At 45.9% G+C, this 144,179-nt stretch overlaps 2 protein-coding genes and 1 long non-coding RNA gene across 3 annotated transcripts; 2 read left to right on the top strand and 1 right to left on the bottom strand.

The window, feature by feature from the left end:
* The first annotated feature begins 27,110 nt into the window (after nt 1-27,110).
* On the top strand, nt 27,111-30,974 carry pth2 (parathyroid hormone 2). Its single transcript, XM_041854215.2, has 2 exons — nt 27,111-27,477; nt 30,538-30,974. The coding sequence occupies exons 1-2, from the start codon at nt 27,302-27,304 to the stop codon at nt 30,905-30,907; spliced, it is 546 nt and encodes a 181-aa protein (XP_041710149.2). The 5' UTR covers nt 27,111-27,301; the 3' UTR covers nt 30,908-30,974.
* Nucleotides 30,975-35,384: 4,410 nt separating this feature from the next.
* On the bottom strand, nt 35,385-99,048 carry tmem121aa (transmembrane protein 121Aa). The gene is given in 5 exon segments (XM_041854706.2): nt 35,385-36,592; nt 36,595-36,820; nt 37,698-37,868; nt 38,178-38,963; nt 98,763-99,048. Coding segments are annotated over 4 exon segments (966 nt in total). The 5' UTR covers nt 38,292-38,963; nt 98,763-99,048; the 3' UTR covers nt 35,385-36,137.
* A 5,157-nt stretch (nt 99,049-104,205) lies between these two features.
* On the top strand, nt 104,206-106,058 carry LOC121544261. Its single transcript, XR_006657590.1, has 4 exons — nt 104,206-104,294; nt 104,436-104,754; nt 104,860-105,250; nt 105,351-106,058. It is a non-coding gene; the product is annotated as an uncharacterized LOC121544261 (long non-coding RNA).
* The last annotated feature ends 38,121 nt before the right edge of the window (nt 106,059-144,179 follow it).

Genomic DNA, 144,179 nt, shown 5'->3' on the forward strand with positions numbered 1-144,179 from the left:
TCTGCTTGACACAATTCCACTCTGTTAGCCCTGTTCTACTTGACACAATGCCACTCTGTTAGCCCTGTTCTGCTCGACAGAATGACACTCTGTTAGCCCTGTTCTGCTTGACACAATGACACTCTGTTAGCCCTGTTCTGCTTGACACAATGACACTCTGTTAGCCCTGTTCTGCTTGACACAATGACACTCTGTTAGCCCTGTTCTGCTTGACACAATGACACTCTGTTAGCCCTGTTCTGCTCGACACAATGACACTGTTAGCCCTGTTCTGCTCGACAGAAAGACTCTCTGTTTGCCCTGTTCTGCATGACACGATTGCACTCTGTTAGCCCTGTTCTGCTCGAAACAATGATACTCTGTTAGCCCTGTTCTGCTCGACACAATGACATTCTGTTAGCCCTGTTCTGCTCGACACAATGACACTCTGTTAGCCCTGTTCTGCATGACACAATGGCACTCTGTTAGCCCTGTTCAGCTCGACACAATGACACTCTGTTACCCTGTTCAGCTCGACAGAATGAAACTCTGTTAGCCCTGTTCTGCTTGACACAATGCCACTCAGTGAGCCCTGTTCTGCTTGACACAATGACACACTGTTAGCCCTGTTCTGCTCGACACAATTACAACTTTGTTAGCCCCATTCTGCTCGACACAATGACAGTCTGGTAGCCCTGTTCTGCTCGATACAATGACACTCTGTTAGCCCTGTTCTGCTCGACAAAATCACTCGGTTAGCCCTGTTCTGCTTGACAGAATGACACTCTGTTAGCCCTGTTCTGCTTGACACAATGACACTCTGTTAGCCCTGTTCTGCTCGACACAATCACACGGTTAGCCCTGTTCTGCTTGACACAATGCCACTCTGTTAGCCCTGTTCTGCTTGACACAATGACACTCTGTTAGCCCTGTTCTGCTCGACACAATTACACTCTGTTAGCCCTGTTCTGCTTGACACAATGACACTCTGTTAGCCCTGTTCTGCTTGACACAATGACACTCTGTTAGCCCTGTTCTGCTCGACACAATGACAATGTTAGCCCTCTTCTGCTCAACAGAATGACACTCTGTTAGCCCTGATCTGCTTGACACAATTCCACTCTGTTAGCCCTGTTCTACTTGACACAATGCCACTCTGTTAGCACTGTTCTGCTCGACAGAATTACACTCTGTTAGCCCTGTTCTGCTTGACACAATGCCACTCTGTTAGCCCTGTTCTGCTTGACACAATGACTCTCTGTTATCCCTGTTCTGCTCGACACAATTACACTCTGTTAGCCCTGTTCTGCTTGACACAATGACACTCTGTTAGCCCTGTTCTGCTCGACACAATGACACTGTTAGCCCTGTTCTGCTCGACAGAAAGACTCTCTGTTTGCCCTGTTCTGCATGACACAATGGCACTCTGTTAGCCCTGTTCTGCTCGAAACAATGACACTCTGTTAGCCCTGTTCTGCTCGACACAATGACACTCTGTTAGCCCTGTTCTGCTCGACACAATGACACTCTGTTAGCCCTGTTCTGCTTGACACAATGACACTCTGTTAGCCCTGTTCTGCTTGACACAATGACACTCTGTTAGCCCTGTTCTGCTCGACACAATGACACTGTTAGCCCTGTTCTGCTTGACACAATGACACTCTGTTAGCCCTGTTCTGCTTGACACAATGACACTCTGTTAGCCCTGTTCTGCTCGACACAATGACACTCTGTTAGCCCCGTTCTGCTCGACACAATGACAGTCTGTTAGCCCTGTTCTGCTCGACACAATGACACTCTGTTAGCCCTGTTCTGCTTGACACAATGCCACTCTGTTAGCCCTGTTCTGCTTGACACAATGACACTCTGTTAGCCCTGTTCTGCTCGACACAATGACACTCTGTTAGCCCTGTTCTGCTTAACACAATGACACTCTGTTAGCCCTGTTCTGCTTGACACAATGACACTCTGTTAGCCCTGTTTTGCTTGACACAATGATACTCTGTTAGACCGGTTCTGCTCGACACAATGACACTCTGTTAGCCCTGTTCTGCTCGACACAATGACACTCTGTTAGCCCTGTTCTGCTTGACACAATGACACTCTGTTAGCCCTGTTCTGCTTGACACAATGACACTCTGTTAGCCCTGTTCTGCTTGACACAATGCCACTCTGTTAGCCCTGTTCTGCTTGACACAATGACACTCTGTTAGCCCTGATCTGCTTGACACAATTCCACTCTGTTAGCCCTGTTCTACTTGACACAATGACACTCTGTTAGACTGGTTCTGCTTGACACAATGCCACTCTGTTAGCCCTGTTCTGCTTGACACAATGACACTCTGTTAGCCCTGTTCTGCTCGACACAATTACACTCTGTTAGCCCTGTTCTACTTGACACAATGACACTCTGTTAGACTGGTTCTGCTTGACACAATGACACTCTGTTAGCCCTGTTCTGCTTGACACAATGCCACTCTGTTAGCCCTGTTCTGCTCGACAGAATTACACTCTGTTAGCCCTGTTCTGCTTGACACAATGCCACTCTGTTAGCCCTGTTCTGCTTGACACAATGACACTCTGTTAGCCCTGTTCTGCTCGACACAATGACACTGTTAGCCCTGTTCTGCTCGACAGAAAGACTCTCTGTTTGCCCTGTTCTGCATGACACAATGGCACTCTGTTAGCCCTGTTCTGCTCGAAACAATGATACTCTGTTAGCCCTGTTCTGCTCGACACAATGACATTTTGTTAGCCCTGTTCTGCTCGACACAATGACACTCTGTTAGCCCTGTTCTGCTTGACACAATGCCACTCTGTTAGTCCTGTTCTGCTTGACACAATGACACTCTGTTAGCCCTGTTCTGCTCGACACAATGAAACTGTTAGCCCCGTTCTGCTTGACACAATGCCACTCTGTTAGCCCTGTTCTGCTTGACACAATGACATTCTGATAGCGCTGTTCTGCTTGACACAATTACACTTTGTTAGCCCGTTCTGCTCGACACAATGACAGTCTGTTAGCCCTGTTCTGCTCGACAGAATGACACTCTGTTAGCCCTGTTCTGCTTGACACAATGACACTCTGTTAGCCCTGTTCTGCTTGACACAATGACACTCTGTTAGCCCTGTTCTGCTTGACACAATGACACTTTGTTAGCCCTGTTCTGCTCGACAGAATGACACTCTGTTAGCCCTGTTCTACTTGACACAATGATAATCTGTTAGCTCTGTCCTGCTTGACACAATGACATTCTGTTAGCCCTGTTCTGCTTGACACAATGACACTCTGTTAGCCCTGTTCTGCTCGACAGAATGACACTCTGTTAACCCTGTTCTGCTTGTCACAATGCCACTCTGTTAGCCCTGTTCTGCTTGACACAATGACACTCTGTTAGCCCTGTTCTGCTCGACACAATTACACTCTGTTAGCCCTGTTCTGCTTGACACAATGACACTCTGTTAGCCCTGTTCTGCTTGACACAATTACACTCTGTTAGCCCTGTTCTGCTTGACACAATGACACTCTGTTAGCCCTGTTCTGCTTGACACAATGACACTCTGTTATCCCTGTTCTGCTCGACACAATGACACTCTGTTAGCCCTGTTCTGCTCGACACAATGACACTGTTAGCCCTGTTCTGCTCAACAGAATGACACTCTGTTAGCCCTGTTCTGCTTGACACAATGACACTCTGTTATCCCTGTTCTGCTCGACACAATGACACTGTTAGCCCTGTTCTGCTCAACAGAATGACACTCTGTTAGCCCTGTTCTGCTCGACAGAATGACACTCTGTTAGCCCTGTTCTGCTATGACACAATGCCACTCTGTTAGCCCTGTTCTGCTGTGACACAATGACACTCTGTTACCCCTGTTCTGCGTGACACAATGACGCTCTGTTAGCCCTGTTCTGCTTGACACAATTACTCTCTGTTAGCCCTGTTCTGGTCGTCACAATGACACTGTTAGCCCTATTCTGCTCAACAGAATGACACTCTGTTAGCCCTGTTCTGCTCGACACAATGACACTCTGTTAGCCCTGTTCTGCTCGACACAATGACACTCTGTTAGCAATGTTCTGCTCGACAAAATGACATTTGTTAGCCCTGTTCTGCTCGACACAATGACACTCTGTTAGCCCTGTTCTGCTTGACACAATGCCACTCTGTTTGCCCTGTTCTGCCTGACACAATGACACTCTGTTAGCCCTGTTCTGCTCGACACAATAACACTCTGTTAGCCCTGTTCTGCTCGACACAATGACATTTTGTTAGCCCTGTTCTGCTCAACACAATGACACTGTTAGCCCTGTTCTGCTCGACAGAATGACACTGTTAGCCCTGTTCTGCTCGACAGAATGACACTCTGTTAGCCCTGTTCTGCTTGACACAATGACACTCTGTTAGCCCTGTTCTGCTTGACACATTTCCACTCTGTTAGCCCTGTTCTACTTGACACAATGACAATCTGTTAGACTGGTTCTGCTTGACACAATGACACTCTGTTAGCCCCGTTCTGGTCGTCACAATGACACTGTTAGCCCTATTCTGCTCAACAGAATGACACTCTGTTAGCCCTGTTCTGCTCGACAGAATGACACTCTGTTAGCCCTGTTCTGCTTGACACAATGACACTCTGTTAGCCCTGTTCTGCTTGACACAATGCCACTCTGTTAGCCCTGTTCTGCTTGACACAATGACACTCTGTTAGCCCTGTTCTGCTCGACAGAATGACACTCTGTTAGCCCTGTTCTGCTTGACACAATGACACTCTGTTAGCCCTGTTCTGCTCGACACAATGACACTCTGTTAGCCCTGTTCTGCTCGACAGAATGACACTCTGTTAGCCCTGTTCTGCTTGACACAATGACACTCTGTTAGCCCTGTTCTGCTTGACACAATGACACTCTGTTAGCCCTGTTCTGCTCGACACAATGACACTCTGTTAGCCCTGTTCTGCTTGACACAATGACACTCTGTTAGCCCTGTTCTGCTTGACACAATGACACTCTGTTAGCCCTGTTCTGCTCAACAGAATGACACTCTGTTAGCCCTGTTCTGCTTGACACAATGACACTCTGTTAGCCCTGTTCTGCTCGACACAATGACACTCTGTTAGCCCTGTTCTGCTCGACACAATGACACTCTGTTAGCCCTGTTCTGCTCGACACAATGACACTCTGTTAGCCCTGTTCTGCTTGACACAATGACACTCTGTTAGCCCTGTTCTGCTCGACACAATGACACTCTGTTAGCCCTGTTCTGCTCGACACAATGACACTCTGTTAGCCCTGTTCTGCTCGACACAATGACACTCTGTTAGCCCTGTTCTGCTTGACACAATGGCACTCTGTTAGCCCTGTTCTGCTCTTACAGAATGCCACTCTGTTAGCCCTGTTCTGCGTGACACAATGACACTCTGTTAGCCCTGTTCTGCTTGACACAATGACACTCTGTTAGCCCTGTTCTGCTTGACACAATGACACTCTGTTAGCCCTGTTCTGCTCGACACAATGACACTCTGTTAGCCCTGTTCTGCTCGACACAATGACACTGTTAGCCCTGTTCTGCTTGACACAATGACACTCTGTTAGCCCTGTTCTGCTTGACACAATGACACTCTGTTAGCCCTGTTCTGCTCGACAAAATGACACTCTGTTAGCCCTGTTCTGCTCGACACAATGACACTCTGTTAGCCCTGTTCTGCTTGACACAATGACACTCTGTTAGCCCTGTTCTGCTTGACACAATGACACTCTGTTAGCCCTGTTCTGCTTGACACAATGACACTCTGTTAGCCCTGTTCTGCTCGACACAATGACATTTTGTTAGCCCTGTTCTGCTCGACACAATGACACTCTGTTAGCCCTGTTCTGCTCGACACAATGACACTCTGTTAGCCCTGTTCTGCTTGACACAATGACACTCTGTTAGCCCTGTTCTGCTTGACACAATGACGCTCTGTTAGCCCTGTTCTACTTGACACAATGACAATCTGTTAGACTGGTTCTGCTTGACACAATGACACTCTGTTAGCCCCGTTCTGGTCGTCACAATGACACTGTTAGCCCTATTCTGCTCAACAGAATGACACTCTGTTAGCCCTGATCTACTCGACAGAATGACACTCTGTTAGCCCTGTTCTGCTCGAAACAATGACACTCTGTTAGCAATGTTCTGCTCGACACAATGACACTCTGTTAGCCCTGTTCTGCTCGACACAATGACACTCTGTTAGCCCTGCTCTGCTTGACACAATGCCACTCTGTTAGCCCTGTTCTGCTTGACACAATGACACTCTGTTAGCCCTGTTCTGCTTGACACAATGACACTCTGTTAGCCCTGTTCTGCTCGACACAATGACACTCTGTTAGCCCTGTTCTGCTCGACACAATGACACTGTTAGCCCTGTTCTGCTCGACACAATGACACTCTGTTAGCCCTGTTCTGCTTGACACAATGACACTCTGTTAGCCCTGTTCTGCTTGACACAATTCCACTCTGTTAGCCCTGTTCTACTTGACACAATGACAATCTGTTAGACTGGTTCTGCTTGACACAATGACACTCTGTTAGCCCCGTTCTGCTCGACACAATGACAGTCTGGTAGCCCTGCTCTGCTTGACACAATGACACTCTGCTAGCTTTGTTCTGCTTGACACAATGACACTGTGTTAGCCCCGTTCTGCTCGACACAATGACAGTCTGGTAGCCCTGTTCTGCTTAACACAATGCTAGCCCCATTCTGATTGACACAATGACACTCTGTTAGCCCTGTTCTGTTCGACAGAATGACACTCTGATAGCCCCGTTCTGCTCGACACAATAACAGTCTGTTAGCCCTGTTCTGCTCGACACAATGACACTCTGTTAGCCCTGTTCTGCTTGACACAATGACACTCTTTTAGCCATGTTTTGTTCGACACACTGACACTCTGTTTGTCCGTTTCTGCTCGACACAATGACAGTCTGTTAGACGTGTTCTGCTTGACACAATCCAACTTTGTTAGCCCTTTTCTGCGTGCCACAATTTCAGTCTGTTAGCCCTGTTCTGCTCGACAGAATGAAACTCTGTTAGCCCTGTTCTGCTTAACACAATGACACTCTGTTAGCCCTTTTCTGCTTGACACAATGACACTCTGTTAGCCCTGTTCTGCTCGACACAATGACACTGTTAGCCCTGTTCTGCTCAACAGAATGACAGTCTGTTAGTCCTGTTCTGCTTGACACAATGCCACTCTGTAGCCCTGTTCTGCTTGACACAATCCCACTCTGTTAGCCCTGTTCTGCTCGACACAATGACACTCTGTTAGCCCTGTTCTGCTCGACACAATGACACTCTGTTAGCCCTGTTCTGCTCGACACAATGACACTGTTAGCCCTGTTCTGCTCAATACAATGACACTCTGGTAGCCCTGTTCTGCTTGACACAATGCCACTCTGTAGCCCTGTTCTGCTTGACACAATCCCACTCTGTTAGACTGGTTCTGCTTGACACATTGACACTCCGTTAGCCCTTTTCTGCTTGACACAATGACACTCTGTTAGCCCCGTTCTGCTCGACACAATGACACTCTGTTAGCCCCGTTCTGCTCGACACAATGACAGTCTGTTAGCGCTGTTCTGCTCGACAGAATGACACTCTGTTAGCCCTGTTCTACTTGACACAATGATAATCTGTTAGCTCTGTCCTGCTTGACACAATGACACTCTGTTAGCCCTGTTCTGCTCGACACAATCACACTGTTAGCCCTGTTCTGCTCGACAGAATGACACTCTGTTAACCCTGTTCTGCTTGTCACAATGCCACTCTGTTAGCCCTGTTCTCTTTGACACAATGACACTCTGTTAGCCCTGTTCTGCTCGACACAATTACACTCTGTTAGCCCTGTTCTGCTTGACACAATGACACTCTGTTAGCCCTGTTCTGCTTGACACAATTCCTCTCTGTTAGCCCTGTTCTACTTGACACAATGACACTCTGTTAGACTGGTTCTGCTTGACACAATGACACTCTGTTAGCCCTGTTCTGCTCGACACAATGACACTGTTAGCCCTGTTCTGCTCAACAGAATGACACTCTGTTATCCCTGTTCTGCTCGACACAATGACACTCTGTTAGCCCTGTTCTGCTCGACACAATGACACTGTTAGCCCTGTTCTGCTCAACAGAATGACACTCTGTTAGCCCTGTTCTGCTTGACACAATGACACTGTTAGCCCTGTTCTGCTCAAAAGAATGACACTCTGTTAGCCCTGTTCTGCTCGACAGAATGACATTATGTTAGCCCTATTCTGCATGACACAATGGCACTCTGTTAGCCCTGTTCTGCTCTTCACAATGCCACTCTGTTACCCCTGTTCTGCGTGACACAATGACGCTCTGTTAGCCCTGTTCTGCTTGACACAATGACACTCTGTTAGCCCTGTTCTGCTTGACACAATTACTCTCTGTTAGCCCTGTTCTGGTCGTCACAATGACACTGTTAGCCCTATTCTGCTCAACAGAATGACACTCTGTTAGCCCTGATCTACTCGACAGAATGACACTCTGTTAGCCCTGTTCTGCTCGAAACAATGACACTCTGTTAGCAATGTTCTGCTCGACAAAATGACATTTGTTAGCCCTGTTCTGCTCGACACAATGACACTCTGTTAGCCCTGCTCTGCTTGACACAATGCCACTCTGTTAGCCCTGTTCTGCTCGACACAATGACACTCTGTTAGCCCTGTTCTGCTCGACACAATAACACTCTGTTAGCCCTGTTCTGCTCGACACAATGACATTTTGTTAGCCCTGTTCTGCTCAACACAATGACACTGTTAGCCCTGTTCTGCTCGACAGAATGACACTCTGTTAGCCCTGTTCTGCTTGACACAATGACACTCTGTTAGCCCTGTTCTGCTTGACACATTTCCACTCTGTTAGCCCTGTTCTACTTGACACAATGACAATCTGTTAGACTGGTTCTGCTTGACACAATGACACTCTGTTAGCCCCGTTCTGCTCGACACAATGACAGTCTGGTAGCCCTGCTCTGCTTGACACAATGACACTCTGCTAGCTTTGTTCTGCTTGACACAATGACACTGTGTTAGCCCCGTTCAGCTCGACACAATGACAGTCTGGTAGCCCTGTTCTGCTTAACACAATGCCACTCTGTTAAACCTGTTCTGATTGACACAATGACACTCTGTTAGCCCTGTTCTGTCTGACAGAATGACACACTGTTAGCCCCATTCTGATTGACACAATGACACTCTGTTAGCCCTGTTCTGTTCGACAGAATGACACTCTGATAGCCCCGTTCTGCTCGACACAATAACAGTCTGTTAGCCCTGTTCTGCTCGACACAATGACACTCTGTTAGCCCTGTTCTGCTTGACACAATGACACTCTTTTAGCCATGTTTTGTTCGACACACTGACACTCTGTTTGTCCGTTTCTGCGTGACACAATGACGCTCTGTTAGCCCTGTTCTGCTTGACACAATGACACTCTGTTAGCCCTGTTCTGCTTGACACAATTACTCTCTGTTAGCCCTGTTCTGGTCGTCACAATGACACTGTTAGCCCTATTCTGCTCAACAGAATGACACTCTGTTAGCCCTGATCTACTCGACAGAATGACACTCTGTTAGCCCTGTTCTGCTCGAAACAATGACACTCTGTTAGCAATGTTCTGCTCGACAAAATGACATTTGTTAGCCCTGTTCTGCTCGACTCAATGACACTCTGTTAGCCCTGCTCTGCTTGACACAATGCCACTCTGTTTGCCCTGTTCTGCCTGACACAATGACACTCTGTTAGCCCTGTTCTGCTCGACACAATAACACTCTGTTAGCCCTGTTCTGCTCGACACAATGACATTTTGTTAGCCCTGTTCTGCTCAACACAATGACACTGTTAGCCCTGTTCTGCTCGACAGAATGACACTCTGTTAGCCCTGTTCTGCTTGACACAATGACACTCTGTTAGCCCTGTTCTGCTTGACACATTTCCAATCTGTTAGCCCTGTTCTACTTGACACAATGACAATCTGTTAGACTGGTTCTGCTTGACACAATGACACTCTGTTAGCCCCGTTCTGCTCGACACAATGACAGTCTGGTAGCCCTGTTCTGCTTGACACAATGACACTCTGTTAGCCCTGTTCTGCTTGACACAATGACACTGTGTTAGCCCCTGTTCAGCTCGACACAATGACAGTCTGGTAGCCCTGTTCTGCTTAACACAATGACACTCTGTTAGAACTGGTTCTGCTTGACACAATGACACTCTGTTAGCCCTGTTCTGCTCTGACAGAATGACAGTCTGTTAGCCCTATTCTGCTTGACACAATGACACTCTGTTAGCCCTGTTCTGATCGACACAATGACACTCTGGTAGCCCTGTTCTGCTTGACACAATGACAGTCTGTTAGCCCTGTTCTGCTTGACACTATGACACTCTGTTAGCCCTGTTCTGCTTGACAGAATGACACTCTTTTAGCCATGTTCTGTTCGACACAATGACACTCTGTTTGCCCGTTTCTGCTCGACAGAATGACAGTCTGTTAGCCCTGTTCTGTAATCTGTTAGCCCTGTTCTGCTCGACACAATGACACTCTTTTAGCCATGTTGTTCGAATGACACTGTAGCCCTGTTCTGCTTGACACAATCCAACTTTGTTAGCCCTTTTCTGCGTGCCACAATTTCAGTCTGTTAGCCCTGTTCTGCTCGACAGAATGAAACTCTGTTAGCCCTGTTCTGCTTAACACAATGACACTCTGTTAGCCCTTTTCTGCTTGACACAATGACAACTTTGTTAGCCCTTTTCTGCGTGCCACAATTTCAGTCTGTTAGCCCTGTTCTGCTCGACACAATGACAGTCTGTTAGCCCTGTTCTGCTCGACAGAATGACACTCTGTTAGACGTGTTCTGCTTGACACAATCCAACTTTGTTAGCCCTTTTCTGCGTGCCACAATTTCAGTCTGTTAGCCCTGTTCTGCTCGACAGAATGAAACTCTGTTAGCCCTGTTCTGCTTAACACAATGACACTCTGTTAGCCCTTTTCTGCTTGACACAATGACACTCTGTTAGCCCTGTTCTGCTCGACACAATGACACTGTTAGCCCTGTTCTGCTCAACAGAATGACAGTCTGTTAGTCCTGTTCTGCTTGACACAATGCCACTCTGTAGCCCTGTTCTGCTTGACACAATCCCACTCTGTTAGCCCTGTTCTGCTTGACACAATGCCACTCTGTAGCCCTGTTCTGCTTGACACAATCCCACTCTGTTAGCCCTGTTCTGCTCGACAGAATGACACTCTGTTAGCCCTGTTCTGCTTAACACATGGACACTCTGTTAGCCCTGTTCTTCTTGACACAATGACACTCTGTTAGCCCTGTTCTGCTCAACAGAATGACACTCTGTTAGCCCTGTTCTGCTTGACACAATGACACTCTGTTAGCCCTGTTCTGCTCTTCACAATGCCACTCTGTTAGCCCTGTTCTGCTTGACACAATGACACTCTGTTAGCCCTGTACTGCTTGACACAATTACTCTCTGTTAGCCCTGTTCTGGTCATCACAATGACACTGTTAGCCCTATTCTGCTCAACAGAATGACACTCTGTTAGCCCTATTTGCGTGACACAATGACACTGTTTTAGCCCTGTTCTGCTCGACACAATGCCACTCTGTTAGCCCTGTTCTGCTCGACACAATGCCACTCTGTTAGCCCTGTTCTGCTTGACACAATGACACTCTGTTAGCCCTGTACTGCTTGACACAATTACTCTCTGTTAGCCCTGTTCTGGTCATCACAATGACACTGTTAGCTCTGATCTACTCGACAGAATGACACTCTGTTAGCCCTATTTGCGTGACACAATGACACTGTTTTAGCCCTGTTCTGCTCGACACAATGACACTCTGTTAGCCCTGTTCTGCTTGACAGAAAGACACACTGTTAGCCCTGATCTGCATGACACAATTCCACTCTGTTAGCCCTGTTCTACTTGACACAATGACAATCTGTTAGACTGGTTCTGCTTGACTTAATTACACTCTGTTAGCCCTGTTCTGCTCAACAAAATGACACTCTGTTAGCCCTGATCTACTCGACAGAATGACACTCTGTTAGCCCTATTTCCTTGACACAATGACACTCTGTTAGCCCTGTTCTGCTAAACAGAATGACACTCTGTTAGCCCTGTTCTGCTCGACAGAAAGACACACTGTTAGCCCTGATCTGCATGACACAATGGCACTCTGTTAGCCCTGATCTGTTTGACACAATTCTACTCTGTTAGCCCTGTTCTACTTGACACAAAGACACTCCGTTAGACTGGTTCTGCTTGACACAATGACACTCTGTTTGCCCTGTTCTGCATGACACAATGGCACTCTTTTAGCCCTGTTCTGCCCTTCACAATGCCACTCTGTTAGCCCTGTTCTGCGTGACACAATGCCACTCTGTTAGCCCTGTTCTGCTTGACACAATGACATTCTGTTAGCCCTGTTCTGCTTGACACAATGACACTCTGTTAGACCGTTTCTGCTTGACACAATGACACTTTGTTATCCCTGTTCTGCTTGACACAATGACACTTTGTTAGCCCTGTTCTGCTTGACACAATGACACTTTGTTAGCCCTGTTCTGCTTGACACAATGACCCTCTGTTAGCCCTGTTCTGCTCAACAAAATGACACAGTTAGCCCTGTTCTGCTCAACAGAACGACACTCTGTTAGCCCTGTTCTGCTCGACAGAAAGACACTCTGTTAGCCCTGTTCTGCATGACACAATGGCACTCTGTTAGCCCTGTTCTGCTTGACACAATTACTCTCTGTTAGCCCTGTTCCGGTCATCACAATGACACTGTTAGCCCTATTCTGCTCAACAGAATGACACTCTGTTAGCCCTGATCTACTCGACAGAATGACACTCTGTTAGCCCTGTTTTGCTTGACACAATGACACTCTGTTAGCCCTGTTCTGCTTGACACAATGACAGTCTGTTAGCCCTGTTCTGCTTGACACAATTCCACTCTGTTAGCCCTGTTCTACTTGACACAATGACACTCTGTTAGACTGGTTCTGCTTGAAACAATGACACTCTGTTAGCCCTGTTCTGCTTGAAACAATGACACTCTGTTAGCCCTGTTCTGCTCGACACAATTACACTCTGTTAGCCCTGTTCTGCTTGATACAATGACACTCTGTTAGCCCTGTTCTGCTCGACACAATGACAATGTTAGCCCTGTTCTGCTCAACAGAATGACACTCTGTTAGCCATGTTCTGCTTGACACAATGCCACTCTGTTAGCCCTGTTCTGCTCGACACAATTACACTCTGTTAGCCCTGTTCTGCTTGACACAATGAACTTCTGTTAGCCCTGTTCTGCTCGACACAATTACACTCTGTTAGCCCTGTTCTGCTTGACACAATGACACTCTGTTAGCCCTGATCTGCTTGACACAATTCCACTCTGTTAGTCCTGTTCTACTTGACTCAATGACACTCTGTTAGACTGGTTCTGCTTGACACAATGCCACTCTGTTAGCCCTGTTCTGCTTGACACAATGACACTCTGTTAGCCCTGTTCTGCTCGACACAATTACACTCTGTTAGCCCTGTTCTGCTTGACACAATGACACTCTGTTAGCCCTGATCTGTTTGACACAATTCCACTCTTTTAGCCCTGTTCTACTTGACACAATGACACTCTGTTAGACTGATTCTGCTTGACACAATGACACTCTGTTAGCCCTGTTCTGCTTGACACAATGCCACTCTGTTAGCCCTGTTCTGCTTGACACAATGACTCTCTGTAATCCCTGTTCTGCTCGACACAATTACATTCTGTTAGCCCTGTTCTGCTTGACACAATGACACTCTGTTAGCCCTGTTCTGCTCGACACAATGACACTGTTAGCCCTGTTCTGCTCAACAGAATGACATTCTGTTAGCCCTGTTCTGCTCGACAGAAAGACTCTCTGTTTGCCCTGTTCTGCATGACACAATGGCACTCTGTTAGCCCTGTTCTGCTCGAAACAATGACACTCTGTTAGCCCTGTTCTGCTCGACACAATGACATTTTGTTAGCCCTGTTCTGCTCGACACAATGACACTCTGTTAGCCCTGTTCTGCTTGACACAATGCCACTCTGTTAGTCCTGTTCTGCTCGACAAAATGAAACTGTTAGCCCTGTTCTGCTTGACACAATGCCACTCTGTTAGCCCTGTTCTGCTTGACACAATGCCACTCTGTTAGTCCTGTTCTGCTTGACACAATGACACTCTGTTAGCCCTGTTCTGCTTGACACAATGACACTCTGTTAGCCCTTTTCTGCTCAACACAATGAAACTGTTAGCCCTGTTCTGCTCGACACAATGCCACTCTGTTAGCCCTGTTCTGCTTGACATAATGACATTCTGATAGCGCTGTTCTGCTCAACACAATGACATTCTGATAGCGCTGTTCTGCTCGACACAATTACAACTTTGTTAGCCCCATTCTGCTTGACACAATGACACTCTGTTAGCCCTGTTCTGCTTGACACAATGACACTCTGTTAGCCCTGTTCTGCTTGACACAATGACACTCTGTTAGCCCTGATCTGTTTGACACAATTCCACTCTTTTAGCCCTGTTCTACTTGACACAATGACACTCTGTTAGACTGATTCTGCTTGACACAATGACACTCTGTTAGCCCTGTTCTGCTTGACACAATGCCACTCTGTTAGCCCTGTTCTGCTCGACAGAATTACACTCTGTTAGCCCTGTTCTGCTTGACACAATGCCACTCTGTTAGCCCTGTTCTGCTTGACACAATGACTCTCTGTAATCCCTGTTCTGCTCGACACAATTACATTCTGTTAGCCCTGTTCTGCTTGACACAATGACACTCTGTTAGCCCTGTTCTGCTCGACACAATGACACTGTTAGCCCTGTTCTGCTCAACAGAATGACATTCTGTTAGCCCTGTTCTGCTCGACAGAAAGACTCTCTGTTTGCCCTGTTCTACATGACACAATGGCACTCTGTTAGCCCCGTTCTGCTCGAAACAATGACACTCTGTTAGCCCTGTTCTGCTCGACACAATGACATTTTGTTAGCCCTGTTCTGCTCGACACAATGACACTCTGTTAGCCCTGTTCTGCTTGACACAATGCCACTCTGTTAGTCCTGTTCTGCTCGACAAAATGAAACTGTTAGCCCTGTTCTGCTTGACACAATGCCACTCTGTTAGCCCTGTTCTGCTTGACACAATGCCACTCTGTTAGTCCTGTTCTGCTTGACACAATGACACTCTGTTAGCCCTGTTCTGCTTGACACAATGACACTCTGTTAGCCCTGTTTCTGCTCAACACAATGAAACTGTTAGCCCTGTTCTGCTCGACACAATGCCACTCTGTTAGCCCTGTTCTGCTTGACACAATGACATTCTGATAGCGCTGTTCTGCTCAACACAATGACATTCTGATAGCGCTGTTCTGCTCGACACAATTACAACTTTGTTAGCCCCATTCTGCTTGACACAATGACACTCTGTTAGCCCTGTTCTGCTTGACACAATGACACTCTGTTAGCCCTGTTCTGCTCGACACAATTACACTCTGTTAGCCCTGTTCTGCTTGACACAATGACACTCTGTTAGCCCTGTTCTGCTTGACACAATGACACTCTGTTAGCCCTGTTCTACTTGACACAATGACACTCTGTTAGACTGGTTCTGCTTGACACAATGACACTCTGTTAGCCCTGTTCTGCTTGACACAATGACACTCTGTTATCCCTGTTCTGCTCGACACAATGACACTGTTAGCCCTGTTCTGCTCAACAGAATGACACTCTGTTAGCCCTGTTCTGCTCGACAGAAAGACACTCTGTTAGCCCTATTCTGCATGACACAATGGCACTCTGTTAGCCCTGTTCTGCTCTTCACAATGCCACTCTGTTACCCCTGTTCTGCGTGACACAATGACGCTCTGTTAGCCCTGTTCTGCTTGACACAATGCCACTCTGTTAGTCCTGTTCTGCTTGACACAATGACACTCTGTTAGCCCTGTTCTGCTTGACACAATTACTCTCTGTTAGCCCTGTTCTGGTCGTCACAATGACACTGTTAGCCCTATTCTGCTCAACAGAATGACACTCTGTTAGCCCTGATCTACTCGACAGAATGACACTCTGTTAGCCCTGTTCTGCTCGAAACAATGACACTCTGTTAGCAATGTTCTGCTCGACAAAATGACATTTGTTAGCCCTGTTCTGCTCGACACAATGACACTCTGTTAGCCCTGCTCTGCTTGACACAATGCCACTCTGTTTGCCCTGTTCTGCCTGACACAATGACACTCTGTTAGCCCTGTTCTGCTCGACACAATAACACTCTGTTAGCCCTGTTCTGCTCGACACAATGACATTTTGTTAGCCCTGTTCTGCTCGACACAATGACACTGTTAGCCCTGTTCTGCTCGACAGAATGACACATTCTGTTAGCCCTGTTCTGCTTGACACAATGACACTCTGTTAGACTGGTTCTGCTTGACACAATGACACTCTGTTAGCCCCGTTCTGCTCGACACAATGACAGTCTGGTAGCCCTGTTCTGCTTGACACAATGCCACTATGTTAGCCCTGTTCTGATTGACACAATGACAGTCTGGTAGCCCTGTTCTGCTTGACACAATGCCACTATGTTAGCCCTGTTCTGATTGACACTATGACACTCTGTTAGCCCTGTTCTGTTTGACAGAATGACACACTGTTAGCCCCGTTCTGATTGACACAATGACACTCTGTTAGCCCTGTTCTGTTCGACAGAATGACACTCTGTTAGCCCTGTTCTGATTGACACAATTACATTCTGTTAGCCCTGTTCTGCTCGACACAATGACACTCTTTTAGCCATGTTTTGTTCGACACACTGACACTCTGTAGCCCTGTTCTGCTTGACACAATCCAACTTTGTTAGCCCTTTTCTGCGTGCCACAATTTCAGTCTGTTAGCCCTGTTCTGCTCGACAGAATGAAACTCTGTTAGCCCTGTTCTGCTTAACACAATGACACTCTGTTAGCCCTTTTCTGCTTGACACAATCCAACTTTGTTAGCCCTTTTCTGCGTGCCACAATTTCAGTCTGTTAGCCCTGTTCTGCTCGACAGAATGACACTCTGTTAGCCCTGTTCTGCTTGACACAATGCCACTCTGTAGCCCTGTTCTGCTTGACACAATCCAACTTTGTTAGCCCTTTTCTGCGTGCCACAATTTCAGTCTGTTAGCCCTGTTCTGCTCGACAGAATGAAACTCTGTTAGCCCTGTTCTGCTTAACACAATGACACTCTGTTAGCCCTTTTCTGCTTGACACAATGACACTCTGTTAGCCCTGTTCTGCTCGACACAATGACACTGTTAGCCCTGTTCTGCTCAACAGAATGACAGTATGTTAGCCCTGTTCTGCTTGACACAATGCTACTCTGTAGCCCTGTTCTGCTTGACACAATGCTACTCTGTAGCCCTGTTCTGCTTGACACAATCCCACTATGTTAGCCCTTTTCTGCGTGACACAATTTCAGTCTGTTAGCCCTGTTCTGCTCGACAGAATGACACTCTGTTAGCCCTGTTCTGCTTAACACATGGACACTCTGTTAGCCCTGTTCTTCTTGACACAATGACACTCTGTTAGCCCTGTTCTGCTCAACAGAATGACACTCTGTTAGCCCTGTTCTGCTTGACACAATGACACTCTGTTAGCCCTGTTCTGCTCGACACAATGACACTCTGTTAGCCCTGTTCTGCTCGACACAATGACACTCTGTTAGCCCTGTTCTGCTTGACACAATCCCACTCTGTTAGCCCTGTTCTGCTTGACAAAATGACACTCTGTTAGCCCTGTTCTGCTTGACACAATGCCACTCTGTTAGCCCTGTTCTGTTCGACACAATGACAGTCTGTTAGCCCTGTTCTGCTCGACACAATGACACTCTGTTAGCCCTGTTCTGCTCGACACAATGACACTCTGTTAGCCCTACTCTGCTCGACACAATGACATTATAAGGAGGTTTTAGAATAGTGTGACCCCATCGCTTTGTAAGGTACCTTCTCGCGGACTACTTACCCCTCATCACCTCGCTTCCCCCATCTATCATCCTCTCTCTCTCTTACACACCCTCTCTCTCTCTTACACACTCTCTCTCTCTTACACACCCTCTCTCTCTCTTACACACCCTCTCTCTCTCCACACTCTCTCTCTCTCTCCACACCCCCTCTCTCTCTTACACACCCTCTCTCTCTCCACACACCCCTCTCTCTCTTACACACCCTCTCTCTCTCTTACACACCCTCTCTCTCTCACACACCCCCTCTCTCTTACACACCCTCTCTCTCTCTTACACACCCTCTCTCTCCACACACCCTCTCTCTCTTACACACCCTCTCTCTCTTACACACCCTCTCTCTCTCTTACACACCTCTCTCTCTCTTACACACCCCTCTCTCTCTCTCTACACACTCTCTCTCTCTTACACACTCTCTCTCTTACACACCCTCTCTCTCTCTTACACCCTCTCTCTCTTACACACCCTCTCTCTCTCTTACACACCCTCTCTCTCTTACACACCCACTCTCTCTCACACACCCTCTCTCTCTCTTACACACCCTCTCTCTCTCCACACACCCTCTCTCTCTCTTACACACCCTCTCTCTCTCCACACACCTCTCTCTCTCTCTTACACACCCTCTCTCTCTCTTACACACCCTCTCTCTCACCACACACCCTCTCTCTCTCTTACACACCCTCTCTCTCTTACACACCCTCTCTCTCTCTTACACACTCTCTCTCTTACACACCTCTCTCTCTCTTACACACCCTCTCTCTCTCCACACACCCTCTCTCTCTCTTACACACCCTCTCTCTCTCTTACACACCCTCTCTCTCTCTTACACACCCTTTCCCTCTCTTACACACCCTCTCTCTCTTACACACCCTCTCCCTCTCCACACACTCTCTCTCTCTCTCTTACACACCTTCTCTCTCTCTTACACACCCTCTCTCTCTCCACACTCTCTCTCTCTCTCTTACACACTCTCTCTCTCTTACACACCCTCTCTCTCTCTTACACACCCTCTCTCTCTCTTACACACCCTCTCTCTCTCTTACACACCCTCTCTCTCTCTTACACACCCTCTCTCTCTTACACACTCTCTCTCTCTTACACACCTCTCTCTCTCTACACCCCTCTCTCTCTTACACACCCTCTCTCTCTTACACACCCTCTCTCTCTCTTACACCCTCTCTCTCTCTTACACACCCTCTCTCTCTCTTACACACCCTCTCTCTCTTACACACCCTCTCTCTCTCTTACACACACTCTCTCTCTCTTACACACCCTCTCTCTCTCACACATTCTCCCTCTCTTTCTATCTCTATCTTTCTCCCCCTCTCTTTCTTTCCCCCTCTCTCCTCCTTCCCCTCTCCGTCTTTCCCCCTCTCCTTCCTTCTGTTCTATCAGTCCATAATACGTGGCAGGAAAGGAGGTATAAGATTATTGTTCTGAGAAACAGCTACTTCCACGCCGGCCATTATTTTTAAATGACTACCTAATGATGTTCCACCTGGGTAACGAGACCAGGTGTATGCGAATGCCTATGGATCGTCTCACAAAGATGACAACGTCCAGATCTTTGGGGCCATCAATCAGACCTTTTCTGCTTCTGTGAGTAAGGTGTTCAGTGATGTTGAAACACAGGGATGGGTATAGATGTTGAAACATTATGGATCGAGCTTGGTACATTGTGCATACAGCATTTTTTTGTTTGGCCAATAGATAGCTAAAGAAACCATTTACAAGGTGAAGTGGAATAGTATGTGATAGTTGTCACAGGTACTTTAGAGGGTATTTTCTGGTTTAACACTCACCTTATTGGTGGAACCAGATCTCTCTCTGCATCTTTGTTTAGATGTGTGTGTGTGTGTGTGTGTGTGTGTGTGTGTGTGTGTGTGTTTATTGAGAGTGATTTGTCGTATTTGACAGGTGTGTAAAGGGACTCTTCAATTTTAATGAGACCAATGCATCGCTTCTCCCTGTGTCCCTGTGTTCCACGGTGTGTTAGGCCTACTGCTGATAGGTAGCTCTCTCTGCTCTCTCCCTCCCCTCTGTCTGTCCTTGATTGCAGGAGTGAAGTCTGGTGTGCGGGAGTCAGGGTTCCAGCTGCAGCTCATTCACCATATCACCTCAGCCTTTAAGACCCGGTCAAACTTACCACTCATCGTCAGATCATAGTCAAGACGACCATATATTTGGAACCTGACTCCTGCCTCCGCTTCACTCCTGCCACCACCATCCTGCTCTCCATTACCGGACCTCTCTTTTGGACTCACCACGGACACTAGGACATTACGGTACCACACCTGCCCTGATCTGGATCTGTTACCCTCCCTGTACCTGGACTTGCTCTTCCCATATATTTGGAAACCTGGACTTTGAACATTGTAAATAAACCTGTTAATACTTCTCTGGCTTGGTGTACTTGTCTGCATTTGGGTTCTTATCCAGTTGAAATCATAACAGTATGATCTGACCAACATGAACCCAGCAGACAGTAGCTCGGATACCACCCCAGAGTGCACTCAAATTTGGACTGCCATAGCCAATCAGGGCATTTTACTTGGCCAACATGATACCCTGTTTAAAACGATTGCTGAGGACAGTCAGGTGCTGCTTAATCAGGTTCAATTACTCTCCAATCAAGTATCTGCCCTTACTACCCCTTCAGCCCAGATCAGAGAGCCTTTTGTTCCTGCTCCAGAGCGCTATGACGGGAACATGGGAACCTGTGGCGATTTTTTGACTCAATGCTCGTTAGTGTTTGAACAACAGCCCCTCACCTACGCCTCAGAAAGAGCCCGTATTGCCTACCTTATCAACTCTACTAGCGGTTCCGCTCGTGCCTGGGGATCCGCGGTCTGGGAGAGTCAGTCGGACATTTGCAACGCTTACGTTGCCTTCACCACGGAGATGAGGAAGGTTTTTGACCACCCCGTACGAGGCAAGGAGGCTGCGAAACGGCTGTTTTCTCTTCGGCAGGGGGCTCGTAGTGTGGCGGAGATGGCAGTGGAGTTTCGGACTTTAGCAGCAGTGAATGGTTGGAATGACGAGGCATTGCAAGGAGTGTTCATCAATGCTTTGTCTGAGACCTTAAAAGATGAATTGGTGTCATATGATGAATCGCCTACGCTGGATAATCTTATTTCACTCACTATCAGGTTGGATAATCGGATTCGGGAGCGCCGCCGGGAGAGGAGTGTTAGTTCCAAGCAACCTGTCTGTCATCAACAAACTCCTCCCTGCATCGTCCCTACGGAGAGAGCCGTGTCTTCCCGAGTCGATACGAGGAGCACTGAACCCGAAGCCATGGAGGTGGGTCGTGCACGGTTGTCCTCAGAGGAGCGTGCACGTCGTATTCAGGCTCGGGTCTGCCTGTATTGTGGAGAAGCTGGTCATTTCGTTCCTTCCTGCCCAGTTCGTCCGGGAAAAGGGCCGGCTCATCATTTATGGGAGAAGTTTTGGTGAGCCGAGCAGCGGATTCTTCCTCTTCTCCCCGCATTCTGCTCCAGGCATCCCTCCAGTGGCAGTCCCAGAATTTCTCTGTTAGTGCGCTGATTGACTCTGGTGCCGACGAAAGCTTTTTGGATAGAGAGTGGGCTCAACAAATGGATTTGGAGACTGTTCCTATGGACTGTCCGCTGCAGGCTAAGGGTCTAAATGGACAATTGTTGACCCGCATTACCCATCAGACTGTTCCTGTTTGTCTTAGAGTGTCGGGAAATCATCAGGAGAACATTCAATTCCATATTATCGACTGCCCACAGACTCCCCTGGTCCTTGGTATCCCCTGGCTCATAAAACACAATCCACACATTGATTGGGTGACAGGTAGCATTGTTTCATGGAGCACATTTTGTCATGTGAATTGTTTGTGTTCTGCTCAGACTCCTGCCAGTACTGTGCCTCAACCTCCACTGGAGTCCATGGATCTTTCTGCTGTTCCTGACGTGTATCATGACCTGGCATCCGTTTTCTGCAAACACAGAGCTACTTCTCTTCCTCCTCACCGGCCTTACGACTGCGCCATTGACCTCCAGCCAGGAGCCCCGCTCCCCAGCAGTCGCCTGTACAATCTCTCCCGGCCGGAGACGGAGGCTATGGAGAACTACATTCGGGACTCCTTGGCGGCAGGTATTATGCGTCCTTCCTCGTCACCTGTAGGAGCGGGATTTTTTTTTGTTGCTAAGAAGGATAAGACCCTCAGACCCTGTATTGATTACCGTGGACTTAACAACATCACCATTAAGAACAAGTATTCTCTGCCTTTGATTAATTCTGCTTTTCCCCTCCTTCATGGTGCTACCATCTTTACGAAACTGGATCTACGAAATGCGTATCACCTGGTGCGCATTCGTAAGGGTGATGAATGGAAGACTGCCTTCAACACACCCTTGGGACATTTTGAGTATCGGGTTATGCCTTTTGGGTTGTCTAATGCCCCTGCTGTTTTTCAGGCACTAGTCAATGATGTCCTTCGGGACATGTTGAATCGGTTTGTTTTTGTCTATCTGGATGATATCTTGATTTTCTCAGAGTCCTCCCAGGAACATGAACTGCATGTGCGCCAGGTGTTGCAAAGGTTGTTGGAGAACAAACTGTTTGTGAAGATGGAGAAATGTGAATTTCATGTGTCTGAGACCTCTTTTTGGGTTACATCATAGCTCAGGGGGAGCTGCGGATGGACCCAGCTAAGATCTCTGCTGTCACGGACTGGCCAGCTCCCTCTACCCGCAAACAACTTCAACGATTCCTGGGGTTTGCGAACTTCTATAGGAGGTTCATCAAGGACTACAGCCGCATTGCGGCGCCACTCACCGCTCTCACCTCCATCTCACGACCGTTCGCTTGGAATGAAGGGGCCGAATCAGCGTTCGAAGAACTGAAACATCGCTTCGCCTCGGCTCCCATTCTGATGCAGCCGGACCCCGACCGCCAGTTTGTCGTGGAGGTGGATGCATCCGACACTGGGGTAGGTGCAGTGTTGTCACAACGTTCTCCTGAAGATAACAAACTGCATCCCTGTGCTTTTCTCTCAAGGAAACTTTCTCAGGCAGAGAGGAATTATGATGTTGGAAATCGTGAACTGCTCGCCGTTAAGCTGGCTCTCGAGGAGTGGCGACATTGGTTGGAGGGCGGAACAACCCTTCATCGTTTGGACGGATCATAAGAATCTGGCTTACCTCCAGTCAGCGAAGCAGCTCAACCCCCGTCAAGCCAGGTGGGCACTATTTTTGGGAGATTCAATTTTTCTCTGTCTTACCGTCCTGGGTCACGCAACGTCAAGCCTGACGCCCTGTCTCGTGTTCATTCGGCTGTTGATACTGGTAGTAACCCTGAACCCATTTTGCCTCCTACCTGCAGTATTGCAGTCATCACATGTGACATCGAGGGGATTGTTAGACAGGCTCAACATCATCAAGCTGACCCTGGGAGGGGTCCTCCTAACCGGATGTTTGTCCCTGAGTCTGCTCGCTCCCAGGTACTTCAGTGGGCTCACTCGTCTCCCCTTACCTGTCACCCTGGAGTTTCGCGGACCCTTGACTTTGTGCGACGGAAGTTCTGGTGGGCCACGATGGAGGCGGACACTCGAGCCTTCATTGCTGCTTGTACGGTATGTGCACGAAGTAAAAACTCCACCCAGGCCAGCGCTGGTCATCTACGACCTCTACCTATACCCAGCCGGCCCTGGTCGCATATCGCTATGGATTTTGTCACTGGACTTCCCCCTCATCTGGTAAGACTGTCATTCTTACGGTGATTGATCGTTTTTCTAAGTTCGCTCATTTTTTGGCCCTACCTAAACTGCCCACTGCCAGAGAGACGGCTGATATTTTGGTTGAACATGTGTTCCGCTCTCATGGTCTACCCACGGATATTGTCTCTGACAGGGGTCCCCAGTTTGTCTCCCAGGTGTGGAAAGCTTTCTGTAAAGCTTTGGGCATTACATCCAGCCTGTCCTCTGGATATCACCCCCCAGACCAACGGGCAAGCCGAGAGAGCGAACCAGGAGATGGAGACCGCTCTTCGCTGTGTCACTGGGTCTAACCCTGGGTCATGGAGCTCCATGCTCCCCTGGGTGGAATATGCTCATAACACCTTGACTAACGCTTCCTCTGGTTTGTCTCCTTTTCTGTGTGCTCTGGGTTATCAACCTCCCCTGTTCCCTTCCCAAGAGAGGGAACTTGCGGTACCCTCGGTGCAGTCCCACATGCGCCGCTGCTTCAAGGTCTGGAGGAAGGCCAGGGTAGCTCTGTCCCGAGCTTCGGCGTACATGCAGAGGCAAGCCAACCGTCACCGGTCCCAGGCTCCCGGTTACTCTCCTGGTCAAGAGGTATGGCTGAAGTCACGGGACCTTCCATTGAAGGTGGAGTCTAAGAAGATGGCGCCTCGTTTTATAGGACCGTTCAAGATACTGTCTATTGTTAACCCCTGCGCGGTTAAGCTACAGCTTCCTGCCTCCCTACGGGTTCATTCCACCTTTCATGTTTCCCAGATTAAGCCTGTGTCGGTTAGCCCTTTGTGCCCGCCCTCTCGTCCCCTCCTCCGCCCAAGATCGTGGGTGGGGGTCCGGTCTACACTGTCCGGCGACTTCTGGATGTTCGCCGCCGAGGTCGTGGTTTCCAGTACCTGGTGGATTGGGAGGGTTATGGTCCCGAGGAACGTTCCTGGGTGCCCAGGAGCTTCATTGTGGATCCTGATCTGGTCCGAGAGTTTCATAGGTTACATCCCGATAAACCCCGTCGGCCGCCAGGTGGCGTCCGTAGAGGGGGGGTACTGTTAGGCCTACTGCTGATAGGTAGCTCTCTCTGCTCTCTCCCTCCCCTCTGTCTGTCCTTGATTGCAGGAGTGAAGTCTGGTGTGCGGGAGTCAGGGTTCCAGCTGCAGCTCATTCACCATATCACCTCAGCCTTTAAGACCCGGTCAAACTTACCACTCATCGTCAGATCATAGTCAAGACGACCATATATTTGGAACCTGACTCCTGCCTCCGCTTCACTCCTGCCACCACCATCCTGCTCTCCATTACCGGACCTCTCTTTTGGACTCACCACGGACACTAGGACATTACGGTACCACACCTGCCCTGATCTGGATCTGTTACCCTCCCTGTACCTGGACTTGCTCTTCCCATATATTTGGAAACCTGGACTTTGAACATTGTAAATAAACCTGTTAATACTTCTCTGGCTTGGTGTACTTGTCTGCATTTGGGTTCTTATCCAGTTAAATCATAACACGGTGTGCGTAGGCAGCTAACAGAATGAATGCAACAACTGTCACGGATTCTGCCGAGACTGCCCTTCCTTCTGGTTCGGGCAGGCTTCTGCGTTCGTCGTCACCGGAATTCTAGCTGCTGCCGATCTATGTTTCATGTTTCTATGTTCATCTGGTTGTTGTCTAGTGTTGCACCTGTTTCCCATTATGGTATTATCTCCTTCCCTATTTAACCTGTACCCTCCACTGTGTGTTGTGCGTGTTTGTTACTTGTTTCGAGTGACGTTTGTGAGCGGGTTTGCTCCTCCCTGTGTTGGAGGTTTTGCTTGGTTCTTTACTATACAGTAAAGTAGATTTTCATTTCATTCTGTGTCCTGCGCTTGACTCTGGCCTACCGCATTCCACAGACATTCATGACAACAACCAGCATTCTAATGTATTCTGTAATACATATTCAATTTTCCCTTTGAGTCAAGCAGGTCTTAGTCCCTATTTTTGTTGTGCTGATATTCCACCCTGGGTTCAGGAAAGGTTGCGAGGACTTCCAGGGTCATGGACTCAACATAATGGTGTTGGTTGCTAGATTAAAACACAGTTTGGATTTCCCAGGGGCTGGGCACATGTATCTATGTTCTAAAATGTTTTCTTTCATCCCTCAAGACATCAGGCTCTGTAACGTCCAAGCTAGTGTCTCTCTCTCTCTCTCTCTCTCTCTCTCTCTCTCTCTCTCTCTCTCTCTCTCTCTCTCTCTCTCTCTCTCTCTCTCTCTCTCTTTGAGTCCTCCTGTATAAATTAAGAATCATACCAAATACATCCATCCAAGGTGTCGTTAGTGATGTTTCAGGTAGCTTTTAAAAAAAGACAACGAGATGTGGCCTTTTATCTAATACCATCTGCTTTCCATACTCTACTCTACCCTACCATCCATCAGAAGCATCCCTTCCCCAAGGGTATATAAGAGCAGGCAAACTCTGACTCCTTCTATTGTGAGCTGTACATACCCCTGTGTACAGACAGTCCGTATTCACACACACCTGAGAGTACTTAGCCTCTCCACCACACACATACAGTAAGAGACCCTGTGGTAAGAGGTGAAGCCAGAGGCAGGAGACTCACTGGAGAAACAAGCTGAAGACTTTGGTTCCTGACCACAATGCACTTGAGACAAGGGTAAGATTCATGAAATTACTTTGGAAATTACTTTGTAATACTTGAATTAAATGTTTTGTATTGAATGTTACTTTTGTCTCGCTTTTTTGTGTATAGTTTATTTATTGTATTATATTTAATATGATGAATTTACACTGCTCTCTGGTGTCTTTGAGATTGCTTATGTTTTTAGGCAGAAGAAAAGTCACCAAAAAATTGAAGAAATAGAGTACGCCTGTATATAATGTATCACAGTGCATGTTGATTTCTGGAGTGTGTGATGTGAGTGTTAACGCAGTAACCCATTGATGTATAATTCAGTGAGAATATCTAGTGTACTGATAGCGTGTTTGCATTATATGCTTGACAATTGGTATATGAGAAGGTACTGAGTTTATCTAGTAAAGTAGGAGTTTAAAGTGTGTGACCTTCATTATTTCACTGAGTGTAAATGTGAAAGTAATATTAAAAGAGTGAGTCATCTCTCGTGAACAGACTGCGTAAGCACAAATGGTACCGTTGATCTGGCATGACACAACAGGATGCATGAGATAACGAGCAACGTTAGTTCTGGTGGGTTTTTCCGTCACTGGCTATTTGGACAAATCATGATTTCGCAGGTGTTAGCATCTTTCGAATTTCGGAAGAGGATGGGACTTTCGGCCCGTAACTTGCAAAGAGAGAGGGTGGCGCTCTTCGTTCTGGTTCCAATCCTCATTTTATCTCTTCTTTTAACACGTATGGACCCAGAACTTAATCAAGCATCTGACCAATTATACAAGACTTTAGTTCTGGGTTATCCGAGATTAAAGAGTGAGTGAATATGAATGTACTGTATCACAAGAGAATAAAACACTAATATGTTTTCTTCCGATTGGCTGGCTGGTGTTGCTTGGTGGGCCAGTCGAGTGGATTTAAGGATGGCTGGTTTGGCTCCTCCCGCTGCCTCACGCCTCACCCTCCTGCTGCTGACCATAATGGCCATGACTCTGGTGACCTCCAGCTACCCTCAGCCATGCCTCCGACCCATACACAGGTAAGACTCACTCAGTGTCCCAATTACCTGTCCTTCCTCCCTGTAAGACAGAAGTAAGACAGAGAGTGAATCCTCATTCTTCCCGTCCCCTATCTTTCATCTTCTCCACGGTGTCACGATCGTCTTGACGAGAAGGAGTAGACCAAGGCGCAGCGTGTGAAATAAACATGACTTTATTTAATTAAAGCACGAAAACCAAAACAAAACACGATCGAGAAGTCCACAGTAACACTGACTGAACACGGAACAAAAACCCACAACCCTAAGGTGAACACTGACAGTTTAAATATGGCTCCCAATCAGAGATAACGAGCCGATAGCTGACACTCGTTACCTCCGATTGGGAGTCACATGACGAGACAAGACACTACAACCAAAACCAAACACAACCAAATGAACACACCCTATACCCAACACAACCAAATGAATACACCCTGGCTCAAACTACACAGTCCCGGAGCCAGAGCGTGACAGTACCCCCCCCTAAAGGCGCGGACTCCGACCGCGCCTACACCCCAAAATAGGGGAGGGCTGGGTGGGTGTTGCTCCTCGGAGGCGGCTCCGGCTCCGGGCTTGACCACCACCCCACTTCACTCCCCCGTGAGTGCCCCCGGTCCGATCTGACCCCGCTTGCTGGATCAGGACCTCCGACGCGCACCCCTGGCTTGGCGCGTGAGGTAGGAATGGACCGGACCTGGCAGACGATACGCACCCTTTGCCTGGTGCGTGGAGCCGGAACAGGCCTCACCAGGCTGAAGACTCGCATCCCTGGCTTGGTGCGAGTAGCAGGAATGGGCTGGATCAGGCTGACGGCTCGCACCCTTGGCTTGGTGCGAGTAGCAGGGACGAGCTGAACCAGGCTGACGACTCGCACCCTTGGCTTGGTGCGAGTAGCAGGAACGGGCTGGACCAGGCCGACGACTCGTACCCCTGGCTTGGTGCGAGTAGCAGGAACGGGCTGGACCAGGCTGGCGACTCGCACCCCTGGTTTGGTGCGAGTGGCAGGAACAGGCCGGGTCGGGCTGGCGACGCACACCGTAGGTTCTGTGCGTGGAGCAGGAACAGGCCGGGCTGGGCTGGCGACGCACACCGTGAGCCTGATGCGTGGAGCAGGAACCGGCCGGGCTGGGCTGGCGACGCACACCGTAGGTTTAGTGCGTGGAGCTGGGACAGGCCTCACCGGACTGTGGAGACGGATAGGAGACCTGGAGCGAAGAGCGGCCACCACCCGTCCTGGCTGGATGCCTACCTTCACACACTCTGCGTGAGGCATCCGCACAGGACGTACAGGGCTGTGAACCCGTACCGACATGACAGCACGCGATACGGGAGCAGGATATCCGGGACCGCGGGAGAGGCACTGGAGACCTCGAGCGTAGAGCCGGCACACTCCGTCCTGGCTGCATCCCCCCTTCGCACGACACGTGCGGGGTGCTTGCACAGGACGTACAGGACTGTGCCGGACCACTCGTGGCACAGTACGCTGCTCCGCATACCGCTGGAACCTGCCCCGTCTCATGCTGCCATGCCTGAGTACGGGAAGTTGGTTCCGCTCTACCTCCAGGCCTCGCCAACCTGCCTTCTGCCTCCCAACACCCGGAGACCACCTCTCCAAAACGTCCTGTAGCAGCCGCCTGCTGCCCAGCCAGGCCATGTGCCCCCCAAAAAATTTCTTTGGGGTTGCCTCTCTTCCATCCGACTATGGCCCTGCTGACGCCGTTGCTCCTCTCCATCCTGGGTCTCCCCCTTCATCGCCCTCCGGTACCGGACGGCCTCCTCCTGCGTAATATGTCCCCAGCCGAGGAGGACATCCACCAGCGTTCTCTCCTGCGGGTGTTCCTGTATACGCTGCTTGGTCCTTTTGTGGTGGGTTTTTCTGTCACGATCATCTTGACGAGAAGGAGTAGACCAAGGCGCAGCGTGTGAAATAAACATGACTTTATTTAATTAAAGCACGAAAACCAAAACAAAACACGATCGAGAAGTCCACAGTAACACTGACTGAACACGGAACAAAAACCCACAACCCTAAGGTGAACACTGACAGTTTAAATATGGCTCCCAATCAGAGATAACGAGCCGATAGCTGACACTCGTTACCTCCGATTGGGAGTCACATGACGAGACAAGACACTACAACCAAAACCAAACACAACCAAATGAACACACCCTATACCCAACACAACCAAATGAATACACCCTGGCTCAAACTACACAGTCCCGGAGCCAGAGCGTGACACACGGATTGAGGACAGAACTTGTTTCTTCTGACATTTTGAAAAGGAGGCGAGGTGATTCGGTCGAAAGAGGTCATGAGGAACAAGTAAACAATTTAGAAATTCACCCAGATAGTCCATTCTGTTTCTCCCCCTTTTCCCCAAAAGTGTGAGCTCCTTCATCTTCATCTTGACTCCTAAACAGCTAATCATGGCTACCCGGACTATTTGCACTGCCCCCCCACCCCATCTTTTTACGCTGCTGCTACTCTGTTAATTATTTATGCATAGTCACTTTAACTCTACCCACATGTACATATTACTTCAACTACCTCAACTAGCCGGTGCCCCCGCACATTGACTCTGCACCGGTACCCCCCTGTATATATAGCCTCCCTACTGTTATTTTATTTAATTTCTGCTCTTTTTTTCTCAACACTTTTTTTGTTGTTGTTTTATTTTACTTTTTTATTAAAAATAAATGCACTGTTGGTTAAGGGCTGTAAGTAAGCATTTCACTGTAATGTCTGCACCTGTTGTATTCGGCGCATGTGGCCAATAAAATTTGATCTGATTTTGATTTGATTTGATCTTTATCTACCCTTTTACTGTTGTAATTTGAGACTAAGACACCATGGTAGTGAGATCAATCTTTCTATGGTAGTGAGCACTATTGTTCCTGTAATTGTAGTGAGTTCTATCAATAGAAATGGTTCTATCGTTCCTAGTGAGATCCATTGTTCTTATATGGAAGAGTTCTATATATAGAAATGGTTCCTCGTGAGATCCATTGTTCCTATATGGAAGTGAGTTCTATCATTCCTGTTCTTCTGTCTGCTTCCAGAGGCACCCCTCCAGGCGATTCAGGAGACTCCAACAAGAGGGAGGAGTGGGAGGTTCTCTGGCCCTCCATCTCGCTCCGTGATTGGAGCATTCAGATGATGTCAGCCCAAGACCTTGGTGCGGCCAAGAGCAAGGCAGAGCTCCTGGGGGAGCAGTGGCTCCCAATGGTGGGCCAGTCGCAGATGGACGAGGACATGGCCAATGGCTGGCTGGGTGACTGGGCTCTGCATGAGGAGAAGAGGAACATCGTGGTGGCAGATGATGCAGTGTTCAGGGAGAAGAGTAAGCTGTTAACCACCATTGAGAGACAGAAGTGGCTTATCTCCTATATGCAGAAACTTTTTGGTCGTCAACTCCCAGTAGTAAGATGACTGCTAAGCCTGTACATAAATAACGTACCCTGATTTCAACAAAACAATTCATAGCGTACCCTGATTTAAATAATTACGTTTTCTTTCCGAATTTAAAAGTCAATAAAGATATTTATCAGATCTTTATGTGATGTTTGATGAAGGATAAACTCTGAATGTGGAGCATCAATTGACACAGGATTTTTACATGCATTTGTTTACATGATTGTTTTGATCCAGTTCAATTGTTGATTGAACTAATAAATACATTGAGAGACTTCCATTGCGATGGTGCCATCGTTGTTCAGCTGTGGGTCTACCATGGGGCTGTTCATAATGAGGAAATCAAGCAAACGATTGATCATTGTATTAATATGGTTATTGTTCCTCCATGGTTCCTATGTTCTTATGTTTAAATTTTTTTTTTGGGTCATATGGAAATTCACACGTTTTTTTTAGCTGATGCACTTAACTGATGGTCTCTGCAGTCTGGTGGAAGGTGTAAGGCAGAGGTGTCAAACTCATTCCATGGAGGGCCTAGTGTCTGCGGGTTTTTGGTTTTTCCTTTCAATTAAGACCTAGACAACCAGGTTAGGGGAGTATCTTTACTAATTAGTGACCTTAATTCATCAATCAACTACAAGGGAGGAGTGAAAACCTGCAGACACTCTGCCCTCCGTGGAATGAGTTTGACACGTAATGTAATATACAGCAGGGTTAGGGTAAATTGAAAAGCAGTTTGTAATTTACTTCTCGAAAGGGACCTGCGGCCAGAATTCAACCTGAGGCGGGTTGCAGGGTGCTTGATTTGAAGGTCAATTTCGAATGAGCCGACATCTGCGCGGGAACATTGACTTTAAAAGGTGCATTGTCGACAGGACTCTACAACACGCTTCGCATTGAATCCCGGCCTGAATTGTGTGCACACGTGTGTGTGTGTGTATGTGCGCGTGTGTGCGCGTGTGTGTGTGTGTATGTGTGTATGTGCACGTGCCTGCGTGCGTGTGTGTGTGCGTGCGTGTGTGTGTGTGTGTGTGTGTGTGTGTGTGTGCGCGTGCCTGCGTGTGTGTGTGTGTGTGTGTGTGTGTGTGTGTGCGTCTAGGGGAGCACAAACCCTTAGCTAAGAACTTGGACAGCAGATGATGCTCTATTCCCCCAACATCCAAGTTATGATGTGTTAAAAATTGAATATTTTAATAAACTTATGATGAGAAAATAAATGGGTGCCGAAGCTAAATACACCAGCCTGACCCCATTACTTTTGGAGAGTGGACCATTAATTTGGTAATGCGGCAGACCTGTGATTTATGAGTTAATATCTCTCTCTCTCTCTCTCTCTCTCTCTCTCTCTCTCTCTCTCTCTCTCTCTCTAATGTTTATTATCATGTTTTACATGTGCTTATGACAATATAGGCAGACTTGTGGCTATAATAAGCAGAGAGCTGTCATTCAGCAACGATGAGCACTGTACGTGTGTTTGTGTGTGTTTTTCTGTATGTGTGCGTGAGTGTGTGCCTGAGTGTGCGTGTGTGTGTGCGTTTATGTGTGTGTGCATTATAGATTAAAAAAAAGAGAAATGCCATGGCAGCCGCGGGGCAATTTAGAAGTAGCCCAAAAACCTGCATCCCGCGACCAATACATTTTCACCCCTTCAAAATCGTTATCAAAGTAGCCCAGTTTCAGGAAAACTGCAGACATGGCAACCCTGGATGGGGCTTTCTTGCACTATAAGACTCCGAACCCCAAGACAAGTCTGTTGGAACCGGTCCAGAACTGCTCAAAGTCCCCCAAATAGGGGACTTAACATATAAGAGTTAAAGATTAAGGCTTGCCTCTTCATCTGTCCTGTTTGGATATCCGTTTTGTAGTCATCTGCAACAATGCTCATTGGTTATTTCTTGTCTAGGGTCCAAGGGGAAGTAGCCATAGAATCAGAATCAGCTAGAGACCCAGAGACCCGGCTAGCTCTCTGCTCTGCTGTGATAGATAAGTAGACCCAGGACAGCAGAGACTATTATTTATCACCGGACCCAGTGGTGCTACCTGGCAGACTCACCCAATCGGCAGACTCTAAATTGCTTTCTGCAAACCAATGATTCCCCTCCATTGATGCTGCTTCTCTATCCTACTATACGGTACCCTTTTTTTCTTATTGCTGTAATCTGTTCCCTCTCCTGGCCATGTTACTGTATCACCTCCCCTGGTCGTCTTTTTCATACTCCTGGGCCACAGCACCCAAATACTTATTTACAGGAACTAAGTAAGACTTCAGCATCTTATTGTGCATTTTGCATGGTACTGTATAGCCTGGGACATGGTACTGTATAGCCTGGGACATGGTACTGTATAGCCTGGGACATGGTACTGTATAGCCTGGGACATGGTACTGTATAGCCTGGGACATGGTACTGTATAGCCTGGGACAGTACTGTATAATCGTCTGTCCTCGGTCGCAACACTCACTACCGAGTTCCAAACTGCCTCAGGAAGCAACGTCAGCACAAGAACTGTTAGTCGTGGGCTTCATGAAATGGGTGTCCATGGTCGAGCAGCCGCACACAAGCCTAAGATCACCATGCGCAATGCCAAGCGTCGGCTGGAGTGGTGTAAAGCTCGCTGCCATTGGACTCTGGAGCAGTGGAAACGCGTTCTCTGGAGTGATGAATCACGCTTCACCATCTGGCAGTCCGACGGACGAATCTGGGTTTGGCGGATGCCGGGAGAAACGCTACCTGCCCAAATGCGTAGTGCAAACTGTAAAGTTTGGTGGAACAGGAATAATGGTCTGGGGCTGTTTTTCATGGTTCGGGCTAGGCCCCTTAGTTCCAGTGAAGGGAAATCTTAATGCTACAGCATACATTACATTCTAGAAGATTTTGTGCTTCCAACTTTGTGGCAACAGTTTGGGGAAGGCCCTTTCCTGTTTCAGCATGACATTGCCCCCGTGCACAAAGCGAAGTCCATACAGAAATGGTTTGTCGAGATCAGTGTGGAACAACTTGACTGGCCTGCACAGAGCCCTGACCTCAAAGCCACTGAACACCTTTGGGATGAATTGGAACGTCGACTGCTAGCCAAGCCTAATCGCCCAACATCAGTGCCCGACCTCACTAATGCTCTTGTGGCTGAATAGAAGCAAGTCCCCACAGCAATGTTCTAACATCTAGTGGAAAGCCTTCCCAGAAGCAGCAAAGGAGGAACCAACTCCATATTAATGCCCATGATTTTGTAATGAGATATTCGACGAGCACTTTTGGCCTTTTAGTATATTCTGTTTCCTCCATAAAAAAAAAGTAAAGACATTGTGTATATCTCAGCTAAACACATCTATGGTAATTTGAATGTTGTTTGAGAGCTTGGTCTTTCATGTTTTATGCTAAATATTATGCATGCATGTTTCCTGACAAAGAGAGAGCATATGGATTTTTCATTGTAGTTTTTTAAGTAGAGTTTTATAAGGTATGTGTATCACACAAAAACAAGCACTCACCCCCCCCCCACCCACACACACACACACACACACAATGCTACATAAGCACACACAAACACACACACACAAACACACAATGCTACATAAGCACACATACTAAGACACATTGAGAAACTATAAGGGCTGTGGACCCTCTTTATTATTCCATCTATATATAGTGCTGAGCTCAGGGAAACACAGAGGTGTTTCACCTAGTGCCCATATTAGGACAGCCTCTGAGTCACAAGGAGTGGGTATAGTCAGGGCCCGTATTCACAAAGTATCTCAGAGTCAGAGTGCTGAACTAGGATCAGGTCATTCCTCTAATTCATTATGATTTATAAGGCAAAACTGATCCTAGATCAGAACTCCTACTCTGAGATGCTTGATACAAACGGGCCCAGGTGTCTGACACCACCTTCTTGTGACTCTAAGGATGTCCTAATATGGACACCATACATATGGTCTGGTCTCGTACTTTAAAAGCCTCACAGTAGCATGGTAATTGGATCCCTTTCTGAGAGGCTTACACCTAATAAGCAGCTTTACCCATCCTCCATCCCTCCATTCCTCCCACCCACCACCCCCGACACACACTGCCGCTCTCCCCAGCCCTTTACCCATCCTCCATCCCTCCATTCCTCCCACCCACCACCCCCGACACACACTGCCCCTCTCCCCAGCCCTTTACCCATCCTCCATCCCTCCATTCCTTCCACCCACCACCCCCGACACACACTGCCGCTCTCCCAAGCCCTTTTCCTCCCACTCCCACCCTCCCTCCCATCTTTCTTTCTTTCTCTCTAACTCACTCCCTCTCTCTCTTCTTGCTTTCTCTTCCACCGTCCACCCCTCCCTCTCTTTGTTTCCCTCTAACCATCCTCACTCTGAAATTCCTCAAATGAATGCTGCTTCAATGACAGTGTATATATATATATACACTGTATGTATGTATGTGTATATATATATATATATATATATATATATATATTTAAAATGACAAAGAGAATTACAGCATTACACCATCACTTAAAAACATTGTCTTGGAATTACAAAAAATCCCAGTGAGTCAAAAAGGACAAGGAGTTTACAGGAGACCTGGGTTCAAATACTACTGGAAATCTTTCAAAAACGTTTAATGTTTGCTCTAGCCTGCCTGGAGTGCCAGATGGGTGTGGTTTTCAGTATTGCCACTATTCAATTGGTTCCATTGTGCCAGGCAAGCTCAATCAAGTCCAGAAAGAGTATTTGAAATTATTTTGAGTAGTATTTGCACAAAGGTCTGGTTAACTGGTAGACTATAAGCTCCTGTCAGCTGAGCTGGGCTTTGTATCTGAGGTCACCAGTATGTGTCTGTCTGTCTGCTAGTCCACCATAGAGAAGTATAGAAACACACACAATAAAATAGAAAAACACATCAGTCTTTATCAGAATGATCTCATCAGTTCATCTGGTAGGCTGGCTGGCAAGGCGCTGGGCCGTTTTCCTGAGCTGGAGCGGCCTCAGTGAAACATGGTGTTTCTTTCTGCTTCTGCCACCCCATAGGACGGGAACAGTCTTGGTTGGGGTCATACTGAGCTCTGAGAAGTCTAGTCCAGTCTAGCTGTGCCCAGGGTCAGACACGTGCCACCATTTTCACACTACTGAGCCAAGCTAAGCCAAGCTGTACTGCACTGGTAGTTGCTGGAAAGCACAGTGTGAAAGAAAAATACCAAAGACATCACAGCATGGATCCGCTCGGCATTACAGTGTGAAAAGGATCTAACTATCCATGGGCGAGGGTCATGTGTCTATGACCTCGGTCGGTGAGTGTTCGTCGGGGAGGCTAGTGGTGGCATTGGGCAAGGTCTGGTTGTGCCCGTGGCTGTGACCCACAGAGTTCCCTTGCTGCAGCTCTAATGCTATACCTGCCATGCTAGGGTCCTGTGGAGGGAACTCCTTCACCTGCCTCCTGTACTCCAGAAACGTACAGGCCTTCGTGGCTATGGCCACCACGTTCTTCCCTATGAAAATTGTGGAAACCCTACTATCCTGGAACAGCACCATGTTGACCCCGCGGATCAAGATAGTCACTATGTTTATAGTAACGAGACTAAGAACAGGGTACAGCATCATCTTCTGAGGCGAGACGTGTTCCCCCTGGACACTGATCTCAGAGAGGGATACGCAGGGCAGGATAAGGAGGAGGATGTAGCAGTAGAAGAACATCAGTCCCTCGGCCCAGATGGGCAGGCCGTCCGCTGGGGCTCCCACAGGTTGGCCTGGATGTCCAGAACATCCAGCAAGTCCAGGGCCACCCAGAACAGCCTCCCCCGCATGTCCTCCTTCTTCCGGAAGGTTCTCACGTACTCCATGCTGTCCAGAGCCACAAGGACCAGGTACAGCCCCGGGACGCACACAGAGAGGAGTAAGGTTAGAGCCTTCCGGGCCACTGTCTCCAGGCTCTTCCTGTCCGCCTTGTAGTTCTAGAAGATATAAGACATTCTTTGTTGTTAATTGTCAGAGAGATATTGAAATGTGTCTTTTTCAGGATCTCTGTCAGTATCCAGCCCTGTCAAGTCCCGACATTAAACTATGAGATCAGGTTGCAGCATCCCCTCCCCGCCCCCCAGCCAATACACACACATACACACCCCACGGTTAGCCACAGTGCAGCGTCCCTGGAGCAGTTTAGGGGCGAAGTATCCTGCTCAAGGGTACAACGAAAGGAGATGGTATCTGGGATACTGATGCCAGCAACACTCCGGTTGCCGGCTGTAATGGCAATATTTAAGATGAATAAAGTTAATATTCAGTTTAGAGTGTTTAATGCAATGTTTAGCATATTTCTATATCTTCCCTTTCTGTACTACACATGATTTCCAGCGTTCTGTTTGTAACACTCGGGTTGATGGTCACTAGACTAGATGTTATGGATTAAACTAATATCTGCTGATAGTGATTGACGCCAGACTGGAGGTACAAGGACTGAGGACACTGATAATCATTTTATTATGTGAAACACTGTGTGATTCTTTTGCAGCTGACAGTCAATGTCTTTTGTTTGGACTTCCAGAAGCCTCTCTGGCTGGTGTTTAAGGTACACTTGGTGCTGTCTGATTAGGATATTAAGGGTCTCCAAGAGGCCAGTTAGAAATGTTCTATGCATCTGTTCTGGAGGTGTCTCCCTGAATTCTTGTAATTAAACCGTATTGATTTTGAATGACTTCATCAATGACTGCTCTCCTTTTTGTTCACCTGGAAAGTCCTATTACACCGGCCCACTCCCCACCAGATTTTCCCCGGTAGGCACTGGTATTGGAACTCATGACCCTCTGGTTTCTGGCCCAGCTGTCTCCCTACCTGGAAGACGAAGTAGAGCTTGATCTCCAGGACGAAGATGTAGAGGAACCAGAGGATCATGGCGTAGCCACGGCGGGCGGTCTTCACCTCAGCCCCGACCCAAACCGCCACGTAGCGCAGCACGATGAGGAAACAGATGTCTCCCACCAGCACGATGATGCACACCCCGATCTACAAATACACATCATACTTCATTTACCTAACATTAAAATCGCAAAACAGTTTCTACAGTAAAACAATACATTGAAATAAATAAAAAGCAAACAATTGAAAGGCAATGAAAGAGATGAAAAAAAAAAAAAGGATGTCAAAACAGTAAAATCACTGATTAAAAGGCCAACTTTAAATAATTTTGTAATTCAAAGCTACAGTCTACGAATGGTACATCTATTTTCGGACTTTTAAATGAATGATGTATAGTTTTATTCTTTTTTGAATCACAGACTACAGCTTAATATAATTTTTTTTAAGGCCTCTTACCTTCCTGGGCCCCTGGTTCTGCTCTACCAGGTAGGCATCCATAAAGGCCATGCTGGTCATGATCACCATGGTGGTCAGGCACACGTGGCGCTTGTCTGGCTGCGGCAACACCATGGTGGGTAATGGGGGTTGTAGTTTTACAGAGCTGAACTTCCTGTTGTAGTCCTCCAAAACAAAAGTTGCAGTTTACAGTTTTCTCAGTCAGTTATTTTAGGGGCAAAAGTCAAGTGTACCTGATCAGTCCCAACTAAATTAACAGATACATTCAGATTTTTTTACATTGTTGAAAAAAATGCACTTGGGATAATTGCATTGATATATTATGGTCTGTTTAAGCCATGCAGACTGGTGCATCCCCTATCTCAGCGCAGTTCCATTGAGTCTGCTGTGCTACTGCTGACATCAAGGTCTCACTACACAACTCCATAGCCTGGGAATCCCCTCAGTAATACAATGAACATAGCAGTTGGGCTTTATTGCTCCATAGGAAAATGACAAATCCACGTATCTTCAGTTGTAGACTTTCTAGTGGCCGAGTCCTCACGGAAGGACCACGTCTATTGGTGTCAGCTGATCATGTGAGTCAGCATCAGTTAGCAGCATTTTCCTGAGGAAAATGTGTGTGCTTGCTTCAATTGTCCAAAGGTATCACTGTGTCGTCACTGTGGGGCTTCTAAAGAGAATCTACTGATGAGACAGGCCTCGGAGAGAGAGAGATGCGTAGTTCCTGTGATGAGTCCTGTACAAGTCCAGAGTAACTGTTTCTCCTCTGTCAGTCTGTAGAGTCTGGGGAGAGAGAACAGAATAAGTGGTTAGTTTAGCCCAATCTGTGTTCTAGTTGTATGCTGCGTCTAATCTCCTGTGATTACACACTGTTACAGCAGGGGGCAGTAGTATGACTTGGATTCATGTCATAAAGGTAACCACATACAGAAGACGATGGATACACACCTATGTGTGTATAACACACACACACACACACACACACACACAATATATATATATCCTGTGAAATTTCCATTTAGCTGAATTGCAAATATACGCCTGTGTTAATCCGGCTTAGTGGGCTGGCATTGGAAAAACTACAATAAAGGGAATGGAGAGTAGACTCAATAAACATGCCAATACAACCCCATGCCTCCAGAGCTGCCAAACACTTCCACGTTCATTACCTTAAACCTTCTCAATATACTGTTACTGTCCTCTCTAGGTTCAGACTGGAAAGATAACACTCCCTTTTTCCACCATGTAATGTTCTTCAGGTATTCAATATTTCATGCCAGTGTATTTCTTTGACCTTTGCATGGTACTGTAAGTGGCTGCCGCCTGCTGTAACGGTAAAGTGAGGTACATCCAGGGCTTAACTAGTCCCTCCTCTTATTTTTTGGGGGGATTGCAAAATCAAGAATTTCCCGCAAATTAAGCGAGGGCTTTCAAATTTTACCCCACTATATACCTTCGTGTGACTGTCCTTGTCTATCAGTGTACCAGTGTTTTGTTACTTGTCATGTTTTGTGTTTTTTGTGGACCCCAGGAAAAAGATCTACTGTCTCTGCAAAAGCTAATGGGGATCCAAATAAACAAATAAACTCTTTCCGCATAGAACAGTCAAATCATTGCAATATTATTGCATACAACTTACCGCAGTTCAATAAGAGGGCTCTCAATTTCAACCACTCACCGCACATTTACCTCATTATATGGTTTAATCAAGCCACACGTCAACAAAACTTTTCCCTCGTCAGCTCGTTTCTGCCCCCAAATATCAAAAAAAATCCCAGACACTGTTTATCTCCCAATACAGCTAATGCCATAAATAGAATAACTAGAATGGAAATCAAGTCCCTTCTAGGGATTCTATTTCTATGTCTAACACTCACCAGGCAGTGCCTAGACCAGAGCTGCTGCTGGCTTCCATAGCAACCGCAGGCTTCTATTGAGGAAGTGTAATAATAAGGGATGATGAGCCTAAAGCAGCGGGGAGCCAGGGCCTTCTGGGAACAGAGAGATTATCACCACGAGCCACTGAGACTAGGAGGTGTGCGGAGGGAAGCGGAGAGGAGAGAAGAGCTATGTGTGTTAGAGAGAAGGACAGGAGGGGAGGAGTGTGGGGGTTTTGTGTGGGGGAGAGGAGAGGAGGAGAGGCAGAGGGGAGGAGAGGAGGAGAGGAGAGGAGGAGAAGGGCTAGACTGTGTGCTGTAGGGGAGAGGAGGAGAGGTCAGGGGCTATGTGGTTTGCAGAGAGGAGAGGAGCAGAGGAAGGAGAGGACCATCCTCAGTGAATTTCAGAAGAATTTAATAGCGAAACATTAACAAAGTTTTCCTTTTTAGATAAAACTATACTAAATACAGTGGGGAGAACAAGTATTTGATACACTGCCGATTTTGCAGGTTTTCCTACTTACAAAGCATGTAGAAGTCTGTAATTTTTATCCTAGGTATACTTCAACTGTGAGAGACGGAATCTAAAACAAAAATCCAGAAAATCACATTGTATGATTTTTAAGTAATTAATTTGCATTTTATTGCATGACATAAGTATTTGATCACCTACCAACCAGTAAGAATTCCGGCTCTCACAGACCTGTTAGTTTTTCTTTAAGAAGCCCTCCTGTTCTCCACTCATGACCTGTATTAACTGCACCTGTTTGAACTCGTTACCTGTATAAAAGACACCTGTCCACACACTCAATCAAACAGACTCCAACCTCTCCACAATGGCCAAGACCAGAGAGCTGTGTAAGGACATCAGGGATAAAATTGTAGACCTGCACAAGGCTGGGATGGGCTACAGGACAATAGGCAAGCAGCTTGGTGAGATGGCAACAACTGTTGGCGCAATTATTAGAAAATTGAAGAAGTTCAAGATGACCGTCAATCACCCTCGGTCTGGGGCTCCATGCAAGATCTCACCTCGTGGGGCATCAATGATCATGAGGAAGGTGAGGGATCAGCCCAGAACTACACGGCTGGACCTGGTCAATGACCTGAAGAGAGCTGGGACCACAGTCTCAAAGAAAACCATTAGTAACACACTACGCCGTCATGGATTAAAATCCTGCAGCGTAAGTAGGAAAACCTGCAAAATCTGCAGTGTATCAAATACTTGTTCTCCCCACAGTATATTAACCAAATAATTGATTAAAACACACTGTTTTGCAATGAAGGTCTACAGTAGCCTCAACAGCACTGTCTGTGTAGCACCAAGGTGTAGCTGGAGGACAGCTAGTTTCCGTTTTCCTCTCGGTACATTGACTTCAATACAAAACCTAGGAGGCTCTTGGTTCTCACCCCCTTCCATAGACATACACAGTAATTATGACAACTTCCAGAGGACGTCCTCCAACCTATCAGAGCTCTTGCAGCATGAACTGACATGTTGTCCACCCAATCAAAGGATCAGAGAATGAATCTAGTACTGAAAGCATAAGCTACAGTGAGCTAGCATTGAGTGCATAAAATGTGGTGAGTAGTTGACTCAAAGAGAGAGAAAGACAATAGTTGAACAGTTTTGAACAAATTAATTTATTCAAAAATGAAGTAGAAGCAAGAGAGAGAGTGAGAGAGAAATAGCTATATTTCATTGTATTTATTTCACTTTCACTTTTACTTACTTAGTTAGCGAATGCAGCTAGCTACACTAAAATGGCCAAAAGTATGTGGACACCTACTCATATCCCTGTCCAATGGGAAATGGAAAATGTGTTCAATTACCCTAATTTTGTAATCGATTCGGACAACCTTGATGGACTAATCAATGAATGTATCTGACCACAGGGTGTATATCCTGGAGACCATGGGGAAGCACAGCTCCAGCACTGAGATGCTGCAGGAAATCAGGCAGATGATGACCCAGCTGAAGAGTTACCTTATCCAGAGCACTGAGCTACAGAACCTACTGGAGCCTAATGTCTACACAGAGGACAAACTAGGTGAGATACAGTCTAACATGTTAGAGGCTAGATACAGTAACATAGTCTAGCAGTTGTAATCAAAGAGTTACTGCAGTTGGTAGAGCATGGCGCTTGCAATGGCAGGATTTTGGGTTCGATTCCCGGGGCCTGCGTAATTCTCCTTGATATACTCAACATTCATCTGTTAATACACAGCGTTAGACACATCATTCTCAAAACTCCTCTTGCTCCTTATTTTGAGACCCCCCCCCAGAAAGTAACATTTGATTTGTCTGATACAGTTTCTACCTGGCCGTGGCTATATTCATAATTGAATAATAGTAATAATATATTCCATTTAGCAGATGCTTTTATCCAAAGCGACTTACAGTCATGTGTGCATACACATTAACACTGTCTTTCACATGAATGCTTCAGTTCTCACTAATCTTCAAATTAACATGCCCACCATATTCAGTGTCCAACAGGACATTTGGCAAACAGGATGTTCCCCTTATTTACTGTCAAATAGGAGACAGTTGTATATCACAGTCTTCTCTCTGTGCGTGGGAAATTAGACTTTCTAGTGACACCTGTGAAATTACAACAGGGACAGACAACATGGTTGTTAGTGAGGGTTGCTACTGTTGACATTTGATGGCTTAATTGGGTTTAATATACAACTTATTTTGCCTCCAGCGTGAATGCTGAATGTCAGGTTTTCTTACACAGTGTACATATAAATATATATTCATGTGAGGATAATATTTATACTGATTTAATAATGTACTGTAGTTTAGCCTACTCCAACACCCAGCTCAAACAGAGAGGGATGCTATGTTAGCTAGCTGGCTATGGCTATCCAACACTGGAACTCTTCCAAGTCAAAGTAAGCTTTTGGTTTTATAAATGTATTGCCACCTGGGTCTGCCAGTGTAACTGCTAAACTGCTTGCTGTACACTGTACTGCATGATTGTAGTGGGTTTACTAATGCGTTAGTTCTAGTAGCTATGTTGACTAAGACGTTAGCTAATATGGTGACAACGATGTAGGCTGTGTGTAGCGGTTAGCGGTTATGGTATGAAAGTTTGGCTTGGAAAGGTTTTTTCGCCTGTTCACAGACAGCTGTTGTGTTGTGCATTGAAGTCCAGAAGCGAAGGGAAAAGGTGAGAGGAGGAGAGCGTGTAGATGCGAGCAAAGTGATCATGCTGAAATACTAATTAATTGGAATTGAAATGGAATTGATCCCAAACCATGCTGAACAGCATTACCTGAATGAAAACCACCCATTAATTTGCTTGTAGCTGAAAGTCTGTTTTCCTGCTATTGACTTTGTTTCATAAGCATTCCAATAAAGCTTGTTTGATGCATGAACACATATTTCATCACGAAATTGCCTTTTTAATATAATGTGGAAAACAACTTTCGGCTGGCTCTGAAATTGGCGTCTGGGGTAATACGGCTGCTGGTTTATTTATCACACATTGAAGCAGATATAGAGACAAACTCACATTTGGAGGAGATGGTGCTGCAGTGGATAGCAGCCGTGTTATGGGCTCCTGACCAATTCTGCTATTTTGTGTGTGCTTTTCTTAACTTTTTTTGTACATAATGTTTCCGCCATCATTTCCTATGACCGAAAACAGCTTATGAACATTTCTACTTCAACGAGTAGGCATCTCTGGATGTACTGCTCATTCCGCACCAGGCCCTAATCCCCGGGACTCAAAAGAGGAAGAGACGGCGCAAGAGAGGCAAATGAGCGGGCATCCTGATGTTGGAAAGTAAATAAACCGCCTCTACCCTCCATTCTATTGGTGAATGTACAATCACTAGAATACAAAGTGGAAAAGCTCAGTTCTAGACTATTCTATCAACGGGACCTGAAGAACTGTAATATCCTAAGTTTCGCGGAGTCATGGCTGAACAAGGACATGGATAATATACATCTAGCTGGTTTTTCTATGCATCGTCAAGACTGTACGTCAGCCTTGGGTAAGGTTAAGGGGGAGGGGTGTGTATATTTCTTAACAACAGCTGGTGCGCGATCTCTAATGTTAAGGAAGTCTCTAGTTTTTGCTCGCCTGAGTTAGAATACCTAATGATAAGCTGCAGACCATACTATTTACCAAAATAGTTTTAATCTATATTTTTCGTAGCTGTCTGTTTACCACCACAAACCGATGCTGGCACTAAGACCGCACTCAACGAGCTGTTTAGAGCCATAAGCAAACAAGAAAATGCACATCTAGAGGCGGCGCTCCTAGTGGCCAGGGATTTTAATGCAGGGAAACTGAAATCCGTTTTGCCTCATTTTTACCAGCAAGTCACCTGTGCAACTAGAGGAGACAAAACTCTAGATCACCTTTACTCTACACCCTGAAACACATACAAAGCTCTCCCTTGCCCTCACTTTGGCAAATCTGACCATAACTTTATCCTCCTGATTCCTGCTTACAATCCAAAACTCAAACAGGAAGTACCAGTGACGCGCTCAATAAGGAAGCGGTCCGATGAAGCGGATGCTAAGCTACAGGACTGTTTTGCTAGCACAGACTGGAAAATGTTCCGGGATTCATCCGATAACATTGAGGAGTTTACCACATCAGTCACCGGCTTCATTAATAAGTGCATCGACGACGTCATCCCCACAGTGGATACGTACATATGCCAACCAGAAGGATTACAAGCAACATCCACACTGAGAGACTGCAAGACTGTGGTCACGTGACAAGACAGCGTATTGAACACACAGGAGTTAGACTAGATATTAGCACTTCATATACTCGTGGGTAATAACATTAAATCTGGATAATAACACAAAACATATCATAAGGCTAGAGAAATGTATCGACAAATATTACAACAACGAGCAACTCTCAAACATGACGGAGGATAAACGAGGAGAGTCAATCTCCAAGAGAAACCGCGACTCCTCGACGGATACAGATTATTTATGCTTTTCACCACTTGGACAGGTAAGTGTGGAAAGCGATCTGTTGAAGTCGATAAATGACAAACTGGGCATACTAGAATTAGTCACTAAGGATTTAAAGGAGTTGAAGGCGAGCCATGAAATGATTGACGAAAAACCTGTGATAATGGAGAAAGATACAAAAAAGCTAAAAGGGACAGTCACTAAGATAGAAACGGACGTTAATTAACTTAAAAAGGAGAACATATTTCTGAGAGAAGCCTTACTAGACATACAAACTAGATCTATGAGAGAAAATCTAGTACTTACGGGTCTCCAAGAAAAAGAAGGAGAGGTTCCCGAAAAAATAGTGAAGGACTTCTTTCTTACGGCGCTTCAAATCCCACTCGAGGCTGTCGATAAAATCCAACTCAAACATTTCAGACAAAGAGGACAGAGATATGAGCGTCCAATCGTTGCCAAATTTGCTTTCTTTAAGGATCAAGTAATGGTTAAAAGCCTAGGTGAAAGACTTGCTGGCATGAAAATAGGCGTGAATGATCAGTTCCCGAGGGAGATTGCAGAACGGCGCAAAGTTCTGTACCCAATCTTCAAGGTAAATAGATTAAAAGGGAAGCGTGTTGCTCTCGTAGTCGATAAACTATATATTGACAACCAAATGTTCCGCGACACAAAGACTACTCCATGGCTATTCTGAAAGTTCTAATAGAGGAGTCTAATAATGGAACACTCAATACTAGCCATGGTAGGGATTGTACTAATAAAACACATTTATAGTATTTATAGTATTTTATAAAGGGATAAGACGGCATTACAAGAAAGGATAACTAGTGAAATAATAAATCTTCAAATATAACTAATTAGAACACAAAAGTACTCAATCAACATAGTGGAGATAAAAACATAGCAAACAGAAGACATAGAAGGCACAGTATGTGGGTATGTGTGGATGTATTGTGATGGAAGATGTGGTGTGCGTTTTTGTGTTTGGAAAAGTGTGGCGTTAAGTGAGTGAGAAAGGAAATGGTTACATATTCCAGAACCAATGTGTGTCTGTGAGTAGGGGTTGTGAGAGAGAGCTTTCAATTTTGTGCAGATGAGGGATATACATTTTAAAATAAAGTATACATCTAATTTTTTTTTTTTGTCCAATCATGATGGAACGGTCCCCAAACCTATATCCTAGACACCCACCTGAGCGACCCATACACCAAAGAGAAGTCCCCATCTGTTTTATGGCCCTGCTGTAAGTTGCCTATATGCAGCCAAAACAGAAAAATAAATGCGGTCAGAGACCTACTAGAGCAGCACCGCCCCCTCAAGATTCTGAGCCTGCCTGGCAGGGTTGGTCCTACAAAGCCAGAGCCCCCTGATTGGAGAGCATAATATACAAGGACATTCTCAAAGCTGCTAATGAGAACCTTGACGAACTTGTACCTAGCCGGTGGGGATTCCGGTGGGGTACCCCCACCCAGGTAGTGGCAGTGCTGGCAACACTGGCTGCAGTAACCCATGGGGAGGGGGTCACACTCGGACAATCAGAGAAGGGCCATATTACTGCATGGAGGTGCTTGGGAAAATGGTTACAATGGAGGACCAGAGTGTGTGTGTTTCAGGGGAAGGGGGTGGATCTGATCTCCATAACCTAGGACTTGATATAGGTGAATCAAATCTCAAATATTTGACAATGTTTGCTCAATCTTGCATGCTTTCTCAAACAGCTGTAACTGTATATGCATTCATAAATCAGGTCCTTTCTTGAGTTGGGCTCTGGGATGTAACAACCATTGAGCATCTGAGCTTATGATTGATTGTGGAGGAAAGGGGTTGAGTGTGTAAGTGTGTGTGTGTGTGTGTGTGTGTGTGTGTGTGTATATACCCACATCTGTTGCAAGAGGGTAAGGATGTTAGGGAGAATATAGGATGAACCACAATAATTGTTTGCTAAAATAGTAATTGTTTGACAAAAATGTAATGTAATGCATTGGCAATCCGGATTATAGTTAACAATCCTTCGCATGAACTGCCGACATTACTACACATATTAATTGATAATGATGGAAATTAAGATATGCAAGATATTTGAATAGATACAGTACCAGTCAAAAGTTTGGACATACCTACTCATTCAACGGTTTTTCATTATTTTTACTATTTTCTACATTGTAGAATAATAGTGAAGACATCAAAACTATGAAATAACACATATGGAATCATGTAGTAACCCAAAAAGTGTTAAACAAATCGAAATATATTTTATATTTGAGATTCTTCAAATAGCCACCCTTTGCCTTGTAGACAGCTTTGCACACTCTTGGCATTCTCTCAACCAGCTTCACCTGGAAGGCTTTTCCAACAGTCTTGAAGGAGTTCCCACATATGCTGAGCACTTGTTGGCTGCTTTTCCTTCACTCTGCCGTCCGACTCATCCCAAACCATCTCAATTGGGTTGAGGTCAGGGGATTGTGGAGGCCAGGTCATCTGATGCAGCACTCCATCACTCTCCTTCTTGGTCAAATAGCCCTTACACAGCCTGGAGGTGTTGGGTCATTGTCCTGTTGAAAAACAAATGATAGTCCCACTAAGCCCAAACCAGATGGGATGGCGTATCGCTGCAGAATGCTGTGGTAGCCATGCTGGTTAAGTGTTCCTTGAATTCTAAATAAATCACAGCAAAGCACCCCTACACCATAACACCTCCTCCTCCATGCTTTACGGTGGGAACTACACATGCAGAGATCATCCGTTCATCCACACCGCGTCACACAAAGACACAGCGGTTGGAACCAAAAATCTCAGATTTGGACACCAGCCCTAAGGAGAAATGTCCACCGGTCTAATGTCCATTGCTCATGTTTCTTGGCCCAAGTAGTTATCTTCTTCTTCTTAATGGTGTCCTTTAGTAATGGTTTCTTTGCAGCAATTCAACCATCAAGGCCTGATTCACACAGTATCCTCTGAACAGTTGATGTTGAGATGTGTCTGTGACATGAACTCTGTGAAGCATATATTTGGGCTGCTTTTCAGAGGCTGGTAACTTTAACGAACTTATCCTCTGCAGCAGAGGTAACTCTGGGTCTTCCATTCCTGTGGTGGTCTTCATGAGAGCCAGTTTCATCATAGCGCTTCATGGTTTTTGTGACTGCACTTGAAGAAACGTTCAAAGTTCTTGACATTTTCCATATTGACTGTCATTTCTCTTTGCTTATTTGATCTGTTCTTGCCATAATATAGGCTTGGTCTTTTACCAAATAGGGCTATCTTCTGTATACCCCCTTACCTTGTCACAACACAACTGATTGGCTCGAACACATTAAGAAGGAAAGAAATTCCACAAATTAACTTTTAACAAGGCACATCTATTATTTGAAATGTATTCCAGGTGACTACCTCATGAAGCTCGTTGAGAGAATGCCAAGAGTGTGCAAAGCTGTCATCAAGGCAAAGGGTGGCTACTTTGAAGAATCTCAAATAGAAAATATATTTTGATTTGTTTTTTGGTTACTACATGATTCAATATGTGTTATTTCATAGTTTTGATGTCTTCACTATTATTTTACAATGTAAAAAATAGTAAAAATAAAGAAAAACATGAAGAGGCGACTCCGGGATGCTGACCTTCTAGGCAGAGTTGCAAAGAAAAAGCCTATAGCAGACTGGCCAATAAAAATAAAAGATTAAGATGTGCAGTCTGAGATATGGCTTTTTCTTTGCAACTCTGCCCAGAAGGTTAGCATCCCAGAGTCGCCTCTTCACTGTTGACATTGAGACTAGTGTTTTGCGGGTACTATTTAATGAAGCTGCCAGTCGAGGACCTGTAAGGCGTCTGTTTCTCAAACTAGACACTCTAATGTATTTGTCCTCTTGCTCAGTTGTGCACCGGGGCCTCCCACTCCTCTTTCTATTCTGGTTAGAGCCAGTTTGCGCTGTTCTGTGAAGGGAGTAGTACACAGCGTTGTACGAGATCTTCAGTTTCTTGGCAATTTCTCGCATGGAATAGCCTTCATTTCTCAGAACAAGAATAAACTGACGAGTTTCAGAAGAAAGTTATTTGTTTCTGGCCATTTTGAGCCTGTAATCATAACCACAATTGCTGATGCTCCAGATACTCCAATTGCTGATGCTCCCAAGTGGCGCAGTGGTCTAAGGCCACAGCTGTGCCACTAGAGATCCTGGTTCGAATCCAGGCTCTGTCGTAGCTGGCCGTGACCGGGAGACCCATGGGGCGGCGCACAATTGGCCAAGCGTCGTCCAGGGTAGGGGAGGGAATGGCCGGCAGGGATGTAGCTCAGTTGGTAGAGCATGGCGTTTGCAAAGCCAGGGTTGTGGGTTCGATTCCCACGGGGGGCCAGTATGAAAAATAAAAAATATTATGTATGCACTCTCTAACTGTAAGTCGCTCTGGATAAGAGCGTCTGCTAAATGACTGTAATGTAAAATGTAGTCTCAAGAATGCCAGTTTTATTGCTTCTTTAATCAGCACAACAGTTTTCAGCTGTGCTAACATAATTGCAAAAGGGCTTTCTAATGATCAATTAGCCTTTTAAAATTATAAACTTGGATTAGCAAACACAACATGCCATTGGAACACAGGACTGATGGTTGCTGATAATGGGCCTCTGTACGCCTATGTAGATATTCCATAAAAAATCAGCCGTTTCCAGCTACAATAGCCATTTACAACATTAACAATGTCTACACTGTATTTCTGATCAATTTGATGTTGCTTTTCTTTCGAAAACAAGGACCCCAAACTTTTGAACGGTAGTGTATATATATATATTTGCGGAAAAAAACATATGGGGATTGGAAGTGATGCAGACAATTATGGAAGTTACAATTTATCTGCAATATTAAAGCTGATCTACCCCCTAAAAAAAAATTGAAACAAAAAAAATTATATATATATATCAAAAAAATAAAATAAAATAAATACTAAAAAATATCCACACTGAGCTAAAGGCTAAAGCTGCCGCTTTCAAGGAGCGGGACACCAATCTGGACGATTATAAGAAATCCTGCTACTACATCGGACAAGCCATCAAACAGGCAAAGTGTCAATTCAGGAATAAGATAGAGTAAGACTTTTAAACATGGTCCTCTGTAGCTCAATTGGTAGAGCATGGCACTTGTAACGCCAGGGTAGTGGGTTTGATCCCCGGGACCACCCATACGTAAAAATGTATGCACACATGACTGTAAGTCGCTTTGGATAAAAGCGTCTGCTAAATGGCATATTATTATTATTAAACAGGTTAACATTCACAAGGCCGCAGGGCCAGATGGATTATCAGGAAGCATACTCAGAACATGCGTTGACAAGTTTCTTTACTGACATTTTAAACCTCTCCCTGAACCAGTCTGTAATACCTACATGTTTCAAGCAGACCACCATAGTCTTTGTGCCCCAGAACGCCAAGGTAACCTGTCTAAATGACTATCACCCCGTAGCACTCACATCTGTAGCCATGAAATGCTTTGAAAGGCGAGTCATGGCTCACATCAACACTTCTGCAACTGGATCCTGGACTGCCTGACGGGCCGCCCCTGGGTGGTGAGGGTAGGCAACAACACATCCGCCACACTGACCCTCAACACAGGGGCCCCTCAGGGGTGCGTGCTTAGTCCCCTCCTATACTCCCTGTTCACCCACAACTGTGTAGCCGTGCACGACTCCAACACCATTATTAAGTTTGCTAACGACACGACAGTGGTTGGCCTGATCACAGACAATGATGAGACAGCCCATAGGGAGGAGGTCAGTGACCTGGCAGTGTGGTGCCAGGACAACAACCTCTCCCTTAACGTCAGCCAGACAAAGGAGCTGATTGTGGACTACAGGAAATGACGGGGCTGTAGTGGAGCGGGTCGAGAGCTTCATGTTCCTCGGTGTCCACATCACTAAGGAATTATCATGGTCCACACACACCAACACAGTCGTGAAGAAGGCACGACAATGCTCAGGAAGCTAAAAAGATTTGGCATGGGCCCTCAGATCCTCAAAAAGTACTTCAGCTGCACCATTGAGAGCATCTTGACTGGCTGCATCACCGCTTGGTATGGCAACTGCTTGGCATCCGACCGCAAGGCGCTACAGAGGGTAGTACGTATGGTCCAGTACATAATTGGGGCCGAGCTCCCTGCCATCCAGGACCTCTATACCAGGCGGTGTCAGAGGAAGGCCCTAAAAATGGTCAAACTCTAGATACCCAAGTCATAGACTGTTCTCTCTGCTACCGCACAGCAAGCGGTACCGATGCACCAAGTCTGGAACCAACAGGACCCTGAACAGCTTCTACCCCCAAGCCATAAGACTGCTAAATTGTTCGTTAATTAGTTAACCAAAACTACCCAGACTATCTGCATTGAGCCGTTTTGCACTAACTCTTTTGACTCACATACACTGCTGCTACTGTTTATTATCTATCCTGTTGCCTAGTCACTTTATCACTACCTATATGTACATACAGTATATACCTACATTACCTCGTACCCCTGCACATCGACTCGGTACTGGTACACCGTGTATATAGATAGCCAAGTTGTCGTTACTCATTGTGTATTTATTCCTTGTGTTATTATTTTTCTATTATTCCTCTATTCTTCTCTCTGCATTGTTGGGAAGGGCCCGTAAGTAAGCATTTCACTGTTAGTCTACACCTGTTGTTTACAAAGCATGTGACAAATACAATTTGATTTTATTTTAAAGCAATGGCACTCAGACATGCAAACATAATAAGGCAACACACAGCCACAAATGAAAGCATGCACGCACGACGGCTCTTAAGCTGAGGCTTTAAATCAACAGTTTAATTAAAATGACAGAACACATTGGGGCCAGCGAGAGGCTGTGGCGGTACAGAGCAGAGCACTGAGGTATTGGTATTTGGTATTTTATTAGGATCCCCATTAGCTGTTGCGAAAGAAGCAGCTACTCTTCCTGGGGTTCACACAAAACATGAAACATGACATAATACAGAACATTAATAGACAAGAACAGCTCAAGGACAGAACTACATCAATTTAAAAAATGTCACACGTAGCCTACATATCAATACATACACACAAACTATCTAGGTCAAATAGGGGAGAGGCATTGTGCCGCAAGGTGTTGCTTTATCTGTTTTTTGAAATCAGGTTTGCTGTTCATTTGAGCAATATGAGGTGGAAGGGAGTTCCATGCAATAATGCCTTTATATAATACTGTACACTTTCTTACTGTAACGATCCCGGCAGTCTGAGTCGGGTCCTGTCTGTGGACTAGTTTTTCTGCTCGGGATCTCCAGTTTCCCGAGGGTTCTGGAACGCTCCGGGGAGCTCTCTTGATTTCCGCACCTGCATCCCATCAGCAATCTGCACACCTGGTCCTGATCATCACCCTTCTTAGGCTCTGGCCTAACATCCATTCCCTGCCGGATCGTTAGCCATGAACAGTAGGTTTATCAGAGTATCAGTCTTAGAGCGTCTAGCGTTAGTTTTGTTGTTTTGCACCTTGTTGGTTTGTTGTTTACTTACCTCCGTTTTGTTCCATCTGCAGTCACTCGTCCGGAACCTTCATCCAACCTCTGCCTGGTGGTCGGCGGCTGCCGAGCCACGATTGGATCAACCACTGCACCCCCAACAACTAATCAACGCCGCCCGCTCTGTTCCCTGGATTATTCAGCATCACTCTTGAATTTGTAAATAAACACTCACCTTCGTTTCAACTTACCTTGTCCTGGTCTGCTTCTGGGTTCTGGCTTTGTAACTCGTGACAGAACGATCCGGCCAGTAATGAACCCAGCGGACCTGGACTCTGTTCGCCATGCCATTTCCCATCAGGAGAAGATGTTGGGACAACATAGCACGGCACTACAGGAGATAGCGTTGTCAGTTCGGAACCTTTCTACCGGTCTGACGGAGGTCCAGAACCAGCGCAAGTTTCCGGTGGAGGATCCACTACCGGTTTCACCCATCTCGCCTGCCGCGTCTGAAGCTGTGTCCTTCCGTGAGCCCAAGGTTCCGACGCCGGATAAATATGAGGGGGAGCTGGGAAGATGCCGTTCTTTCCTTATGCAGTGTGGGTTAGTGTTCGATCTACAGCCCTACTCTTATGCCACAGACAAGGCTAGGATAGCCTTTGTGATTGAGTTGCTGCGTGGTCGAGCGCTGGAGTGGGCTTCAGCCGTTTGGGAACGACAAGACCCCTGCATGGCTTCATACCAGGGGTTCACGGCCGAGATGAGGAAGCTCTTCGACCATTCCGTCCGAGGGAGGGACGCAGCTAGGCGCCTGTTTTCGCTTCACCAAGGAACTCGCAGCGTGGCCGACTTCGTGATCGAGTTCAAGACGTTGGCTGTGGAGAGTGGGTGGAATGAGGAGTCTCTGCAAGCGGCCTTTTACCAGGGTCTGTCGGAGCAGCTCAAGGATGAGTTGATCTCCTATCCGGAGCCTAGTGACCTGGACAGCTTGGTAGCCTTGTCTATTCGGGTGGATAATCGAGTCCGAGAGCGAAGGAGGGAGAAGCAATGGGGTCCGTCCAATCGATCAGCTTCTCAGTTCCCAGTCGGGTCGGGTGGTGGACCAGAACACGTCGATCATTCTCCACCACAAAGGATTAGTGGAGAGGTCCTCTCTCCCGATTCTGAACCCATGCAAGTGGGGCGGCACGGGTTAACCAAGGAGGAGCGTCAACATAGACGTGAGACCAACTGCTGCCTCTACTGTGGTAGCTCGGGACATTACATCTCCACTTGTTCCCGGCGGTCGTCAAACTGCCCGGCTCGCTAAAGTTGGGAGGACTTTTAGCGAGCCAGTTTCAACCTCTCAGTACCTCTGTCAGACCCCGTTTCCCGGCTACCCTTGTGAACAGGAATCAGAGCTTAGCGATTAACGCTTTTATCGATTCAGGTGCCGATGGAAGCTTTCTTGATGCCGAGTTGGTGGAACAGCTGGGGCTTTCCAAGGAGCAATTGCCGGAAGCCATTGAAGCGACCACTCTGAACGGCAGTAGTCTGGCACGTATCACGATGAGGACTGAACCGGTTAAGATGCTGTTGTCGGGGAATCATTCGGAGATGATTTCATTCTTCATTCTGCCGTCTTCCCATGTTCCTCTGGTCCTTGGATACCCCTGGCTGAAGGAACACAATCCCACGTTCGATTGGGTGACGGGCAAGGTAACGAGTTGGAGCCTTGATTGTCATGCTAACTGTCTCAGGACTGCCTGTCCCCATTCGGTTCCCAGCCAGGTGATTGAGGCTAAACCCCCAGATTTGTCCCTGGTTCCCGAGACATATCACGATTTGGGGGAAGTGTTCAGTAAGCAGAAGGCTCTGTCACTCCCTCCCCACCGACCATATGATTGTGCCATCAACCTGTTCCCTGGAGCTGTCTACCCCAAGGGAAGGTTATACAGTATCTCCCGCCCTGAACGTGAGGCTTTGGAGACCTACATCAAGGAGTCCCTAGCTGCTGGTCTCGTTCGTCCCTCGTCATCACCCCTGGGGGCAGGATTCTTCTTTGTGGGTAAGAAGGATGGCTCTCTTCGACCGTGTATTGATTATCGGGGGTTGAATGACATCACGGTCAAGAACAAGTATCCCCTGCCCTTGATGAGTTCTGCCTTCGACTCCTTACAGGGTGCTACGGTGTTCACCAAGCTAGACCTACGCAATGCGTATCACATGGTCCGGATCAGAGAGGGAGACGAGTGGTTGACGGGTTTCAATACACCGATGGGTCACTTCGAGTATCAGGTGATGCCGTTTGGACTGACCAATGCTCCAGCGGTATTCCAGAGTATGGTGAACGACGTCCTGAGAGATATGATCGGTCTCTTTGTGTTTGTTTACCTGGATGACATTCTGATCTTCTCGAAGGAACCTTCCGACCACGTCCAGCATGTCCGGCAGGTTCTGCAGCGGTTGTTGGAGAATCGCCTGTTCGTGAAGGCCGAGAAGTGCGAGTTTCACGCCCACACGACATCCTTTCTCGGGTACATCATCTCCAGGGGAGAGATTAGGATGGACCAGGAGAAGGTTAGAGCGGTTCTGGAATGGGCCCAGCCCGGTACGAGATTGCAGCTCCAGAGATTTTTTGGGGTTTGCGAATTTCTACCGCAGATTCATCCGGGATTACAGCCGTGTGGCCGCTCCGTTAACGGCCTTGACTTCCAGTATCAGGAGCTTCAAGTGGAATCCGGAGGCGGATCGAGCGTTTCTGGATTTGAAGAGGCGATTCACCAACGCACCGATTCTCTCTCAACCGGACACGGCCCGTCAGTTCGTCGTTGAAGTGGACGCGTCTGATGTGGGAGTTGGCGCCATCCTGTCGCAGCGATGCTCCACGGACAGTAAACTCCATCCCTGCGCCTACTACTCTCGTCGCCTTTCGCCTGCGGAGAGGAATTACGATGTGGGTAACCGGGAGCTTCTCGCGGTGAAACTTGCCTTGGAGGAGTGGCGCCACTGGTTGGAGGGGGCGGAGCAGCCGTTTATTGTCTGGACTGACCACAAGAATCTTGCTTACGTGCAATCGGCTAGACGTCTCAACTCCCGTCAGGCCAGGTGGTCGTTGTTTTTCGGACGATTCAATTTTTCCCTGACGTTCCGACCTGGATCTAAGAACGGCAAGGCGGACGCCTTGTCTCGGATGTTCTCCAAGACGGAGGAGAGTGGGTCCAAGACCGAGACAATTCTCCCCCCGGAACTGCGTCGTGGGAGCTGTTAGGTGGAAGATTGAGGAGGAGGTGATGGCGGCTCTTCGGACGCAGCCCGGTCCCGGTAACGGTCCACCCGGTCGGTTGTTTGTGCCTGAGTCGATTCGTCCTGCGGTCCTCAAATGGTCCCACGCCAGCAAGATGGCTTGTCACCCTGGCGTGGCTCGGACGATGGCGTTTCTTCGCAGACGTTTTTGGTGGCCTGCCAAGGCCGAGGATACTCGGGGTTATGTTGCTGCCTGTCCAGTGTGTGCGCAGAATAAGAGTACCAATCGGCCCAGCTCTGGACTACTTCACCCCCTTCCTATTCCCCGGCGACCATGGTCGCATCTGGCCCTGGACTTTGTCACTGGGTTGCCCGCTTCTGAGGGGAACACGGGCGTTCTGACTATCGTGGACAGATTCAGCAAGTTCGCCCACTTTGTGCCAATTGCCAAGCTTCCCTCTGCCTCGGAGACGTCCGAGATCCTGGTTAGGGGAGGTTTTCAGGGTCCACGGGTTGCCCAGTGATATCGTTTCCGACCGTGGCCCTCAGTTTACCTCTGCTGTCTGGAAGTCCTTCTGTTTGGCCATTGGAGCTACAGTCAGTCTCACATCTGGTTTTCACCCCCAATCTAATGGTCAGGCGGAGAGAGCCAACCAGAAGATGGAATCCACGCTACGCTGCCTGGCCTCTTCCAACCCCACCTCCTGGGTCTCTCAGTTGCCTTGGGTTGAGTATGCCCACAATACTCTCCCTACATCTGCCACTGGGATGTCTCCCTTCCAGTGCCTGTATGGCTACCAACCTCCCTTGTTCCCTTCTCAGGAGAAGGAGCTCTCAGTGCCTTCTGTTCAGGCCCATATTCGTCGTTGCCACCGGACCTGGCATCGGGCCAGAAAGGCACTCCTTAGAGTTTCGGACCGGTATCAGCTCCAGGCGAATCGTCGCCGGATCCCCGCTCCCACCTACACCATCGGAGATAGGGTCTGGTTGGCCACACGGGATCTTCCTTTACGGACTGAGTCTAGGAAGTTGTTACCGAAGTTCATTGGTCCGTTTGTGGTGGAGAAGGTGATCAATCCGGTGGCAGTTCGACTCAAACTCCCGAGGACGCTCAGAGTCCATCCCACCTTTCATGTCTCCTGCCTCAAGCCTGTTCTCCTCAGTCCTCTGTTGCCTCCTCCTCCTCCTCCTCGGATGATCGGAGGTGGTCCTGCCTACACGGTGCGACGCATCATGGATTCCAGACGGCGGGGCCGGGGTTTCCAGTATCTCGTGGACTGGGAGGGGTATGGTCCTGAAGAGAGGAGTTGGATTCGCGGCGACAGATCCTAGATGCTGACCTCATCCGTGACTTCTACCGCCTCCATCCTGGCGCTCCGGGAGTCCGCCCGGTGGCGTTCGCCGGAGGGGGTACTGTAACGATCCCGGCAGTCTGAGTCGGGTCCTGTCTGTGGACTAGTTTTTCTGCTCGGGATCTCCAGTTTCCCGAGGGTTCTGGAACGCTCCGGGGAGCTCTCTTGATTTCCGCACCTGCATCCCATCAGCAATCTGCACACCTGGTCCTGATCATCACCCTTCTTAGGCTCTGGCCTAACATCCATTCCCTGCCGGATCGTTAGCCATGAACAGTAGGTTTATCAGAGTATCAGTCGTAGAGCGTCTAGCGTTAGTTTTGTTGTTTTGCACCTTGTTGGTTTGTTGTTTACTTACCTCCGTTTTGTTCCATCTGCAGTCACTCGTCCGGAACCTTCATCCAACCTCTGCCTGGTGGTCGGCGGCTGCCGAGCCATGATTGGATCAACCACTGCACCCCCAACAACTAATCAACGCCGCCCGCTCTGTTCCCTGGATTATTCAGCATCACTCTTGAATTTGTAAATAAACACTCACCTTCGTTTCAACTTACCTTGTCCTGGTCTGCTTCTGGGTTCTGGCTTTGTAACTCGTGACACTTACATTTGTTCTGGATTTGGTCCTTTTGCTCCATCTCTTTCAACCATATCGTTTTTCAATTCCTCATCAATCCATGGAGCCTTAACAGTTCTAACAGTCAGTTTCTTAACAAGTGCATGTTTATCAATAATTGGAAGAAGCAATTTTATAAATGCATCAAGTGCAGCGTCTGGACGTTCCTTATTAATCACATCAGACCAACAAATATTTTTAACATCATCCACATAAATATTTTGTATGATCTCTTATACACTATTTTAGGCCCAGCTTTCGGAACTTTGGCTTTCCTGGATATAGCCACTATATTGTGATCACTGCATCCAATGTGTACGGATACAGCTTTAGAACAAAGTTCTACAGTATTAGTAAAAATGTGATCAATACAGTACATGTGGATGATCTTGTTCCTGTAGTGTTTGTAAACACCATAGTAGGTTGATTAATAACCTGAACCAGATTACAGGCGCTGGTTACAGTGAGAAGCTTCCTCTTGAGCTGACAGCTTGATGAAAACCAGTCAATATTCAGATCCCCAAGAAAGTAGACCTTTCTGTTTACATCACAAGCATTTCACACATATTATTTAGATACTGACGGTTAGCACTTGGTGGCCTATAGCAACACCCAAAAAGAAAAGGCTTTAGATGTGCCAAGTGAACCTGCAACCACAACACTTCAATAACACTTGACATAAGATCTTCTCTAAGCATTACAGGGATATGAGTCTGAATATATACAGCAACACCTCCCCCATAATCATTCCTGTCTCTTCTATAGATGTTATATCCTTGTATTGCTACTGCATCAAATTATTAACTAAGTGAGTCTCAGATATGGCTATTTTCAGCCCTTTCCTGGGTAGCTTATCAGAGATACAAACCCATAGGCTTGGCTCTCTCATCCCTTCCAGGCTTTTGGGAGGGAGGGTGGACAATGAGCCTGTCATAGCGGATGTATGCAATGTCCCCACGCGCTCTGGCTGGGATAAGTTCTTTCCTCTTCTGGCGCACAGCTTCTGGATAGTCCTCGTTGCGGAAGATATATGTTTCTCTCAAGTTCTTGGCTCTTTCCAGAACAACTACCTTGTCCTTGAACCTCAGGAACTTGGCCAATATCGGCCTAGGCCTGTCACCTGGGCTGGTAGTGGGTTTTCCAGTTCTGTGGGTGTACTCCACCTCAATCTTCCTGTGGTCCATCTTCAGTTTCTCCGAGATCATTTCCCTCACTTTGTCCTCAGACTCCTTCCAGGTCTTGTGGAGATTCTACAATTCCGTCCACAACCATGTTGTTCCGCCTTGATTGTCCCTCGAGATAATCTGATTTCATTGTTATCATGGATTTACATACAGAACTGATGTCCTCTCTCAATGACTTACAGATTGCTGTCATCTTGCCGTTCTCTTGTTTCAACTCATCAAGCTGACCCTGGGAGAACTGTCATGGTAGCAATGTAGGTTACGCTGCTGTTACTCCTTGCAGTTCCAGACAGGGCAGGTCACAGGGAAGATTGGAAACAACAACAAACAGCAGGGATCTAGACAACCAAAAGCCCGGAACAATCCGCGGTCCCAGCCACAATGGCTAACCGCGTCGCAGGCTGCGTTCAAGCCAAACAGCTCCTCAGACCTGGCTTTGGTCGGCAGGATCACTGGACAGATAGTAGCAGTCCTAGTAGTCCAACCACATCGCAGGATCCAAACTCAAAAGGTAGCTAGCTACTAAGAAACCTTTCAATAGAATTTCAAAACAACAAACCGAGCTCTCCCTCATTCCGCCTTCAACAGGAAGTGACGTGTACAGTGACATGTACAGTAGCAGTCCATACCATTGCATATGGAGTTTTCTTCATCAACAAACTAGAACAAGAAAATGTGTGTGTGTGTGTGTGTGTGTGTGTAGTCTCATCTGTGACAACTCATCCATGCTATTTGATTTTAAAAATCACCAGCCAGTTTATTTAATTTAATCAAGATACTACAGTATTTCCACCTCTAAAGGCATCCACATAAACAGGCCATGCAAATGAAGAACCAACTAGACAGCTTCTCTACACAAACATCATTCCTTAAACTGTTTACATCAGGGATGATTTGCATTCTGCGCTACACCTCAGATATTCATACATTTTAGATGAGCACATAACAACTCTAAATTCTAACGCTCTAAAAACGTATTTAGATGGTAAATGATACACTGTCTGGCGTAGGAGGACAGTCTGTAGTGAAGCCCTATGTGAGCTGTTAATTACTTAATCATGCTGCTTGAGAAATCTTTCCACAAGAAAAGCTTGACCTCATTAGGTGGTCAGTGATGTAGAATGTTAGCCTGGGTACCAGACCTGTTTGTGCTTTCATTCCACTCCTTGCCACTTCTTGTCATATGTCAAACATGAGTGGAATGATTATAGTCGTGCCGTTTGGCACAACTATGGTATGCATTGGTTGAAGCTCAATATTAAATTAAAATCTCTCTACCATCATATGTAAGCCAATATGACACCAATGTTGATGGAAATTCACAAATAAACTTGATTGGAGGTACACAACACACTCCCCACCTGTTGTCATGATTCGTCCAGCCGTTACCAATAATAATTATACCAGATTTTTGACAGGGTTGTTAGCATTAGGGTCATCAGACAATGTTTTGCCCAAACCTACCTCAAATTCTAGACGTCAGATTAAAACGAGTTACAGTGTCCATAAGGTGGCCATTAGACTTAGATCCATTTGGACTGTCACGTCTACTCCTGCTACCCCGCTCGACGTCGCCGGTCTACTAACCACCGGTCCTGGCAACCATCATTACGCACACCTGGCAACCATTACTACGCACACCTGCTCCATATCGTTACGCATACCTGGACCTCATCATCACCTTGATTACGCTCCCTTTATTTAGCCCTCAGTAGCCTCAGTCATCAGGCAGTCTTGGTTTTGTCACGTTTCGGTACACGTCTCCTGTTTTGGTTATCTGCCTTTTACTATTATTAAACCCACCTTCTGCACCTGCTTCCTGACTCCCAGCGTTCGATTTTACTAAACAGTACTTTCTAAATAGTGTGTAGTACGAGTTTTAGTAAGTAGTAGGCAAGACAGATTTCGGACACAGCCAATGATTGGGCTTGTCTAAACACCTGATCAAACAGGGACCAATAATCCCCTATCCTCCTCTATCCTCCCGGTGTGTGTCCCAAATGGCACCCTATTCCCTATATAGTGCACTACTTTTGAGGTAGGGAATAGGGTGCCATTTGGGACACAGGCCAAGTGTAATAGGGAGCATCTGGGGCTCAAGTAGTTGGTTGGTGCGCCTGATAAGGCCCTAGGGAGAAGATACAATCAGACAGAGACAGATATGATCTGTGGGACCAGCAGACTCCTCCAATAATTATATCAAGCTGTTAATTAGGTTTAGCAACAGAAACATGAGCTACCGGTCCCTGTGGATCCATCATGGCTGACTGGAAACACATTCAACACTGGATTGGACTGTCATCTGTTAAACTGTGGAGCCATCATGACTGACTGGAACTAAGCAGGCTGGCTGAGCATAAACACATGGAAATTGAAACAGTAATTTGGATTGGACAGTGCTAGACTAAAAACATATTTAAAGTGAAGTATGAAGTAGTGTGAAGTTTGAAGTAATGTGTTACTTAATTAAATGTATGTGAAATCTTTTGAAACAGAGAACGCTGGACAGGATACACATTGAACAGCACTATGCTCGATTGGACAACAAAATACACATTTCTACTCCTATTTAAAAGAAGAAAGAACATCACTTGTTATGATATGGGAAAAAGGTAAATGGCAGGTGTTCTTTGCTGTTATTATACACGAGGACATGACATCAATAATTGTGGTGAAAAAAAGTGGCTTCGTGATGATGAATTACGTTATTGAAAAGAAATCCATCTGTTTGTGTTAGCTACATAGATCAATGTCCGTCTTGTTCTTTATGCTAGAGTACTAGTTCTAAAGAGAGAGAGAGAGAATTAACAGATGGCAAATAGAGAACACAGCATCTCTACATCTATTCCTTTTCTATGATCCATCCCCATTCAACCAGCCATTGAAACACTCATCTAAGGCCTGTTCTCTTCTGTAGCTGGCATATAAAAGCTGCCCTATGATAAACCCTGTCTCTGAAGTAATGAGAGCTGGGACTGTGGCTGTGTAGTGCACTACTTTTCACCAAGGCCAATAGGGGAAAGGTTGCCATTTCGAACACAGCATGTGTTCTTTTCAGTCATCCTGTGCAGTGGTTCTCAACTTGTGCGAATAGTACCCCTGGGGTACCTGACTTATCCACAGGGGGTAGGCTACTTAGAAAAGATTCATGCTGTAAGAACATGGTGGTCCTCTGTAGCTCAGCTGGTAGAGCACGGCGCTTGTAACGCCAAGGTAGTGGGTTCGATCCCCGGGACCACCCATACACACAAAAAAAAATGTATGCACGCATGACTGTAAGTCGCTTTGGATAAAAGCGTCTGCTAAATGGCATATTATATTATTATTATAACATAGGCCTAATGATCAGTTGCACATGAGGGTTAGAGCAAAACGTGATTAGGGTTACAGTAACCAAAAAAGGTTGAGAACAATTGATCCAGTGGCTCTGCAGCTGGCCAGTCCCTTCTATGACAGAGGGAGGCTGAGACATAGACATAGAATGACATAGAATAGTAATTATATTCCTATGGGCTGAGGCAGAGGAACTGTGGTCACTAAGACTGCTGTGAGACCAGATACAGCTGGATAGTGTGGCTATTATTACAGAGAGAGGCTGTGGGAGCTGTTGTTGTAAGACTGCAGCCAACCTGTGTGTGTGTATCTGTGTGTGCGTGTGTGTGTGTGTGCGTGTATGTGTGTGTGCGTGCATACGTGTGTGTGTATGTGTGTGTCTGTGTGTGTGTGTGTGTGTGTGTGGCCTCTGTCTCCGGTTACTAAACAGTCATGGCTGCCATGTAAATCCAGTGGCTTGCGAAAGTATTCACCCCCCTTTGTCACGAATACAGCCAAGGCTGCCCCTCCTCCTTGCTCGGGCAGGCTTCGGCGTTCGTCGTCACCGGAGTACTAGCTGCCACCGATCGATATTTCTGTGTTACACTAGTCTTGTCTTTATTAATCACACCTGTTACCCATTATGCTTATTTGTGTCCCTATAATTACCTCTGTTTTCCCTCCTGAGTTTGTGCGTGATTGTCCGTTGTCTTACGTCGTTTGGTGAGCTGTTGTTCTGCTCTTCCCTGCGTGGAGGGTTTGTTATGGTTTAGTAAATCCATTCATTTTCTCAGTTCTGTGTCCTGCGCCTGATTCCGTTTCACCACTTCACCCAGACGCTGACACCCTTGGCATTTTTCCTATTTTGTTGCCTTACAACATGGAATTAAAATAGATTTTTGGGGGGTTTGTATCATTTGATTTACACAACATGCCTACCACTTTGAAGATGCAAAATATTTTTTCTTGTGAAACAAACAAGAAATAAGGCAAAAAAACAGAAAACTTGCGCATGCATAACTATTCACTGCCCCAAAGTCAATACTTTGTAGAGCCACCTTTTGCAGCAATTACAGCTGCAAGTCTCTTGGGGTATGTCTCTATAAGCTTGGCACATCTAGCCACTGGGATTTTTGCCCATTCTTCAAAGGCAAAACTGCTCCAGCTCCTTCAAGTTGGATGGGTTCCGCTGGTGTACAGCAATCTTTAACTCATACCACAGATTCTCAATTGGATTGAGATCTGGGCTTTGACTAGGCCATTCCAAGACATTTAAATGTTTCCCCTTAAACCACTCGAGTGTTGCTTTAGCAGTATGCTTAGGGTCATTGTCCTGCTGGAAGGTGAACCTCTGTCCCAGTCTCAAATCTCTGGAAGACAGAAACAGGTATCCCTCAAGAATTTCCCTGTATTTAGCGCCATCCACCATTCCTCCAATTCTGACCAGTTTCCCAGTCCCTGCCGATGAAAAACATCCCCACAGCATGATGCTGCCACCAACATGCTTCACTGTGGGGATGGTGTTCTTGGGGTGATGAGAGGTGTTGGGTTTGCGCCAGACATAGCGTTTTCCTTGACGGTCAAAAAGCTCAATTTTAGTCTCATCTGACCAGAGTACCTTCTTTCATATGTTTGGGGAGTCTCCCACATACCTTTTGGCGACTCTTCCGTAAAGTCCAGCTCTGTGGAGTGTACGGCTTAAAGTGGTCCTATGGACAGATACTCCAATCTCCGCTGTGGAGCTTTGCAGCTCCTTCAGGGTTATCTTTGGTCTCTTTGTTGCCTCTCTGATTAATGCCCTCCTTGACTGGTCCGTGAGTTTTGGTGGGCGGCCCTCTCTTGGCAGGTTTGTTGTGGTGCCATATTCTTTCCATTTTTTAAATAATGGATGTAATGGTGCTCCGTGGGATGTTTCTGATATTTTTTTATAACCCAACACTGATCTGTACTTCTCCACAACTTTGTCCCTGACCTGTTTGGAGAGCTCCTTGGTCTTCATGGTGCCGCTTGCTTGGTGGTGCCCCTTGCTTAGTTGTGTTGCAGACTCTGGGGCCTTTCAGAACAGGTGTATATGTCCAATTTGTAAGTCGCTCTGGATAAGAGCGTCTGTGTAAATGTAATAAATGTATATACTGAGATCATGTGACAGATCATGTGACACAGGTGGACTTTATTTAACTAATTACAGTGGGGGAAAAAAGTTTTTAGTCAGCCACCAATTGTGCAAGTTCTCCCACTTAAAAAGATGAGAGAGGCCTGTAATTTTCATCATAGGTACACGTCAACTATGAGAGACAAAATGAGAAAAATAAATCCAGAAAATCATATTGTAGGATTTTTAATGAATTTATTTGCAAATTATGGTGGAAAATAAGTATTTGGTCAATAACAAAAGTTTCTCAATACTTTGTTATATACCCTTTGTTGGCAATGACACAGGTCAAACGTTTTCTGTAAGTCTTCACAAGGTTATCACACACTGTTGCTGGTATTTTGACCCACTCCTCCATGCAGTTTTTACCAAAAAGTTCTATTTTGGTTTCATCTGACCATATGACATTCTCCCAATCCTCTTCTGGATCATCCAAATGCACTCTAGCAAACTTCAGACGGGCCTGGACATGTACTGGCTTAAGCAGGGGGACATGTCTGGCACTGCAGGATTTGAGTCCCTGGTGGCGTAGTGTGTTACTGATGGTAGGCTTTGTTACTTTGGTCCCAGCTCTCTGCAGGTCATTCACTAGGTCCCCCCGTGTGGTTCTGGGATTTTTGCTCACCGTTCTTGTGATCATTTTGACCCCACGGGGTGAGATCTTGCGTGGAGCCCCAGATCGAGGGAGATTATCAGTGGACTTGTATGTCTTCCATTTCCTAATAATTGCTCCCACAGTTGATTTCTTCAAACCAAGCTGCTTCCCTATTGCAGATTCAGTCTTCCCAGCCTGGTGCACGTCTACAATTTTGTTTCTGGTGTCCTTTGACAGCTCTTTGGTCTTGGCCATAGTGGAGTTTGGAGTGTGACTGTTTGAGGTTGTGGACAGGTGTCTTTTATACTGATAACAAGTTCAAACAGGTGCCATTAATACAGGTAACGAGTGGAGGACAGAGGAGCCTCTTAAAGAAGAAGTTACAGGTCTGTGAGAGCCAGAAATCTTGCTTGTTTGTAGATGACCAAATACTTATTTTCCACCATAATTTAATTTAATAAAAAAAATCTCAATTTGTCTGTCATAGTTGACGTGTACCTATGATGAAAATTACAGGCCTCTCTCATCTTTTTAAGTGGGAGAACTTGCACAATTGGTGGCTGACTAAATACTTTTTTTCCCCACTGTATGTGACTTCTGAAGGTAATTGGTTGCACCAGATCTTATTTAGGGGCTTCATAGCAAAGGGGGTGAATACATATGCACACAACACTTTCCATTATTTATTTTTTATAATTTTTTTAAACAAGTTCTTTTTTTAATTTCACTTCACCAATTTGGACTCTTTTGTGTATGTCCATTACATGAAATCCAAATAAAAATCAATTTAAATTACAGGTTGTAATGCAACAAAATAGGAAAAACGCCAAGGGGGATGAACACTTTTGCAAGGCACTGTAAGATCCATTATGACAGAGGGAGGCTGAGGCTGAGGATGGGGAGCTTTGGTGGTCCGGAAGACTTCAGCCAGGACAGATGCAGCTGGGCAGGCCTAATAGGACACCAGGAGGGATCTAAACCCTGTACACTACCATTACCCTCTAAACCCTGTACACTACCATTACCCTCTAAGCACTGTACACTACCATTACCCTCTAAACCCTGTACACTACCATTACCCTCTAAGCCCTGTACACTACCATTACCCTCTAAGCCCTGTACACTACCATTACCCTCTAAGCCCTGTACACTACCATTACCCTCTAAGCACTGTACACTACCATTACCCTCTAAGCCCTGTACACTACCATTACCCTCTAAGCCCTGTACACTACCATTACCCTCTAAGCCCTGTACACTACCATTACCCTCTAAGCCCTGTACACTACCATTACCCTCTAAGCCCTGTACACTACCATTACCCTCTAAGCCCTGTACACTACCATTACCCTCTAAGCCCTGTACACTACCAGTGCCCTCTAAGCCCTGTACACTACCATTACCCTCTAAGCCCTGTACACTACCAGTGCCCTCTAAGCCCTGTACACTACCAGTGCCCTCTAAGCCCTGTACACTACCATTATCCTCTAAACCCTGTACACTACCATTACCCTCTAAGCCCTGTACACTACCATTACCCTCTAAGCCCTGTACACTACCAGTGCCCTCTAAGCCCTGTACACTACCATTACCCTCTAAGCCCTGTACACTACCATTACCCTCTAAGCCCTGTACACTACCATTACCCTCTAAGCCCTGTACACTACCAGTGCCCTCTAAGCCCTGTACACTACCATTACCCTCTAAGCCCTGTACACTACCATTACCCTCTAAGCCCTGTACACTACCATTACCCTCTAAGCCCTGTACACTACCATTACCCTCTAAGCCCTGTACACTACCAGTGCCCTCTAAGCCCTGTACACTACCATTACCCTCTAAGCCCTGTACACTACCAGTGCCCTCTAAGCCCTGTACACTACCAGTGCCCTCTAAGCCCTGTACACTACCATTATCCTCTAAACCCTGTACACTACCATTACCCTCTAAGCCCTGTACACTACCATTACCCTCTAAGCCCTGTACACTACCAGTGCCCTCTAAGCCCTGTACACTACCATTACCCTCTAAGCCCTGTACACTACCATTACCCTCTAAGCCCTGTACACTACCATTACCCTCTAAGCCCTGTACACTACCATTACCCTCTAAGCCCTGTACACTACCATTACCCTCTAAGCCCTGTACACTACCATTACCCTCTAAGCCCTGTACACTACCATTACCCTCTAAGCCCTGTACACTACCATTACCCTCTAAGCCCTGTACACTACCATTACCCTCTAAGCCCTGTACACTACCATTATCCTCTAAACCCTGTAGACTACCATTACCCTCTAAGCCCTGTACACTACCATTACCCTCTAAGCCCTGTATACTCTGAGCTCTGGCTACTGAAGGGGACTGCTGCTGGGATGCATCCCAAAGGGCACCATATTCAATTTTATAGTGCACTACCCATAAGGCTCTGGTCGAAAGTAGTGCACTATAAAGGAATAGGTTTCCAGCCAAAATGATTGTCTTAGCAAACTGTTCCAGCCAAAAGGCAGGTAATGGCACCATATTGAGTCACTTATGAGGATTTACGGACACGGTCTTATCATATGGCCAGATAATTAACATAAGGCCTTGCTGGGCTCTGGCCAGGCCTGTTTGGCTGCTACACTACGCCTGGGGGTGACTTTGTGACTGAAGCCAGAGGGAGGGGGTGGAGGGATAGAGGGATGGAGGGATGGAGGGATGGAGGGATGGAGGGATGGAGCGATGGATGGAGGGGATGGAGGGATGGAGGGATGGAGAAGAAAGGAGGGAGAACATGCCAAGAACTAGCTCCAACCAAAGCTGTGAAAATCCCTCTGATAAACACTACACACGCACGCACACACACACATACACACACGCACACACAGCTCAGTTAGAAGAAGTCAGGTCATCATGGTAAGTGGTAACACATTTGTCAAGGTGTTGTAAGAACTGACATAGCAGCCTTCCTAATGAATACACCTGTCTGTCTCGTGTTCTCCTGGTCCCTGTAATCATCAGTGTACATCATCAGTTTCTTCCTGCCACCATGTTTTGACTCATAGGGACAGAGTGTTGATTTTCCCCTAGCGCTACAGTGAGGCCTAGGGTGTGTCCCAAATTGCACCCTAATCCCTACCTTGGGCCCCATGGGCCCTGGTCAAAAGTAGTGCACTAAATAGGGAATAGGGTGGCATCTGTATCTTACTGACAAAACATCTAGCTAACTAACGAGCTGCATCCCTGAGCCCCTTTTTTTACCATAACAAATTCCACAAAAATAATGAATTGTCTTCCCACCTGTTGTTAATTAGGGGCTCTAAACCTTTTAACTTGTTCTAAGTGCTGTTGTTTACCCATGGAATGAAGAGACATGACAAGTACACCACTTAAGTGGCATGATCCCTGCTGTGCCACGCTGTGACGAGCTGTGTGTGTGTGTATTGTGCGTGCATACGTGTGTGTGCGTATGTGTGTGTGTGTGTGTGTGTGTGTGTGTGTGTGTATTTGTGCGTGCATACGTGTGTGTGCGTATGTGTGTGTGTGTGTGTGTGTGTGCGTGTATGTGTGGGCATGTGTGTGTGTGTGTGTGTGTGGGCGTGTGCATGTGTGTGAGGGTGTGCGTGTGTATGTGGGCGTGTGTGTGTGTGTGGGCGTGTGTGTGTGTGGGCGTGTGTGTGTGTGGGCGTGTATGTGTGTATCTGTGTGTGCGTGTGTGTGGGCGTGTGCATGTGCGTGTATGTGTGTGTGTGTGGGCGAGTATGTCTGTGTATCTGTGTGTATCTGTGTGTGTGTGTGTGTGTGTGTGAGATCCAGGCTTTGCCTGCTGAGAGAGGAATAGAAACAGCAGACAGGAGATGATGACAGCGAGGCGACAGGAGAGGGGGAGGAGAGGGAATGTTAAATACAGATAAAAGAGTGGGATGAAAGAGAGGGATGAATAAACTCCAGATATTAATGGGTAATGAGTGATTAGCCTTGTGTTGTCTGCAGGGAGATGATGGCACATCAATAACAGACAGTCGTTGTGAAAAACTTTTTTATCTTATCTTCCTCTAGCTGCATTTGTACTTTGGAATATCAATGACTAAATGTTTTCTTTATTTTCTACGTCTCTCTGTTCACCCCCCCCGTCCATTCTGTCTTTCATGCTGTGTTTGTTTCTTTAACCACTCTCTCTACAACCACTCTCTCTACAACCACTCTCTCTACAACCACTCTTTCTACAACCACTCTCTCTACAACCACTCTCTATATAACAACACTCTCTACAACCACGGGGGGCCAGTATAAAAAAAATATATATATGTATTCACTAACTGTAAGTCGCTCTGGATAAGAGCGTCTGCTAAATGACTGTAATGTAATGTAATGTAATGTAACCACTCTCTCTACAACCACTCTCTCTACAACCACTCTCTCTATAACAACTCTCTCTACAACCACTCTCTCTATAACCACTCTCTCTACAACAACTCTCTCTACAACCACTCTCTCTATAACCACTCTCTCTACAACCACTCTCTCTACAACTACTCTCTCTATAACAACTCTCTCTACAACCACTCTCTACAACCACTCTCTCTACAACCACTCTCTCTACAACAACTCTCTCTACAACCACTCTCTCTACAACCACTCTCTACAACCACTCTCTCTACAACAACTCTCTCTACAACCACTCTCTCTACAACCACTCTCTCTACAACAACTCTCTCTACAACCACTCTCTCTACAACCACTCTCTCTACAACCACTCTCTCTACAACAACTCTCTCTACAACCACTCTCTCTACAACCACTCTCTCTACAACCACTCTCTCTACAACCACTCTCTCTATAACAACTCTCTCTACAACCACTCTCTCTATAACCACTCTCTCTACAACCACTCTCTCTACAACAACTCTCTCTACAACCACTCTCTCTACAACCACTCTCTACAACCACTCTCTCTACAACAACTCTCTCTACAACCACTCTCTCTACAACCACTCTCTCTACAACCACTCTCTCTACAACCACTCTCTCTATAACAACTCTCTCTACAACCACTCTCTACAACCACTCTCTCTACAACCACTCTCTCTACAACAACTCTCTCTACAACCACTCTCTCTACAACCACTCTCTACAACCACTCTCTCTACAACCACTCTCTCTACAACCACTCTCTCTACAACCACTCTCTCTACAACCACTCTCTCTATAACCACTTTCTACAACCACTCTTCTCTTCTCTTCTCTTCTCTTCTCTTCTCTTCTCTTCTCTTCTCTTCTCTTCTCTTCTCTTCTCTTCTCTTCTCTTCTCTTCTCTTCTCTTCTCTTCTCTTCTCTTCCCTTCCCTTCCCTTCTTCCTCCCCTCTACTCTCCTCTCATTTTTATCTCATTATAGTTGAGTAGCAGGAGATAATGAGGTGCCGTGTCCTCCAATCTTCCAACTGTGAGATATAATACATCCAATCTGCTTGTTCCCAGCAGGGGAACAAAGACTCCCCGCAGGCCCACAGACAAGTGAAGACGGTTAACTCCCCCTCGTCTCTCAGCCTCAGTCCTGTGGAGCCGTGTGGGCAGCAGGGTCAAACGAGCCTCCCTCCACCGGGACGAAGCTGAAAGCCTGGGAGAGTTAAATGTCTAGAGGCTTTTAACTGGACAATTCTCAGGAGGAGGTCTGGGAGAGAGCGATATCTTTCCTGTAATGAACCACCTGAAGGACATGTGTAAATATTTTCGATTTTCAGACATAAAACTCTCACTTTCCAACTGGCCAGTGTCGACCGACTGAGGGGGGAAAAGGCAAAGCGCTCACATTTCAAGTTATAAAAAAAAGTATTTATCTAGGTTAAAAACATTGGGGCGGCAGGTAGCTTAGTGGTTAAGAGCGTTGTGCCAGTAACCGAAAGGTCGCTGGTTCTAATCCCGAGCTGACTAGGTGAAAAATCTGCCGATGTGCCCTTGAGCAAGGCACTTAACCCTAATTGCTCCTGTAAGTCGCTCTGGATAAGAGTGTCTGCTAAATGACTAAAATGTAATTGACATTTCGACTAATTGGTCTTAATCAGAAGCACTGCTTTTCGTGCAGAGTGCAGAGCCGAGCTAGACCCAATGCGTAGAGATGCACTGTCAGCTAGGGTTCGCTCTCCACAGAAATCAATCTGAAAGACATTAACATGCAAACAGCGTGGTTTCACTGTAGAGATGTATCATTTAATTTCCCCATTGTAATGCCACTGTCCCTCCAGTGGCTCTCTCTCCCTGTCTGTTATGGCGTGGAATCAGACACGATGTGAGGAGGTTAAACCGAGAAAACAATCACTCACGCTGCATCTAAGACCAAAGCTCCATCTCTCCCGCTCTCTTCATCCCTCTCTCTCTCTCTCTCTCTCTCTCTCTCTCTCTCTCTCTTCATCCCTCTCGCTCTCCATCCCCTTTATCTCGCTACTCTCTATCTATCTCTCTTTCTTTCTGCCATTATCCCACATCACTCATCTCTCTCTCTTATTCTTTTGTCTTTGTCTCTATGGCTGTAGATGATAGAGACAGAGGGGAGAGGGGAGAGGGGAGAGGGGAGAGGGGAGACGTGAGAGGAGAGAGGAGAGAGGAGAGAGGAGAGAGGGGAGAAAGTTTGGCGGCTGAGGAGGACGTTTTGGAGTCTGCTCATGTCAGGGCGATTCTTTATCTCAGCGTGACACCGCTGTCCCTGACTGCCTATCTGTCTGTCTGTTCCTGGGGATAGGGGGAGACGGGGGGATATCTCTTAAGTGACAGTGACAGCTCTGACACTGACTGACAGACTGGAAGCAGAGAGAGAGAAAGAGAGAGAGGGGGGGGATAGAGACACAGATGCACAGTGAAAAGTTATAGTAATATTGGCCCTGTGAGAGAAAGATTGGCCCTGTGAGAGAAAGATTGGCCCTGTGAGAGAAAGATTGGCCCTGTGAGAGAAAGATTGGCCCTGTGAGAGAAAGATTGGCCCTGTGAGAGAAAGATTGGCCCTGTGAGAGAAAGATTGCTGAGTTGACGAGTGAAGTGCTGTAAAATAAGTACGATGATGAAAGAGAGACTGGAGAGATGATGATGAAGGTTATGATGAAGGGAGCAATATAAAAGAGAGAAACAGAGAGAGGGGAAAGTGTAGAACACAGCTATTGTGAGGTTGTCAGAGAGAGAGAGAATACTGGGAAAATGAGTGAGCAGCTAGGAGACAGACAGAAGGGTTGGAGAAAGTGAGAGAAAGGTCAAGAGAGGGAGTATGTATATTGATTATGATGATCAGGTCAGTGAGATAGGGAGAGAAAGAGAGGGTGGGAGAGAGAGGTCAGAGGTCAAAACAGAATTGGAGGGTCAGTCCGTCCACCTGGTGAAGGAGAGAAAATCTGTGATATTATGAACCTTCCTATCTTCACCCTATCCAAATCAATCAGGTTTAGCGTTGAAATTCATTCAGACAAGTGCACTAAAGATAGACTTATAAGTGTCCTCTCTACACTTGACACCTAAACCTGAGCTCATACAGGCTGAACTTGGAGTCATTGAGGCAGAGAGGATGGTTTCATAATGATACATGAAGCCTGTTTTACTGGTTCATTAACCAGCTGTAATACCCGGCTCTGCGGCCGGCCTGACCCTGGCTCCGACATCTAACGAGAGAGAGAGAGAGAGAGAGAGAGAGAGAGAGAGAGAGAGAGAGAGAGAGAGAGAGAGAGAGAGAGAGAGAGAGAGAGAGAGAGAGAGAGAGAGAGAGAGAGAGAGAGAGAGAGAGAGAGAGGGAGCAAGAGACAGACAGAGAGAGACAGAGAGAGACAGAGAGAGAAAGAGAGAGAGACCGACCGAGAGAGAGAGAGGGAGCAAGAGAGAGAGAGAGAAAGAAAGAGAGAGAGAGGGAGCAAGAGACAGAGAGAGACAGAGAGAGAGAGAGAGAGAGAGAGAGAGAGCGAGAGAGAGAGAGAGAGAGAGAGAGAGGGAGCAAGAGACAGAGAGAGACAGAGAGAGACAGAGAGAGAGAGAGCGAAAGAGAGAGAGACCGACCGAGAGAGAGAGAGGGAGCAAGAGAGAGAGAGAGAAAGAAAGAGAGAGAGAGGGAGCAAGAGACAGAGAGAGACAGAGAGAGACAGAGAGAGAGAGAGAGAGAAAGAGAGAGAGACCGACCGAGAGAGAGAGAGGGAGCAAGAGAGAGAGAGCGAAAGAAAGAGAGAGAGAGGGAGCAAGAGACAGAGAGAGAGAGAGAGAGAGAGAGAGAGAGAGAGAGAGAGAGAGAGAGAGAGAGAGAGAGAGAGAGAGAGAGGCTCAACATCCAGTTTGACCCCTAAATGGGACATCTAATGTCCCTGGCTAGGGGCTAATGATGGCGGTGAAAAAAGACTATTTTACACAGTTAAATGCATCTCTGATACATCTTTGAAAAGGTACAGTAATAAACATGTGGTAGAGCAAGCATTCCCATGTATTGTGCTTTCAGAAAGTATTCATACCCCTTGTCTTATTCCACATTTTGTTGTGTTACAGCCTGAATTCAAAATGGATTAAATATATTTGTTTCTCTCACCTATCTACACACAATACCCCATAATGACAAAGTGAAAACATGTTTTAGTACATTTTAGCAAATGTATTGAAAATGAAATATCTAATTTACATAGGTATTCACACCCCTGAGTCAATACAGTATGAAAAATGTATGCACTCACTAACTGTAAGTCGCTCTGGATAAGAGTGTCTACTAAATGACTAAAATGTCAAATGTAAATACTTGTAGAAGCACCTTTGGCGGCCATTACAGCTTTGAGTCATCTTGGGTATGTCTGATCAGCTTTGAACATCTGGATTTGGGGATTTTCTCCCATTCTTCCATGTAGATTTTCTCAAGCTCAGTTTGGTCAGATGGCCAATAACGGAGACCACTGTGTTCTTGGAAACTTTCAAAATTGTTTTATACCCCTCCCCAGATATGTGCCTCATCACAATTATATCTCAGAGATCTACAGACAGTTCCTTGGACTTCATGGTATAGTTTGCTCTGACATGCCCTGTCAACTGTGGGACCTTATATAGACAGGTGTGTTTCTTTCTAAATCATGTCCAAACAATTGAATTTGCCACAGATGCACCTGAGCTCAATTTGGAGTGTCATAGCAAAGGGGTGTGAATACTAATGTAATTGAAATATTTTCAATAGATTTGCAAAAATACATAAAACATGTTTTCACTTTGTCATTATGGGGTATTGTGTGTAGATAGGGGAAAATACATCTATTGAATCCATTTTGAATTCAGGCTGTAACACAACAAAACAAGGAGTATACATACTTTCTGCATGTGCTGTATATGTTTTATTACTGTATTTTCTGTGTCCCCCCTCTCTCTCTCTTTCTCTCTCACTCCCTTCTCTCCCCCTCTTTCCACCTCTCTCTCTCTTCTCTCTCACTCCATTCTCTCCCCCATCTTTCCACCTCTCTCTCTCTCTTTCTCTCTCTTCTCTCTCACTCCCTTCTCTCCCCCCTCTTTCCGCCTCTCTCTCTCTCTCTCTCTCTCTCTCTCTCTCTCTCTCTCTCTCTTTCTCTCTCTTTCTCTCTCTTCTCTCTCACTCCCTTCTCTCCCCCATATTTCCACCTCTCTCTCTCTCTCTCTCTCTCTCTCTCTCTCTCCTCTCTCACTCCCTTCTCTCCCCCTCTTTTCACCTCTCTCTCTCCCCCCCTCTTTCCACCTCTCTCTCTCTCTCTCTCTCTCTCTCTCTCTCTCTCTCTCTCTCTCTCTCTCTCTCTCTCTCTCTCTCTCTCTCTCTCTCTCTCTCTCTCTCTCTCTCTCTCTCTCTCTCGTTCTCTCACTCCCTTCTCTCCCCCTCTTTCCACCTCTCTCTCTCCCCCCTCTTTCCACTCTCTCTCTCTCTCTCTCTCTCTCTCTCTCTCTCTCTCTCTCTCTCTCTCTCTCTCTCTCTCTCTCTCTCTCTCTCTCTCTCTCTCTCTCTCTCTCTCTCTCTCTCTCTCTCTCTCTCTCTCTCTCTCTCTCCCCCTCTTTCCACCTCTCTCTCTCTCTCTCTCTCTCTCTCTCTCTCTCTCTCTCTCTCTCTCTCTCTCTCTCTCTCTCTCTCTCTCTCTCTCTCTCTCTCTCTCTCTCTCTCTCTCTCTCTCTCTCTCGTTCTCTCACTCCCTTCTCTCCCCCCTCTTTCCACCTCTCTCTCTCTCTCTTTCTCCACTCCCTTTTCTCTCTGTCTCTCTCTCCACTCCCCTTCTCTCCCCCCTCTTTCCACCTCTCTCTCTCTCTCTCTGCATGCTGGGAGTGCTGGTATATGCTGGGAATAGTATGAGTGAGTGTGAGTGGTGTCTGGAGTTAGATCGCCTGTGTTTCCTTTTCTTGGTGCTTTTCTTTTTTCTAGGCATGATTAAGTTGTATTACTTTTTCTGTGGTAGAATTAGATATATTGTATTTCTTGTTGGAAGGGCCCTGGTTTTGGTGGGGATGGCAACCCACATGGGGAGGCCGTCCCTGTCTCTTCGGCATGGCTTCAGGTGTGTTACTGAAGCTACTGTCACTGTGGCGAGTTTCTGGTCGCCGTAGGAGAGAAGGTAAGCTATGAAAATGTTGCTTATGTGTCGTGGATGAATAAAGCGGTGGTGGTTTTTCTTAAAGAAGAGCGTCTTGTCGATCGGATGGTTGAGCATGGCATACTTCTTAAAGGTATTTTTATTCAAGTTACGCCGCTTTTTTCTCCTTCAACAAGGGTTACGATTTCGAATGTTTTGTCGTTTATTTCCAATGAGCTATTGGAGCGCAAGTAATTGCGGTTTGGGAAGTTTGCAAGTTCAATTAAAATTGTACCATTGGGTTGTAAACACCCGGCTCTGAAACAGGTTATGTCGTTTCGGCGACTTTGGAGTTATCGTTTAAAGTCAAGTATGACAACAGACTGTATATGGCTTATGCTAGTACGGGTAGTCAACTGTGTTTTGAGTGTGGGGATGTTGGCCATAAGCGACATGCTTGCCCGAAAAGGGAGAGGGCGGGACGCAGGTGGTCCTCGTAACGCCTGGGCCCACTGATGTAGGGAGAGGTGGACTGACAGTGGTAGAGCAGCCACAAGCACCTGTTGCTGAGGAACAAGTTGTTTGTGTTGAGGGTACTGAGTTGCAGCTTGTACTAGAGGGGAACATAGCGTCTGATGTGCAGCAGAAAAATATTGTTGTAGGAGGTAAGGATGGATCTGGGGAGCCATTTCCCCAGACTGGTGAGGAGATGCCCAGTACGAGTGATGGGGTACAGGAGGGGGTTCAGGTGGAGCTAGTCTCCCAGGTAGTGGAGGAGATGTCCATTACAAGTGATGGGGTACAGGAGGGGGTTCAGGTGGGGCTAGTCTCCCAGGCAGTGGAGGAGATGTCCAGTACGAGTGATGGGGTTCAAGTGGGGAGTGTTGAGAGGGATGTGGCAGAGGGGAGTCAGGGGTCTGTGGCCTCAGTAGAGGAGGGTCAGGAGAAGGATATGGACATTCCTGATATCCCTGTTGATATGATAGCAGCTGGCGATCACTCAATATACAATCTAGATGAGGTAAATGGGTTCCTGGACCAGTCTTTTGGGAAATATATTAAATTGGCAGATTTTTTGGATGTTGATAAGTTTGTGAGGTCAACTGTGGTGTTACAGAAGACGGTAGGGTTAGACCAGTTGAGTGAGAAGAAGCATTTCCGTTTGAGGAAATGTGTTACTGCTGTCACGGCAGCAAAAGGTAGTGGGAAACGTGGTAAGGTTAAGAGAAAATTAAAACAGTGATGATTATCATGCCTCATAGGGTGCTTTTTTCTCTTTGTCTGGTTTCTTTGTGGTTTCTTCTGTTTTTCCTTTCTCTTTTCTATATGGAGGTACTAAGGGTAGGTTCTCTCAATATTAATGGGGGAAGGGACAGGAATAAGAGGGCTTGGGCATTAGAAGTAATAAAACAGAAAAGGCTTAATGTGGTGATGAGGCTAATGAGGTTGACTGGGTTATGTGGTAGGAGGAGCAGCATATACTCAGTCATGGAACTAATTTCAGTGCTGGGGTGGCAATTTTGTTTTCCTCAGGCTTAGGGGTGACTGTGGTATCTAAAACAGAGATTGTCAAGGGTCGGGTTTTATTGGTCAAGGCGGATGTTATGTTTAAAAAAAAATAATTATGCTCCTAATGAGGGTACAGAGTGTGTTTGCTGTATTTGATCAAATAAAGGAAACCTTAAGACAGTGTGACCAAGAGGGGTGTATGTTTTAGGGGGGGACTGGAACTGTACAGTGGATTTTACTGTTGATCACACTGCTGAAGAACCTCACCTGTGGTCAGCAATTTGTCTGTCTGGTCTATTAACTGAGTTTGAGATTTCTGATGTGTGGAGAGTAAGAAATGCAAAAGTTAGGCAGTACACATGGCTAAAGGTTAATGAAGGTCATGTCAATGCAGCAAGGTTAGACAGGTTGTATATATCTGAGCACTACTGTGGTAGGGTTGTAAGGTGTGACATTACTCCTGTGGGTTTTTCTGATCAGGAGATTGTTACTGTTGATATTCACTTGTCCTGTCCACGAAGGTCATCACCTTATTGATATTTTAATGTTAAGTTATTACATGACGCCATGTTTGGTGAAAAGTTGAGGGTTATTAAATGGAATTTTGAGTCGTTGAGACAATGGTGGGAGGTTGGGAAGGCCCAAATATGTGTGTTTTGTCAACAGTGTACTGCTCTGTCAAGTATTGAAGTTAAAGAGACTATCAGGGCCCTTGAACAGGACATCAAATATATTGAGATGAAGTTGCTCACTCAGAATGACCCCGGACTAGTCATGAGCTGAGGTTGTTTTGTCAAAGCTATTCGCTGCTCTGGCACCCCAATGGTGGAACAAGCTCCCCCACGACGCCAGGACAGCGGAGTCACTGACCACCTTCCGGAGACACTTGAAACCCTACCTCTTTAAGGAATACCTGGAATAGTATAAAAGTAATCCTTCAAAAAAAAAGTGGTTGTCCCGCAGTCGACATTGCAATGCAAACAGATGGTCTGCCTTCGTCTCCCTGATGGGAAGGTGACCATGTATGACGGTGAGATGCGCCAACATGCCGTGGATTTCTACTCTGCCCTCTACAAGGTGGAGGATTGTGATCCTCTGTGTGCTGAACAGTTGTTACATGGACTTCCTCAATTGGGCCCTGAGCAGAGAGCTGCTTTGGACTCTGGCATTACTCTGCAGGAGCTGTCCACTGCAGTTATGCAGCTCTCATCAGGCCGAGCCCCTGGCATCAATGGTTTACCATCTGATTTCTGTAAGCACTTTTGGGGGTCTATTGGGGGGGATTTTTATGAAGTGGTGTGTGAATATTTCATGAGGGTTCTCTTCCTGTATCCTGTCAACGTGCTGTGCTTTCATTGTTGCCAAAAAAGGGGGTTTTGGCTCTTTTTAAAAACTGCCGACCTGTTGCATTGCTGTGTGCATAATATAAAATTATATCCAAGTGTCTCTCAAACAGGTTGAAAGAATATCTGGGGGTGTTGGTCCACAAGGACCAGTCTTACTGTGTACCTGACCGCTCTATTGTTGATAACTTGTTTCTAATAAGAGATGTTTTAGACATTTTGTAAACTGTCTGATGTGAATGTGGGTTTGCTTTCTTTGAATCAGAAGAAGGCTTTTGACCGTGTGGACCACCAGTACTTGTTCAAAACAATACAATTGTCACGGTTCTCTAAGACAGAACCCAGAAGCAGACCAGGACACGGTGAGTTAAACGAAGGTGAGGGTTTATTTACAGATTCAAAAGATGCAGAATAATCCAGGAGACGGAGCGGGTGGCGGAGATGAGTAGATGGAGGTGAAGTGGCAGATTAAATGATGGCACGGCAGGGGTTGGGTGAAGGTTCCGGGAGAATGACTGTAGACAGAAAAAACGGAGGTAAGTACAAGGCAGGTCAACAAGGTGAAAAAACAACAAAACTAACGCTAGTACTCAGAGGCTGATATGCTGACAAAACATACTGTTAATGGCTAACGATCCGGCAGGGAATGGATGTCAGGTCAGAGCTTAAGAAGGGGTGATGATCAGGACCAGGTGTGCCGAGGCTGATGAGAAGCAGGTGTGGTTAATCGAGAGATCACCCGCCTAGCGACGTCGCCCGGCAACCGGACAGGGTGCGTTCAGGCACCTACAGGAAACAGGAGATACCGAGCAGAAAAACGGCAACACAGGCAGGAACAGACTCAGGACGCAGGGTTCATGACAGTACCCCCCCCCCTCCGATGAACGCCACCGGGCGGATTACCCGGAGCGCCAGGATGGAGGCGGTAGAAGTCACGAAGGAGGTCAGCATCAAGGATCTGACGCCGAGGAATCCAACTCCTCTCCTCAGGACCATACCCCTCCCAGTCCACGAGATACTGGAAACCCCGGCCCCGCCGTCTGGAATCCATGATGCGGCGCACCGTGTAGACAGGACCTCCTCCGATCATCCGAGGAGGAGGAGGAGGAGGAGGCGGAGGGGGCAACACAACAGAGGGCTGAGGAGAACAGGCTTGAGGCAGGAGACATGGAAGGTGGGATGGACTGTGAGCGTCCTAGGCAACTTGAGTCGAACCACAACCGGATTAATCACTCTCTCCACCACAAACGGACCATTGAACCTCGGCGACAGTTTCCTTGACTCAGTCCGCAGAGGAAGGTCCCGTGTAGCCAACCAGACCCTATCTCCGATGGCATAAGCGGGGGCTGGAACATGGCGACGATTCGCCTGGAGCTGATACCGGTCAGAAACTCGAAGGAGGGCCTTTCTGGCCCGATGCCAGGTCCGGTGGCAACGACGAATGTGGGCCTGGACAGAGGGAACCGAGAGATCCTTCTCCTGAGAAGGAAACAAGGGGGGTTGGTAGCCGTATAGGCACTGGAAGGGAGACATCCCAGTGGCAGAAGTAGGGAGAGTATTGTGGGCATACTCAACCCAAGGCAACTGAGAGACCCAAGAGGTGGGGTTGGAGGAAACAAGGCAGCGCAGCGTGGATTCCATCTTCTGGTTGGCTCTCTCCGCCTGTCCATTGGATTGGGGGTGAAATCCAGATGTGAGACTGACTGTAGCTCCAATGGCCAAACAGAAGGACTTCCAGACAGCAGAGGTGAACTGAGGACCACGGTCGGAAACTATGTCACTGGGCAATCCGTGAACCCTGAAAACCTCCCTAACCAGGATCTTGGACGTCTCAGAGGCAGAGGGGAAGCTTGGAGATGGGCACAAAGTGGGCGAACTTGCTGAATCTGTCCACAATAGTCAGAATGACCGTGTTCCCCTCAGAAGAGGGAAACCCAGTGACAAAGTCCAGGGCCAGATGCGACCATGGTCGCCGGGGGATAGGTAGGGGGTGAAGAAGTCCAGAGCTGGGCCGATTGGCACTCTTGTTCTGCGCACAAACTGGACAGGCAGCAACAAACCTCAGAGTATCTTCTCCCATGGCAGGCCACCAAAATCGTCTGCGTAGAAGCGCCATCGTTCGAACCACGCCAGGGTGGCAAGCCATCTTGCTGGCGTGGGACCATTGGAGGACAGCCGAACGGACCGACTCAGGCACAAACAACCGACCGGGTGGACCGTTACCGGGGCCGGGCTGCGTCCGAAGGGCCGCCATAACCTCCTCCTCAATCCTCCACATAACGGCTCCTACGACAAGGTTCCGGGGAAGAATCGTCTCAGTCTTGGCCCCACTCTCCTCCGTCTTGGAGAACATCCGGGACAAGGCGTCCGCCTTTGCCGTTCTTAGACCCCGGTCGGAACGTCAAGGAAAAAATTAAAGCATCCAAAAAACAACGACCACCTGGCCTGACGGGAGTTGAGACGTTTAGCCGATTGCACGTAAGCAAGATTCTTGTGGTCAGTCCAGACAACAAACGGTTGCTCCGCCCTCCAACCAGTGGCGCCACTCCTCCAAGGCAAGTTTCACTGCGAGAAGCTCCCGGTTACCCACATCGTAGTTCCTCTCCGCAGACGAAAGACGACGAGAGTAGTAGGCGCAGGGATGGAGTTTACCGTCAGTGGAGCATCGCTGGGACAGGATGGCGCCAACCCACACATCAGATGCATCCACCTCAACGACAAACTGACGGGCAGTGTCAGGTTGAGAGAGAATCGGAGCGTTGGTGAATCGCCTCTTCAAATCCAGAAATGCTCGGTCCGCCTCAGGATTCCAACTGAAGGTTCTGGTACTAGAAGTCAGGGCAGTTAAAGGAGCGGCCACACGGCTGTAATCACGGATAAATCTACGATAGAAATTCGCAAACCCCAGAAACCTCTGAAGCTGCAATCTCGTACCGGGCTGGGCCCAATCCAGAACCGCCCTAACCTTCTCTTGGTCCATCCTAATCTCTCCCCTGGAGATGATGTACCCAAGGAAGGATGTAGTGTGGGCGTGAAATTCACATCTCTCGGCCTTCACAAACAGGCGATTCTCCAACAATCGTTGAAGAACCTGCTTGACGTGGCTGGAAGGCTCCTTAGAGAAGATAAGAATGTCATCCAGGTAAACAAACACAAAAAGACCGATCATATCTCTCAGGACGTCATTCACCATACTCTGGAACACTGCTGGAGCATTGGTCAGTCCAAACGGCATCACCTGCTACTCTAAATGACCTATCGGTGTATTGAAACCAGTCAACCACTCGTCACCCTCTCTGATCCGGACCAGATGATACGCATTGCGTAGGTCCAGCTTGGTGAACACCGTAGCACCCTGTAAGGAGTCGAAAGCAGAGCTCATCAAGGGCAGGGGATACTTGTTCTTGACCGTGATATCATTCAACCCCCGATAATCAATACAAGGTCGAAGAGAGCCATCCTTCTTACTCACAAAGAAGAATCCTGCCCCCAGGGGTGATGACGAGAGACGAATGAGACCAGCAGCTAGGGACTCCTTTATGTAGGTCTCCAAAGATTCACGTTCAGGTCTGGAGATGCTGTATAACCGTCCCTTGGGATAGACAGCTCCAGGGAACAGGTTTATGGCACAATCATATGGTCGGTGGGGAGGAAGTGACAGAGCCCTCTGCTTACTGAACACCTCCCCCAAATCGTGATATGTTTCGGGGACCAGGGACAAATCTGGGGGGTTAGCCTCAATGACCTGACTGGGAACAGAATGGGAACAGGCAGTCTTGAGGCAGTTAGCATGACAATCAATGCTCCAACTAGTTACCTTGCCAGTCACCCAATCAAACGTGGGATTGTGTTCCTTCAGCCAGGGGTATCCAAGGACCAGAGGAACATGGGGAGAAGCCAGAATGAAGAATGAGAACCTCAGAATGATTCCCTGACAACAGCATCTTAACCGGTTCCGTCCTCATCGTGATATGTGCCAGACTACTGCCGTTCAGAGTGGTCGCTTCAATGGCTTCCGGTAGTCGCTCCTTGGGAAGCCCCAGCTGTTCCACCACGTCGGCATCAATAAAGCTGCCATCGGCACCTGAATCGATGAAAGCGTTAATCGCTAAACTCTGATTCCTGTTCATGAGTGTAGCCGGGAAACGGGGTCTGACAGGGGTATTGAGAGGTTGAAACCGGCTCGCTAAAAGTCCTCCCAAACTTAGCGAGCCGGGCAGTTTGACGGGCGCTGGGAACAAGTGGAGATGTAATGTCCCGAACCACCACAGTAGAGGCAGCGGTTGGTCTCACGTCTATGTTGGCGCTCCTCCTTGGTTAACCCGTGCCGCCCCACTTGCATGGGTTCAGAATCTTGAGGCAGGACCTCTCCACTAATCCCGTGTGGTGGACAATGATCGACGCGTTCTGGTCCACCTCCTGACCCGACTGGGAACCGAGAAGCTGATTGATTGGACGGGCCCCATTGCTTCTCCCTCCTTCTCTCTCGAACTCTGTTATCCAACCGAATAGACAAAGCGACCAAACTGTCCAGGTCACTGGGCTCCGGATAGGAGATCAGCTCATCCTTGAGTTGCTCCGACAACCCCTGATGAAAGGCCGCTTGCAGTGACTCTTCATTCCACCCACTCTCCACAGCCAATGTCCTGAATTCTATTACGAAGTCGGCAACTCTGCGAGCTCCTTGGCGAAGAGAAAACAGGCGCTTAGCTGCGTCCTTACCTCGGACAGGATGGTCAAACAGCTTCCTCATCTCTGCCGTGAACTCCTGGTATGAAGCCATGCAGGTGTCCTGTCGTTCCCATACGGCTGAAGCCCACTCCAGGGCTCTACCACGCAGCAATTCAATGACAAAGGCTATCCTAGCCTTGTCTGTGGCATAAGAGTGGGGCTGTAGATCGAACACTAATCCACACTGCATAAGAAAGGAACGGCATCTTCCCAATTCCCCCTCATATTTATCAGGCGTCGGAACCTTGGGCTCACGGAAGGGCACAGCTCCAGAAGCGGCAGGCGAGATGGGTGAAACCGGTGGTGGATTCTCCACCGGCAAACTGAGCTGAGCCTGGATCTTCATCAGACTGGTAGAAAAGTTCTGAACTGACAACGCTATCTCCTGTAGCGCCGTGCTATGTTGTCCCAACATCTTCTCCTGATGGGTAATGGCATGGCGAACATAGTCAAGGTCTGCTGGGTTCATTTCTGGCCGGATCGTTCTGTCACGGTTCTCTAAGACAGAACCCAGAAGCAGACCAGGACACGGTGAGTTGAACGAAGGTGAGGGTTTATTTACAGATTCAAAAGATGCAGAATAATCCAGGAGACGGAGCGGGTGGCGGAGATGAGTAGATGGAGGTGAAGTGGCAGATTAAATGATGGCACGGCAGGGGTTGGGTGAAGGTTCCGGGAGAATGACTGTAGACAGAAAAAACGGAGGTAAGTACAAGGCAGGTCAACAAGGTGCAAAAACAACAAAACTAACGCTAGTACTCAGAGGCTGATACGCTGACAAAACATACTGTTAATGGCTAACGATCCGGCAGGGAATGGATGTCAGGTCAGAGCTTAAGAAGGGGTGATGATCAGGACCAGGTGTGCCGAAGCTGATGAGAAGCAGGTGTGGTTAATCGAGAGATCACCCGCCTAGCAACGTCGCCCGGCAACCGGACAGGGTGCGTTCAGGCACCAACAGGAAACAGGAGATACCGAGCAGAAAAACGGCAACACAGGCAGGAACAGACTCAGGACGCAGGGTTCATGACAAAATCCTTTGGGTTTTTTGTCTTGGATGAGTTTACTGTATGCTGGGGCCTCATGTATGGTGAAGGTGGGGGGGTGGTTTGAGCTGCCCCACCGCCGTCCATAGGGGTATTAGGCAGGGATGCCCAATTTCTCTCAAGCACTCTAAAGGTGTATGAGGGGGCCTCCTCAGCTAGAGTTAATTGGGAAAGAGTGAATCGCTGTGGGCATGTCAGCTTCAGATAGGGTCTGCTCCACGGTTACCAAGGGGCTTCAGTGGGGCAGAGATGGGATGAAGACTTTTGGGGGTTTTCTAGGCTCCGATGTCTTTCAAAAAAAGAACTGGGAGGGTGTAGTGGAGAAGGTGAGAATGTGTGTGCCAGATTGTCTAGGTGGAAATGTGTGCTACCCCAGCTGTCTTATAGGGGAAGGGTGCTGTTTGCCAATAACCTAGCCGCCTCTACCCTGTGTGTGATGAGGTTATTGGCAAACAGCACCCTTCCCCTATAAGACAGCTGGGGTAGCACACATTTCCACCTAGACAATCTGGCACACACATTCTCACCTTCTCCACTACACCCTCCCAGTTCTTTTTTTGAAAGACATCGGAGCCTAGAAAACCCCCAAAAGTCTTCATCCCATCTCTGCCCCACTGAAGCCCCTTGGTAACCGTGGAGCAGACCCTATCTGAAGCTGACATGCCCACAGCGATTCACTCTTTCCCAATTAACTCTAGCTGAGGAGGCCCCCTCATACACCTTTAGAGTGCTTGAGAGAAATTGGGCATCCCTGCCTAATACCCCTATGGACGGCGGTGGGGCAGCTCAAACCACCCCCCCACCTTCACCATACATGAGGCCCCAGCATGGTGGTAGAGCCTCTGTAGCTCAGCTGGTAGAGCACGGCGCTTGTAACGCCAAGGTAGTGGGTTCGATCCCCGGGACCACCCATACACAAAAAAAAAAAAATGTATGCACGCATGACTGTAAGTCGCTTTGGATAAAAGCGTCTGCTAAATGGCATATTATGAGTGTGATGAAAGGAGTCAGGCGCAGGAGGGTAATCACTGAATACAGCGTTTAATCCTTCGTTGACACACACATGCTCAAATAGCGATCAACGAAACAGGCACAGGGGAAACTCTCATCCCTGGCAAATACACTGTAACAGTAGAATCCAATAATACATAGGCACAGGGGAAAATCTACCCTGGCAACAACAAGGAAAGGGTAGCTCAACCGAGCTACACACAGCTCACTACAAACAATCACCCACACAGACAAGGAAGCAGAGGGAACACTTATACAATGACTACAGGTGTGTGTGATTGATAAGACAAGAAAAATGGAGTGATGATAAATGGATCGGCAGTAGCTAGTAAGCCGGTGACGCCGAACGCCGAAACCTGCTCGAACAAGGAGGGGAGGCAGCCTCGGCGGAAGTCGTGACACTGTGGCACAGACTAATGATTCTACAAGAGCTTCAGCGGACCCTTGTCAATTTCTTCTGGTCTGGACAACATTGGATTGAAGCTGCAGTCCTGTACCTACCACTGCACGAGGGTGGGCAAGGCCTGGTGGACATTTCTTCTAGGATCATGGCTTTCCGGCTTCAAGCAGCCCAGAGACTGTTGTACAGTGACGGTTCTAGCTGGGTCGATACAGCCTACACATTGATGAGGAGAGCGGGCTGTTTGGGCTTAGACAAGCACCCTTTCCTCTTAAAGCTAGAGGGGGGTGATTTGTCTGGCCTGACTCCATTCTATGAGTCTGTTATGTTGCTTGGAGAGTTTTCGACGTGTCCCGTAAGGCTGGCACGCCACCAGGGATGTGGCTTTTTGAAGATCTTCTTTTTTATAACACTGTCATCCAGTCCCGTGCTATGGGTTCTGCCAGCCTACGTTCATGCCTGTTAGGTGTGGGGTGTACCAAGCTGGGTCATCTGATGCGGAGCAGGAGCAGATTGTTGGACGAGCTGGGAGAAAGAGTCGGGATCCGATCAACTCGCCTACTGAGGAAGGTCGAAGCTGAGGTCTGCGATTCCTTGCCAGTACTTCATCGGCAGTATGTGACTGATACTTCCAATTCTGATCGGTGGACGGAGGGTCTGGATTATGTGTTCCCTGCGCTGAATGTTAGTGCTGCGGCGGGGGCATTAGAGGAGGACGTGGGGATGCTGCTTTCCTTCGATACCCCGGAGCTGGGGGAGTTCAAGGCAGTGGGAAAGAAGGCCATGTACATAATATGTGTAAAAGTGTCCCGTGCTTCTTCCCTGGAGGGGTAAAATTGACGAGGTGTTGCGGGTGTGTTTGGTCCAGGTGCCTCCCCAAAAGGCTGTTGGCGGTCTTTATGTAAACTGCCTATTGATAAGAGGACAGCTGACCTCCAATGGAGGATAATACATGGAGCTATAGCCACCAAAATGCATCTGGTACACCTGGATCCTACTGTTTGGGAGGGGTGTCATTTCTGTGCTGAGTCTGAAACTGGCACATCTGTTACAGTGTCCCAGGTTGGTTGGGCTGATTGACCTGATCACTAGTTGGTTCTCAGCTCTGGGAGAGGTTTTCTCTTCCCAACTGTTTATATTTGGGCCAAAGTACAGGTTTAGTCGAAGAGGTGTAGTTCTCTTGCTTAACTTTGTGACAGGGGCAGCTAAATTAGCAATTTGGAAGACACGAAAGAACAGTATTCTGGGACAGGGGTCTGTGGATGTGGTGGGCATGCTGGAGGGGATGTTGGCAGCGAGACTGAGGGTTGAGTTTGCCTATTACAAACTGGTTAATAACATTGGGCTGTTTATGAGAATAAGGGGTATTCAGAGGTTGTTGTGTTTAGTTACTGTGGAGGAAGATTTGGTGTTGTGTTTTTAATTAATGTTTAATCATGTTTTTGTTTGTTTGAGTGTTTATTGTGTTGTGGGTTCCCAGACCCAATACAGTTTTTTTTAACTCTCTCTCACTCTCTCTCTTCTCTCTCTCTCTTTCTCTCTCACTCCCCCCTCTTTCCACCACTATCTCTCTCTCTCTCTCTCTCTCTCTCTCTCTCTCTCTCTCTCTCTCTCTCTCTCTCTCTCTCTGTCTCTCTCTCTTTCTTCTCACCCCTCTCTCCCCCCCTCTCTCTCTCTCTCTCTCTCTCTCTCTCTCTCTCTCTCTCTCTCTCTCTCTCTCTCTCTCTCTCTCTCTCTCTCTCTCTCTCTCTCTCTCTCTCTCTCTCTCTCTCTCTCTCTCTCTCTCTCTCTCTCTCTCTCTCTCTCTTACTTACAAGCCCTTAACCAACAATGCAGTTTAAAAAAATAAGTGTTAAGTATTTACTAAATACACTTTTTTAATTAAAAAAATAAGTAAATAGAAAAATAACAAATTAATAAAGAGCAACAATAAAATAACAGTAACGAGGCTATATACAGGGGGTACCGGTACAGAGTCAATGTGCGGGGGTACAGGTTAGTCGAGGTAATTGAGGTAATATGTACATGTAGGTAGAGGTAAAGTGACTATGCATAAATAATAAACAGAAAGTAGCAGCAGCGTAAAAATGGGGGAGCGGGGTCAATGCAAATAGTCTGGGTAGCCATTTGGTTAGTTGTTCAGGAGCCTTATGGCTTGTGGGTAGAAGCTGTTAAGAAGCCTTTTGGACCTAGAGTTGGTGCTCCGGTACTGCTTGCCGTGCAGAGAGAACAGTCTATGACTAGGGTGGCTGGAGTCTTTGGCAATTTTTAGGGCCTTCCTCTGACACCGCCTGGTATAGAGGTCCTGGATGGCAGGAAGCTTGGCCCCAGTGATGTACTGGGCCGTACGCACTACCGTCTGTAGTGCCTTACAGTTGGAGGCCGAGCAGTTGCCATACCAGGCGGTGATGCAACCAGTCAGGATGCTCTCAATGGTGCAGCTGTATAACTTTTTGAGGATCTGAGGACCCATGCCAAATATTTTCAGTCTCCTGAGGGGGAATAGGCATTGTCGTGCCCTCTTCACGACTGTCTTGGTGTGTTTGGACCATGATAGTTTGTTGGTGATGTGGACACCAAGGAACTTGAAGCTCTCAACCTGCTCCAGCACAGCCCCGTCGATGAGAATGGGGGCGTGCTCGACCCTCCTTTTCGTGTAGTCCATGATCATCTCCTTTGTCTTGATCAGGGAGAGGTTGTTATCCTGGCACCACACTGCTAGGTCTCTGACCTCCTCCCTATAGGCTGTCTCATCGTTGTCTGTGATCAGGCCTACCACTGTTGTGTCGTCGGCAAACGTAATGATGGTGTTGGAATTGTGCTTGGCCATGCAGTCATGGGTGAACAGGGACTACAGGAGGGTACTGAGCACGCACCCCTGAGGGGCCCCCGTGTTGAGGATCAGCGTGGCAGATGTGTTGTTACCTACCCTTACCACCTGGGGGTGGCCCGTCAGGAAGTCCAGGATCCAGTTGAAGAAGGAAGTGTTTAGTCCCAGGGTCCTTAGCTTAGTGATGAGCTTTGAGGGCACTATGGTGTTGAACGCTGAGCTGTAGTCAATTAAATGCATTCTCACGTAGGTGCTCCTTTTGTCCAGGTGGGAATAGAGATTGCGTCATATGTGGATCTGTTGGGGCGGTATGCAAATTGGAGTGGGTCGAGGGTTTCTGGGATAATGGTGTTGATGTGAGCCATTACCAGCCTTTCAAAGCATTTCATGGCTACAGACGTCAGTGCTACTGGTCGGTAGTCATTTAGGCAGGTTACCTTGGTGTTCTTGGGTACAGGGACTATGGTGGTCTGCCTGAAACATGTTGGTATTACAGACTCGGTCAGGGACAGTTTGAAAATGTCAGTGAAGACACTTGCCAGTTGGTCAGCACATGCTCGGCTGTTTAAAGGTCTTACTCACATCGGCTACGGAGAGCGTGATCACACAGTCGTCCGGAACAGCTGGTGCTCTCATGCATGCTTCAGTATCGCTTGCCTCGAAGCGCGCATAGAAGTCATTTAGCTCGTCTGGTAGGCTCGTGTCACTGGGCAGCTCACGGCTGTGCTTCCCTTTGTAGTCCGTAATAGTTTGCAAGCCCTGCAACATCCGACGAGCGTCGGAGCCGGTGTAGTACGATTCAATCTTAGTCCTGTATTGACGCTTTGCCTGTTTGATGGTTCGTTGGAGGGCATTGTGGGATTTCTTATAAGCGTCCGGGTTAGAGTCCCGCTGTGTACGTATGGTCACTGTGGGGGGGGACGTCATCGATGCACTTATTGATGAAGCCAGTGACTGATGTGATGTACTCCTCAATGTCATCGGAAGAATCTCGGAACATATTCCAGTCTGCACTAGCAAAACAGGCCTGTAACTTAGCATCTGCGTCATCTGACCACTTCCGTATTGAGCGAGTCACTGGTACTTCCTGCTTTAAATTTAGCTTGTAAGCAGGAATCAGGAGGATAGAGTTATGGTCAGATTTTCCAAATGGAGGGCGAGGGAGAGCTTTGTATGCGTCTCTGTGTGTGGAGTAAAGGTGGTCTAGAGTTTTTTCCCTCTGGTTGCACATGTAACATGCTGGTAGAAATTAGGTAAAACTGATTTAAGTTTCCCTGCATTAAAGTCCCCGGCCACTAGGAGCGCCGCCTCTGGATGAGCATTACCTTGTTTGCTTATGGCCTCATACAGCTCGTTGAGTGCGGTCTTAGTGCCTGCATCAGTTTGTGGTGATAAATAAACAGCTACGAAAAATATAGATGAAAACTATGGTATGGTCTGCAGCTTATCATGAGGTATTCTAACTCAGGCGAGCAAAAACTAGAGACTTCCTTAACATTAGAGATCGCGCACCAGCTGTTGTTAAGAAAGTTACACACCCCTCCCCCTTAACCTTACCCGAGGCTGCCGTTCAGTCTTGACAATGCATAGAAAAAACAGCCTGATGTGTATTATCCATGTCGTCGTTCATCCACGACTCGGTGAAACATAAGATATATAACAGTTTTTAATGTCCCGTTGGTAGGATAGTCTTGATCGAAGCTCATCCAGTTTATTATCCAATGGTTGCATATTGGCTAATAGGACTGATGGTAGAGGCGGGTTACCCACCCGCCGTCGGATTCTTACGCACCCTGACCAACGTCCCCTATATCTCCGTCTCTTCTTCATGCAAATGACGGGGATTTGGGCCTTGTCCGGTGTCTGAAGTAAATCCTTTGCGTCCAACTCGTTACAGAAAAAATATTTGTCCAGTACGAGGTGAGTAATTGCTGTTGTGATATCCAGAAGCTATTTTTGGTCATAAAAGACGGTGGCAGAAACATTATGTACAAAATAAGTTACAAATAACGTGAAAAAAACACACACAATAGCACAATTGGTTAGGAGCCCGTAAAACGGCAGCCATCTCCTCTGGCGCCAGCTATTAGCCTATTGGCCTCAGATGCTGTGGACCTCAAGTCTGATGCAGGTTGGCGGTTACATGTATGTAATACATCTGTCCCTCAACCTTGGACGTGCCAGACCAGGGTCGTGTGCATTAGGCAATGTAGCAAAACGTGTCAAAACTAAAAACAAGTGTGTTTCTTATTGGTGAAGTTCAGATAGAATCTCAATGTTTCAATCCGTTTTCTTCTGCTAGTATTGACTGCCCCAATACTAGCAGCATGCCCCATTTTAGCTTCCCTAGTACTTTGCCATTGCACGTGCAACCTGCACCCCAGGGCATAGAACCAGAGCACAGAGCCACTGATCAGCTATACATCCAGTGGTCACACATGTAATAGCAAGCCTGCTATGTGCCTAATCCATTTGATATCCAAAAAGCAGTCGAACTGTTTCAAAGTAATTTATATTTCGAACCACAACCATAGTTCTATTGGGGGAAGCATGTGCTGCTTGTGATGGTGATGGGATTGTCATGGGAACTCATGTCGACATGGCCAGTTGGGATAAATTATATCTGTGGTTGAGCTGTGTGTTTGTGTGTATGTGTGTATGTGTGTGTGTGTGTGCTTGTGTGTGAGAGTATGTGTATGTGCGTACAGCTCTGCTATCTTAATTTGATCACTCTGTTGTCGCAAAGAACTTTCCTGCGCAGCAGGAAATGACAATTGTAGTGTATTCAAGGTTTTAAAAGGATTCTAAAGTTTGTAATTTCCACTTTAACATTTCAGACTTGATTTGCCCTGCCGGAAAATGTATCAACCCATTAGAAAATGTCCATTAATTATAATCCACATAAATCCGCAGAATTATTTTCCTGCGGTGGGAAAACGGGTAAAATTAAGATAGAGCATTTGTACAAGCGTGCGTGCGTGCGCCTGCATATCTCTCACTCGCTGTGGTTCAGCTACAGGCATGTATTGACTGAGTGTTCAGAGAGTGGTCCTGTTAGCCATCATGGCAGCGTGCTGACCAGATAATCATGTTGCCTTGGCCCCAGAGGCCCGGCGGCAAGTCAACACTTAGTTAATCGTACAGGTCACATAGGTTATATGCCAGACCCACCAGCCTCAGCACATAGTAACAGCTACTGCTACCTATTACACAACTATTTGGTAACACTTTATAATTATGTTCACCTGGGGTGGTGTATAAATCAATACTCTTTTTTTTCATTTTAGTCATTTAGCAGACGCTCTTATCCAGAGCGACTTACAGGAGCAATTAGGGTTAAGTGCCTTGCTCAAGGGCACATTGACAGATCTTTCACCTAGTCAGCTCAGGGATTAGAACCAGCAACCTTTCGGTTACTGGCACAACGCTCTTAACCACTAAGCTACCTGCCACCCCAATACTTACAGTTGAAGTCGGAAGTTTACATACACCTTAGCCAAAAACATTTAAACTCAGTTTTTCACAATTCCTGACATTTAATCCTAGTAGAAATTCCCTGTCGTAGGTCAGTTAGGATCACCACTTTATTTTAAGAATGTGAAATGTCAGAATAATAGTAGAGAGAATGATTTATTTCAGCTTCTTTCATCACATTCCCAGTGGGTCAGAAGTTTACATACACTCAATTAGTATTTGGTAGCATTGCCTTTAAATTGTTTAACTTGGGTCAAACGTTTCTGGTAGCCTTCCACAAGCTTCCCACAATAAGTTGGGTGAATTTTGGCCCATTCCTCCTGACAGGGCTAGTGAAACTGAGTCAGGTTTGTAGGCCTCATTGCTCGCACACGCTTTTTCAGTTCTGCCCACAAATGTTCTATAGGATTGAGGTCAGGGCTTTGTGATGGCCACTCCAATACCTTGACTTTGTTGTCCTTAAGCCATTTTGCCACAACTTTGGAAGTATGCTTGGGGTCATTTTCCATTTGGAATACCCATTTGCAACCAAGCTTTAACTTCCTGATTGATGTCTTGAGATGTTGCTTCAATATATCCACATAATTTTCCTTCCTCATGATGCCATTTATTTTGTGAAATGCACCAGTCCCTCCTGCAGCAAAGCACCCCCACAGCATGATGCTGCCACCCCCGTGCTTCAAGGTTGGGATGGTGTTCTTTGGCTTGCAAGCCTTCCCCTTTTTCCTCCAAACATAACGATGGTCATTATGGCCAAACAGTTCTATTTTTGTTTCATCAGACCAGAGGACATTTCTCCAAAAAGTACGATCTTTGTCCCCATGTGCAGTTGCAAACCGTAGTCTGTCTTTTTTATGGCGATTTTGGAGCAGTGGCTTCTTCCTTGCTGAGCGGCCTTTCAGGTTATATCGATATAGGACTCGTTTTACTGTGGATATAGATACTTTTGTACCTGTTTCCTCCAGCATCTTCACAAGGTCCATTGCTGTTGTTCTGGGATTGATTTGCACTTTTCTCACCAAAGTACGTTCATCTCTAGGAGACAGAACGCCTCTCCTTCCTAAGCGGTATGACGGCTACGTGGTCCCATGGTGTTTATACTTGCGTACTATTGTTTGTACAGATGAACGTGGTACCTTCAAGCGTTTGGAAATTGCTCCCAAGGATGAACCAGACTTGTGGAGGTCTACAATTCTTTTTCTGAGGTCTTGGCAGATTTATTTTGATTTTCCCATGATGTCAAGCAAAGAGGCACTGAATTTGAAGGTAGGCCTTGAAATACATCCACAGGTACACCTCCAATTGACTCAAATGTTGTCAAATAGCCTATCAGAAGCTTCTAAAGCCATGACATCATTTTCTGGAATTTTCCAAGCTGTTTAAAGGCACAGTCAACTTAATGTATGAAACTTCTGACCCACTGGAATTGTGATACAGTGAATTATAAGTGAAATAATCTGTCTGTAAACAATTGTTGGAAAAATGACTTGTGTCATGCATAAAGTAGATGTCCTAACCGATTTGCCAAAACTATAGTTTGTTAACAAGAAATGTGTGGAGTGGTTGAAAAACGAGTTTTAATGACTCCAACCTAAGTGTATGTTAACTTCCGACTTCAACTGTATAATGTGTATAAATGTTTACAAATAACGAAATACTTATAAATAGTTTATAAATAGTTTATTCATGATAGTTATTATAAAGTGTTACCAACTATGTCCTTACTGGCTACCTATTACAAAACTATTTCCTTATATGTTGCCAAGCTTGGTTCACATTCAGACTAAAGGGCCGACCCATTCTGTGCTGGCTCTGATATGTTATTTTCAACAATGTTCCAGTAACTATGGTGATTGAGTAACCAGGACAGTATAGTACAGTTTGGCTTCACTCATCTGGGCTCAGTATCTAAAGGGTGAATGGTCAGTCTCTGACTGAGAGAAGGACTGTGAAACGGTGAAACAATGAAACAGTGAGAGAAGACCTTGCTGATGTTGTTGCTATCTGTGCAGGAGATCTTTAGTTAAGTGTTACCCACTATCACTTAAATGTTGCTAGATGACAGAGAGAGTGAGACAGCGAGAGATGTTCTTAAACAACGATAGTTGATAGTTTATAGCACCCTATTCCCTACATAATGGGCCCTTGTCAAAGGTAGTGCACTATATAGAAAATAGGGTGCAATTTGGGACACAACCAAATGTAGCTGATGTTGTTGTTATCGTTCTGTACGGGAGGCCCAGTGTCAGTTTAGTATCCCCCGAACGGAGGGTGGTGATTTGGCAGGATGGCAGGGAACAGGATTTGTACCAACCCAGTGCCCCAGTCTCCCTGCATAATAAAACAACATAATAATGATGATTAGGTACATCTGGTTAGCCAATCTTACAGCCTACTGAGCATTAGACACAATTTATTTCATTTGATTGTGTGCTCATTGCCAGGAAAGCCCCCAGGTCTCTCCTAAAAACCTACTTACAGTTTAGTGGCAGGTGGCAGCAGAATCCAACCTGAAACTGGATGAAATAATATATAATAATAATATATGCCATTTAGCAGACACATTTATCCAAAGCGACTTACAGTCATTTTACGTATGGCGTTTCTCGGGAATCGAATCCACTATCCTGACTTTGCAAGCACCATGCTCTACCAGCTGAGCTTCACATGCCCGTCTAGTGGTTGTACTGTAGGACACATGATGTGGGTGTATTCTCACAGAGGGAGAGCAGAGGTATCATGGCCATTGATATCACCATATTGAATTTGTCCATCAATATCCCTTTTACGACCGCTCCCTCTATGACAGTGTTATTGCGATATTGGAGTCTCCATATGAGTAAAACACTGAAACCAAGCAGAGCAACATGGCTGTAACCAGGCAGATCAACATGGCTGTATCCAAGCAGAGCAATATGGCTGTAACCAGGCAGAGCAATCTGTGGAGGGAGCTGAAGGTTCGAGTTGCCAAACGTCAGCCTCGAAACCTTAATGACTTGGAGAAGATCTGCAAAGAGGAGTGGGACAAAATCCCTCCTGAGATGTGTGCAAACCTGGTGGCCAACTACAAGAAACGTCTGACCTCTGTGATTGCCAACAAGGGTTTTGCCACCAAGTACTAAGTCATGTTTTGCAGAGGGGTCAAATACTTATTTCCCTCATTATCCCGCAAATCAATTTATAACATTTTTGACATGCGTTTTTATGGATGTTTTTGTTATTCTGTCTCTCACTGTTCAAATAAACCTACCATTAAAATTATAGACTGATCATGTCTTTGTCAGTGGGCAAACATACAAAATCAGCAGGGGATCAAATACTTTTTTCCCTCACTGTATATAATACATCTGTCCCTCAACCTTGGACGTGCCAGACCAGGGTCGTGTGCATTAGGCAATGTAGCAAAACGTGTCAAAACTAAAAACAAGTGTTTCTTATTCCCCCAATACTAGCAGCATGCCCCATTTTAGCTTCCCTAGTACTTTGCCATTACACGTGCAACCTGCACCCCAGGGCATAGAACCAGAGCACAGAGCCACTGATCAGCTATACATCCAGTGCTCACAATGTAATAGCAAGCCTGCTATGTGCCTAATCCATTTGATATCCAAAAAGCAGTCAAACTGTTTCAAAGTAATTTATATTTCGAATCACAACCATAGTTATATTGGGGGAAGCATGTGCTGCTTGTTATAGTGATGGGGTTGTCATGGGAACTCATGTCGACATGGACAGTTGGGATAAATTATATTTGTGGTTGAGCTGTGTGTTTGTGTGTATGTGTGTATGCGTGTGTGTGTGCTTGTGTGTGAGAGTATGTGTATGTGCGTACAGATCTGCTATCTTAATTTGATCACTCTGTTGTCATCCCTGCGCAGCAGGAAATGACAATTGTAGTGTATTCAAGGTTTTAAAAGGATTCTAAAGTTTGTAATTTCCACTTTAACATTTCAGACTTGATTTGCCCTGCCAGAAAACGTATCAACCCATTAGAAAATGTCCATTGATTATAATCCACATAATAATTCACATTTCCTGTTGCTGCATAATTATTTTCCTGCGGTGGGAAACTGGTAAAATTAAGATAGAGCATTTGTACAAGCGTGCGTGCACGTGTGCGTGCGCGCCTGCATGCTTGTGTATCTCTCTCTCGCTGTGGTTCAGCTACAGGCATGTATTGACTGAGTGTTCAGAGAGTGGTCCTGTTAGCCATTAATCGTACAGGTCACCTAGGTTATATGCCAGACCCACCAGCCTCAGCACATAGTAACAGCTACTGCTACCTATTACACAACTATTTGGTAACACTTTATAATTATGTTCACCTGGGGTGGTGTATAAATCAATACTTACAGTTGAAGTCGGAAGTTTACATACACCTTAGCCAAATACATTTAAACTCAGTTTTTCACAATTCCTGACATTTCATCCTAGTAAAGATTCCCTGTTTTAGGTCAGTTAGGATCACCACTTTATTTTAAGAATGTGAAATGTCAGATTAATAGTAGAGAGAATTATTTATTTAAGCTTTTATTTCTTTCATCACATTCATAGTGGGTCAGACGTTTACATACACTCAATTAGTATTTGGTAGCATTGCCTTTAAATTGTTTAACTTCGATCAAACGTTTCGGGTAGCCTTCCACAAGCTTCCCACAATAAGTTGGGTGAATTTTGGTCCATTCCTCCTGACAGAGCTGGTGAAACTGAGTCAGGTTTGTAGGCCTCCTTGCTCGCACACGCTTTTTCAGTTCTGCCCACAAATGTTCTATAGGATTGAGGTCAGGGCTTTGTGATGGCCACTCCAATACCTTGACTTTGTTGTCCTTAAGCCATTTTGCCACAACTTTGGAAGTATGCTTGGGGTCATTGTCCATTTGGAAGACCCATTTGCGACCAAGCTTTAACTTCCTGACTGATGTCTTGAGATGTTGCTTCAATATATCCACATAATTTTCCTTCCTCATGATGCCATCTATTTTGTGAAGTGCACCAGTCCCTCCTGCAGCAAAGCACCCCCACAGCATGATGCTGCTACCCCCGTGCTTCACGGTTGGGATGGTGTTCTTTGGCTTGCAAGCTACCCCATTTTTCCTCCAATATCCCTTTTACGACCGCTCCATCTATGACAGTGTTATTGCGATATTGGAGTCTCCATATGAGTAAAACACTGAAACCAAGCAGAGCAACATGGCTGAAACCAGGCAGAGCAACATGGCTGTGACCAGGCAGAGCAACATGGCTGTAACTAGGCAGAGCAACATGGCTGTAACCAGGCAGAGCAACATGGCTGTATCCAGGCAGAGCAACATGGCTGTACCAGGCAGAGCAACATGGCTATAACCAGGCAGAGCAACATGGCTGTATCCAGGCAGAGCAACATGGCTGTAGCCAGGCAGAGTAACATGGCTGTAACCAGGCAGAGCAACATGGCTGTATCCAGGCAGAGCAACATGGCTGTACCCAGGCAGAGCAACATGGCTTTAACCAGGTAGAGAAACATGGCTGTAACCAGGCAGAGCAACATGGCTGTAACCAGGCAGAGCAACATGTCTGTAACCAGGCAGAGTAACATGGCTGTATCCAGGCAGAGCAACATGGCTGTAACCAGGCAGAGCAACATGGCTATATCCAGGCAGAGCAACATGGCTGTATCCAGGCAGAGCAACATGGCTGTATCCAGGCAGAGCAACATGGCAAAGGGAGATAGAGTCAGACAGAGAGAGTCAAAGGGAGATAGAGAGATAAAGGGAGAGAGAGTCAGACAGACAGACAGACAGACAGAGAGAGATAAAGGGAGATAGAGAGAGTCAGACAGACAGAGATGAATACAGCAGCTATACAGAGAATGATAGAAGACAGATTGAAGATGTTGAGAAGTGTTCAGTATAGCAGCAAAAAGTCAATTTAAGGAGTAGGCTAGCTAAAGGAGGGTTTTAACTGCATGTTTATGTGTGTTGTCTATCATATGGGATGTTTAAGTGTGTTCTCTATATTATAAGATTTGCCTGGGGCTGGAGGAAGCTCTGGCTGGGAGGGCTGTAGGGAGTTGATGAGGGAACACACTGCAGCATTATGTCCCTCAGCCTCAGTCGGCCCTGACAGATGACCATGGGCTTTTGGCCAGTGCAGTAAGTGCAAACGAATGGAGAAGCAATTCATCCCGTTTAGAACACTGTTGAGGTACTAAACTCTTATCTGGACAACAGAAATAACAGAAATGCAAGGGGCTACATCAATGACAATAGAACAAACCGCATGTCTGTTGAAAACATGGAATGGAATTCAAATTACAGCGTCCAGCAGCAGAGCGAGGCTCCGGATGATGTGAGGATGAAGTGGTCAGATGCCAAGAAGCACAGCACGCGCCCCTGGCTGGCTGAAGCCCTCGCGGGACTTTCGTGAGGTGAGGGGAAGAGAGGAGCCGCTTTTTTTCAGCTGCTGAGTTGACATACGCTGCCTGGCAGGGTGGCACGGAGAGATTAATGTCAGTCCGAAATGAAGTAGGCTTTTCCTAACGTAAACACCTTCTCGTGTGAATTTAGCACTCTCACTCTAGAAAGCAGCAATCATAAATTATCGGTTTGGGAACAATACCAAATATCGATTATACAAAAAACACCGGGGCTATTTCCGGCTAGAAGTGATGTATTTGTGCCAAGTAACCTACAAACAAACCATTGGCTATATGCTCTCCCGTCAATCGTATATATCTTTATTAACTTGTAACAGTGGTTTAGAACCCCAAACTGCAGCGCTAAGATTCAAAGAACCAGTCTACTTTTCACATGCGCATGTATGTCGACTATAAAATAATTAACGGCCTCATGCAGATGTAGTCGTTTCACAAATTAAAATGTGGTTCCCTTCAATGCCATCGTTTTTCAATAACACCTGAATCAAATAGCCTACGTTGTGCCCGTTTAAACTTACACCACATCTCTTGTCAAACAGTTAAAGATATGCAGGTTCTTATTTTATCAGACTTTGATAGGCTAAATCAAAGCATAGGTCCTACCGCTGTGCTAGTCGCTGTCCGTGGTTCTGATCGGTCGGAGCAGACGGCAGCTTGGAGGGTGATTTAGTCCGCGCTGAGGTGCATAGTGAGTTGAACTGCAGTCTGAAACAGGCTACCAGCAAGTGTGGCAATTTAAGGTTACGGTTACACACGACTGAGACCACGAGAACGTGGTGAATTCAGATTTCGTCCCCAAATCGGTCAGTACCGGTCAGTACCATGGAGAGAGAGGCAAATATGCACTTTAACTGGGGCCGACTTTGCCGGTCCAATTGACATTAGGCTGTTTTTTTTTTTTTTTCTCCGCTCTGATGTGCTCTCTCTCTCGCGCGCTCTCTTTCTCTCTCTCTGGTCTAGCTTCCCCTCACCCTGCCAGCAGAGAGCATAATTTATTAGCAATTTGCTTATGCTGAGAGACCGACAGTCCGCTGCTCTCTCTCCCATCTCCTTCCCCGGCCTGGGCAGTAGTGCAACAGAGATGCAACATGGACTCAGGGGTAGACATAACATAGGAAATGTAAATCCGGGACACTCCAAATAGTATGATATGTTATGTTTTGTATGATGTCCATCATCCATTTCATATGATATGTGTTACGAACTGTGCTACAAACGAATTTGTTGTGGCTAACATTAGCTAGGTGGCAAACGCTAACTTTAGCTAGGTGGCTAACGTTAGCTAGGTGGCAAACTCTAACTTTAGCTAGGTGGCTAGGTGGCAAACGCTAACTTTAGCTAGGTGACTAGGTGGCAAACGCTAGTTAGCTAGGCTATGTGTTAGGATTTGGAGTTAAGGTTAGGGTTAGGAGTTAGGTTAAATGGTTAAGGTTATGATTAGGGTTAGGGGAAGAGTTAGCTAACATGCTAAGTAGTTGCAAAGTAGCTAAAAAGTAAAGTTGTCTTTGATGACATTCGAACACGCAACCTTTGGGTTGCTAGAAATTCGCATGATATGCCCACACAGCCACCCGACCCACTATCCTGCTTTTGTGTGTGTGTGTGTGATATTTCTTCACAGGTAAATTTAGTATAACTCTCCTGAAATTGGGAACAGCAGCAGCCAGGGCAACGATATATTTTGGTCTTCACTGCTTTTCTATTTTCCCTAAAACTGCAGTTTAGTTGTTAGATTAATTATTCTACTTATTAGTAAAGTGATAAACAAGTAATTACACAGCAGTGAAGAAGAGTTATGTGTAAATACATTAGTGGTCGACAGCATGTTCTATCACTCCAGTCATTCTCATTCGAACTGCAGTGTGAACAGCAAAATAGATTAGCATATCCTCTTTAATATTGCACTGACGGGGGCTCGTGCATTTTTTCCACAGGAATGAATTCTCTTCACTTTGCCAACGGGGATACTTTTCAGGATTTATGTTGAGAAACACATTAATAATGGAACATATTTATCCGTTTATAGCACAGGGAGTTGGCTAGCACAACACCCCAGGGATAGGACACTAAGTTCTAGAAACACACACACACACACACAGTTCTAGCATCATGTTCAGAGATTACAGAATAGAAGACAGAGGTCTCCAAAGAACCAACTACAGATGCAAACAACAAGATCTGATACAATCCCATGGGTGGATACTGATTCAGGAAGTAGTATTATGTAATAGCTCAGAAACTGAAATTGATTTTAATATCTTAACTTCTGTATTGATCATCTTGGCTAACTGAGCCACTGCATCAAATAACAGCCTATCTATAACGTCATCAACTATAAAGTTATTCAAAACAACTATAATATCAAAGCTACACGTATAGGCCTAAAGCAACACAGCCATCCTAGAATGTAGCCCAAGGAGCCTCAACCACTTATACAGTGAGACCAACGGTATTGCACCATCACCTGCACATGACACTGTGTGCCATTTCAGGGTGTGTGTGTTTGTTTGTGTGTGTGCGCGTGCACATCCACGTTTGTGTGTGCACGCATGCATCCGTGTGTGTGTGTCCGTGTGTGTGTGTGTGTGTGTGTGCATGTTTGTGCATGGATGCGCGTGTGCATCCGTGTGTGTGTGTCCGTGTGTGTGTGTGTGAACTGTGCAGATCTTTGTTATATCAACTGTATCCTGCGTAGCGACCCTCAGCAGAGCCACCTGTCAGACAGCCTTTATAGAGACGTGTCTCTGCCCCCTTTTTAAACACTTTCAGCCTTTCAGTAGCCCTTTCCTGCAGTCAAATGACCAAATCGACCTCTAGAGGCCCCATGGCCCCATGGGTATAATGTTATTAATATTTCTATGTCAAACGGTTGTATTATTATTCAGTCTTCTTTGATGTATATATAGAGTGTAATATTGGGACGCAAACTCAAAATGTAATACATTTCATTGTAAGCCCATAACCATGTGTGTGAGGTGTACACTTTTGTTTCAAAGTAGATTTGTTTAAGACTACCAAGAAACACTCTGATTGTGTGACCTTGATTTAGCCCACTGCATAGAGCCCACTCTGACTTGTGTTCTTTGGGTGTAGTTTACAAGCTCTGCTAGCATGGTCTCTACTGTGAGGAGATGTATCAATTTCCTTGGAATAAAGAGCAAATCCTAGAGGCACACACACACACTTATATGCTAATCATATACAAGCACACACACTGCTGGAGAGAGAGAGAGGGAGGGAGGGATGGAGTGTGTGAAATGTGACTGATGTGTAATTCATTCTGTGTGTCAGTCCCTCCACACACACCACACACACACACACACACACACAGAGTGCAGATGTACACGTCCCCTGTTGTAATGACTCCAGCATTGTGACAACACAAATAATAAATTAGATGCTGGGAGTCTATGAAGGCTCGTCATGCACGCTCATGCATATAGGTCCAGTACACATGGGAGCAATGAGACTCTATGAGACTCTGATACATCAAAGCATCTGTCCATTAAAAAAGGCTCTATCTGTCACATGTCATATAGGAAGGCTGTACTGGTAGGCTGCACGGACAGGCAGCAGCATAATCATATGCAGACATAATCAAACAGATATTGAAATGGAAAATCACACACAAACATACATGCATAAGCAAGCACACACATTAATGCATTCATGTGCGCACACGTGCACACACGCACGGACACACACACACATCACCTTTCCTCCTCTCTTGTGGCAGTTCTGACTCAGATTCAAGTGAGGCATGATGAGAGGAGGGTGTAATAGAAAGTGCAGTCTTCTCCCACACAGGTACAGATTGACTGAGATCTCTCTCACGCACCAAGGAGAATACCTTGGATACTGTAATACCTAGCATGAATACTGATAGATTTGAGTGGTGGTGGTAATATCAACAGTTATATTGTATTGTATTTATTAAAAAGCCTTCCTCTGACCTGAGGGGTAACGGTAACCAGACTCAAGGAAGGCATCTAGCGCACTTTGAGACTAGTTCATATAATAGTTTAACATACACAGCAAATTGGCCAGTGTTAACAAGTGTTAATTTTCTTGGTGTTTCATTTTTAGTGTTAAGAGGTGTTCATTTAAGAGTTGTTTTTACACTCTCCGTGATAATATAACTCCCAGGTGAGTTACTGTACAGAGGTTGGGCGGTGGCACTGACCAGTGTTGATTGAGCTTCCGGTTTAAACTTGAAACTTCCCTTTCATCTAATTGCCGACGGTGCAAGGACAGATGGAATTGCGCAGCATTGAAAGGTAAGTAATAGGTTAATTTTTTAATAAATTAGCTGGTGGCTTGTTATATTGGCTAAGTGAATGGTCAAGATCTTTGTTTGTATATCTAGCTAACGTTACGTCTGCGAAGTTTAGATTTAGAAGATTGCTAACTAACGTTAGCCCTAGATTAATTAGCTATTTAGCTAAATGTTAGCGGGAACTTTGTCTGAATTTCATTAGTTCGTTAAAATTAGCAAACTATACGATTTGAGAAAATGAATCGAAACCCAAAAGGATCAGAGTTAGGCTGTACCGTTAGATGATTTCAAACCTGCGTGTTGAGTTCACGAGGCCAACAACAACAATTAGTGGTGCAGCAGGTGCATGGTGTTAATTTGGGTGTGACCTAGTGTGATCAATTTGAGCCTCGTTTGGTGCAACATGTAACTAGCCAGCAAGTGAATGTAACAACATGGCTAATATCTACTAATTGGTTCTTCAAAACGCATATAACTAAGAATGTTTGTCTGGCCAAAAATTGTTAGATAGCTAGCAATATAGCTAGCTACAACACCGACCTCAACATCTTTTAACTTAGCGTTAGTTAGCTAGCTAGCGCACGTGGCCAGATGTGATAGGATTGTTTTCGGTCATTTAGATTAACATGTCTGTGGTGTGAGTTTGTTGTTGATCACATATCAGACATTGTCTTCAAGCCAATACGGCTTCAAATGTATTGGCCAGTTTCTTTCCTATATATTTGAGTGGTGGTGGTAACTGTTTGTAACTAGATAGTTTGGTGGGTTGATTTCACTGGAATATTGCCTTGCCAAGCCCCATATCCGCAGGCAGACACCTGTTACATCATTAAAGTGGCATTTGGAACAAATGGTTGATTCACTGCAGGGAAGACAAAAGGGAGAGGGTATAAGGGGGCATTTTGTGTGATTGTTTCTATATGTACAGCATCACCATAAAATGTTTGCAACCAAATGTAACTTAAGGTCCAATATTAAAAAAGAAGTTCATGAAGTTGCAGCCTGGGTTCTCTTATGGAGATTTCATCAATCAAGGTGAATATATGGAACTGTCTGATGTATTTTCTTAATTGAACCCTTGGGCTTAATTTGGGGCAGACCCATTCTGTTGCCCCCTAGGTGGCTTATCTCCCTGTATTCTGATTAGTCTCTTTTTTGGTTGTCCAGAATTGGTTTGGACTTATTGATTGCTTTGATCCATTGTTTGTGCTCAGACTTTACTCCTGGAGGCTGTTCGACACCTAGTTCGTGCACAGACACATTATCCCTCTCGTCAAGTGATTTAGACCTGAGATATCCAGAAAGACCGTCTAAAAAGGCCAACACAACCGTAGGAGATGAGGCCATCGACTCTTCAGCAGCAAAATAGGTATAATGATAACTGATATTTGATGTTGATGATCCCATTTCTGTGTTTGCTCTTCATGGAGATTCAGACAGCATAAACCAACCCTAAAACACTTAATAGGTGGTCTGAGATGCCCTGACTAGTAGGCCTGGTGGGCAAGATGTATTAGAAGAGTACCAGACAACCAAAACATTGGACCACATACCCAGGAGAGAGATGATTGCCATCTTAGTCAGCCACTTGAAAGAGATGCATGGGTAAGCTTCTCATTAGCCAATCTGGCCACAAACAATGTATCAAAACAATCAAACTGTACATTAATGTTATTTGGCATCATTTTGAGACTGTTGAAAGATACAGTACCTTCATCACTTTGGTTAAATATATTTGGCGCGTATGCTTTACTGTTTTTGAGCAGGAGGCTTCCCACTCGTCAATAGAGAGAACGTTATGCTCTTGAATTGTGACCCTCTTTCCTTCGTTAAGAGATCCTTTTTTCAACAAAGGCTATGTAAGTGCTGGTAGAGCATGCTTGCTTTAATATTTTGACACTTGTTCTGTGGACTGAAAGGGGTATCAAACAGTCATAGAATCAAGTCTAAAAATAATAACCATTTGACTACCATGTTGGTCACCTTTTCCCACATCTAAGGAACACTTCTATGATCCTGACACGGGCTATCTGAATTATCGCCTGAAGATGGTGTCAAGGAAGACCTCACGTCGAACCATCAAGAAGAGTATTTCACCCCAGTCGGGAGGCCCAACCCATAGGAGGAAGACTGACCTGGACCACCAGCTTGTTGGTGACGCTTGCAAGGAGGCCATATCATTCCTTGTCTACTCGGCCGATGAAAAACAAATCTATCAGAAGATGGAGGTGTTCCAGTATCGCCAGGAGCTAGTTTATAGTCCAGACAGAAGCACAGATGTCCTCAGTCTTTCCCAGGTTTCTGGACATCAAAGGATTGGTGAGTGATGTAGTACGTCTTGGAATCAGAACTACAGGCTATTTGTCTGATTGAGAACATGATTTTGTGTTGGTCATGAAGTTGAGTTGATCCACTTTGTTTTAGGTGAATCAGGACTTTTTGCTGATGTTCGACGATGAAACATCCTCCAAGCTCCTTGAAAAGTGGGACACTGTATTGAAGCCTAAAGTCATCAAACTGGCTAAATCCTTGACCACTACCACTGATTTGCGTCACCTCCTGAAGTCTGCAGAAAAACTGCCAGAGAATGACAGCGAAAACATTAAGTGGATTCTCTTGTGGATAGTGCAATGTTTCAAACTCAGCGATATTGTTTTATGTGATTTGGGGTGTTTGCCTTATTTTGCCCTCAGACTGGGACAATGATATGTCCTCGCTGCTGCTGCTGCTTCATCTCCTCCCACCACCAGCAGGAGGGAAGAAGACCAAGATCAGTGCCAGTGATGCTGTGGGCAGACTAGTGCACTTTCATAAGGTAAGATGATACAGTCATTGTTGTGTAATTTATTTTTGGGGTTTTCTTTTCATTGTCTTAACATGTGGAGAGTGACTTAAAAAGACCCTTTGTGTTGCAGTCATGCTGCAGCATTGAAGACCATCCTGATGGGAGCCATGGTCGACAGCCATACCTCCTTGCCGTCGGAAGAAGACGGAGCAAGATTGACAACTACTTCATCGTGGTGGACAAGAGGCTTGTTCCCTGCCAGGAAACTAGTAGTCTGTGTGCGTTTCATGAACTGTTCAAAGCCCACTTTGTCTTTAACCTGACGTATGATGATGCTCTTGTCAAAGCGTGTCACAGAAACAGCCAGTCATATATATCTCATTTGACAATTGAGCGTAGATTCTATCCCTCCACCAAGTTTAGATTGGTCTGTGCTCAAGATAGTTGTAGATGGCAGTTTTCAACATACTCAGGTTTCAGAAAACATTTGAATAGTATTCATAAGGATATTGTTCAAGTAGTTGATGCATTGAGCTTAGAAGGGCCCTCTCATGTTGCTGATTTTTCCAGTCCCGTTAGAAGCTCCACAAATAGGTGGCGACATTGGTGTCCCACTTGATAATGCTCTAGGTGATTGTTTTGAGAAAAATTGACAGTCTTGCTAAAGATATGTGTGCCTCCATCCTTGCCAAGTTGCAGGCTAGTGGTGTTCCAAATAGTGTTGTGTCAACAGTAGTGTATGATTTAGAAGAGCTTACTACTGGTCTGCACTACTGGTAACCCCTCTACATCTCCTGTAAAGGATAGTTTTGAGAACTTTGAAAACCCATTTGCCAGTTTTAAATCAAATCAAATCAAATTTTATTGGTCACATGCGCCGAATACAACAGGTGCAGACATTACAGTGAAATGCTTACTTACAGCCCTTAACCAACAGTGCATTTATTTTTTACAAAAAAGTAAAAATAAAACAACAACAAAAAAAGTGTTGAGAAAAAAAAGAGCAGAAATAAAATAACAGTAGGGAGGCTATATATACAGGGGGGTACCGGTGCAGAGTCAATGTGCGGGGGCACCGGCTAGTTGAGGTAGTTGAAGTAATATGTACATGTGGGTAGAGTTAAAGTGACTATGCATAAATAATTAACAGAGTAGCAGCAGCGTAAAAAGGATGGGGTGGGGGGGCAGTGCAAATAGTCCGGGTAGCCATGATTAGCTGTTCAGGAGTCTTATGGCTTGGGGGTAGAAGCTGTTGAGAAGTCTTTTGGACCTAGACTTGGCGCTCCGGTACCGCTTGCCGTGCGGTAGCAGAGAGAACAGTCTATGACTAGGGTGGCTGGAGTCTTTGACAATTTTGAGGGCCTTCCTCTGACACCGCCTGGTATAGAGGTCCAGGATGGCAGGAAGCTTGGCCCCAGTGATGTACTGGGCCGTACGCACTACCCTCTGTAGTGCCTTGCGGTCGGAGGCCAAGCATTTGCCATACCAGGCGGTGATGCAACCAGTCAGGATGCTCTCGATGGTGCAGCTGTAGAATTATCTGAGGACCCATGCAAAATCTTTTCAGTCTCCTGAGGGGGAATAGGCTTTGTCGTGCCCTCTTCACGACTGTCTTGGTGTGTTTGGACCATGATAGTTCGTTGGTGATGTGGACACCAAGGAACTTGAAGCTCTCAACCTGTTCCACTACAGCCCCGTCGATGAGAATGGGGGCGTGCTCAGTCCTCTTTTTTTTTTTCCTGTAGTCCACAATCATCTCCTTTGTCTTGGTCACGTTGAGGGAGAGGTTGTTGTCCTGGCACCACACGGCCAGGTCTCTGACCTCCCTATAGGCTGTCTCATCGTTGTCGGTGATCAGGCCTACCACTGTTGTGTCGTCGGCAAACTTAATGTTGGTGTTGGAGTTGTGCCTGGCCATGCAGTCATGGGTGAACAGAGAGTACAGGAGGGGACTGAGCACGCACCCCTGAGGGGCCCCCGTGTTGAGGATCAGTGTGGCAGATGTGTTGCTACCTACCCTTACCACCTGGGGGCGGCCCGTCAGGAAGTCCAGGATCCAGTTGCAGAGGGAGGTGTTTAGTCCCATGATCCTTAGCTTAGTGATGAGCTTAGAGGGCACTATGGTGTTGAATGCTGAGCTGTAGTCAATGAATAGCATTCTCACGTAGGTGTTCCTCTTGTCCAGGTGGGAAAGGGCAGTGTGGAGTGCAATAGAGATTGCATCATCTGTGGATCTGTTGGGGGCGGTATGCAAATTGGAGTGGGTCTAGGGTTTCTGGGATAATGCTGTTGATGTGAGCCATGACCAGCCTTTCAAAGCACTTCATGGCTACAGACGTCAGTGCTACGGGTCGGTAGTCATTTAGGCAGGTTATCTTAGAGTCCTTGGGCACGGGGACTATGGTGGTCTGCTTGAAACATGTTGGTATTACAGACTCGGTCAGGGACATGTTGAAAATGTCAGTGAAGACACTTGCCAGTTGGTCAGTACATGCTCGGAGTACACGTCCTGGTAATCCGTCTGGCCCTGCGGCCTTGTGAATGTTGACCTGCTTAAAAGTCTTACTCACATCGGCTACGGAGAGCGTGATCACATAGTCATCCGGAACAGCTGGTGCTCTCATGCATGCTTCAGTGTTGCTTGCCTCGAAGCGAGCATAGAAGTGGTTTAGCTCGTCTGGTAGGCTTGTGTCACTGGGCAGCTCGCGGCTGTGCTTCCCTTTGTAGTCTGTAATAGTTTTCAAGCCCTGCCACATCCGACGAGCGTCAGAGCCAGTGTAGTACGATTCAATCTTTTAGTCCTGTATTGACTCTTTGCCTGTTTGATGGTTCGTCGGAGGGCATAGCGGGATTTCTTATAAGCGTCCGGGTTAGAGTCCCGTTCCTTGAAAGCGGCAGCTCTGCCCTTTAGCTCAGTGCGGATGTTTCCTGTAATCCATGGCTTCTGGTTGGGGTATGTACGTACGGTCACTGTGGGAACGACATCATCGATGCACTTATTGATGAAGCCAGTGACTGATGTGGTGTACTCCTCAATGCTGTCTGAAGAATCCCGGAACATGTTCCAGTCTGTGCTAGCAAAACAGTCCTGTAGCTTAGCATCTGCGTCATCTGACCACTTTTTTATTAACCGAGTCACTGGTGCTTCCTGCTTTAGTTTTTGCTTATAAGCAGGAATCAGGAGGATAGAGTTATGGTCAGATTTGCCAAATGGAGGGCGAGGGAGAGCTTTGTATGCGTCTCTGTGTGTGGAGTAAAGGTGGTCTAGAGTTTTTTTTCCCTCTGGTTGCACATTTAACATGCTGGTAGAAATTAGGTAGAACGGATTTAAGTTTCCCTACATTAAAGTCCCCGGCCACTAGGAGCGCTGCATCTGGATGAGCGTTTTCCTGTTGATTTATGGCCTTATACAACTCATTCAGTGCAATCTTAATGCCAGCATTGGTTTGTGGTGGTAAATAGACAGCTATGAAAAATATAGATGAAAACTCTCTTGGTAAATAGTGTGGTCTACAGCTTATCATAAGATACTCTACCTCAGGCGAGCAAAACCTCAAGACTTCCTTAGTATTTGATTTTGTGAACCAGCTGTTGTTTACAAATATACACAGACCGCCACCCCTTGTCTTACCGGAGTCAGCCGTTCTATCCTGCCGACGTAGCGTATAGCCCGCTAGCTGTATGTTATCCATGTCGTCGTTCAGCCACGACTCGGTGAAACATAAGATATTACAGTTTTTAATGTCCCGTTGGTAGGATAACCGTAATCTTAGGTCATCCAATTTGTTATCCAATGATTGGAGATTGGTTAATAGGATTGATGGAAGAGGCAGTTTACTCGCTCGCCGTTGGATCCTTACAATGCACCCCGATCTACGTCCACGATATCTCCGTCTCTTCCTCAAGCAAATGACGGGGATTTGGGCCTTGTCGGGTGTCTGTATGATATCCTTAGCGGCCGCCTCGTTGAAGAAAAAATCTTCGTCCAGTACGAGGTGAGTAATCGCTGTCCTGATATCCAGAAGCTCTTTTTGGTTATAAGAGACGATGGCAGAAACATTATGTACAAAATAAATTACAAATAACGCGGAAAAACACACATAATAGTACAATTGGTTAGAGGGCTGTAAAACGGCAGCCATCTTCTCCGGCGCTGTTCTTTCTAACACAGAAACCAAGAGAACAAAGTACTTCAACCAAAGATGGGGTGTTGTGGAGCCAGTAGAAGTAGTGTTGGGAGTTGGATATGATAGCAGGCGAAATAAAGAAACTGGCATGTATGATCCAAGTCCCAGTGAAAGACACTTTTGTATATGTTCCTATACTGGAAACATTGACGTTCATATGAAATCTGTAAGTTATTGGAAAATGCACCTAGGGATACATCTGTGGAAGACACTTATAAAGACTTTTGTGATGGAAGTTACTTTAAGACTCATCCCTTGTTCTCAAAACATAGAAATGCTTTACAGATCCAATTGTACTATGATGACATTGAAACTGCCAACCCGCTTGGATCCAAGCGTGGTGTTCACAAGATGGGCGCCATTTATTTTGTCCTCAGAAATCTGCCACCCAAGTTTAACTCTGCTGTGATGAATATTCATTTACTGTCATTATTTCATTATCAAGATCTAAAGAAATATGGCTTTGATGCCATTCTAGAGCCCTTGGTTAATGACGTTAAACAACTGGAGAGTAATGGTGTAAATGTGCCTTTTTCAACTGAGAGGGTTAATGGCATTATCTGCCAAATAGCTGGAGACAATTTGGGGATGCATGCAGTCCCTGGTTTTACAGAGTCCTTCAGTGGTCATTACTTTTGCCGGTTCTGTTTGATAAAAAAGTCTAATGCTCAGACGGTTTACAGTGAGGATGACCCTAAGCTTGTCTTGCGGGCGGCAGGTAGCTTAGTGGTTAAGAGTGTTGTGCCAGTAACCGAAAGGTCGCTGGTTCTAATCCCCGAGCCGACTAGGTGAAACATTTGTCGATGTGCCCTTGAGCAAGGCACTTAACCCTAATTGCTCCTGTAAGTCGCTCTGGATAAGAGTGTCTGCTAAATTACTAAAATGTGAATCAGTTGCAATCAGACCCACAGCTCCCATCTGTGTATGGTGTAAAGAAAAAATTCTAAACTAAACAGTTTGTAGTAATTTTTCTGTGGACATAATGCATGACATTCTTGAAGGGGTGGTTCAGTTTGAGTTAACTTTGAATATGTCTGACATTTTTATCTTGAATGTGCGCTTCTCACTAGAATCTACTCATTTGACTATGGGTACTTGGAGCGCAAAAACCGTCCAACTAAATTCAACCTAGAGAACAGTGGAAATAGCATCGCACTTAATTCTATTCACTCTGTGTCTTGTGAGAAACGTTCCCTTGATTTTGGGTGATGTTGTTCCACCAGGAAATGAGAACTGGAATTTGCTGCTCCTCTTACTGCAAATAATCAACACAGTTTTTTTCCCCTTAACCAGGGCATGACTGTGAATCTGAAGCATTTGATAATTGTAGAGCCAGAGCAATTTCCAAACAGTTGTACCCACATACCTTGATACCCAAACATCACTTTATGATACGTTATCCAGCATGCATAAGACAAATCGGTCCTTTATTACATATGTGGAGCATGAGGTTTGAGGCAAAGCACAAACTCTTTAAGAACACCCCAAAAAAATTCTAGAACATTACTAAGTTCCTTGCCAAAAAACACATTTTCTATAGGCCATCACTGGGAGACATCCCCATTGTGACATATTTAGTATGGAACGATGAAAGCATTTTCCCTGAGTGATTTTACTTGTGGTGAGGAGTTGGCAGCGTCACTTCAGGTCACTATGCAGAAAGCCATTTACTCTACCAGCTGGGTTAAGATGGATGGCACGGAGTACAGAGAGGGACTGTTAGTTTGCGGTAAGATGGAGCATGAAATGCTCTTTTGTAAAATAACTAAGATCGTGGTTGATAATATTCCATACCTATTGCTGGACAAGTTGCATACTGATAATTTCAGTGAACATTACCATGCGTTCACTGTGTTTGATGACAAAGTTGTTGTCAAAGTTGATCTGAAATTGTATAAGCCTTTTGTCCTTCAAAGTGCTTATGGTGCTGATGAGAGCCTTTGTTGTTCCTTTGTTTGACATGATTGAGTAATAGTCAGATTATTGGCAACTTTGTTAAGAAAATTGCATACCTAGTCTTAGGAAGACTTCCACTTGTGTTAAATAGCAACTCTGCAAATACTCTTGTTCTCATATAGTACATGTACTGATGCAGCTGTGATGCACTGATTTCATTCTGATGCAGCTTTGATGCACTGATTTCATTCTGATGCGGCTGTGATGCACTGATTTCATTCTGATGCGGCTGTGATGCACTGATTTCACTGTGAGGCACCTTTTTCATTTTAATGGTCATAGTAGTTTAACATGAGATGCTATAGTTAATATAGTATAGTTTAACATGAGATGCTATAGTTAATATATTAGTTTAATATAGTATAGTTTAACATGAGATGCTATAGTTAATATAGTAGTTTAACATGAGATGCTATAGTTAATATAGTATAGTTTAACATGAGATGCTATAGTTAATATAGTAGTTTAACATGAGATGCTATAGTTAATATAGTAGTTTAACGTGAGATGCTATAGTTAATATATGTAATATAGTAGTTTAACATGAGATGCTATAGTTAATATAGTAGTTTAACATGAGATGCTATAGTTAATATAGTAGTTTAACATGAGATGCTATAGTTAATATAGTAGTTTAACATGAGATGCTATAGTTAATATAGTAGTTTAACATGAGATGCTATAGTTAATATAGTATAGTTAATATAGTGTAGTTTAACATGAGATGCTATAGTTAATATAGTATAGTTAATATAGTGTAGTTTAACATGAGATGCTATAGTTAATATAGTATAGTGTAACGTGAGATGCTATAGTTAATATAGTAGTTTAACGTGAGATGCTATAGTTAATATAGTAGTTTAACGTGAGATGCTATAGTTAATATAGTAGTGTAACATGAGATGCTATAGTTAATATAGTAGTTTAACATGAGATGCTATAGTTAATATAGTAGTTTAACGTGAGATGCTATAGTTAATATAGTAGTTTAACGTGAGTGTACTGTAGCAGGGGAGGATGAGGGTTAGAAGTGGAAGATGTAGAGACTATAGTGCTAGATTAACAGTAGGAGCATACCTTGGCTTAGTATACTGTAGAGTAGCCAGTATGTGCTTATGAAGGGGGAGACGACTGTGCTGGTTTAACAGAGACATACTATACAGTACGGTAGGGAGGTGCTCAGGTCAATGGAGGCCCCAGGGGTAGAGGTGGTGGAGGATGCCTTTTGCTGGATCAGTGTCTTTGTCTCACTCCTCTCTGAGTAATAACCTGACAACCACTCCAGTCATTTCCCTGAGCTCAGATGACGCCAGTCTCCACAGCAGTTAACCCTGCCGTCAGGGGACCAGGCCTTGGGTGAAGGGGTTGGTGGGACATATAACAACCTATATTATACCAACTACCACTCTGCAGTAAATGTGACACCCAGGAGGAGACTGGTAGAGGATGGGCGAGTTCAGAATAATGATATACTATGAGGCTGTATGGAGAGCTGAAACAGTCATTGTCTACCGATGAGGTTGCTTACTCCAGGACTATTGTTTTATTTTCATCTTGCTCTTCAGCCTGTGCTGACCTATCAGTCCTGATGATAGGGTGCAAGGTGGGCACTATCGTACGTCATAGGGTCATGAAGCTAGGAGCTGGTTGGTTTCTTTGTTTCAGTCCCATGAACTCTAACATACTGTACATGGTTAAATGAAGTCTTGAGGTTCTTATGAGGATGTTATGAATGCCCTATAATGCGCTGTTGTTGACTGCACTAATTGTTTTTAATATTTGTCCTTGTTGACCTCTTGCCAAGTCCCTCTCGCAAAAGGTTACATAAAAACCTATAAAGCCTTTATGGACTTTTAGTTAGTTTAAAGTCAAGTGTGAAACTAGTTTGTGTAACCTTGCTTCAACCTTGGACTGTTGCTCCCTTGATGATGATGACTAAGGCCAGAATGTCATGTTTTATTCATTAAAGAGGTGTGTTCTGTCTCTGAATAGAAAGAGTCTTGTAGTAATCTTATCCTCTCTGATCCTCATTATATTATCTTTTGATGTTCTCTTTCTTCTCACAGCATGTCTATGCATTTGTATGTTTCCTCGCACGCAAAGTAATGGACAAACACTAGCTGTGTTGTCAATTATTAGTCTTGTCTGTCCTGTCCTGTCTCTCTCTCATAGGGAGAGGGTCTAACAAGGTGAGTTGAAAGACAGACAGGAGAAGGGGGGGTGTAGCTACACTCTGCAGAATCATACCTGTCAGATCTGAGATGCTGTGATGAAGCTCTGATCTGTTCTGTTGTGATGTGATGTGCTGGGCTCGGCTGGCTACAACAGAGTATTAGATTCAAATAAAACACAATGTGTTACAATAAGCCAGCTCAGCACAGCACAATCCCGCCAACCTGATTATCTTACAGCCAAAGACAAAGAGGAGCCAATAACAAGGTTTAATTGATAAATGAGAACATGCTATGGCAGATGTGACTGTGTATGATGGGTCAGGTTTTCAGCTCATCAGGTTTTCAGCTCATTGATATAAAGCAACAGATATCCTGAAGCCAGCATCAAGCATGAAAACCGCCTTTTGTGGCCCCTGCAGCTGCTATTCATATTCCTACTGCAGAGAACGCAACATGTTGTCACCGCAGTTAATGCTCATTCCTACTGTCACTTAAACACACCATTCCCATGTTATTACAGGTGTTATACAATAATGTTAGGTGTAATTACAAAGTAATAACACTGAGATATGATAGATGGAAACTAGACTATTTCCTAAGGTTGACTCGCTCCATTATGTCCTTAGAACAACACCAGTCAAAAATGATACTAGCTCAACCTCCACAATTAGTATCAGCGTCACCTTAATAATTTCATTAGAGGATAATAATACTGCCAGAAGAGAGAGAGAGCGGGAGAGTGAAAGAGAGAAAGAGAGAGAGGGAGAGTGAGAGAGAGAGGGAGAGTGAAAGAGGGAGAGTGAAAGAGAGGGAGGAAGGGAGAGTGAAAGAGAGAGCTAAAGACAAAGGGCCCCTATTCAGCTGAGTCCCTGGCACCACAGGCTCATTAGGTCTGGACTATTTCCAGTGTCTGCTCTCTTCATCTCAGTATGACACAGAGCAGCATATGGAATATGGCAAATAGATGTTTAACCATTATCTCCATTCCTCACACTATCCCTTCCCTCTCTCTCTCCATCCCTCCCTTCTCTCCATCCCTCCCTTCCCTCCATCCCTCTCTCTCTCCATCCCTCCCTTCCCTCCATCCCTCTTTCTTTCCATCCCTCCCTTCCCTCCACCCCTCTCTCTCTCCATCCCTCCCTTCCCTCCATCCCTCTCTCTCCATCCCTCCCTTCCCTCCATCCCCCTCTCTATCCCTCCCTTCCCTCCATCCCTCTCTCTCCATCCCTCCCTTCCCTCTCTCTCTCCATCCCTCCCTTCCCTCCATCCCTCTCTCTCTCTATCCCTCCCTTCCCTCCATCCCTCTCTCTCTCCATCCCTCCCTTCCCTCCATCCCTCTCTCTCTCTCCATCCCTCCCTTCCCTCCATCCCTCTCTCTCTCCTTCCCTCCATCCCTCTCTCTCTCCTTCCCTCTCTCTCTCCTTCCCTCCCTCCATCCCTCTCTCTCCATAACTCTCTCTCCATCCCTCTCTCTCTCATCCCTCCCTTCCCTCATCCCTCTCTCTCCATCCCTCCCTTCCCTCCTTCCCTCCATCCCTCTCTCTCTCTCCATCCCTCCCTTCATTCCGTCCATCCATTCCGGCCGCCCTCCCTCCCTCCATAGCTCTCACTCTTTGTCTTGTCCTCTCTCTCCCCCTCTTTCTTTCTCTCTTTCTTTCTTTCTCTCTCTTTGGTAATTAAATAAGCTAGCGACACTAACAAGAATATGGTTGTCTACTGGACCAAAATATGTGCTGTAATTGATTGAGTGAAACCTCCATAAAGTCTGTTTAATTTCCCCACACCTCCATTATGTAAATATTGTGCTGTTTACACATGAGACAAAAGTGACCATCTGTGAAAGGCTACATTGTAGTTATGGACTACCTGAAGGTATCTGCACTCTATTAAAACTTAACTCCGCATCCATTGCCATGGTCTCTGACGTCAAATGGAACACGTGCAGTGTGTACAGTCTGTGTATTTGTGTGTCCACGCAGGCATGTGTGTGGTGCGTGAACGTGCACGCCTGTGTGTGACTTTGCATACTTTGTGTAGTTAAGAAAAACTGAATTAAAAGGTACGTATACTTCTGATTGGCTTGAGGGGTAAAACTTGCTGCTGATGTAATACCCTGTTAAAACCATGTATTAGAAAACAATGTTTTACTACAGCCGTTGGTGTTGCATCTATGTTGGGTTTCCTTGCATCAAACACTTCTGTTAATTTCATGTACGAACTTCAAAGAAATGACCTGTCAATCATTTAAGAATCACTGTTGGTTGAATTCTTTAATGTGCCATCCACTTAATTAGTTTGACCTTTACGTTGATGTGAACTAAAGTAACCTGTTTGGTTTAGGCAATAATAAGCCTTATTAAGTTTTGGGCCAATCACGTGAACTCTGTGTTTGCTGTTGCAAGGAAACATTTTAGGTCATTAGAACTCATGATTTTCTGCTCGTGAGGAGAAGAGAGACAAACACTATTTGCTGAGCTGGAACTTTTACATCTGTGCATTTAGCAAACTGTTGCTTATCTTACTTACTAGAAAGTCTATAAACATCTAACTATCAAACTTACCTGAATTTGTCTGCTTTGGGGAATATAGCCATTGTCGCTTCAACAAGAGCTAGCCTAGGTTTGTGACATCTCTTCTGTTGCTTGCAGGGCATTTTCCGCCATGGATTACAAATAGGCATCGGCCTTGGAATGATTGTTTCAAGGGGTTTGCTACGGTACCGTGAGTATCATTGTGATTAACATACATTTTCTGAATCATTCATCTTCTATCAACATTCATTGAGCTCCAACGCACGCCAAACGTTAACTTGCTAGGTTGAAGAGTGCACTCCGATACCCAGGGGTTATTTTTATTTCTTATTGTATTGTAATGTGTGACTAATCATTTTTATTCGTAATACATTAAAGTAATTATATTCAGTGTGGTTGAATTTCATTCTTGTTGCATGGGAGAACATTCTGGAAACAGTATGCCTTTATATACACTCTTAGAAAAAAGGGATCTGCCTGGAAACTAAAGGGGTTCTTCAAAGTGTTCTCCTATGGGGACAGCCGAATACCTTTTACATTCTAGATGGTACCTTTTTGTACAGTGCCTTCAGCCTGAATTTAAAATTGATTAAATTGAGATTTGACTGGCCTACACACAATAGCCCATAATGCCAAAGTGGAAGTATGTTTTTAGAAATTTTTACAAATTAATTAAAAATGAAAAGCTGAAATGTCTTGAGTCAATAAGTAATCAACACCTTTATGGCAAGCCTAAATAAGTTAAGGAGTAAAAATTTGCTTAACCTCTACGGGATCGGTGTCCCGTATACGGGATGGTTGAGCTAACGTGCGCTAATGTGATTGGCATGACTGTTGTAAGTAACAGCAAACTTTCCAGGACACAGACAAGTCTTATATGGGCAGACAGCTTAAATTCCTGTTAATCTAACTGCACTGTCCAATTTACAGTAGCTATTACAGTGAAAAAAATACCATTCTATTGTTTGAGGAGAGTGCACAACAACAAAAAACGTATCACGGCAACTGGTTTGATGCAATCACCTCTGAAGGTAAATAATGTACTTACATTCAGTAATCTTGCTCTGATTTGTCATCCTGAGGGTCCCAGAGATTAAGTGTAGCATAGTTTTGTTTGATTTAAATACATTTTTATATTCAAATGTAGGAACTGGGTTCTGCAGTTTGAACCCTTGCTGTCTCTGGCTCCACACCCACCCCGCCCGGCCATCTAGATGTGTATAAGCTAATGATCCATCATGTATGACATTCCTGGGAGTGTGTAAACTTACATTTTGTATTACCATATCATTTTTGTATGTTCTCTATAGTTATGTACTTGAAAATGTATCAATTGACCAATTCGGCACATTTGGGCAGACTTGATACAAAATAGTCCAGTATTGCAATGCTTCACTGGATCAACCTGAAACTTTGCACGCACACTGCGCCTAAACTGCAATATTAAATTGTGGCCTTTCTCTTGCATTTCAAAGATTTATGAAAAAATAAATAAATAGAAAACGCATGTTTTTTTGTTTGTATTATCTTTTACCAGATCTAATGTGTTAAATTCTACTACATTAATTTCACAATTCCACAAACTTCAGTGTTTCCTTTTAAATGGTATCAAGTATATGCATATCCTTGCTTCAGGTCCTGAGATACAGGCAGTTAGAAAATTGAAAAATAGGGTCCAATCCTTAATAGGTTAACAAGTCACATAAGTTGCATGGACTCACTCCGTGTGCAATAATAGTGTGTAACATGATTTTTGAATGTGTCAAATGTCCTGAATACAAAGCGTTATGTACTGACTCAGGGGTGTGAATACTTATGTAAATGAGATTTCTGTATTTCATTTTCAATACATTTTGCAAAATAATGTTTTTGATCAATTTTTAATTCTGGCTATAACACAACAAAATGTGGAATAAGTCAAGGGCTATGAATACTTTCTGAAGGCACTGTATCTATTAGTAATATCCCTAGCCTTTTGTTTTTCCCCTAGCAAGTCAATATAATTTACTGAGATGCCCTTTTCACCATTATTCATCCAAGCCTGTGGTGAGAGGGTTAAACGTAGTTACCATAGCAACTGCTTGATGTGCACCTGCTAGACTTGATGTAGCAAAGCACTTTTGCCTTTTTATCTAGCTGAAGGTAGGGGGGAGGGGAGTGTGTTACTAAGAAATGTCTGGAATTCTGGTAGCTGTTGATAGAAAGGGAGAGAGAGAGAGAAAATAAGAATGATAGAGTGAGAGAAAAGAGTTACTTAGAAATGTCTGGGTTTGTGTGCATGTTGAGACACTCACAGATGAATGTACCGAAACAAGCTTTGATCCTGCTGAGTAGTAGCCGTGTGTGAGCATCATCATTACACATTGAGATTACATTGCTGCTTCCCCATTTTAAATGCAGTCCCTGCAAGCTGCTGTCACTCCCATTTAATGGAGTGCTTGTTGTTGAAAATGGTGTCGGCCAGCACACTTTTTGTTGAGTGTGCTTTTTCTTCCAGCATCCAGTCAGGCATAGATTACAATCTGACGTGCCTAGCGAATACAAGTCTCTCGCTATTACTAATGCTATTTTCTATGGCTACCTCCTATGGCTATTTCTATAGGGCTGCTATTTCTATGGATATTTCTATCGCTTTTCCATATGGCTACTTTGATTATCAGTGATACTTGATCGTAGAATGAAAAGCACAGTATGAGACTGAAGGATGAAACGTGCTTATGAATTATGAGCCATGAGAAGATGAAATGCTTCAAAAAAGGCAGGGGGGTGGTCAACTTCTTACGAGCTATATGAGCTGTACACTCTTAGAAAAGAAGGTTCCAAAAGGGTTCTTTGGCTGGCCTCATAGGAGAACCCTTTTTGTTTCCAGGTAAAACCCTTTTTGGCTCCATGTAGAACCCTTTTGTGTTTCATATAGAACCCTCTGTGGAAAGGCTTCTTCATGGAACCCAAAAGGTTTTTACCTGGAACCAAAAAGGGTTTCGTTAAAGGGTTCTCCTATGGGGACAGCCAAAGAACATGTTTAGGTTCTCGATAGCACCTTTCTTTCTAAGAGTGTATGCTTGAGATGATGTTGTTAGATGATGTTGTTAGTGCAGCCCTCTGATCAGTGTGTGTGTGTCAGACCTGGGATCAAATACATGTGTGTTTGTGTATTTAAAATGTATTTAAATACTTTGTTCTAGAGTCCTGCATCTGGTCGATACCCACGGTTCCCTACGGTTGATCCACAAAAAAATCAGCTGGCAGGTGGAATGAAAACATGATTTCAACCTGTGGGTCGGCTCGCAGTTCAGAACAATTATATTGCGGGTCGGAAACATTTTAAATCAAAATAATATATTTTTTACAAACCCAGGAGCTTGTTGAGTTGAATTGTGTTGCGAATTCCATTAGGCTAGGTGAGCGGTGAGGCAGACATAGCCAGTCCTAGGTAGGCTACCAGCCACGCAGCGAGAGAGTCGAGCACGGTGTCATGGAAAAACCTTCCCAGTATGAAAGAGTTTTTCACTTTCTGATTGTGGCGTCAAGTTGGAAAAGTTCTCACAGTGTGAAAATGTTCCCAGTTCAATAATTGCATTCGCGTCTCTTTATGTGAATGGCTAAGCTCGTGCTGATGTCTCGCTCCCACCCTCACTCAACCTTGATTTAGCTAGCTAACATAATTAGCTGTCAGCTGGTCGAGATGGCTTGTTCTCAGAGGTGTGCAGTTTTAGCTTGTTTGTATAGTTAAATAAACTAATATAAAAGCTAGGTTTTCACATTGAGCTAGCTATCTGCCATTCCGTGCATCACATCATACACTAGCTAGCTAGCACAACTAGCTTGTGTCCTTTACATTGCTCATCAGCTAGCTAGCTAGCTAGTTTATAACCCACCTTCTCTCGCCAACAGTACCATGGTTGCCTCTGCTGGAGCAATCCTTGAGTGGAAAGTAAATGGCAGCACTGCACATAACTGCAATGCTAATTCTTGGTAAAGCCAACTCAACTATCAACACTACTACCAAAGATTTTTTATAACTAACTCATGGTACTGCAATTTCTCCAAAAGCATCTGTTTTTGCTGTCATTTATGTCACTTGAGTGACCTCTACTGTTGTAATGTGGAACTGAAGACTTGACTGCGTTGCGAGTGTCTTCCAAGTTTGTCTACAGAATATTATTGCCAAGGAGAAAGCGAGTCCTTGATATCATTTATGGCCATATGCTTAATTAGGAGGTTGATAACAGAAATTGACAGTGAAATACTGTATTTGAGTGAACAAATTTTCTTTCAGGGTATGAGAGGAAGAGACATTACAGGCTATCCAAAATAAAACTATTCATCCTCCCCCTGGCAGGTATCAGACCAAAAGCATTAGATGTAAAACCTGGTAAACAAGTCGCATGTCTCAGCGATCTGCTGTCTTATAGCAGGTGTATATGGCAAATCAAATGAGTAGATAGACAATGTAGCTAATAGCCTACTAAATAAATGTAGGCTAATGTTGCAGCCTAAAGCCAATTGTTTAAGTTTCAATTAAACTATTAGATTATCTAAACAATATTTAATGTAACAATATTGAATGTATAATATTTTGTTATGTCGGCTATAGGCTTTCATTAGGTGAGAAGAAGGCTAATTAGAAGGTTATTTTTGAATTGATTTGAGTTGTCAATGTGCTGCATTGTAAAATAAGAAGATAGCCTATCGTTCTTAATTCATGGCATGGTTTCCTTTTATCCCAATGGTGAATAGACATGCAGACAAATTATTTCATGTAGGAAATGGGAATAGCCTAAAGGCCTACTTAGGGTTGCAAAGCTACCAGTAACTCTGCAACTCGACCAACTGTTGACTTTTTTCACAACTGCCACCAGTTTGACGCCAAAACATTGACAACAAATTCATATTGACATCGTTTATTTTGCCACAAAAACAATCCGGATATTTCATGCTGAAACCCTCATATTAAACACCAATGGTATTCACTAAGTTGATGGTTTATATTTAGGATAATGTTTTACAGCTTTGTCATTCATTATTTATTTTTATGATCATCTTAGTTAATTATTTCATGTATTTTACATGTGATGAGGCCACACAGAGGGCCAGACATAATTACAGACACCTGTGATAATCTGATATACCCAAAAGGGCCACTAGATGTCATGTGATAGATTACATAAAATCCTTGAAAGATACCAACTTTCTGGTAGTTTGCTGGTAAACATAGAAAGTTTTCAGTAATACAGCCTCCCTTTGCAACCCTAAGGCTACTACTCTGGAGTCATAAAAACAATAGGCCTAGATAGCAGAGTTTATGGCATTAGGAGCAATTTCACTTACACAAGCTACGTAGGCCTAAATGTCGGATATTGGATGGGGCTCGTATGGATGTGGCGGGGCGGGTGCGGCTCCAAAAAACTGACTTGTGCAGGACTCTACTTTGTTCTGAGTATTTTCAAACACACAGCCCAAAACAAGTACTATTATTTATTTGTGTCACACCTAGTCCCGCTCCGGCGCTCGATGTCGCCGGTCTACTAACCACCGGTCCTGGCAATTATCATTACGCACACCTGCTCCCCATCATTACGCACAACTGCTCCCCATCATTACGCACACCTGTTCCCCATCATTACGCACACCTGCTCAGTCATCAGGAAGTATTGGTTTGTTTTCATTCACGTTCTGTATGCTTCTCATGTTTTGTTGATCTGCATCCGTCATTATTAAACTCACCTTCTGCACCTGCTTCCTGACTCCTGGCGTATACGTGACAATTTGAATGGTTATTTGTAAAAGAAACAAATAGAGACCAAATTGCATTTGAAAATATTTTCAAATACTTATTTCAACTACTATTTTCAAAATACCTGGGTTAAATGCATGGGAGTGTATTTGAGTCAGTGTATTTTAATATTTTCAAATACTTTTCAAGTGTATTTCCATAAATAAAGGTTGTCTGAACAGTTGTTTTGATATGTATTGAAAAGTAATTGGAATACCTGAAATAGTATAGTGTGTGGCTTCCTGTGAGCTGCATGTTTTTTTATTTTACCAGGCAAGTCAGTTAAGAACAAATTCTTATTTACAATGATAGCCTACACCGGCCAAACCCTGAAGACAATTGTGCGCCACCCTATGGGACTCCCAATCACGGCCGGTTGTGATACAGCCTGGAATCGAACCAGGGGGTTTGTAGTGACGCCTCAAACACTGAGATGCAGTGCCTTAGACCGCTGCGCCACTCGGGAGCCCATGTTTGAGATGATTTTGTTAGTGGTAACTCTCTGATCACTCCACATCAACTCAATAATACAATCTGCCCCTGACCACATGAGAGCTGAGCCCATTATTGGTCAGTAATTAGTGAGCGAGAAGCTGAAGCATTCAACCATTTAAACAGCCGATCACCAATTCCAGTCAGTCTATATCAAGTCTGCCGGTAAGCACATACAATGGCTGGTCTGGTCACAGTCCTATAGAGTCATCATAAAGACAGACCTCAGAGATCAGAGACAGTGAGAGAAAGAGGGCAGGGATGGCGGAGAGAGAATCTGTAACAAGTCTGCCAGTAAGCACATACTAAAGATACTAAAGAGTCATCATAAAGACAGAGGTCAGAAAGAGGGAGAGGGAAAGAGGGAGGTAGGGAGCGAGCGAGAGGGGAGAAAGAGAGATAGAGAGCGGAGGCAGGAAGGGGAGGGGGAAGGGAGAGAGGGAGGGTGAAAGAGTGCAGGGGAAGGGAGGGAGTGAGAGAGAGAGAGACCCATGAAAGAGCTGGCCACTTCCCCAGAGAGAACAGCACACCCCAGATCCTGACCACAACCTTGACACCACAGCAGAACAACCCACCCCAGATCCTGACCACAGCCTTGACATCACAGCAGGACAGATAAATTAAGATCCACCAGCCCAGCAGACCCCACGGCCTCCTAGCAGCCCCCATGAAAACCCCTCAACACAAAAGCCACATATTGTACTCCTTATGAACTCGAATGTTAAATATATACAAGAAAATTAACTTTTCCCCAAACACACAGTAGCTAAACTCTGGTGCCCAAACACCCAGCGCACCCTAGACCTGCTATCTGAGGACCAACTAGGGTCACCCATGCCCTTAATAATTCACACAGGCACAAACAGCAGGAAAGGGTGGCCACATCACTCGAGGGAGCGATTGAAAAGCTTCTTCTTGTCTTCTTCTTCTTCTTCTTCTTCTTTGTGGTCACCTCCACCCAGCTACCATAAAAATACTTTCACTCTACTACCATACAGATGCCCAGGCGGTGAGCAGAGAATAAAACCCAAAATGGTGATGTATAGATAAACCACTTATAACAAATAACTAACAGCAACACATACATGATCATTTGCAAAACTTAGAATCATCTATTAAAGACTACCAGAACCCACTGGATTCTCCAATTACATTGGATGAGCTACAGGACAAAATACAAACCCTCCAACCCAAAAAGGCCTGTGATGTTAATGGTATACTAAACAAAATGATAAAATATACAGACCACAAGTTCAAATGGACTATTCTTAAACTCTTCAACATTATTCTCAGCTCTGGCATCTTCCCCAATATTTGGAACCAAGGTCTGATCACCCCAATCCACAAAAGTGGAGACAAATTTGACCCCAATAACTACAGTGGAATCTGGGTCAATAGTAGCCTCGGAAAAATCCTCTGCAGTATCGTCAAAAGCAGACTCCAACATTTCCTCAGTTAAAACAATGTACTGAGCAAATGTCCAATTGGCTTCTTACAAAAATATTGTACGACAGACCACGTATACACCCTGCACACCCTAATTGACAAACAAGCAAAACAAAACAAAAGCAAAGTCTTCTCATGCTTTGTTGATTTCAAAAAAGCTTTTGACTCAATTTGGCATGAGAGTCTGCTATACAAATTGATGGAAAGCGGTGTTGGGGGGAAAACATACAATATTATAAAATCAATGTACACAAACAACAAGTGTGCAGTTAAAATTGGCAATAAACACACCACTTTCTTTCCTCAGAGCTGTGGGGTGAGACAGGGATGAGGCTCGAGCCCCAACCTCTTCAACATATAGTTGAAGTCGGAGGTTTACATACACCTTAACCAAATACAATTAAACTCAGTTTTTCACAATTCCTGACATTTAATCCTAGTAAAAATTCCCTGTCTTAGGTCAGTTAGGATCACCACTTTATTTTAAGAATGTGAAATGTCAGAATAATAGTAGAGAGAATGATTTATTTCAGCTTTTATTTATTTCATCACATTCCCAGTGGGTCAGAAGTTTACATACACTCAATTAGTATTTGGTAGCATTGCCTATAAATTGTTTAACTTGGGTCAAACGTTTCGGGTAGCCTTCTACAAGCTTCCCAAAACAAGTTGGGTGAATTTTGGCCCATTTTTCTTGACAGAGCTGGTGTAACTGAGTCAGATTTGTAGGCCTCCTTGCTCGCACACGCTTTTTAAGTTCTGCCCACAAATGTTCTATAGGATTGAGGTCAGGGCTTTGTGATGGCCACTCCAATACCTTGACTTTGTTGTCCTTAAGCCATTTTGCCACAACTTTGGAAGAATGCTTGGGGTCATTGTCCATTTGGAAGACCCATTTTCGACCAAGCTTTAACTTCCTGACTGATGTCTTGAGATGTTGCTTCAATATATCCACATCATTTTCCTTCCTCATGATGCCATCTATTTTGTGAAGTGCACCAGTCCCTCTTGCAGCAAAGCACCCCCACAGCATGATGCTGCCACCCCCATGCTTCACGGTTGGGATGGTATTCTTCGGCTTGCAAGACCCCCCTTTTTCCTCCAAACATAACGATGGTCATTATGGCCAAACAGTTCTATTTTTGTTTCATCAGACCAGAGGACATTTCTCCAAAAAGTACGATCTTTGTCCCCATGTGCAGTTGCAAACCGTAGTCTGGCTTTTTTTATGGCAGTTTTGGAGCAGTGGCTTCTTCCTTGCTGAGCGGCCTTTCAGGTTATGTTGATATAGGACTCGTTTTACTGTGGATATAGATACTTTTGTACCTGGTTTCTCCAGCATCTTCACAAGGTCCTTTGCTGTTGTTCTGGGATTGATTTGCACTTTTCTCACCAAAGTACGTTCATCTCTAGGAGACAGAACGCGTCTCCTTCCTGAGCCGTATGACGGCTGCGTGGTCCCATGGTGTTTATACTTGCGTACTATTGTTTGAACAGATGAATGTGGTACCTTCAGGTGTTTGGAAATTGCTCCCAAGGATGAATCAGACTTGTGGAGGTCTACACATTTTTTCTGAGGTCTTGGCAGATTTCTTTTGATTTTCCCATGATGTCAAGCAAAGAGGCACTGAGTTTGAAGGTAGGCCTTGAAATACATCCACAGGTACACCTCCAATTGACTCAAATGATGTCAATTAGCCTATCAGAAGCTTCTAAAGCCATGACATAATTTTCTGGAATTTTCCAAGCTGTTTAAAGGTACAGTCAACTTGGTGTATGTAAACTTCTGACCCACTGGAATTGTGATACAGTGAATTATAAGTGAAATAATCTGTCTGTAAACAATTGTTGGAAAAATGACTTGTGTCATGCACAAAGTAGATGTCCTAACCGACTTGCCAAAACTATAGTTTGTTAACAAGGAATTTGTGGAGTGGTTGAAAAACGCGTTTTGATGACTCCAACCTAAGTGTATGTAAACTTCCGACTTCAAATGTGTATATATAAGTAAATTGGCAAGTGCACTAGAACAGACTGCAGCACCTGGCCTCACCCTACTCTGAAGTTAAATGATTACTGTTTGCAGATGATCTGGTGCTTCTGTCCCCAACCAAGGAGGGCCTACAGCAGCACAGATTCTGTCTGGCTAAGGCCCTGACGGTAAATCTCAGTAAGACAAAAATAATAGTGTTCCAAAAAAGGTCCAGTTGCCAAGACAACAATTACAAATTCTATCTAGACACTGTTGCCTTTGAGCACACAAAGAATTATAGCTACCTCGACCTAAACATCAACACCACAGGTAACTTCTATGCCATCAAAAGGAACATAAAACTTGACATCCCAATTAGGATCGGGCTAAAAATTATTCAACAAGTTAGAGAACCCATTGCTCTCTATGGTTGTGAGGTCTGGGGTCCGCTCACCAACCAAGAATTCCCAAAATGTGACAAACACCCAATTGAGAATTCTGCAAAAACATCCTTCATGTACAACGCAAAACCCCAAACAATGCATGTAGAGCAGAATTCGGACTATACCCGCTAATGATCAAAATCCAGAAAAGAGAGGTTAAATTGTACAACCACCTAAAAGGAAACAATGCCCACACATTCCACCAGAAAGCCCTCACCTACAGAGAGATTAACCTACAGAAGTGTCCCCTCAGCCAGCTGGTTCTGGGGCTCTGTTCACAAACACAAACAGACCCCACAGAGCCCCAGGACGGCAACACAATTAGACTCAACCAAATTATGAGAAAGCAAAAAGGGAACTATTTGACACACTGGAAAGAATCAACCAAAAAACACTGCTAGCAAACTGGAATGTTATTTGGCCATAAACAGAGATTACACAGTAGCAGAATACCTGACCACTGTGACAGACCCAAAATTAAGAAAATCCTTGACTATGTACAGACCCAGCGAGCATAGCCTTGCTATTGAGAGAGGCCTCAATAGGCAGACCTGGCTCTCAAGAGAAGACAGTCAATGTGCCCACTGCCCACAGAATGAGGTGGAAACTGAGCTGCACTTTCTTACCTCCTGCCAAAGGTATGACCATATTAGAGACATATTTCACATAGACCCACAAAGAATTTGAAGACAAATCAAACATTGATAAAGTCCCATACTGTATCTGTTAGGCGGAATACCGCAGTGTACAATCACAGCAGCAAGATTTGCAATGAAAACAGGGCAACCAGTGGAGCACAAACAACATTGTAAATACAACCATTATTTATCTGTTTACTTATCTTCCCCTACAACTATTTGTACTACTGTAAAAACTGTTGTGGAAAATGTTGTCCTTATACTAATCAAAGAATCAAAGTACTTCAGAGTTTTTGTAGAATTAAGATAGACTTTATTACAATTAGACAAAGACGGGGTGATTTGCAAAGCATCCTCCCATCTACCTCTCAGCTCTCTGTTTATATAGTCATATTCACATACATCCTAGCTTAAAGCCCCTCCGTCTTAGGTTCCCCGATCATTATCTTCAGTTTCCCCCTCTCGACCACTCCGCCCACTTCCTTAGTCTATGATAGCGGCTAAATTTGACTTCTCTTCAGTTTAGAAACAATAGTATTACAATCAATCAAGCCCTTGTCATGCACAAATAATCATGTTCAGTTTTAAACCTTGCTTGACCTGAAGATTGATTGTTGGACATGACAGGTCCACACTCAATCTTTCAAACATACCCAAACCCACTCCTCTCTTCCCTCCCGTCATGCTGTAATTACTCATGATTAGTCTAGACTCTGTTCAACTCTGGCTCCGCTCTCTCTACTTAGTTTTGAGGAGAGAGGCAAAAGGCAACAGTCTGGTTTCAGTCTCTGAGAAGGTAGGACAGCCATGGATTAGGTAAGAGCGAGGAATTCGACCCGAAGTCAGATCCCCATTTCACACACACACAAACCCAGTGAAAGGAACCAATCAAGTTCCTGCCCAGCAACAGAGAATTCTGACTATATGTTCGTCATGTCTGTGATTTAACTTTGTTTATCTCATAGTTTACTGAAAAATCTTCATCAAAACATGGTATATAGCTGGTAATATAACATTTGAAACGTCTTTATCCTTTTGAAACCTTTATGAGTGCAGTGTTTACTGGACATCTTTTGTTGATGTTGTTTTTGAGAGAGAGAGAGAGAGAGAGGGAGAGAGAGAGAGACAGACACCTGTTTCCTCTGAGAGAGAGAGAGAGCCACCTGGGTTGTGTTCAGTAGGGATAATTTTTTTTGAAACGTAGTGGATTGATAGAGAAGGCACCACACACACACACACACACAGGCTGTTGAAGGGAGTATGGCTCATAATAATGGCTGGAATGGAGTGAATGGAATGGTATCAAACACATGAAAACTATGTCTTTCATACGTTTGATACCATTCCATTAATTCCGTTCCAGCCATTCTATGAGCCCGTCCTCCACAATTAAGGTAGCACCAGCCGCCTGTGACACACACACACACACCTGGGAAACCTGAGGGTTACCATGATGTATGTCTATGATCACATGTCATTACCAGGACACTACATCAACCTTGCATGCATATTCCCATACAAAGTGATTAAACTAACAACAGGGTTTAAGTATCCATTTAGCTGTGCAGTCATCCTTTCAGGAGCTCCAATGCTCATTAGGCCCTTATTGAAAACAGAACAGAGTTTGGAGTCTTGGCTACAAAGGGAAAAGGGGGTTTCATAATGGCCTAATGAACTGGACTCAATAACACCTGCCAGATATAGACAGTTCCAAAAGCGAAACAACAAGTTGAATTTTAACGTTTAATCAAAATCAACAGGACTAAAGTGAGCCGCTCATTGAAAGGAAACGTTTATTTCCGTCTGGTTTAAAATAGAGAAAACAACTTGAATCGTTTTCCAACCTCTGCTCCAACCCCATCTGGAGTTTTGAGTAGAGGGCAGCGAAATAGCTTTTATTTTGGTAGAATAAGGTCCAGCAGATCTTACAAAGATTTTATTAACCTTCTGGTCCGCCTCTTGGAATTTCTTATTTTCTCTGGTTCCGGAATACTAGGGCAACATTCTGAGATACTTTGACCAAATACATCTCTGACTTTAGTGGAGTTAAGGCATCCGCATATGTAGGTTTTGTTTGCTCCTAGCAGAACTCGACTAGGCGAAAGGAACGTCTGTGCTCGCATACTCCCTTAAAATACCTTCGCTTGAAAAACAAAAAAAAGCAGCAATATTACTGTTTGTCCCTCTTGAAATGCCGTAGCAACAAGTACACTTCCTCAAAATAGTCTGAATTAATCTAAGAACGCAAGAAATCTGTAATTAATTTTGACCTTTTGCTGAGGAGGTCTTAGTCACACAATTTTACATCTAAGATGTTTGGTGCAGTATTTCTCAATGAAAACAATGTGCATGAAAACGAGTTCTCTCTCTTTGAATGACAACAAAGACTTTTGTCACGATCGTTGACGGAGGCGGACCAAGGCGCAGCGTGATAAGCGTACATTCTTTATTAAAGTACTGAACACGACACAAAACAACAAAATAAACGAAACGTGAAGTCCTGAGGTTAACACAACACAAACCTTTACGGAACAAGATCCCACAAAACACAAGTGTACAACAGGCTGCCTAAGTATGATTGGGAACCAGAGACAACAAGCAACAGCTGATTCACGTTGCCTCTGATTGAGAACCACCCCGACCAACATAGAAAACACATGAACTAGAGACTGAACATAGAACACCAAAATATAGACACTACACACCCTGGCTCAACATAAAAGAGTCCCCAGAGCCAGGGCGTGACAGTACCCCCCCAAAGGCGCGGACTGCGACCGCGCCAACATAAACCGAACAGGGAGGGGGCCGGGTGGGCGACCTGACCAGGCACCGGTGAAACGGGCACGAGCTGTGCCGGACTGACGACGCCGCACCACAGGCTTGGTGCGGGAGCAGGGACGGGCCGGACTGGGCTGACGACGCGCACCATTGGCCTGGTGCGGGGAGCAGGGACGGGCCGGACCGGGCTGACGAAGCGCACCACTGGCTTGGTGCAGGGAGCAGGAACAGGCCGGACCGGGCTGACGACGCGCACCATTAGCTTGGTGCGGGGAGCAGGAATGGGCCGGACCGGGCTGGCGACGCGCACCACAGGCCCGGTGCGGGGAGCAGGGACGGGCCGGACCGGGCTGACAACGCGCACCATTGGCTTGGTGCGGGGAGCAGGGACGGGCCGGACGGGGCTGACAAAGCGCACCACTGGCTTGGTGCGGGGAGCAGGAACAGGCCGGACCGGGCTGACGACGCGCACCATTGGCTTGGTGCGGGGAGCAGGAATGGGCCGGACCGGGCTGGCGATGCGCACCATTGGCTTGGTGCGGGGAGCAGGAACAGGCCGGGCCAGGCTGGCGACGCGCACCATAGGCTTGGTGCGGGGAGCAGGAACAGGCCGGACCGGGCTGGCGACGCGCATCACAGGCTTGGTGCGAGGGACAGGAACAGGCCGGACCGCACTGGGAAAACACACCACTGGCCTTATACGGGGATCAGGAACGGGCCGGACCGGACTGGTAACACACTTCAGTACCTCTCGCCGTGCCTCTACACTTTCCTTCCCTCTAATCACCAATGGCTCCCGTAACCTGGTGGCCTTCTCTCCTCGTCCACAATCTCGCCCTTTATCTGCCTCAAGCAGCCCCGTCGTCCATGCCATGTGCCCCCAATTTTTTTTATTGGGGGTGCCTCTCGCCTGTCCGACGACGGCCCGGTTGGCGCCGCTTCTCCTCTCCTGCCTGGGTCTCCCCCTTCACTTCGCCCTTCGGTAACGGACGGCCTCCTCCTCGGTGATTTTCCCCCAACCGAGGAGGACATCCACTAACGTTACCTCCGGCGTTGGCTCCTGGACACGCTGCTTGGTCCTGTATTGGTGGGATCTTCTGTCACGATCGTTGACGGAGGCGGACCAAGGCGCAGCGTGATAAGCGTACATTCTTTATTAAAGTACTGAACACGACACAAAACAACAAAATAAACTAAACGTGAAGTCCTGAGGTTAACACAACACAAACCTTTACGGAACAAGATCCCACAAAACACAAGTGTACAACAGGCTGCCTAAGTATGGGACCCAATCAGAGACAACAAGCAACAGCTGATTCACGTTGCCTCTGATTGAGCACCACCCCGGCCAACATGGAAAACACATGAACTAGAGACTGAACATAGAACACAAAATATAGACACTACACACCCTGGCTCAACATAAAAGAGTCCCTAGAGCCAGGGCGTGACAACTTTACTGAAGAATCCTTACTGTTGACCAATCGCCGACGAAGGGGCATAGACTTCAGCTTCCGAACTTCGACAAGCCTCAAGAAAAAAAAATGGTGCTCCAACAGCCAAAAAATAAAAATCTGCTGATCGCTGCCAGACACCAAAACGAACAAAAAACGTACAAATGTTATGTCATAATATATGCGCAAACTGTTTCAACAGGGAAGCATACGGTAAGCTTAAGATATAGAAGCTTGGCTCAAGTTGGCTATATTATTTGGAATGAAATGTGTCATGTATGATTAAAGACGAGGGGAGAAACCGCTCTTCCACTGTTCCAACATTAGTATATCTAGGTTTACATTGCGGGTATGCGGGAGCGACAGTCCCAGCTCAAGATACCTCAGAGTTTTTCCCCACACGGCCGACACGCAATTTATGGTCAGCTGCACACTTATTGGACAGATGTAAGTAGCTTCCTGAGGTGCTGTATACACCCTCTGCTCCTCTCTCCCTCTCCCCCCCCTGCCATACTCCCTGCCCCACTTTCCACCATGACAGAATCAGGACAGTCAGCCCCTTAGTCTCGGGCTTCAGACAGAGTCAGAGACTAACATATGTTTCCCATGCCAATAAAGCCCTTAAATTGAAATGAATTGAATTGAAATTGAATTGAATTGAATTGACACAGCAGGAAACAAGTTGAGAACTCACATCCTCACATCCACAACATACAGGCTTCAAACACCCCACTGATATATTGGAGGAGGGAAGCAAACATAACATACCCTTAAGTTCTTTCTCTCGCTAGACATCTCAGACCTGAGCTAGATTTCTATCACTCAACATACTTCACTCACACCTGTGTTCGCTCTCTGTCCGTCCTTTCCAGAGAGATGTTAGAAAACAGGTTCTCCTTCAGTCATTCCGTCGACCCTCGACACTGGTCTCTATAGGGTACTTGTGATGCTCTCTGTGGGGCTACTTAGCTAGCCACATCTCTCTCTCTCTCTCTCTCTCTCTCTCTCTCTCTCTCTCTCTCGCTCTTTCATTGTCTCTGTCTCTCTGTGTCTCTATCTGTGTGTCTCTCACTGTCTCTCTCTCTCTGTCTCTCTCTCTCTCTCTCTCTCTCTCTCTCTCTCTCTCTCTCTCTCTCTCTCTCTCTCTCTCTCTGTCTCTCTCTCTCACTGTCTCTGTCTCTCTGTGTCTCTGCCTCTCTCTGTCTCTCTCTGTCTCTCTCTACCTCTCTCTCTCTGTCTCTCTCTCTCTCTCTCTGTCTCTTCTCTCTGTCTCTGTCTCTCTGTCTCTCTGTCTCTGTCTCTCTGTCTCTCTCTCTGTCTCTCTCTCTGTCTCTCTCTCTGTATCTCTCTGTCTCTCTCTCTCTCTCTACCTCTCTCTCGCTGTCTCACTGTCTCTCTGTCTCTTTCTCTGTCTTGCTCTGTCTCTCTCTTTCTCAGGTGACATGACCAGAGTCTAACTGGTGGCCTGTTGGGTGCAGAAGGACATGCTGCAAAGCCTCGTCTGTCTGGAGCACAGAGTCCAGGGAAGAGAGTGAAGAGACGGAGGAGAAGAAGTGTGAATGATAGGGATGCTAGCGCCCAGATTCTCTCCGTGCAGGCATTCATTATTCAGTCAACCTGTCAGCTCCCATTGGGAAAGAGGCAGGTTGCCCGGCGCGTAATAACAAACACACCGCTGTTTACAGAAACAAACAACCCAACAGCCTTTATCCGGGGAGCAGTGTGTGTGTGTGTGTGTGTGTGTGTGTGTGTGTGTGTGTCTTTATCAGGGGTGAGCAGCTGGGAGGTGGGATGGCTTTTAGGCTTTCATTCAGACGACTTCAAGGAATATCATTCTCAAGACAAACAAAGAAACAAACTGCTTTGTTCTGGGAGTGGTTGGGGGAGATGAAACATGACTCTCCGTATCACTGTTAGACTGCACATGCAGAAAGGAGAGGTCCACGTCCCAACACGCAAACTTTGACAGGATTCGTATTCTGAAATATGAGAGTCATATTGACTTACATGCCAGTTGTCAGCATATTCCTATTGCCTGCGTCCCAAATGGCACCCTATTACCTATATAGTGCACGACTTTTGACAGTAACCCAAGGGGCTCTGGTCAAAAGTAGTGCACTTTAGGGAATAGGGTGCCATTTGGAACCAACACTATATCATCCGCCACCTCCTCCTGCTCTAACCTTGACATTCTCTGCCTATTAACTCTCAGGGAACTTCCTGACAAGCGTGCTATTGGCTTTTACTAAGTACCTATAATTCCAGCCAGTGTTGAAGTTCATTAACACTCAATATTGGAATAGCTATTGTCAATAAAGTATAACTCTCCATGCCCTCTTCCACTGAGAGAACCTGCTAGATTAAAGCATCGAGGGCCGCTTGGCTTGTTAATCAGCTTTCAGGCCAATTAATCATAATCTCTTTTGACGGGAAAAACATCTGTGTAATTTAAAAAGAGCCGCGTGAAGGTCCCGTCCCTCACTGTGCAAGTTGCCATGGCGACATTGTTTCTCAGCATGCGCCCAATCAGCAGTTATCATCTGGTATTCCGACTGCACATCAGGGCAAACTGTAAACACATGAGCAGATGCAAGCATTGGAGGCAAGCATACACGCCTGCACGCACATACGCACACACACGCGCATGCACACACACACACAAACAAGCACACACACACACACACAAACAAACAGACTAGACATTACTCACCAGAGAGAGAGGCAGTGACTGTGCAAACTGAAGATCTCTAATGTTAGTGAACGCTCCATCTTAAACTCCACATTGGGACTAGCAGGGGGCTGACTCTAACGGCCAACCAAACATTGTCTGCCTCCCAAATGCCACCCTATTTACTTTATAGTGCACTACTTTTGACCAGCGTAATGGGAATAGGGTGCCATTTGGGACACATACCTTGGTCATGTCTACCAACCTCTGCCAGCTTCTGATCCCTGCTTGAATGAATGTGATGATAAACGCATTAAGTTTCGGAACATGTTGTCCGTATCTATTAAGGGTTGTTTATTGTTGTTATTTATTGTTTACTCCCAGGTGAGCAGCTTGGTACTGTGGGTATTGTGCTTTGGAGATTTTTCGCCTCACGACTCTCGCCTACTGCACTGCAATCATAAATCGTGAGGACTGCATGTCGAACACGTTAATATACAGATGAGAGAGGGAGTTAGATGGAGAGAGAGAGGGGGAGGTAGGGAAAGAGAGAGATTGAGAGAGAGAGGGGGGAGGGAAAGAGAGAGAGAGGGAGAGAGAGAGAGCGAGAGAGAGAGAGAGAGTAAACGTGCTATACATTGTTAAGGGATTCTCCTCACACGGGATACCATTTATGCAGGGGATTAAGTGGATGAGCATGTTTGCTATCTTTCTCTCTTTGGTTGTCCTTTATCAAGCAACGCATCAGAAACTAAGGACAATGATTAACGTTATCAAACTAATACAAATGAACTAGAACCTATCTGACGCCTCATCCATCCCTCAGGTTCATGGCAAAAGAAAAGTGCCAACCGGACTAGTACAGCAGAGGGCTTACAGTGAGGGAAAAAAGTATTTGATCCCCTGCTGATTTTGTACGTTTGCCCACTGACAAAGAAATTGTCAGTCTATAATTTTAATGGTAGGTTTATTTGAACACTGAGAGACAGAATAACAACAACAAAAATCCAGAAAAACACATGTCAAAAATGTTATAAATTGATTTGCATTTTAATGAGGGAAATAAGTATTTGACCCCCTCTCAATCAGAAAGATTTCTGGTTCCCAGGTGTCTTTTATATAGGTAACGAGCTGAGATTAGGAGCACACTCTTAAAGGGAGTGCTCCTAATCTCAGTTTGTTACCTGTATAAAAGACACCTGTCCACAGAAGCAATCAATCAATCAGATTCCAAACTCTCCACCATGGCTAAGACCAAAGAGCTCTCCAATGATGTCAGGGACAAGATTGTAGACCTACACAAGGCTGGAATGGGCTACAAGACCATCGCCAAGCAGCTTGGTGAGAAGGTGAAAACAGTTGGTGCGATTATTCGCAAATGGAAGAAACACAAAATAACTGTCAATCTCCCTCAGCCTGGGGCTCCATGCAAGATCTCACCTCGTGGAGTTGCAATGATCTTGAGAACGGTGAGGAATCAGCCCAGAACTACACAGGAGGACCTTGTCAATGATCTCAAGGCAGCTGGGACCATAGTCACCAAGAAAATAATTGGTAACACATTACGCCGTGAAGGACTGAAATCCTGCAGCGCCCGCAAGATCCCCCTGCTCAAGAAAGCACATATACATGCCCGTCTGAAGTTTGCCAATGAACATCTGAATGATTCAGAGGAGAACTGGGTGAAAGTGTTGTGGTCAGGTGAGACCAAAATGGAGCTCTTTGGCATCAACTCAACTCGCCGTGTTTGGAAGAGGAGGAATGCTGCCTATTACCCCAAGAACACCATCCCCACCGTCAAACATGGAGGTGGAAACATTATGCTTTGGGGGTGTTTTTCTGCTAAGGGGACAGGACAACTTCACCGCATCAAAGGGACGATGGACGGGGCCATGTACCGTCAAATCTTGGGTGAGAACCTCCTTCCCTCAGCCAGGGCATTGAAAATGGGTCGTGGATGGGTATTCCAGCATGACAATGACCCAAAACACACGGCCAAGGCAACAAAGGAGTGGCTCAAGAAGAAGCACATTAAGGTCCTGGAGTGGCCTAGCCAGTCTCCAGACCTTAATCCCATAGAATATCTGTGGAGGGAGCTGAAGGTTTGAGTTGCCAAACGTCAGCCTCGAAACCTTAATGACTTGGAGAAGATCTGCAAAGAGGAGTGGGACAAAATCCCTCCTGAGATGTGTGCAAACCTGGTGGCCAACTACAAGAAACGTCTGACCTCTGTGATTGCCAACAAGGGTTTTGCCACCAAGTACTAAGTCATGTTTTGCAGAGGGGTCAAATACTTATTTCCCTAATTAAAATGCAAATCAATTTATAACATTTTTGACATGCGTTTTTCTGGATTTTTTTGTTGTTATTGTGTCTCTCACTGTTCAAATAAACCTACCATTAAAATTATAGACTGATCATTTCTTTGTCAGTGGGCAAACGTACAAAATCAGCAGGGGATCAAATACTTTTTTCCCTCACTGTATCTACAGGTTTCATTTAACTGTTATTTTGTAAAGGTTAGTCTCACTGAGCTAAAATATATTTTAGGAAGATATACCTGTTGAAGATGACAGCATTCAGTTGACAGGTAGATTGAGGAAAATGTACCCGTTTCTTAAAAAGACTCTAGAATCAATTATGTGAAGTTTAAAGTAGGCACTAATGAGACTTGGCCAGTTCATTGATTCTGGCCTCTTTTTTTGCAGCAGCATTTGAATATCGATAACAACCCTCAAGTGCCTGTCAAATGTGTGTTTTCAAATCCCATGTTTTGTCAAAGCTCTTTGCTTCTAACCCAATTACTAGATTTCACTTTTTGTATTACTCCTTTCAGAATTTGTAATTCAACACTGCTGGGGTTTTATTCAAATTTACTATACATGTCTGAAGCAATCACATTCATTCTCATTATGATGGCAGAAATAATTTAGGGAAACGTACTTTAGATATAAACTAAAGGAAAGGTTTTTATTTCATTGATTTGAATAGAGACATGTACAAACACATTGAGCACATTTACCGGTTCTCTGTCTGAGAGCTACTCTAAAATAATAGCAAAGACACTGACACCCAGGCCTGTCAATGTCAGTGTGATCCGTAATAGTAGCTATTACATTACATCACTGCATGTCAAACATGACCGATTGTCTTTGTGTTTGAGATACTGTACGTCCTGTTTTCCCCTCTGGGTTGGGTTCTCTTTGATATGGTTCGGGCAGTCATTACATGTGCATGTACAGTGCTTTCGGAAAGTATTCACACCCCTAGACTTTTTCCAAATTTTGTTGCGTTACAGCTTGCATTTAAAATGGATTACATTTAGATTTTGTGTCACTGGCCTACACACAATACCCCATAATGTCAAAGTGGAATGATGTTTTTCGAAATGTTTACAAATTAATTAAAAATGAAAAGCTGAAATGTCTTGAGTCAATAAGTATTCAACCCCTTTGTTATGGCAAGCCTAAATACGTTCAGGAGTAAAAATGTGCTTAACAAGTCACATAATAAGTTTAATGGACTCACTCCGTGTGCGATAATAGTGTTTAACATGATTTTTGAATGACTACCTCATCTCTGTACCCAACACATACAATTTTCTGTAAGGTCCCTCAGTTGAGCAGTGAATTTCAAACCCAGATTCAACCACAAAGACCAGGGAGGTTTTCCAATGCCTCGCAAAGAAGGGCACCTATTGGTAAATGGGTTTAAAAAAAGCAAACACTGAATATCCGTTTGAGCATGGTGAAGTTATTAATTACACTTTGGATGGTGTATCAACACACCCAGTCACTACAAAGATACAGACGTCCTTCCTAACTCGGTTGCCGGAGAGGAAGGAAACCGCTTAGGGATTTCACCATTAGGCCAGTGGTGACTTTAAAACAGTTACAGAGTTTAATGGCTGTGATAAGAGAAAACTGAGGATGGATTAACAACATTGTAGTTAGTCCACAATACTAACCTAATTGACAGAGTAAAAAGAAGGAAGCCTGTACAGAACACAGATATTCCAAAACATGGATCCTGTTTGCAACAAGGCACTAAAGTAATACTGCAATAAATGTGGCAAAGCAATTAACTTGTTGTCCTGAATACAATGTGTTATGTTTGGGGCAAATCCAACACAACACATTATGAGTACCACTCTTGTCAGAACGCTGAGTGTGGATGTGGTGCAGGGAATCAAGCGCAGGAACAAGGGTGTTCGTCAACAGACTTTAGTAATCCAAAAATAGTAACTCCACACAGGTGAAATAGCCAACCCAACCGGGAGGCATGAACAAATTACGCACACAACCAACAGTGCGCAAAAACAAGAAAAGGCGCACGCAGTGCGGACTCTCGAATACAAACAACACGAGAGAGAAAACCCAACAATGGCAACAGCTGACAATAATAATCACACATAACACCTGACCCAACACACGATAACTAAATAGGAAACAAAATCAAACACTAACAAGGGACAGGTGTACAAACAGACAAAACCAAACAAACATGAAACATCAAACGGTGGCAGCTAGTACTCCGGGGACGACGACCGCCGAAGCCTGCCCGAACAAGGAGGAGGCGCAGCCTCGGCCGAAACCATGACAGTACCCCCCCCCTTGACGCGCGGCTCCAGCCGTGCGCCGATCCCGGCCTCGGGGACGACCAGGACGACGTGGAGCAGGGCGCGTAGGATGACCCCGATGGAACTCGGTCAGCAGGGACAGGTCTAATATGGCCCTCCTCGGCACCCAGCACCGCTCCTCCGGGCCGTACCCCTCCCACTCCACGAGATATTGGAGACCCCCCATCCGGCGTCTCGAATCAAGGATGGACCTCACAGTGTACACCGGAGCCCCCTCGATGTCCAACGGGGGCGGAGGAATCTCCTCTATCTCATAATCCTGGAGTGGACAAGCTACCACCGGCCTGAGGAGAGACACATGGAACGAGGGGTTAATATTCCTGTAATCAATAGGCAATTCTAACCTGTAACACACCTCGTTCAACCTCCTCAGGACTTTGAATGGCCCCACAAACCGCCGACCCAGCTTCCGGCAGGGCAGGCGGAGGGGCAGGTTTCTGGTCGAGAGCCAGACTCGATCTCAAGGTGCGTATACAGGCCCCTCACTGCGGTGGAGATCGGCGCTCGTCTTATGCCGACGGATGGCCCGCTGCAGATGGACGTGGGCAGCGTTCCATGTCTCCTCCGAGCGCCGCACCCACTCATCCACCGCAGGGGCCTCGATCTGGCTCTCGTGCCAAGGTGCCAGAACCGGCTGGTACCCTAACACACACTGGAAAGGGGTTAGTTGGGTGGAGGAGTGGCGGAGAGAGTTCTGCGCCATCTCGGCCCACGGAACGTAACTCGCCCACTCCTCCGGCCGGCCCTGGCAATAAGACCTCAGAAACCTACCCACATCCTGGTTGACACGTTCAACCTGCCCATTACTCTCCGGGTGGTAACCCGAGGTAAGGCTCACCGAAACCCCCAACCGTTCCATAAAGGCTCTCCACACTCTGGAGGTGAACTGGGGGCCTCGATCAGACACTATATCCTCGGGTACCCCGTAATGCCGGAAGACATGGGTAAACAGAGCCTCAGCGGTCTGTAGGGCAGTAGGGAGACCCGGCATGGGAAGGAGACGACAGGCCTTCGAGAACCGATCCACAACGACCAGGATGGTAGTATTCCCCTGTGAGGGGGGAAGGTCTGTAACAAAGTCCACCGAGAGGTGGGACCAGGGTCGTTGTGGAACGGGCAAATGTCTGGGCCCCTTACACTGTGCACACACCGAACAGGAGGAGACATAAACCCTCACATCCCTGGCTAACGTTGGCCACCAGTACTTAGTGCTAAGGCAGTGAACTGTCCGGGCCGATACCTGGATGTCCAGAGGAGGGGGACGTATGAGCCCAATAAATGAGGCGATCGCGTACCTCGAGGCGGAACGTACGTCCGACCCACTGGACACTGTGGAGGACTTCGGTCGGTGCGTAACGCCCGCTCGATCTCTGCATCGACCTCCCATACCACCGGTGCCACCAGACAAGACTTTGGTAGTATGGGAGTGGGCTCAACGGACCTCTCCTCCGTGTCATACCGCCGAGACAGGGCATCTGCCTTCCCGTTCTGGGACCCAGGGATGTAAGTGATTTTAAACACAAACCGGGCTAGAAACATAGTCCAGCGGGCCTGGCGAGGATTCAGTCTCCTAGCTGCCCGGATGTACTCCAGGTTACGGTGGTCCGTCAAAATGAGGAAAGGGTGTTGAGCCCCCTCAAGCCAATGCCTCCACACCTTTAGGGCCTGTACCACGGCTAACAGCTCCCTGTCCCCTACGTCATAATTCCGCTCCGCCGGACTGAGCTTCTTAGAATAAAAGGCACAGGGGCGGAGCTTAGGTGGTGTGCCAGACTGTTGTGAGAGGACGGCCCCAATACCGGCCTCGGACGCGTCTACCTCTACCTGGAATGGTAAAGCGGGATCCGGATGCGCCAACACCGGCGCCGAGGTAAACAGGTCCTTCAGTCTCCCAAAAGCCCTGTCCGCCTCAGCTGACCACCGCAAGCGCACCGGACCCCCCTTCAACAGAGACGTTATGGGAGCTGCCACCTGTCCAAAACCCCGGATAAACCTCCGGTAATAATTTGCAAAACCCAAGAACTGTTGCACCTCTTTCACAGTGGTTGGGGTTTGCCAATTACGCACAGCTGACACCCGGTCAACCTCCATCTTCACCCCTGACGCAAACAACTGATAACCCAAAAAGGAGACCGACTTCTGAAAGAACAGGCATTTCTCTGCCTTGACATATAGGTCATGCTCCAACAGTCTCCTCAACACTCGGCGCACCAGGGCTACATGCTCAGCTCGGGTAGAACTGTACACCAGAATATCGTCTATGTACACGACTACTCCCTGCCCCTGCATGTCCCGGAAAATCTCATCTACAAAGGATTGGAAGACTGAGGGAGCATTCATTAACCCATATGGCATGACGAGATACTCGTAATGACCGGAGGTCGTGCTAAATGCTGTCTTCCATTCATCGCCCTCTCTAATGCGCACCAAGTTATATGCGCTCCTGAGATCCAATTTTGTGAAGAACTGAGCACCGTGTAATGACTCCGTCATAGTCGCAATCAGAGGAAGTGGATAACTGTACTTCACCGTAATCTGATTGAGACCGCGGTAATCAATACACGGGCGCAAACCTCCATCTTTTTTCTTCACAAAAAAGAAGCTTGAGGAAGCGGGTGAAGTGGAGGCCCGTATGTATCCCTGTCTCAGAGACTCGGCGATGTAAGTTTCCATCGCTTTCCTCTCCTCTTGAGACAAGGGATACACATGGCTCCGTGGGAGTGCTGCTCCTAACTGGAGATCTATCTCACAATCCCCCCGTCTATGAGGCGGCAGCTGCGCCGCCCTTGTCTTACTAAACACCAGTGTCAAATCCTCATACTCGGGGGGAATATGCAGTGCGGGCATTTGATTTGGACTCTCCACCGAGGTCGCCCCTATGGAAACACCCAGACATAGCCCCTCACACTGAACAGACCACCCTTTAAGAGCTTTCTCTCGCCACGAAATAGTAGGATCATGGGTAACTAACCAGGGAAGCCCCAGCACCACCGGATACGCAGGAGAGTCAATCAGATAGAGCTGAATCGTCTCCTCATGACCCCCTGCGTCTTCATCCTAAGGGGCGCTGTGACCTCCCTAATCAACCCAGATCCTAACGGACGGCTATCTAGGGCATGTACAGGGAAAGGCTTATCAACGGGAAGGAGAGGAATCCCTAACTCTACACAGAACTGGCGATCTACAAAATTCCCAGCTGCGCCTGAATCTACGAGCGCCTTATGCTGGGAACGAGGTGCAACCTGTGGGAAACAAACAGGCAAGGTTATGTGAACGACAGAAAGCTCTGGGTAAGTAGGGCGCCTACTCACCTGGGAGGACTCCCCAATGCGTGGCCTGCCTTCACCTCCACCGGGGGACCCTCCCCAACACCTAGCCGCGGTGTGCCCTCCACGGCCACAGTTGGTGCAGGGAACGGCCCCCCTCGGGTTCCTACTCCTCCGTTCTCTAGCGCCAGCACCTCCGAGCTCCATAGGGCTCGGCTCGGAGGTGCCGGAAGGTGGAATGGGCAACCCCCACCCGGGACGTCCACGGGTGGCGAGCAGGGTGTCCAGCCGAATGGCCATGTCGACCAGTTGGTCAAACGACAACGTGGTATCCCTGCACGCCAACTCTCTCTGGACGTCCTCCCGGAGGCTGCAGCGGAAGTGGTCTATGAGGGCCCGCTCATTCCACCCTGCATCTGCCGCTAGAGTCCGGAACTCCAAAGCAAAATCCTGTGCGCTCCTCATCCCCTGTCGGAGGTAGAACAGACGCTCCCCCGCCGCCTTCCCTTCTGGTGGATGGTCAAACACGGCACGGAAGCGGCGGGAGAACTCCGCATAGGTAATAGTAGCGGCGTCTATTCTCCTCCATTCGGCGTTGGCCCACTCCAACGCCTTGCCGGTGAGACAGGAGATGAGGGCGGAGACGCTCTCGTGTCCCGAGGGCGCCGGGTGTACGGTGGCGAGGTAGAGCTCCACTTGCAGCAGGAACCCTTGACACCCGGCAGCGGAGCCGCCGTACGCCCTCGGGAGCGAGAGCCGAATCCCGCTGGGTTCCGGAAGGGAGACAGGAGGACTGACCTATGGGGATGGTCCGGTAGGTGGGGGCGTGGGTACCCCGCTGCTCTCCCATCGGTGGAGAGTGTTCATCACCCGATCCAGGGCGTGACCGATCTGGTTGATCCTGTCCTCCTGCCCACGAAGACGGTCCTCCATAATGTCCGTTGGCGCGGTTGCTCCTGCTGATTCCATAGTGTGATGTGTGATTCTGTCAGAACGCTGAGTGTGGATGTGGTGCAGGGAATCAAGCGCAGGAACAAGGGTGTTCGTCAACAGACTTTAGTAATCCAAAAATAGTAACTCCACACAGGTGAAATAGCCAACCCAACCGGGAGGCATGAACAAATTACGCACACAACCAACAGTGCGCAAAAACAAGAAAAGGCGCACGCAGTGCGGACTCTCGAATACAAACAACACGAGAGAGAAAACCCAACAATGGCAACAGCTGACAATAATAATCACACATAACACCTGACCCAACACACGATAACTAAATAGGAAACAAAATCAAACACTAACAAGGGACAGGTGTACAAACAGACAAAACCAAACAAACATGAAACATCGAACGGTGGCAGCTAGTACTCCGGGGACGACGACCGCCGAAGCCTGCCCGAACAAGGAGGAGGCGCAGCCTCGGCCGAAACCGTGACAACTCTCCATATTTTCAAGCATAGAGGTGGCTGCATCATATTATGGGTATGCTTGTAATCTTTAACGACTGGGGAGGTTTTCAGGATAGAAAAGAAACGGAATGGAGCTAAGCACAGGCAAAATCCTAGAGGAAAACCTGATTCATTCTGCTTTCCACCAGACACTGGGAGATTAATTCACCTTTCAGCAGGACAATAACCTAAAACACAAGGCCAAATCTACAATGGAGTTGCTTACCAAGAAGACACTGAATGTTCCTGAGTGGCCAAGTTACAGTTTTGATTTAAATCTAGTTGAAAATCTCTGGCAAGACCTGAAAATGGTTGTCTAGCAATGATCAACAACCAATTCGACAGAACTTGAAGAATTTTTAAATAATAATGGGCAAATGTTGCACAATCCAGGTGTGGAAAGCTCTTAGAGGCTTACCCAGAAAGACTCACAGCTTTAATCGCTGCCAAAGGTGCTTCTACAAAGTATTGACTCAGGGGTGTGAATATTTATGTAAATGAAATATTTCTGTATTTCTTTCTCAATACATTTGCAAACATTTCTAAAACCATGTTTTCACTTTGTCATTATGGGGTATTGTGTGTAAACAGGTGAGAAGAAACAAATATTTAATCAATTTTGAATTCAAGCTGTAACACAACAAAATGTAGAATAAGGGGTATGAATACTTTCTGAAAGCACTATAGCTGCTCACTGAGGAGAATGGTAAACGCAAGGCCAGAGTTGTGTGAATCCACACACACACACACACACACACACACAGTTGTGTGATTAACACAGTGTTGTGATTAATGAGCATTAGCCCCGTTTAATGATCTCTAGCCCCGTTTATACCTGCCGCTAACATGCGTCTTTCGTCCTGAACGTGTCCTGATCTTGCCCATTTACACCTACAGTGGGGAAAAAAAGTATTTAGTCAACCACAAATTGTGCAAGTTCTCCCACTTAAAAAGATGAGAGAGGCCTGTAATTTTCATCATAGGTACACGTCAACTATGACAGACAAATTGAGATTTTTTTTCTCCAGAAAATCACATTGTATGATTTTTAATGAATTTATTTGCAAATTATGGTGGAAAGATTTCTGGCTCTC

Source organism: Coregonus clupeaformis, chromosome 29, assembly GCF_020615455.1.
Source record: "Coregonus clupeaformis isolate EN_2021a chromosome 29, ASM2061545v1, whole genome shotgun sequence".
Lineage (NCBI taxonomy): Eukaryota > Metazoa > Chordata > Actinopteri > Salmoniformes > Salmonidae > Coregonus > Coregonus clupeaformis.

Excerpts from the sequence above, each read along its gene's own strand:
- pth2 (XM_041854215.2), top strand. The coding sequence starts at position 27,302 with ATGTTTTCTTCCGATTGGCTGGCTGGTGTTGCTTGGTGGGCCAGTCGA. Across the intron at positions 27,478-30,537 it reads TGCCTCCGACCCATACACAG|AGGCACCCCTCCAGGCGATT; the intron begins GTAAGACTCACT and ends GTCTGCTTCCAG.